Source organism: Azolla caroliniana, unplaced genomic scaffold (genome assembly GCF_043228905.1).
Source record: "Azolla caroliniana isolate FFs.n. ecotype wild unplaced genomic scaffold, voAzoCaro1.0.p SCAF_4, whole genome shotgun sequence".
Classification (NCBI taxonomy): Eukaryota; Viridiplantae; Streptophyta; class Polypodiopsida; order Salviniales; family Salviniaceae; genus Azolla; species Azolla caroliniana.
This window is the reverse complement of record NW_028230439.1, coordinates 24,917,444-25,059,354: the sequence shown is the minus strand read 5'-3', so window position 1 is coordinate 25,059,354 and position 141,911 is coordinate 24,917,444. Positions and strand designations below refer to the sequence as shown.

The window sequence follows — 141,911 nt, the reverse complement described above, 5'->3', positions numbered from 1 at the left end:
ATCCTAATTATTATTAATCTAACATAAAATATTGGAATTAGAGCGAAAGCCTCCAAGTATTGTTCACCCATTCTTAACAATGATTGCATTTGAAATCAATAGTGTATCTTTATGAATCAAACCATGTCGTTTTCCAAGCGATTAGAGTGATCTACTATCAATTATGTCACCAGAAATTAATAGTAGTGTGGTTCATGTTGTCTAAATTTAAAACATTGGCATTATTAATATGATTCATACTTTAGAACTAAGGTATTTTTAGTCTTTAAGTAAACTCAACTATAAAATTAGTCCAGTCATCTGTACATGTAGGGAGCCATTTGAATTTCATGTTCTGGGGTTTTTCTTGGAAAACTTTAGAAGGTTGATGAATGGGACTTGAACCTGAGATTCTATCCTTTAATCAGCTCGTAATGGCCACAGTCATGTTAGATACCAGTCTACATTCTAGTAAGGTTTCTCAGTATGCTCATTTATATTGCTGACAAGATTTATATTCAGCGTGTTTTATAATTAGGTTCATAAATTAACTATAGGTTGAAAATGCATTAGAAAATAGGATTAACTACAGCGTAGAGGATTTTGGCGCCTCAAGTTTGAGATTGTAAATCTCATAACTAAGGGGAAAATGAGTCGGATTCCAACGAAGTAGTGGTGGCGCTGTTTTTCTTGTTCTTATAGAGGAGCATCGAAGGTCTAGCAGTAGTCCTGTGGGATGAAGGCTCTGGATGGAGATTGAATTGTTAGATTGGTTAACAAGCAGAAAAGCATTGGTGATCAAAAGCTTCATTGAATAGAAGGCAATTGACTTTTGACTATGTGAGTTTGTACTTAGTTAAGGAGTGAAGGAATATTATGAACGATTAATATGGATGAAACACTTAGTCAGCAAAAGGAAGAAAATCCCATTTAGACTCTGTTTTTACTTAGTTAAGGCCTTCGTTCTAAGCTCTTTCATAGGTTTTTATTTATTCTTATTTAATGCTGATCTTAGCGGGGCTTTTTTGTGAGACTTGCAATTTTCGTCAGAGCTTGCCACCAAATAAAAAGATTGATTTATGTAGCTACTTAAACTCATATTACAAACCAGTTGTCAAATAGTTCACAAATTTAGATGAGTGCCTGTATGGGTCTTGTTTTTTGTTGCTTGTCTAAAAAAATATGAACACTGTGGAGCCCTCTTTCTGTGAAGACATGTTTTTTCGGTCAAAGTCATTCTCACAACTTTCTATTCTGCTCTTCAGGTCAATATTGAATGTATTTAAGGTCTAGTTAAAATATAACGTGCTGCCTCAATTGTTGTCTCATATGTATTTTAAGCATCACATCTTCTTCTCTGTCTATCTGTCTGTGTCCTCTCTCTTTCTCTGTATCATTTGTTGGTCTCAAGTAGGTATTCCGTGGAACCTAAACTCCATATTGCTATGTTTTTCCCAACTCAATATCTCCCTCTTTCCATTTCTTCTACGATATGGCTCTTGTAATGGGCTTTATAGTCTGCTTTTTTTTTGTATTGAAAATAATGTACCGATATCTAAAAAAACGAAAACCGAGTGTTTAATCTCCATGATGTGCAGATCCATTGAAAAGAATCTTCTTCAATATGATGAACAAATATAAGACTATGATATCGGAGTTGACGAAATCAAAAATTACCTTAGACCCTGAAGATGACAAAGCAGTTTCAGAGTATAAGGCTCTCATGGATGGAGCTAGAAAAAAGTAGGTATATAAAATAAACAAGTGATTGAATCATAAAGGGGTGTTCATCTAAGCTACATAATATTGAGTGATTTATTGGCGTTCGCAAAATCCAGGGTTGGCTTACCATCAAAAACAGAGCAACTCGCATCGTGGATTGATCGTCAAGCCGCAGCAGCACCAGATGTGAAGACATTCTTCAAAGCATTGCCAAAACTGAAGGCCCAGTATGTAACTCAGTGGATTTGTTTTCTTCCCCATGTTTTGCTTAGAGTTGGTGACATGACCTTAAAATTATGTTTCAAACTAATGGTTTAAAATCTTTGCAATATAGATTGGGTGTAAAGGAAAAATATGAGGGCGATAAATTGATGATTGAGGCTGTGGAGAAGATCGAGAAGAAGATTGGCAGAGTTTTGATCCGTGGTGACAAAGAGGGCATGAGCTTACTTCGTAAAGAATTTGATGCTATCAATAAGGCGTACGGTCTACTTTCAGAATCTAAGGTAGTGTGTTAATGATATGGAAGAAATAATAATACCATTTTTCTGATTTCTGAAACAGGTTGGGAGTAAATCCGAACTCATTGAAGGACTTGGGAGGTCAGTTGGATACCATATTTGCTAAGGCAGAGCTTGAACACATGAAAAATGAAGTCGTTCACACAATTGAAACACACAAGAAACGGTATGTATCATACTCATCTCAGTATGCTGCCATGTTTTTACATCTTGAGGTTTAAGAAGGGAAATCTGATTGAAGCATTAAATTTAGAAATGTTTGGAAACTAATCTGAAATGGAGAGTTGTTTTTTCAGGAAATGCATGAAGTAGGATAGATGCAATATAGTTGTGTTTCAAATAATGATCAGTCATACTGTAGCATTAAATCTTGCTAGATTCTGGTTGTGATGGTATTTTGTTAATATAATCGTATCTTGTGCAGACATGGCCTGGAAGACATTCAGGTTGATCTGAAGAAATTGGACCATCGAAACTATCTGTGAGGGATATCTGGAATATTCCTTATTTTGCTACTCTTCCTTTTGCTTTGGAACAAAAAGATGTCTTTTTTCTTCGACCATATACTTGCTGTAGGAATTATGGACAATTCAGTGCTATAGTTTCCTTTCCGGGAATCTCCAGCATTTGATATATAAGTGTCTAGCATCAAATAATGATGGCAATGGAAGAATTTGAATAAATTTAGCTTCAGAGCGAGGGAGCCTGATGCACTCTGCTGTGTTTTTGCTACTTTTTAAATTGCGATTGTCCGAATTATTGTGACAAAAAATACATTGTATTAGTTCCATCATACTTCTCCCGAAGATTTAATTGGAAGACATACATACATGTGGAAGTACCGAAGAAATTAGTAAACAAAGCTTACTTTTGTAGAGACTGACCATGGTTACCTATCAAAGGCAGTTCCAAACATTTCTGTTTGTCTAAGCTCAAAATATTCACCGCAAACTGTAGTTTTTGGAGTTGAGTGAAGGTATTTCTGGCATGTTGGGAAACTTGAAGAATTTGTTTTGCTTGATAAAATGATAAAGACGAGTTGTATTTCTGATGTTCTCTGCTCAAAATATTCACCGCAAACTGTAGTTTTTGGAGTTGAGTGAAGGTATTTCTGGCATAGTGGGAAACTTGAGGAATTTGTTTTGCTTGTATTTCTGATGTTATCTGGAGGTTGACATGTACTGTGCCTACTGTCCTCTGAAGCACATTATACACAAATAAAATGTGGTATTTATAACCAGTGATGCTCCATGGTCTTCTAACAAAATTTCTCTGGAATAAATGGCTTAAGAAGAGAGATTTCTCCAAACATTCCTGATATTTTCTTTGCCATTGCTGCCTGTGACAATTTTCTTGTTATGCAACACCTTCGTAAATCGTGGTGAGATCTGAGCAATATGTAGGTTGTTCCTAGGCTAATAACCACCACGTTGGCCTTTAATCCCATTGATAGTAAATCTAATGTGGAGGAGTGTTAGGAGAAACTGACATTTTTGGTTTTACCATATTGTGGTCTTACAAACGTGACGCTTAGGTTTACCCTATTGTGGTCTTACAAGCATAACGTTAAGGTATAAATCTTTAAGGCAAATTCCTTGGGGCATTTGAAACATCCACATGTGAACAATGCAATCATATACATATGTACATGCTAAAAAATGATTATGTATTTTATAAACCTGATCTGAACACATGCCCAGCCATAGATTGACATATTCGCATTCGTCGGGCCTCCCCTACGAATGCGAATACAGGTAACAGTATTCGTTGCTTTTTAAAACTTTTTTGTTGAAACAAAAAATTTCGTTTTTTTTTTAATGCTAGCTACTGTGAGCGAACAACACCGAACAGTCAGCGAAGAGGTCGCAACCTGCATCTTGTCTGTCCGTGATCCTTACACCCTCGCCTCCCCTTGCATCCTGTTCTCGGCCTGCAAATTAGGGTTTCGGCTGAAAACCCTAATTTCGACCATATTTCTTCTTCTCGGTCTCCATTCTCGACGCCCCCTCATCCTCTGAGGACACCTACATACATATATATTGTTCTCGGCCTCCAAACTCAGGGTTTTGCTGAAACCCTAAATTTGGCTGAAATTAGGAACCCTAATTAATTAATTATTCGTGAATTAATTAATGTTGTAGTAAATTAATTCATTATTAGTGAATTAATTAATATTTTAATTCCTGAAACCCTACTTTTTGCGGAAATTAGGAACCTTAATGAATTAATTAATATTTTTAGTAAATTAATTCATTATTAGTGAATTAATTAATAGTATAGCGAATTAATTACTTTTATATAGTAAATTAAATCATTTTTATTGTGTAAATTTAAAACGAATGGTTCTATAATATTCTTGGGGTCATTTTGTATTCTCAAATATTACGGATGGTGAATACCACGAATATCACGCATGCGTCAATCTATGTGCCTAAGAATGACTTAGTTTAGGCGTACTTGAAGGGTAGTGTAGGCAAATACAACGGCCACTTCGTTTGGCATTTCATTAAGAGTGGGTGTCTTCCATTGTTATATGGTAACCATTACTATTGTTTAGGGAGAGTTGTCGTGTTGATATTGAATTATATGGTGCCTTCATTCATGTGATTGTCAATATGGTGCAATACCTTTTTTTTAAGTCTCATCTTGCCACCTCATGTAAGGACTTCTATTTCCTCTTAAAACCCATTCAAAGTTTTAGTTGGTTCAACTAAGAAATGTTAGATTGAACAAATGGCTATCGAGGGATTGAAAAGGAGAAACATTTACACACGAGTATTTTGCTAAGTTTTTGTTCATTTTGCATCAGCACTTTATTGATTTCGACAACCCATCCTCTACTTCTACCTCCGATACTATGTTTATATTCAAAGTGTTAGATTTATTGGTATTTGAGGACATCCATTCCAGGTGAGTATCTTGCACATGGGAGATCTTTGATTAGTCAAGCATTCAACATTTTAAATACTTTAGCATTACTATAGGGAACCATTTCAGCTTCAACTTACTTCAACACCATGCACCCATTTCTTGTTTGCATTTTACTAAAGAGAACACGACATATGTATGCGCATGCATGAGGATATTATGTTACAATCTTCTCCGTTTAAGTTATGACAATAGTGTTTCTTTTAAGAGGATATCTTTTATCTTGGTTAGGTCTCTCATGACCTATTTATGCCCTTATAAGCACATGTGTGTTACAATATCCTCAACTAGAATTTGGCAATAAACTTCGTATCCTTTTAGGTTATTAGGTTTTCCCTCACACAAATCACTTATGCTTGATGTGCCGCTCATGGCATTGAGGAGCACATTTATGACTAAGGTGTTGAATGTTTCTAAGTTGATGTGTTAATATCCTTTTTGGAGTGTTTCACCTTGATTTACAATTTTCCATCACCAATGTAATGCATTGCTAAAAATGTTTGTGTTACGATACAATGCATGTGCCAATATTACATTAGCATAGTTGCCCAAACAACACATGGAAGTTTGCTAATTGATTTAGAAAATAAGTGAATTAGATATACTCAAATGTGAATATGCTTTAATGAATGTGGCAACAAATCCAAGAAAGTCACGAGGGAGAAGTATACAATGTTTTATGAATCCTAGGAGTTATTTGCTAAATGCAAGAAGTTTATCCTCTTCTTATATAGCCACTACTTGAAATTCTACAATAGTCTAATCGTATATAGGTAGTGCGAAATCCATGAAGTGAGAGACACTCATTTGAACGTGACCAAGAAACTATTATAGATAAGCATTTTTTACAAAACTTTGTTAACTCTTTCTTCTCCGTTTATACTTCCTTTTCTATGACATTGGACAATTGAATAAACAATGATATGAATGGGAGAGGATTTGATACACACCATTTTAAGTGGAAATTGATGTACAATTGTATATGTATGTGTGAGGAACAAGCATAATCATAAATTAAACTATTATTTCCAATCTTGATTTAATAGTACACACACGAGTTCCATGTTAGAATGGAGCTTGGATGCTTGAACACACTACATGTTTTTTATTTTTTTATCTGTATATATCTTATAAGCAACATTTGATTTGACAACGGATTTCAAATAAATGTGAACATGATCCTCATTCGACAATTGTTATATGTCCCTTTCGAGAAATTTGGCCAATCTATTCTAAATAATTGGCAATATTAACCTCAAACACTAAGATTTAAAGCATTAAAACGAGGATTTGTATATTGACAACATTTGTCTAGAGCAACCACTTCCCTTTTGTAGTTCCAAATGAGTGAAACCTCATCAAACTAACTCTTTTTAGATGCTACTAATGTATATATAAATGAACTTCTCAATGTTTAGGGGATGTCAAACATACCATTTACGAAATTGCAGAAGCTGATTTGACACAAACCAACCAAACATGTTCTATTTCATCCCCAAAGGCTAGATTTGACTCATGGGACAAAGTGAAAGGTGCGTGGAACCTAGACTTGAGCCAACAATTCTAGTGTACGTATGTGTGTGTTAGAGAGAAAGCGAGAGAAAAAGTGGCTAATTCCATTCTTCATTCTAAGTGTCTATTTCTAGTTAAGTCTAACATACAAATTGTACTAGTTGTGACTTGAGTATCTTGGCAATCCCAAAATTTCCAGATTGTTGGCCAAGCAACAAACATGTCAGAGCATAGAATTGATCAATGGAATTTTTATATTAATAATAGACAGGAAAAATCGTAGTGTTTGAGGAGTGGAAACAAACTACCTAAGATTGTACAAATTTCCAAATACTAGAGAGGGAACAAATATGTAACAAAATGGAATTATGTCACTGATTTGCATGTAGAATTGGATGAGATGACATATGGAGATGATTACTGAAGGAAAGAACAAAGAAGAAGAAGATTGTTCGAACATTGATGCATTGCATTTTGAAACCGCGACGATAGTAGTTCTAGTAATAGTAGACCCTAGACATTGTTTAGACCCATGCTTTAACATTCTTTTTCTTTCTATGTATCTATCTTTATTTCCAAGATTTTTAGTGTATACTCATGAGGTTAATAGTTTGCCAAATGTACATTACACTCTAAAGAGAGGGTATGAGATTCTTCTACGATTCATCAAGGGTTCAAATCTCAAGATTCCACAAGGTTATGTAGAAAAGAAACTACTCTAAGTAGGGTAGGCTACCATGGCCTTACCACTTGACTTCCAACAACATATACAATGTATTATGTGTTATGGTCCGGCATGTCCATCGGCATAATCGATCCACCCATATTGTTGCTTTTCCTTCTCGGCTTCGCCTCGGCTAACATGGTCACCACATCCCTCATCGAAGGCCGATCCCTCGGGCATCGGCTCGTGCACAACAACGCAATCCTGAGCACTAGGAGCATCTCCTCTTGCACCATGCTACATGAGGCCCCCACATTTGCATCTAGCGCGTCCACGATGCCCGCCTTGCTCCTCACCTTGCCTCGGACCCACTCCACAATGTTCACCGCATCCCCAAACTCGGACTCGATCGGCCTCTTACCCGTTAGAAGCTCGAGTAGCACCACGCCAAAGCTATATATGTCAGTCTTTTCATCAACCTTGAGGGTGTATGCATATTCTGCAAGGTGTGAAACCATCAAAATTTAAACCTTAACATAGTGACCCTAGAAATAGTAGACACTAGATTCACCACCCTGAAGCTATAACACTTTTCAGTATATCTTTAAAACTAGGATGGTTAGTCACGATGGCATGGCATTGCACACAATGTTAATATAATACCTGGAGCTATATAGCCATAAGAACCCGCGATCATAGACATGGATTCGTTCGTACTTTCCACGAGCTTTGCCACGCCGAAATCCGCGACCCGAGCTTCCATATTGGAGTCTAGCAATATATTGTTCGATTTCACATCTCGGTGGACCACCAAAGGGAAGCAATCATGGTGAAGGTAGCAAAGCCCTTGCGCAATCCCGACCGCCACATTGTACCGCGTCACCCAATCGGCGAGTAGGATACAACCTCGGTCCTTCCCGTGAAGAGCATCGTGCAAGCTCCCGTTGGTCATATACTCGTAAATTAGCAAAGTGTCGACATTGTTGGAGCAATATCCCAACAGCCTCACAATGTTTCGGTGGCGTATGCTCCCGAGGAGGTCAACCTCAATCTCGAAACCTCGAGGCTCGACCAACTTGGAGCCCTTCGTTCCTTTGGTGCTTTTGATCTTGAGGCTCATCCATAGCTTCTTCACCGCGACGACCTCTCCGCTTGGCATAATGGCCCGATAGACTGTGCCTGTAGCCCCCCTCCCGACAATGTTCTCGTCTTTCAAAGCTCCTACGATGTCGTTGCTCGTGAATGCTAGCCTCTGGAATGCGGTGAGCCTCCACGGCCACTCGTCCACGTCTTCGGACGCGTCCTCGCTATCGTACCAACAACCGAACAACTTCATCCCAGCTCCGGATTGCTTGACTAGGCACCGGCCCCCAACCATTAGCACTAGTAGAGAAACCCCGAAAACACACCCGACTACCCACATCATGCCTAGGCTAGAGCTCCTCCTCCTCCTTCCGCCATCACTCCCCGGGTTTTCATCTGACCCATCGATGCACGAGTGGGGTAGCATCCCACCGCAAAGGTAAGGGTTCCCGACGAAAGAGCTCGAGCTAGCGGTCCGGAATATCCCCGCGAATGGCACTGGACCTGAAAGATTGTTATAGGAGACGTTGAACTCCTCGAGAGTTGTCAAGTTTTGGAATTGGTATGGTATGCCGCCGCTCAAAAGATTGCCGGAGAGGTCGAGCACCTCGAGGTTTTGCATACTCGCAAGCTCCTTCGGAATGGTTCCGGTAAGAAGGTTGTGTTGGAGCTCGACTTGGATGAGCTTCTCACAATTGCTTATGGTAGGGGGTATGTTTCCGGAGAGGTAATTGTCGGAGAGATCGAGCTGGGTGAGTGTGGTGCACGCGAACTCGAACTCGGGCGGTATAGTTCCGGTGAAGTTGTTCCCGCTCGCGATGAATGTCTGGATATTCGCGAGGTTCCATATGTCTACCGGCAGGTTGCCCGAGAGGTCGTTGAACGAGACATCCAAGTAATTGAGCACGGATGAGTTAGCTATGTCCGGTGGGATACTCCCCAAGAGGAAGTTGTGTTGAAACTCTAGCCGAGTGAGCTTCGGGAGAGATCCGAACCCCGTGGGGATCGGTCCGGTTAGTCGGTTGTTTTGCATTCGCACCCGGAGAAGAGACGGGCACCTCGCTATGCTCTCAGGGATGGGGCCGGACAGCCGATTTGAGAACATGATGAGCTTGGTGAGGTTGGAATGAAGGCACAAATCAGGCGGGATCGGGCCGTCGAAGAGATTAGAGGAGACGTCGAGCCATTGGAGGGGTGAAGCTCGGCCTAGCGTGGCTGGAAGAGGTCCGGAGAAAGAGTTATTCCATATCAAGAGGGTTAGGAGATTGGGCAAGTCTCCGATGCCTTGCGGGAGGGGTCCGTCGAGGTTGTTATACATCAAGCTCAACAATGTGAGGCTCCGGAGGCGGCCGAACTCGGCTGGGACGCTTCCCGAGAGGTTATTGACCGACAAGTCGAGGGACATGAGGGAGGACATTTGGCCGAGGTCGGGCGGGATGGGCCCGGTGAGGCTGTTCCGGTAGAGAAAGAGCGTGTTTAGAGACTTGAGCCGGCCAAACTCCGAGGGAATGGGGCCGGAGAGATTGGTACAACAAAGGTCCATGTAGAGGAGGTTAGTAAGGTTGCCCAATTCAGGTGGGATATGGCTACTAAACTTGTTGTACCCAATGACCATGTGTTGGAGTTGCGAGAGCATGCCGAGCTCAGGAGGGATGGGCCCAACAAGGAGGTTCCCCGAGAGGCCGAGGTACGTGAGGGAGGAGAGGCTACCGAGTTGAGGCGGGATGGGGCCTTGGAAGAAGCTACCGCCCAAGTCGAGGTGCCGGAGCTGGGGGAGCTGGGAGAATGCGGCCGGGATCGCGCCCGTGAAGTTGTTGCTATAGGCGGAGAAGAAGGAGAGGGCTGAGAGGGAGTCCGGTGAGATGGGTGGGAATTCAGCTTCGAAGTAGTTGCGGCTCAGGTCGAGAGACACGAGGCCCAGGATGTGGGAGAAAAGAGACGAAGGGAGCGGACCCGAGAGCGAGTTACAAGAGACATTGAAGGAGGTGAGCCAAGGGAGGCCCCGGAAGGCGGCATCGGAGAGGGTGCCCGATAAGTTGCGTTGTGAGAGGTCGAGGCCCGTGACCGAGGCGGACGTGTTGCAGGTCACGCCGGTCCACGCGCACGGGAATAATGTGGTGGCCGTGGTTGCGCTTGGGGGTTGCCAATCCGATAGGTGGCCGAACGGGTCATCGAAGCCGGCCTTGAGCTCGAGAAGGGCAGCGCCTTCCGTCGAGAGGCCGGTGCTGCGAACCACGGATACACTACTTGCCTCCATCAACATGTGTAGGAGTAGTAGGGTGATGTGAGGGATACATGCCTTCTTCTTCTTCATAGCAAGCAAGCTAAGCAAAGAGGACCCCAATCTTTGTTTTGCTTGAAACTAAAAGAGCATTCACTCCTTTTCTTTATATATGTGTGTGTGTGTTGAGTCACATTCAGTTGATTCAGCACATTCTTTCATTTAACTTTCATTGCCTATGTATGCACTTTGTGCCCATGTATAATTTGTATTTTTATATTGCATATTGTACCATGTATTTTATATTGTATTTTATTGCATTGCATATAGTATGTGGCTTGTATATCGAGTATGTATTTATATATTGTATTGTATTGCATTGCATATAGTATGTGTCTTGTATATTGAGTATCCATTTTATATTGTATTGTATTCCATTGCATATAGAATGTGTCTTTTATATTGAGTGTAGTATTGTGCGTCTTACACTGTGTATATATATTGAGTGTATGTGGGTGCGCACACGAGCACGCACACGCGAGAGCATGCATCTCTTTGATTGATATGATTACATGCTTGGTTCGCTCATCTTTTGTTTCCTCGTACAGTCTCTTCAAGTTTTTGAACATTTAGAGGCTTGATTATCTAATTTGGACTCCTTGTGCACACCCATTTCAAACACATGCTTTTGTCCTCTCTTCGTCACGTGCTTAACTGCTAAGTTTAATGAGAATAGGAGTATCAACATTGAATTGATCAGGTGTACCACGTACTTGCCCATGCTTGTTCTCTTCATATGTATACTGGGAGTATTAGTAATGATGTAAGTGTAAATTTTGAACTTAAACTCTACTTGTAAACGATCCCCTAAAACTATCAACTATTCGCATTCTAAGCCCTTCTATAATAAAATTCAAACCATAACACTTTGTATTAGGTAATGTATATGCTTTCCATCCTCACTTGTAGTTTTAACACAAAATACTAATAAACTATAAACTCCACACTCTAAAGGAGGTCAAGAAAAAGAGAAACTTGTAGTTTTGAGCTGACTTGTTTAAATTAGAGGCACTTGTTTCATGGCAAAAAGGTTAATACGATTTACTTATTTTGCAATAATAATTAGCTATGAATCGTCATTTAAATAAATTTATGTTGTTCAAACATTGTTGTTGAAAAATGCAAACCCAAGTCTGGCTTTCTTGTTGACATTCCCAAAGTTCACTTTCTTAGACCAACTAGAAAATCCTTGTTCAGACATGGCATTTCAATATAGTCCACACTTTCAAAAAAAGGTGTTTCTGTGTGTCTTATGTTTGTGCCCATGTATTGAACTTTGTCATGGCATTGACTCTAAGGAACGCACAAAGGAATACTCATATGGTTCCTCAAACCATGGATGCACACAATATTGAAATGAAACTTGTTTTCCATGGTCATCATTCGCCTATGACACAAATTTAGCATTGTGCCATAATTGGTAGTAGAGAGTTACTCTATCATGGGTATAACTTGATAGACTTAATAAAGACAACCTCAATGAACAAATAATGAAAAACAAATAGTCTATCAGGCCCCTTTTTCCACCTATATTATAGGTTATGGCTATTTGCATCTAAAGATGCAATAATGTTTTCACTCCCTAAGGGTTCCTATTGTGTATTGCAATAGGTATGGGCAATGTTACTAGAATATTAATACTTTGTGATGAACAGATCATTAAGTGTCAAATTCTACTTTCCATATATCCTATCTTGTACTTTACAATCTTTACTCCGGACATAAGGCTTTTGTAATATATATTGCTTCATGCATCGTATTTTTAAGACTTGAATGGAGTATTTCTTACAGACGACAATAAAGCATGTGTCTCAAAAGTTCACAAAACATACTCTCAAATCACAGTAAGATGAATGTCAAACTTGATGTGATTACGACATATAAGGTATATGTTGCTTTGTTTCGCTTCATGGAATAATATTGAAAGACCCTATCCATAAAGGCATAGATCTCATCGTTTCAAGTGCTCCATTTGAAGCCAATTATTATCTTCCATGTTTGTTTTAGGCATCAAAAAAAATGTTGAAAGATGATTAACATTCTCGTTATGATGCTGTGAATATATGCTTGAAATCACATCCATATAGGGAATTTTGATTTGTTCCTATAATAGGAAATGAAATTTTTCTATTGTTGTCTTGCTCTTGTTACTTTTTGCAATTTTTTAGTAAGGTTCAAGTACCTCTCTTTTTTTCCAGAGAAATTATTGTTGTCCTCTTAGGATATATGATTATTTATTACGATGTTATTTACGGTCAGAAATACATTTGTAACGTACATGAAGTTTTATTGTAGGCAAGAACTTAGAAACACATATATATATATATATATAGGCCCGATTCAGTTTCAAAATTTGGGCCTTCAATCTTGAAACCAAACTGGACCATTTACGCATAAAAAAGTCCATTTTAAGAACTACCAACCCATTAAAACCAAACCCTTGAAGGAAAAGTTGAAACAAACCTAACCATTTCATCATTATTTAACTTAACCATTTGTGTCAATTTAGTTAAACAATTAAACAAAAAAACATAAAATTGAAAAAGCATCTAAGTTAAATAGATTAAAATATTAAACAAAAAACCTATGAATCAATCCATTAGTGAAACAAAAAAATGTTAAACAAAGAACTTAGTGGTGAACGTTCTTGTTTGATTCCATGGATATATCTTGAGAACAAAGAGACATGATTATTGTATTATGTATCCTTTTGGGACCAATGATGTAACTTGTGTGCTATGTTACAAAAAACATCGATAGTTTTTTTTTTCCATAAAAAATATCCTCCATTGGTATTAAAATAGTCCACATTACAAATTACAATGAATATTGCATTTGAATGTGGTTGCATCAAGTTTTAAACCCGATTTCAGCAAACATTTGAAACATTGGACAACCATATGTCCATCATGGTTCATTGCATTCCAATATGCAATGTCCCTTGCAGATAGAGCATTGAAAATATTTTGTACTTCTTTGATGCTGCCACATTTGCCATATGCATCTAAAAGCATGTTGCTTACTAGGATCTAAAAAAAATTACCTTATAAAATTCATCCAAATGTATTGCATAATCGAAGGCAAGCTTTGCAAGCTTTATATTTCCCAATCTTTGACAAGAACCCAATAGTGTTGCCCACGTTGGGAGATAGTCTGAAGTTGGAATGTTCTCTATCAATACTATTGAATGCTCAGACAATCCAAGCCAACCAAAAAGATCAACCATGGATGTGTAATGCTTTGAAGTCACCACTATAAACATCGATAGTATTTATTAGGACATGCTTCATATAGATGGGAATAAGGCATGAAAGTATGTACTACTTTACAATGATGACAAATTGGTTGATATGTTGGATAAGCTTGACTCTTCCCTTAGGACGGAAAGGAAGTGCCCAAGTATGAATCAAATGTGTGACCATGTAGAGTGAATTGGTACCAATACGGTTTCAACTTAACTAGTTTGGGCTTCTCCAAACCAAATCAGTTAAGCCTTAATCGGTTTGGAAGTTTTCAAACTTGAACCAAACAGGTTAAAGTTTAACCAATTTGACCAAATCTTTAGCCTTAACCGGTTTGGCCTAGCTTGAGCATGAACCGCCAAATGATTTAACGACTCAGTTTAGGCTTGAGTCGAGCCGTTGCGGACTCTTAATATACATAGTCTCACACTTTTACAATACAGTGTTTCTTTCCATAGTACATTATTATAGCATAAAGAACTATGAAAACCAAGTTTTATATACCTCTTGAGTTGATCATATTATGCAATCATTTTTTGTTTTGCCCATGGTTGTAGCCCTTGTTAGGTCTCATCTTCTATTCCATTCAAAATAATTGTCTTTAATACGTAATGGTCAATAGGTTTCCTTTGGTGACAATGTTCAAATGACAACACATTTTGGATGAGACATGTTTTTACAAAATAGTGAATGAGAATACCATGCACAAATTCGTTGCATGCCTAGTTGTTACCCATCTGACATAACTATAATGTGCAAGGTGTCCGCACAACAAAACATCTAGTTCAGCTACAAGATAACTACGTTAATTGATAGTTATCCCATGGTTATTCTTATTAGGAAGTGCACTACCAAAGAAGAAGAATATACTTTGTACATTGACATCCTACATTTACAAGGTAACTAAACTAATTGATAGTTATTCTTATTAGGGAGGGTTGAATTACATATATACCTTGCTTACCAAGATCCTATATTTACAAGGTAACTAAGCCAATTTATTCTTATTAGGGATTGAACTATTAGAGAAGAAGTATATTGAGATTCAATGTGTATGAATGAGGCCTTTTTCTACCCCAATGTATCAAGACATGGAGAAAACGTTGGAGCTCACACTTCACACATAAATTATATTACATATGTTGCATCTAACTACAAATGCATATTTTTGCCGAACGGGAAAGCTCACATGTCAATGCATGTTAGAGTCTATCATGTTATCTGCCATCCTAACAAATGCTTCCATTTAATATAGCTCACACTCACTATGATGTCAAAGTGGATGTTTTTCTTTTTCTTTTTTTTTCTAAACAATATATCCTTCCATTAGTTTTAAAAAGCATATCTACTACAAAATACAACCCAGTTATTTCACAAAAATGAGAGATGAATTGGGAGATATATAGCCACCACTATGTGACTTTCAACATACATGCTTGACATCAATGCATATCCTACTATTGTATCAGGATCCAATTTCATAGCTTCATTTGAGCACAATTTCCCCCTATCTATATTGTCAAAGCATGTACATGCCTTCACTATTCCGCACATACCCAGAAATCATTACGTCGTAAGACACCACATGTCGACTATGCTACAAGACAGTGAATGTTTCTTCCAAGTTTCCACATCTAAAATACATGCACATATTGTACGCCATGGTTGTGCAAAGCTGAAAAACCTTTATTATTCCGCACATACCACTAATGCTTGAATGAGTCCACCACAGTTGGTATGCATATCCACCAATGCATTGCCAACCATAAAATTATTCCTTAACAATGGCTTGACATTGCAATGATCCAAGATGATTCAATGCTTCTTCATCTTGCCCATATAATTTGAATATTTCCTTCTGAATGCATACATGAGTGCCATATAAGAGCATACTCCCCGCACCCATTGTCAGTGTATCCCGAATAGAGTCTCTTTGACCACAATGATGTCAAAGGGGATGTTGGGGCACAAGTGATGAAAGTAGTCGACTATGCATTTTTCCCTAAACAAGTTCATGAGTCTTAGTATCACACCCTCTAATACATTGTTATGCCTTTGCTTAGATTTGATTACTCCTTCCACACATCTTTGATTGCAACATTTATCAACAATGTTCTTGAATGTCGAGAGTCACCACTCCCTCCTTTCACATGTATTACATGAAAATGTATTATTTTTTGTTTCATAGGTCATATTTGACCTCCAAAGACGATAATAAAAATTGTGTGTGTGTATCTGAGTAACAATCAACGACGGTTCGGTTCGGTTTGAGAGTGTCAAAACCAAACCGTTAAAAATTTTTGAAACCTGGACCAAACCTCGAAATCGTTAAAAAAATTTCAAACCATTAAAACCGGGGTCTCATGGTTCGGTTTCGGTTTTCAACTTGCATCAAAATTTTTAAATTTAAAACATTTTATTATTTTAAATTTTCAAAATTTTAAAGATTTTCCTAAAATGTGAGAATAAGGCTTGAAAATGAAAAGATAGTTTTAAAACAATTTTTTTTAATTTTAAAAAAAATATTTAAAAATTTTAAAAAAATAAATGACCGTTAAACCGAACCGAACTGTTTAAAAAACCTAAACTGAACCGAACCGTTGCACCATTGGAGATGGAAGCCCTTATGGCCCCACCCCACATCTATCTATTTTAATATCTCCATAGTTATATGCATTTGTCATTAACTCTTAATTTTGATAAGTATTAATAATTACACCCTAAAATTAAAATAAGTGTATATATTAATCTAAGATTCTATAAGTTAGGTGACTAATGAAGTGCAACAACCTACATTAAAAGAAAAATAATGCCATTTGCTAAATACATTTGGGTTATTGTGTAAAAACTTTGGGCATCATTAACTAGGATATTTTTGTCACCCTTTCAATGGATGTTCACACAAGAAGCAAAAGCTTTACCTTCCCCGTACTTTAAGGCATGGTTTGACTGTCTTAGGTATTGGGGCCTATGGTACATATGGAGAATATGAAATGTGTTATTAGTTCATGGTTTCCTGGAGTTACACAATAGGTGTGTTGGCAACAATGAAAAATGCCTTTTACATGGGACAATGTCCTTCAAACTTTGGGTAGTTTACTTTATTATAGTAGTAAGGACAATAGGGCCTTTATCTTTATTGTTTTCATATATACACCACTTTTGCAACGATATTAGGAAAGTCATTTCCCAACTTTAAATTTTGATTGTGGGGTAAAGATGACCCCTCGTATTAGTGGTTATTGTTCTTATAAAGTGCTAATGAATTTTGGGTTATGCCATAACCATAATGCTTTCTTGTTGGATGGAAACACGAATTTGTCCAACGTGTGCACCGTTTGCAAGGACTATTGAATGAGGAATTTGAGACATTGTCTTAGGAATGTCTTTATCCTTTAGCATGGTTGAATTGTGTTATGTATAAACAATTGCAAAGTCCACATGTGATGTGATCATCCTAGGATAGAATGTTAACCTACTATTATATTATTGTACATTTACATGGAGTGAGAGTGAGATTGTGATTGTACTATCATCATCAGAGATGAAATTGACCTATGGAGCAAAGTGAATCACTTTTACCCAATGGGTGTGCAGTTGATTAGTGAGTGTCAATGCTCAAGAATTTGACTCATTAATGTCAATCTTGAAGATGAACATTGTGACTAAAAGGAAACAAGGGTAAGGATGTTTGGGGTTGAAAATGTGGGGAAAGCAAACTTGAATGTGATCGAAGCTCGAACTCACAAACGTTTGGTGCCAACTTTGAATTGGCGATGCCTTGTTTCACATAGAAGAGAATGTTAGCTCAGTTAATTGGAAGAAATTATGTGGATGGTACACAATGGCATGGGCTCAATTATGTATGAGATAGAGGGAGAGTATCATCGTATGAGGTCAAATATAAATTGTAAGTCAATAAAGCCTCTCCTAGGTAGGAGGTAATGCACAAACCACTAAGCCAATGAACACCCAATAATTCTTCTTTACAAAAAGTATCCTATAAGTATATTATATTGACATGACAATAACCTTTTTTAATGGACTTATTGGTATATTCACTCGAACCACGCAACCTTGCTTCCATAGTTCTGAAGTCGGAGAAATGGTTACATAAGGGAAGGTCATAATTGTCATGTTTTAAGACCTAGAGAATAAATTAGGATGTGTCACCATTTATATGTGAAGCTCAACAAACTAATGAATTGTCTTGTTTAACATGAACTCTCCCTCATACCCATGACCACTTTTCTTGCATCATGACCTCAGTTGATAAACATTTGAAATGTAACACATAAGAATTCAATTTCTTTAGTTCTCAATTGGAGAGCTTGTCTTAAAACAAGATATTTGCATCTTTTAAGGCACAATTGTATTGTGTTGCAGAATGCATACTTTTGATGCTACTTTCTCGAGCATAACACCAATGGCATAAGCTTATTTTTGTTTGTTTTAATACCTATAGGATTGTGAACATAAAGGACTCATCTCCAATCGATGATGACCCACACAAAAAGGTCTTTTTATATACGATAAGTATTAAACGGACATGGAGTTTATGGATGACACATGAATGTTTTGTATCGATGTGTAAAGAAAGTGTTCCATCGATAGTTGTTTAGTAGTATCGAAGAGAGGGAAGCAAGGCCATGATGAGAAGAGACCATTGCATATGTGTTGGTGGCGGTGGTAAAAAAAGGGGCTAAAAAAAACCGAAGTAGTAGATTGACCCGGTCTTTTTTATTTTAGAAATAAAAAATAGTAGATTTTTTTATTATTTAGAATAATGTAATTTAAAAAATAAATTAATCCATATATTTATTTTATTAATTGTGTATTATTTTATTTATGATTTAAGATCATATGAAATTTGAAACCCATTATTTTGTGTTTGAGAGCAACGTTTCAAGTGACACCTAAGTTTGCTTGTTTGCCTTGACGTGTTGTATACCCTTAAACACCTCATCAACTCTATCGTGCAACTCCACCGTACCCAATCAATATCTTGGGTTCAATCAACACTTCAGGTGAAACCTAAGCGTATTTACCTTGGCCTAGTACACACCCTTGAACAACACATCAACCCTATCTCACACTCTTAGCAAAACCAATCAATCTCTTGGATTTGATCGTCTTTAAAGCCTGTCATATTTTATGCTTGGCATAAGATAGGTCTAGTTTTTATTTTCTCTGAGAAAAAAATAACTAAATAGGTTGGCAACAACCACTTCCTTTTTCTAGGATATACTTGGTGAGGATTCATATGCATGAGGTACACAATTGCAGGGTGTAGACATGTTTTGTATTATCTTGAACTAATTCATGGGGCCGAATATTAGATTGGCTTCAAGTGCTAATGGTTGGCTAATTAATCTTTCTTAAGGTTTTTACAATATCCCTTATACATTTCACTAAAATAGTAAAGGGGAACTACTAACATTGATGATAAATGAATATGGCACATAAATCAATTGGTGTACCTCCCCATTGACAATAGACCAGTTTTACTCACTCAATATGGACCTTTGTTGCATATATAAGGCCCCACACATTCATTATGGAGCCAATGAAAGATGAATTTGATTTTTGAGGTCGTCCTTAGTGGTAGTGAGTGTGGACATCAATGCATACAAATTAGTTTACATTTTCAAAACATTAAGTTGCTTACTATTATGTCAACAACTACATGCATTGATATGTGTACACCATAGAAAAACGTCTCTAATGATTCATTAGGCTTTCAAATCTTGTAAGTTAATCCATCCATTTCACAAGTCAAACCCTCTATTTCATGAATGCGTATGGTTTGTCTTCCCATTCTTTATCATGCTTCATCAATTATCTAGCCATATTTCTCATTATTAGAAGGCCTCGATCCTCTTCCTTTCCTAGTAAATCTCCATGTCTCTCACTCTCATAACTCTCACCCAACTCCCAAGTCAAATAACACGCTTTGTTGCATACATGATATACTTCACTTGGATCTCCCATTACCTGTACCCATTGCCCAAAAACATCTCAATCATCTTGCCAACTTTTTTTGTCGCATGACCTTCACTCACTCCCCCGTGGACACAATAATTCTAATGATATATGATGAACTTTATTGTAACATGACAATTCTGATATTTTGTAGACAAATTACAGACTTGCTCTTCAATGTTCAATCAAAGGATCCACTAACTCAAAAATTCCCTCTTGGAAAAAGTAAAACTTTCATTGCCTTACATGAAGGGGCACAATCTCTCTCGAAAGCACCAAAATTGAGGCCCACTAGTTTTAAAATTGAAGAGTTTTCGAAAGGATTGATTCATTTTAAAATGTGCCCCCTTCTAGACTAAGCAAATTGTATATGTCCTCACTAACCAATTGGAGTTTCAATTGGATGCCATTCTCAATGGTCATTAGGCATACATATTTTCAAAATAGTGTGCTCTCAAGTTGAATGGCAATTCAAATGAAAAGCTACATGCTACTAAGGATATACAAATTATCATCAAGACACAATTATGCCTTCTTGAACTGTAAATTGACTAACTAGGATATGTTTGCAAATAACGTATATTGCAGACAAAGTAAATATAATATCATGGAAAATGGAACACTTAAGAGAAAAAACCATGCCATCTATGCCATGAATGTTCAATCCTCATTTGCACCCTCATCGAACCAAAACTAGGTGATCGGAACCTTACAACATAGCCGGATCATGAGATCGATGTGTCTCGAATGAAAATAGATGTTTTGAAGAACTCCCAAAGGAAGGGACACATGTTTATATCTCGAAATGAAAATACAATAAGTTATAATTAAACTAGAAGATTGGTTAACTCGTGCACTTGTCATAGTTTGTTTACTACACATGTTTCCTACTTCTTTCGAGGGGGAAGGCAATATAGAGGAGGAATTTCGATATGTGTAATATATGACATTTTTAACAACATGGGATGTGCAGAGCCCTCGACACGATTGTTTGTAGCCCAGGAAAAACTAAAATATAACCTCCATGTAGATTTCAACAATTCATCACCAATTGTTTTTATCAATGTGAAATGTGCACTATCCATGTTGATGCTATGAAGATCCATTCGCAAATAATGACAATGTAGTTGCCGTAAATTGGACCACTCTAGAAAAGAAAACCACACTCCTTAACTATGCTTTTTAGACACTAGAAAACTTTGTCCATAGTCCAAACTTAGAGAGAGGAGAGGTTTCAACGAATGAAGTATAAATTTTATGCATAGTTCCATTCTTAATCAAATACATAAGTTGTTGAGAGCAGTAATCTTTTTAATGAAATATGTGCCAAATGCTTTTTCATAAAATGAAATGGTACCAAAGGTAACTTGTTACTATATGTCTTTTGTTTTTACAAGATACTGACACGACCTTATATTATTGAAAGATACTCTTGGGTTTTCTTGGGCGGGATAATCTTATTAAGAGATGCAAACTTAACAATACAATTCAGAGAATATGTTGCATTAATATTGTTAGGGTTTTATCGGGTCTATTAGAAGAAATATTCACTATTGAGTAAAAATGCATATACATGTGTTGTCCTCAGGCGTAGTAAAAATGGCTTTACCACGAATACGTTCGATCATGTGAAAATCTCTCATGTCAAGACAAAGGTACAATTACAATATATTTGAAATGAAGAAGTTGATCTAGAAGCAAGGCATCGATGGGTGTGTGATCACACCAAAACTCTTTGATCATGTGGGTGGGAAAATGCGCTAACTTTAGAGCACACAAATCAACCATCTCATGGAGACATGCAATGCTATCAATAGATTTTTCTTTCACATTGATCCATTATCTTGCTTGGGTTTTATGGAAGAACGCATGCCATACTTTTCCCATCTCCAACAAAGTAGACAACCTACCCTTACTTCTAGGAAAGCTAGTTGTCGAAACATATTTATAAAGCTCCTAACGTTGCTTCATTGGCAATACTCTCCATTGCATTTCTCGAACATTGCCAAAATTTGTAATTTTACATTGTTAATATTGTCTCCCCTATCTTGGTACTTGTGTAAAATACATAACGCTTTCACACAAAACTTGACATGTCCTAGACCACCCTATTGGAGGATCAGCCAACACAATCTATTTGGATTGATCAACATTCATATACATGGAACAAAATTGCCCAACTCACAAGTAATAATAAGACCAATTACTCAATTTCACAACATTTTATGTCAACCCTTTTTTTTGCTCATTCATCATGATCTCCTTTTTCCTTTACACAAGTATTTCAAGGTTCTTTTTTTAGTCTTTTGCTTCTTGTTTTACACGTGCCATAGTTATACCATGTATTCACAAATACTTGCAAACTAAGCAATTGGGAATTGATCACAAACTCTTCATTCACAAACGAGGACATAGTGCTTCGTAGCCATTGACAACTACCTAATGTGCCCTTGCTCATTACTTCTCAATAATCGAGCTCAATCATGTTATGTTTCAATATATGTCACAATTTACATGGATTTCATCCAATGACGATAAATAAACTAGTGAAATAGTTATCATATTAATAATGAGAACAAGTATTGCTACATTGCTCTTCAAATGGCACTTTCAAGAGTGCCTTAATGAACATCATTATTAGTAATGGGAACTTAAGAGAGGCATGTTTTTTATTATTGACTATGGGGACTAATTGTTCCAAGGCCCATTGTGAGCCGTGACATAAAGAGTGAGAGTGAGAATTGTGGGGAGGGGGAGGGGGAGGGGGATATTTCACCCTAAAAGTTCAAATATCACCTATAAGAACAAAGCAAAACATTTGTATGTGTTGTGCACAGAGTTTATACATGACTCTCAATGGCCAAGTATTTTGTTAATGAAGGTTGCAATTGAGAGTGCACATTATGATTATTTGAGAGGTAAATTTGGGTAGAGATAGGTCAAGGTTGAAAATGTACGGAAAGAGAACTCAAGGTTGGTCAAAGGTGGATCATTGTAGAAGAATGTCATACTTAGACTTGTGAACTCCACAAACAATCCTACAATCCTCTCCATTCCTTTATCTCAACAAGAAGTAATTTAACATCAAGAAGTTGAACACATACATGGTGTTTGTAAGAAAATGCTCTTGCAAAATTTCAAAATCCTTGGAAGTGCATTGAGGAACTCCGATGCCCAATCCTCAACCCAATCAGAACTCATGTCACAAAAGTTTAGATGCATTTCTCTATGAGCACAACATTTCATTTCTCCTTTATTGCACACTTTCCGAACACATAGTACCCTAGTCATTTTTCATTTCAAAATGATTAGAGGCACACCCATTCCATTTACTACAAGAAAAAGAGATGCAAAGAGAAAACTAGATTCAAGGAGAAATGCATTTAACTACCCATTTGTAATGGCATCTAGTAGGAGCACGTTGTAATTGGTTCGGAATGATACCCAAGAAATTGACATGCATGATTCGAATTATGAAGGGCTCAAAAAGGTATTTCTATCAAACATGTTACGGTTAGCATGTAGATTGACATGAATAGTTAACCTTGGGAGCATTTTTATTGCACAAAGGACTTACTTACTACATACTTGTAAGATGGACAAATTTTGGGATGATTGTAAAGAAGCAATCAAGCTTGACAACTCTAATCAAGGTGCGCATGTCTAACCCGGATCATGTAGGAAGATTCTAAAATATTGAGTGCTTGGTCTTTTTGGGCCAAGTTAACATTTCTAATATTTTGTTCTTTCTAGCATTCGCCTTTTGCCCATTTTAATTAGCTTTCAAGCTTGTTTCAATCCACTATCTTTTCATTGTATATTGGTGCTACGTGATTCCAAATCTTCAAAATAAAAAGAAAATTCAAATCACAGCATGCTTCTTGGTTTTTATATAGTAACGATTGAAAATTAGTAGGGAATTCATGGAGATAGGACATTATTTTCTGAAGGTTGTGCAGTCAATCAATCAAATGTCGTGATTTACTACACTTTCTAATTCTACTTTCACAATTCACCTCATTTGCACCAAAACTTTTGTAATGGGCTTCAAATTGCCAAGGGCCACCCATAATATTGCGCGATTTGACATAACCATGTGCCCGAAATACCATCATCCATGTGTCCAATGGCTATCAACACTCTTTAAGAATTGAAGAAACATTCCATGTACATCACTTGCAAGTTACATGTGCATTAGTTTTCATAAAATGTTGTAATCATTCCAAGCCCCATACATTAACATCGAGGCTACCCTGCATGAGCCAAACTTATAAGGAGGCCATGCATCCTTATATTTTTCATGCTCTTATTAATTGCAATGTTTCTAACTTTGGTATAGTAATCCAAACTTCAAAACCTTACGATGGTAAGAGACTTTTCGACAACCACCTTACATTCCCATTTGCTAAACATGATCAAATGTGCATTATGTGTCGTTCAAATACTTAACCAATTTTGATAACAAAAATTGATCAGCTATCAACATGGCTCATATACTGACTATGGACACAATAAAGAGGCTAGATAGTCTCAACATGACTTCAAAGGTGTAACACTTTATTCCACTATTGAACCCTTCATATGACTCTAATAGAGCTGAAACACAAAACTTGTAATGTGCATCAAAAAATCAAAAGCCTCCCCTATCACTGCACCAATCCAAGCCTAGTTCCTCGATGAATTCAAAAATCTTATTTTGTCTCTTACTTATCTCTCACTTCAAAGTTTGGTGGGGATGTTTTATAGAAGTTGAATATCCCATGCATCAAGTTAGGGTTTCTCACTAAATAACGACACACATTAAAGACCCTTTAACAAGCCAAACATTATGCCCAAGTTCTTGATTGGTAAAAATGGTTCAAGGTCAAAATAGATGAAAGAAATATGAAGGCTTAACATCTAATTCCCTTATTGTGATGTTTATGCATTTTTTCTCAATGATGAACCAAATTCTACCATTTATCACCACGGAGTACAAAATAGTGCTCCTAACTTATCTTATAATCAACAACTTTTAAGACGGCAAGACTTCGATCCTCAAAAGTGTACATTGTTCCATTGTTCTTACCTCCTTTTTTTCTGAGCTTGAGGATAATTTCCTGGAAACAAGGACATGTGATAAGCACATGGTTTGTGAGACATATCACTCATTCTTTATCCAAATGCAAGATTTCAATAAGTCGCATGTTGTTATGTCATGAATCAAATAGCACAAATGGCATGGTAAGCCAAGAGAATCAAGGCTTCATAGATTTTGTCATGTTTAACTTACAACAAGTGATTGTTACACATGTATTAGTGCAACCATTCACACAATGGTTATCATGATTAAACATCAGCAAATATAATCAGCTTGCATGATGATTACTACTTGGCACAATTCAACTCCCTATGATGACTAAATATAAGTGAGGCTTGCAACCATAATGCTCATTCAATCATCCCAAAATAACTTTGATCTTCATTATTTCAACAAATTCCCTTCTCCCTCTTGAGCAATTACATGGTAAATTTATGCCCCTCATTATCGCTTATAAGTGCTATTTGAGCAATCATTTGGTCAATTCGTCCATGTTTTTTAATGATGTGGTGCATCAACAATTATATCACCAATTCATTGCCAAGAATATATCAATTTAAGGCTTTTGGAACCACAACGCAAGCAATGAACTCTTGCCTCGTTTTGAGTAGCTGCTGTTAGTTACAAGGCCCATTTTGGCACAGGGTACAAAAGTATGATTGGAAACAAGCTCCATTGGATTTCTTACCTCATGAGTTTTCAGGGATAGTTACAAAGCCCCTTTTGGTGCAGCGTGCAACACTCCATTCAGTATGCTTGGAAACAAGGACCTATGCTTAGGGCATGGTTGGTAAAAGATCTCTCTCAGTCCTCACACAATTACAAGATCTGAGGAAGTCAAGTGCTAATGTGAATGGAAACTCGTTATGTCACGACATGGATAGAATGCATGGCATGCCAGCATGGTAAGGCATGAAAATCAATCTCTTGCATGCTTATGTGTTGAGATCCAATATCACATGGTTTTTCAAGAGTTGCCATGCTTTGCTCAAGACAACAGGGTATTAGTCCAACAAATGACAATGAGTATGATGTGTTGAAACATCAATGATAAATGGTGTGCCCTGCTATTACTGATTGTCATGCTCCAACCCCCAGCTTGAGTAAGACTTACACAAATCAAGCGAGGATTGTAGCCACATTGTTCAATTGTCCCAATACTCTTAGGTTTTCATTATTTATCCAAATGCCCTTGCTCAACCCTCTCGTGAGGAACAATTATGTTATATGATCAATTTATTCCCTTTTCCTCGATGACGTGTGCTTATTGAGCAATTATACAGCCAATTCATCACCATGACTAGTTGAAGATGTCAAAATTAACCTCTAAAGTGATGAAACAGAATAGTCTTCAACAAGTGGATCCTTTAAAGCAGTTTATCAAGAAAGGCTTGCATTTCTGTGGTTTTGAAGAACCACTTGGCATCCAAAGTACTTCCAGAAAATCCTAGTCCTGACTCCTCCATGTAACAGAGCTTCACCTTCAGCAATGAATCAAAAGTTCTGCACGTTGCATATCAACAATGAATCAAAAGTTCTTCGAGAAATAAACATTAGTCATTCATTTTATTTAACACAAGAATCACCTTCATTAATTTGTTTTTTTCAACAAGAAATACAGAAAAAATTTGAAGCCCATATTTCTCCTATGTCTACATGCATATATAGAATGCTATGGCTGTAGGTACAAAAAACAAAAATCAAAATGTTGAATACATATTTTCAAATAGTAATAGACAATGTCGATTTTTGCACCTTCAGAGCATGGGGACATTGATTAACCATAACCCTTTTAATATTCATCAACATGTAAGTAGTGTAATTTTTCAGGAACAAGGGGAGACGATGAATGTGGATACACTTACGCCACTCGGCCTTTCTCTTGAGGAAGCAGAAATGCAAAGAACAACCAAACGCCCTCGGATGTTGGGCTTCAAAACAACTCGACGTGTAGTAGAAACAATTAAGAAGATAAGGGAGGGAACATGAGCTACACCGACTAGAAGCTATGGTTGGGGTACCTTCTACATTGGAACCACAGGGGGCCACATCCAAATCGAAACCATTTGACCTCCCACTTCTTTTCGAGAGACCTAGATGGAAATGAAACTAGGCCTAGTATAAAGCCATTTCATTGTAGAACATGTTTGTTATTTTACTAGAACTATTTAGCTTAAGCTCTATTTTTATTTTTATTTTCGATGAATGGGTAAATATCCCATTTTGTTGTAAACCAATTGTCTCAAGGGCCAATTTTGGCCTTAGAAGACGTTAATATTTCTTTCTTCACACAAACGAAACTATACAATCGTTGAAGATACTAAACAACAAGTACGAGACAAGGAGAACGGATTCCTTTGAACATGAAGCAAGTGTAGAGAGTAAGGCCCAACACAAAGAACCAGAATGCAAACTGATTGAAAGTTGATGCTATGTCAGCACACAAACAAAACTATAGCATCCTTGGATTAGAGATACAACCAAAGTATCAGCAACAGTGCTAGCTATTGGAGAAAGTCAGCACATGTCCTTGCAAGAATTGTTTCCAGAGTCTTTCAATATACATGTAAGGGTGTCCTGTGATATTAGAAGCAATCATGTGAGTTAATGGAACAGGGGCAATGCCAATCCAGACTGGCCAAGGAAGGGGGGAAAGAGTGCCTATTATATGTGGTCCTATTTCTAAACATCTAGACGAACTCAATGCCAGTTGGAGCTCGACTGCAACATTCAAAAAGGGTTACAATAGATCAGGCAATAGCCATTTGGCATGCATGTCTGAACCATGCCATCCTCACCCTTGTTATCAATAAATCAAGGCCATTGACACCAAACAATTTTTATCCTTCTTAATCCTATTCACAATATCATGCATGCTTCTATTCCTTGTTGTTTGTAAACCCTTTATAAAGGTGGAGATTAAGATTCCTTTAACAAGTTGTGGGAATGCCATCATTAAATGCAAGGAATCAGTCAACTTCATCATTCAATGAAGAACTGGTGTCAAATAATGGTTTGAAGTGGCATCAATGTCTATATGATATTAGTATGGGGTTCACATATGGAATCCAGACCCAATGTCATGATATACGAACCTATGTCCCAATGGATTTGTAGTCATTTATGGCACAAACTCAATGTTATACCTGATAAATTCATGCGAGAAACAAACACAGATTAGTTATATGAATGGCATCCCAAACACCTGGTCTTACATCTGCTTGGGCAGGGATGGAACAGGGACATCAAGGCTAAAGCTTTCCCTGGAGACTATATTGTCACTCAGTTTTTTTTTATTCTTCAAAGACACCAGATTCTGTTGACTTTGTTTAAAGCTCATACAGATTTTTTTCACATCGTCGGTCCTTTTACTTGTTTGCTAACATTTGTCCTAGAGGTGGGTCACTTTGAAAGTACACCCACTTGTGTAGCCCTTGATTAACTTGCTATATGATTAGTGATGGAGCTAAAGAAAATTGTGATGTTCCTTTGTGCTTGTATTGTTGTCCTTCAACAACTTCCCTCTTTGTCTATTCATTTCTAGCAAGAAAAATCTCAAGCATCTTTGGTCTTTGTATTCCATTACCTTATTGAGTGAGCCAAAGCCTTGTTTGACGAGGCAGTGGTATCTCCTTCTTATTTCATAAAAAACGATACAATGGAAGACATCATATTCCTCTAATTCCACATCCCAATGGGACACTTGACAAATCTGTTCTTCAATACATTTTCATACATATCTGCCTATCACAATTTCTTAGTTGATGTGAAGATACCCTATCATTTTGCGGAACGCATGACATAAATGCATACCTGATTGTGAATCTATTATATGACATGTGTAAATATAGAGGCATTGTGGGGCTAATCCACATTCTTTCATTATCCAACTTAATCGTATCAATTTGGATCACTCTAATATTTTCCACGTTGGTCATGTTCAAGTGTGGATAATCCAAGCTATATTGGAACCGGGGTAGTTCAATTATATTTATGCCATTTGATTGGAACCAATTTTGCCTTTCAGCATACCAACAATGGTTATCTCCATATTCTGTTAGCTATTTTGATAACAAAAATGGCTATTTTGAGTACCCTTATTTTGGAACTCCCAAATCCATTGAACACCAATCACTGGACTAGTCACTGATCAGAAATAAACAAAAGCCAATCTTGAGTACCTTGCGACACACATATCGTGTCCAAGTGATCCCCTGTAGGAGGCTTTCTCCCCTCCAAAATCTTCTTATTATCGATTTATTCACAAACGAAACTCAAACAATAGAACCTCTGATGTATTCTTAAGAGTGTAACTAGCTATTCGAAGAGAAAGAATTAAAAAATACCTGCAGCTCATAACTAGAGGTGAACCTGCAGCTCTATCATTTGCAATCATCGCAGTTAACATCCTTCCTTACATGATGAGGACGACATTAGAGATAATCATGAGGGGCTCATGCAATTTTGGTTCCTTCTCGAAACCTTCGGTACCACTTCAGATGAACACCACAAAAACTGTGTCCTTCCTCTCTGTTCCATGATAATTACAGACCGGTCATGGCCATCATGACCAGTTTTTTTTAATTGTATGGATGGGTAAGACAGTTCTTCTCCATGGTTGCTTAGGGTTTCTGTCTGTCCACAAAGAAGGAGAGACGTATGCACAGTTGTGTGTGTTAATTGTCTTTTAAGAGCTCTCCGAGCCCGGTTTGGTTTGAAAAAGACCGAACCTCGAATCCGCGGCTTAACGGTTTAAACGGTTAGGTTAGGTTCGAGTTTTTTTAACGGTTCGGTTCGGTTTCAAGAGTTAAAAACCAAGGTTTAACGGTTTTTTTTATTTCAAAAACAAATTTAAAGAAATTTAAACAAACTTGTTTTTAAATAATCTTTTCATTTTCATGCCTTATTTTCACATTTTGGGGAAATTTTAAAAATTTTAAAAATTTAAATTTTGACCTAAGCTGAAAACTGAAACCGAACCACGAAACCGCGGTTTACCGGTTTAATGGCTTAACGGTTTGAGTTGTTTTTAATGGTTCGGTTCGGTTCAAGTTTCAACATCTGTAGAGTCTAAACAATTCAGTTTGGACCTTCTCAAACCGAACCGAACCGTTGCCGATTGTTACCTAGCGCGGCACCTCTAGTAATGGCCCGAGACATATGAATGGCCTTTTATTCGTCAATTGGCGAGGGGTTTCTGGGACTGTGGGCCATCATGCCCCCCGTGTGCATAGGAAATTGTTATTGCATGATCTATATGTAACTTGTTTTGTTATGATCTAGTTGGGTGCCCATTCGTCATCCTGTGCTTCATTGACTTGTAGCATGAATGGGAGTGATAAGGCCAAAGAAAGTTGTGATTGCTCTTTGCCTATGAGCCCGTCTGGTTGTGTTATACATGACCTTCGACAACTTTTCCGTGTGCCTCTCGAGTTCTAGGAAGAAAAGCCCCTTCCATTTATCATTCGTTCTATATCTACCTTTACATATACAAAAGACCCCTCCAATTATCATTTATGGTCTCTGCTTCATCCATAGAATCTTTGGATTTATAGAAGGACACACAATACATTTATGGCACAACTTGCGTTTCTAACAAACTTTTGCAGCACTATTTCCCTTTTTAGGATTTAGCTTTACAAAATCAACTCTAATCAACCTTCTAGCTTACAAAAACCTCATTTATGTTACCTAGAAGCTTAATCATATTCTACTAGCAAGTTTCCTATTCTAGGTTTCCCTTTGCCAAAATTACCCTATTATTACTAGGTTCAATCATAGATGTTTTTTATTGTTGAAAAGACATCTATGTTTACACAAATTTCATACTTAGTCTCGGACCCTCTCGGTTTAGGTTTTTATCTTTAGTTTAAAAACCATAAATTTCAATAGATGGAAGCTTCAAATTAACGTGAATGATCTCTATGTTTATGAGATGTGCAAAGCACATAACACATTTCTACTTAAATGTTTCCTTTTTTAGTTGTAGTTGTATCATAGTCATCCCAGCTTCAACCATCAAAATTGCTCCTTTATTTACATGGTTTGAAAGTTCTTTTTCTACTAAAATAGTTGTCATCTTGGTTTCCTTTTACAAAATTCTCAACACAACAAACTATTCTCGTCTAGGTTTCCGTTTACAAAATTCTTGACCCATCAAACACAACAATTCTTTCTAGGTTGAAGGAAACAATGGATTTAGGGTATTGCTTAACCACACCAACCGCTTTTGAGCAAAGGATAAGTGATAGACACAAAACCCCATTGGTGTTCCATACCACGTCGTTGAGATTGTCATGTGGAAGGAGATATCTAATCCCCTTTATATAATGTAACTGCTCTTGCGTGTTCCCACATGTCCTAGGTTCCAACTATGGGTTATCTAATGTTTGAAGATGATCATTTCCTCACCTATTATGCCCTTAAATCCATTCAAATTATCCCTAATTAGTAGGGTTGGTTCTTATAAGGCTATGCAGCTTGTAACACTTGCACTCTCAATTTTGAGCATACAAGTAAGTCGCAAGAGTACTCACGAGAGTGTGGAGTCGGCCTTTATGTGATGTCATTATCAAAGTAAAGGGGTCACTACTAGTGATGTAGTGAAGTAAATTCTTTAGCAAGCGGTTTTCTATAAGAATGTAATTCCAATACTCTAATTCGTTATGCAATTTGTGGCAATGTTTATATAAAAATGAATTGTGACATGCCTCTTAAATTGACCTTCCATAATCCAAACATTCGAAACCAAATTTCATAAAGAAACACAATTATATTTACAATGTAGTCGTTAAACATGTAGCTTCTTTGGTATGTATATTACACTATACTGGCGCTTATATATAATGGTGCTTAAATGCTTTGGTGGCACTCTTCAATTAGCTTTTGTATTGATTAATAACATTTAGAGCCATCGCGAAGCAAAGTTCACAATTGTGTCGGGGTAACTATGTTGGAGACCAAAGTAAGGTTAGTGAGTCTTTAACCTAGGGATGTAGTGAAGAGACAAAATTGTGAGGGACTAGTTGCTTATATGTACAATATTTGTTGCGATATGGATGTATTGCACCCCCTACCATGCATGTTTATAAAGTCTCGAATATTTTACACTAGAGATAGATTTCATGATTATAAGCATTGTTATGAGCACCATCAAGTTCATGGGTCGACCAAAATACCTCCACTATGGGGAGCGATGACACTGGCAACGATACCGCATCATCCGATGATTCGAGGAGCTGCTCGTGGTGGTTGATATCGGTATTGGTATCAATGTGGTTAGTCCACCTAGCAGTTCTAGTACATCTAATGGACATGTACCCTACTAGGTTCCCTATCCTAATAAAACGCTTGAGTAGGTGGCCCCATTTACTCATACTAATATTACTACTACTACTACTACCACTTTTACTACTACTACTACTACCACTACTACAACTAATACTACTACCACTACCACTACCACCACCACCACCACTGCTACTAGAATTCATGTAGTGTTGTAGTGTTGGAGCAACTTGAACATGTTGTTGTATGTTTGTACCCACGATAATGCTTGTGTCTCCACATGGTATTGTTGTTACTATTGTCTCCGGTGACGCCGATTCTTCGTCTTTCGATGCGAGCGTGTCCCGTGGACGTGGACGCCGTCTCGGGTGGATCGGATGTCGGGGCCGGGTGGTGGTCCCGGCCGATCGTGGCGCCGTGTGGTCGGCCCAGCAGAATGCGGTCGCGGCCAGTGTGAGGAGGGACCCGAGCACCGAGACGGAGAGGAGGAGCGGGATCGAGGAGCGGGGTGCCCCGGCGATCCCGGCGCACCCAAACCCCGCAATCAAGCACCACACACACATCCTCCACAGAACCACCATAGCCCTCTCCATCACTGAACTCACTGCCGCCGGCCATGGCGGCGGAGCCGGAGAGGCCTCCCTCCTTTCCCCTTCTGGATCCTTCCATGTGCATGATGCCATCTCCACATACAGGATCATGCCCGCCATCGCCATGTAGAAGCACGCCGAGTTGCAGCAGAAGAAGAGCAGCACCGGCAACGAATCGTCAAATCGGCCATCTCCCGCCCCGCCGCCACTTCCATCCCCCGCCTGCACTTCAGCGCCTTCATTGGCCGTCTCATGATGATGATGATGATGTGTGTCGTCGCTGATGATCACGTGACTGGAATCTGAGGATGATTCGAATCCTTTTGGCGGCTGGAGGTACCCGACGTACGTCAGTGCCGCCAAGCCCAGGAAAAGGCCGCCGTATATGTTGCTTATCTCCATATATTAATTAATCAATTAATTAGCTCAATCGCCTGCTTGCTGTGGCGTTGATTATTAATCTACCACTAATCGCAGCTTGATTTCGCAATTAATGGCGGGCTTAATGAGCTAAACCAGCAATATAACGGCTTTACTCACGGCAAGGAGGGGCCTAATTACGTCTAACATTACCTAATTCCCGCCTCCGCTCAGCTACTTAATTATCTTAGTTAGGTCTGCCGTTATGATGGTAAATTGTTGGTATCCTAGTTAAGATCATTAACGGCTTAACTACGATGGATTTGTTGCTTAATCACGGGCAAGCCTGATTCCCCGGCCCGACCTTACTGTGGAGGACAATCAGATTGAGTAGACTTAATGACGGAGCCAAAGCTAATAAGTGGATTAGTACTAGAGACCTAGCTGATGAGGTGGATTAAGAGTGCGATTAATGATTCATATGACAGACCTGATTAGCGTGATTAGGGGAGCTGATTAAAGCCCCTAATTATAGGCAACCATGTGGTGTGAGATGCAGAACGAACCAGCATCCGACACGTCAGCATGTCCTAGGGAGCATCCCTGCGAGTTGGTGGGAGGCCGTGCAATCAGAGGCCGCCACGTCATGTCATCAGAAAACAAAACAAAAAAAAGAACAGTAAAGAGCTGTATGCAGTTATGCCTTCCAAAATCATATTGATTTTTGCTCACTTATGTACAGAATTATGTACATTATGTATATGTAAATGTATGTATGTATGTATGTATGTATGTATGTATGTATGTATGTATGTATGCATGTATGTATGTATGTATGTATGTATGTATGTATGTATGTATGTATGTATGTATTTATGTATGTATATGTATGTATATGTATATGTATGTATCCATGTATGTGTGTATATGCATGCATGTATGTCTTGAATTGAATGAAATGGCATTGTATTGTATGTTATGTATGTATTGTATTGTAGTGAGTGTGGTGTATGTATTGAACTGAATGAATGGCATTGCATTGTATTGTAGTGGTGTAGTGTACGTATCTGTCTATGTATTGTGTTAATGGTATTGTAGTGTATGTATGTTTGTATGTCATTGGTTATATATGTTTGTTGTGTGTTATTGATGCATGTCGCAATTCTTATGTCTTCCTTAACTTCTCCCTTATTTTGTAATTCAAGACTCCATCTCCCCCCATGACAAAATCTTCAATTGCCATATATAAGGATATGTATGTATGTGTATTGGTTTCGAAGTATAATCACTCAAGTGCCCTCGGTGTGATTTGAATAATGCAAATATGTTTCAATGTGCATACTCTTACTGAGATAGAGTATAATGTAACATAAATGCATACATATAATATACATGTCCTTGCGTTGTTGTGTTTGCAAGTGCAAAACATAATAGAGTAGCTTTTTCAAATTCATATCCTTAAGATTTCGATGTTTTTATGCAACAACCAATACCATGCTCCATGGTGACATTGGCATGGAGTTTTATTAATCCAGACAACATTATGTCAATTGAGACCCCCTAATAGAGCTTATTGCATCAAATTTGATATATAATATTATGACAATACAATGACGTATGGGAACTAATTGGGAAGACTATGCAACGGTGGTCTTATGCAAAACTAATTAGAGCTAATAAAGCAAGAAGGTAATCATGTTGATACAAAAGAAATGTAGGTACCTTATCAACTACTTATCATGACTTATTACATGCTTCCAACAATATGAATGCCATCCAATCGTGACGAAGGGGTTGGAAGTTAGGCCTTTGATAAATAGTAGGCCGTTTGGGCTTGTTATCTCCTACATTGAATGTACATTTGATAAAGATCGATGAGACCATGACATGAATTAGCAATATTACCATTTGAAACATATGAGAGGTTACAACCAAAGATTCAAAATTTGTGGGTCTTGTTTTGGGTGAAACGAGATGTCGAGTAAAAGTTAGTTTTTGAAATCAAATTTGATGCCCAATTTGCCAAATCTATGATATTGAGATGTGTAAGACCCAAAAATCACAAAATGGGCTCCAAAGAAGACAAGAATCAATGCAAATAGTTGCTTAACAATACCTCATATCTAGTTTGCACTTATAATTCCACCTACCCTATCCCATGGCCCATTATATGGTGACATATTTATTCATGATTATAATTAAACAGATAATCATGATTGTGTGCGTTGTTTCTTTGTAAGCCACTTCAAGGCTTTATATTGCTAAACATTTTATAATCCAGACAAATGTAAATACAAAACTATTGTCAATTCGTATTACAAATGTAAATCCATAATCGCTAGATATTCGCCATTGATCTCGTAATGTTGTTAAGTTATTCAATATTTAATTTCCAAATACAAGCCCACACTTTATAGCTCACACATTTTTTGGTTTCCTATATTCATGCCTCTAAATGGACAACTCAACTTGAGTACCATGTTGATTGATTTGAAATTATCGCTTTTTCACCATCCCATTTCCACAATCTTGTTATTGTACTAACTTCGTGTGATTGGCAATCCTTCAGAACACTTATCATTCGTACATGATTGGCAAGTGACAACTCAATGTCACCTTATTAATAGACGCATGCAATTGAATCACTATAACAAATCCTAAAATAGAGTATTATAACAATTGGTAAAGGGGTCTTCGAAATAATAGCATTGTATCAAGAGTAGGTGCCAGAATGCATAGTAGTTAAATAATGTTAACACCCAAAAGTTTCAATAAGCATGATGGTGTACACTCAAATGTATACCTTCATGATTTTTTGAACATGTCCTCACTTTGGTGCTCAGGTTTAATCCACGTTTCTAAAACACTTATACATAAAAATCTCAAACTCTTCCTAAACATGAACTCGCAATCCTTAGATATTTACAATTGATCCTAATTTAGCACTTTATGAATTGTTTCCATAGTTTAGTGTGAATTATCATAGTAATTGAATATATGTTTGGAGGCTCATTGTGTCCGTTATTAATTGAGTCAACAACGTACAATAATCATCATAGGTTAGTATGGATTTCCTTAATTCATAATAGATTGCTAGAATGAAGCATTAAACGATCCAAATGTTAAGTATTAACGTATAATAATATTATGCGTAGATTGGAAATCGTGACGAGGGCATTGAATCATATGGAAAATGGATTTGTTCATAGTTGGTCCCTAGACATCAACTTAATAGATAAAAATCCTCTATTAACATGTTGAGTTTATCATGACTCTTAAGAACAATATGATGTAGGTATGTCTACAATTGCTAAGGTGGCTATGAAGTTGAAAGACTTAATTGTGTTTGCCTATTACATGCAATGACATGCTCACGATGACTCAACTAATTGGTTAACATGATAACAAAAAGTAAACTTTAAAAACATATGGATAGGTAATGTTAATGCATTGAATGCCATTTTTCTTGCTAATGTGTATCATTTGGGTTTGCTTGTCAAGCTTAAGGCTATTTTATAATATTGTAGCCTTCTGGACATCTTTTAACTTGCTTGTCCATCAATATGGTGACAAGTTCAAAACTTGAAACCCTTGAGTAGGATATAGGATTACAATGACATGTCTTTCTGTGAATTTGAGTTATTAATTCACATGGCAGAGACATTGGAGATTCAAGTTAATGCAAAAGGAGAGAATAATTCATATAAAAAACATTTGCATGATTTCACTAAAAGCTCGAGGAATAACAATAAATATGTTATTAGTGTTAGAAATTAAACATATAATATCACCATTATGTAGGGGCACATAATGTTGTACCACTTTTAACAAAAAAGGTGACTCCTAAACATTGCAAAAAGCGAGTGATACTAATTGTGATGTTTAACATTGCTTGGAGAAAATTAGTGTTGTTTCTATACTAAAATGTGACACTCAACGTGTTAAAAACCTGATGTTTAGCGTGGCATTTATATACATGTGTGTGTGTTTGTACACACACACACACACATGTATGTATGTATGTATGTATGTATGTATGTATGTATATATGAGAGAGAGAGAATTGGGGTGAAAGTTTCTCATGCGAAACTTATTGAGCATGTATCCCAAAGGTTGGAGGATAAGTTTATGCATTGGAGGTCTCAATTCTGGCCTTTTCATGCACGACTTAAGGTGATCTAATTGATTGTGGTCTCTATGGTACCACGACCGACGAAAGCTCTAGAAATGGTGTCACACTCAATGCGGATATTGTTATGGAAAAGAAAAGGGAAAAGTGTCTTGTCGTGGTTGATATGGGATCATGTTTATACTCTGAAGCGTCTCAATGGCGCATCTATAATGAATTTACAGAGCATATGGTAGCTCGTCGATTTACTTTCATTCTATTTATGTTTGAGGGTGCACAATCTTGGACAGAAATGGTGACATACTTTATAGAGAAGACAGAAATTAAGCTTGGAAATATGACGATTGAAGTTAATTGGTGGAATGTCATTACTTTTGAAATGGATATCAAATGTGTATGGTCTTTGATAGTTAATCATTTGTTGACATCTTGGCAAAGTATATTGGCTTTTGCGCAATGGCATCCTCCACAAGAAAGGGGATGCACCTTACAAATATAGTTTGGCGACATCAAGGTTGTTTAGGTGGGAGGGTAAATAACTTCTTAACCTTCAATTTAATCGGATGGCTAGATTGGATTTGGTAAAAGTCAAGGATACTATGTTGGTGTTACAAAGAAGATTAATGGCCTTTCAAACAACAAGATCAACATTTCGTATTCCAAAAGCCTTTATTTGGGATAAGTTGCAAGAATGACTATTTTCATCTGAGCCAAATCTTGATTTAGATGGGGGATTTTAAGAGCTTGATTGACGTTTGTTGGAAATAGGAGATTGACTATGATCTCAACAAATGATGCTTATCACAAGTTGATTGACAAACATGAGTGGATGGAAGAAAAGGTTATAAAGATATGGGGCTTTCATAAGCCCATTATTTTGTGGTTTCATGTGATCAAGGCAGGTTGGTGTCTAGATCGATGCTACAAGCTAAGGTATTCATTTGTAGAGTTATGGTTGGAGCTTTACCATTGGGGGATGAATTAAAAAACAAAATCATTGATGGAGGAATATGTTTCTTTTGTTCGGTGGAATTGGAACATAATAGGCATCGGGTTTTTTTTTTTCAAACAAAAGATACACCTTGGTATTATAAAATCATTAGCAATACAAAAGTTGATGGTTGGTTCGGTGAGAACAACAACACCAAAACAAAGCTAATGTCAACCATAAATCCATCCATCCATTCATGAGGAGAGAAGGACCTAAAAACATTTTCAATTCTGCTTTTGCTTCAAACATGATGGCTGGTTCGGTTAGAACAACAACACCACCAAAACAAAGCTAATAGGCATCAGTTTCTTTCATGCCCAATGGCTAAGATAGTTTGGAGGTGTATCAATTTAGTGTAGTTGTCTCTAACTAGAGTAAGCTTATATTCCTCCTGTTGGGTTTTCACACATACGAAGACATTAGTTTTTTGAGTTCTTGAGGTATTGGGAGCTATGGTCCAATTAGAATATGTAGAATGCCTTCCCTTTTGATTCGCAAGTTAGGGTGAGAAAACATGTTGTAAAGTTAAAATGACTCTTTTGTTTGAATTGACAATGCTAGAGAAGTCAGGAAATCTCAACCATGAAGAGAGAACTCTGCAAGGTCACATCATATTCGCCATTTGAATTAGTGTGTAGGGTAGCCTTGAGTTTGTAATTGTAGTTGTATTTAGCTCCCTAGAAGAGTTATATACTTTATAGTGAGTAAGAGAGAGAGAGATATAGGATAGAAAAGAGGGATTCATAATTTGCTCTTTATTTGAGATGGTTCACACTATTCCCAATACATCAAGCTTTCCTCCTCCAAATGACCTACACAGACGCACGCATGCACACACACAAATTCATTTGTTCATACCCATACACATTCATTTAGAAAATTCATTCAAGTACTTGTACTTTTGAGGCAAGTAGTCTTTAAATATTAGGTGAAATTAAAGGATATTAGAGAGAAAAAATGTGATTAAAATTTGTAATAAAAATAAATGAATAAGTGTTTATACTACCGAAGAGCTTAGGCCCTAAACCCATCAATATGGTGCTTTGGAGATGTTTCAAAATAACTTCATATCCTCTTTCCTTTAATGTGTGCATCTTGAAGAGTCTCCCTTAGGAGGTTATGAAAAGCCCATTGAAGTTTTGAATGATGACTAAGTCCTTGACAATGATGCAAATTTCCAAATGAGACATATATCAACTCAAGTTGGGGAACATTGAGCGTTCGTCTTACTCTTACCTAAAGTTACGCTTCCTCCAAGGTTGTACCACAAGATTGAATGATCACCTACCTTATTGTTAACGACACAAGCATGAACTATTGTCAATCCTTCCTAGCCTACTACAATACATTAACCATTAAGCCAAATGTTATTAACCTCCCTCATAGGTCTTTTTAATTACAAGATAACTTCTTTTATCTAAAAGACAATCTAAAAATACATAAATGCTTTACTGATACGAAAGGATGCAAAAGTGATAATTGATTCCTTTAATAATTAACCATGCTTAATGTAATTAATATTGTAAATCACTTAACTATTATCGTGTGCATGATTGAGAGATACAATTTATTTTTTTTATCATCATTGGCAATCAAATATGTATGGCATATGGGAGTAAAAGTGAATTGTTGTTACATAGTATGTGTGGGATTGAGTAGTGACTCTCAAAGTTGTTGTGGAGGATTCCGGCCACTAGGAGAAAAACCCATGGGATGCATATGAACAAGGGTGTGCATGTCTACACATGAACTAGGTCTTATGTATAAACAATTGTAAATAGCGAAGTATTGATAGGTACAAGACAATATGGCTTTTATTAGTACTTATGGGCCCTCAAAACGAGGGAAAGAATAATAGGACGTGATGGGAGGAATTTAAGAGAATCAAGGGAAATCTTTGACGAAAATGACTACCATAACTACTCATGTAACCGACCCTCCTTGAGCTATGAAGGGCGGGGAGGAAAACTATTTTGGGGGATCGGTTGTTTTGGGAGGGGAAGGTGTTGCCGGACTATGAAGCGAGTGTTGTCAAATGCTTTAGGTCCCATGTTTTGCTTATTCGGTTAGGTGGTGTGAGGCCTCTGCTCGTGTAGGTAGCCCGTGTGCTCCAGACCAGAGGTTCACTGGTGTGTGTGGGTCGAGCTCGAAGCTTTGCATCCTGCCCAAGGCCGACTTTTGTATGCTTTCTTTGTATTTAATCGACTACGTGACATTGTTGTATCCAGGTGCTCTATGTGAAGTCTCTGCTTTGGTCTCTCTAAATTGTGTCAATATCCACATCTCGTCTATGGTGCCCAAGGAGGTGTCGTTCTTCTCTCCTCTATTCAAAGCTTACTCACTTGTGTCTGAGAGCTTTGTGTGCTCACTAAACGAAGTTTGGTAACCAGGCCGGATTGGTCGTTGCAAACCTCGACCGCCACTCATTCTTAAGCTCCTTTGGTTCGAGACCTCGGTGGTCCCGCCTGAACTGACCCGCAATCAATGTTCAATACATTTGCTAATAAATGTTGCAATCAAGAGTGAACAATGTGACCTAGATCAAATTGGCAATGCATGGAAAACAAACTCAAATGTGGTCAAATGAAAGTGTAATACTCTAAGTTTTGTACTTGTTCTTCGCAAAAAATGCATAGTCGATGAGTCTCTTGATATGTGTGTGTCAAAGAGAGAGAGAGAGGGAGAGAGAGAGAGAGAGAGAGAGATTTTAGTATCATCTTCAAAGGTCAAATATGACCTATGAGGCCAAAATACATAACATTTTCACGTGATACATGTGAAAGTGAGAGAGAGAAGGGGGACAGAGGGAGAGAGAACAAGTCAAGTCTAAAGTTGGATTGTGAAGAGATGGGAAGAGCCAAAAAGTTGACTTTTGTACTTCCATTCATTTAAATGATTTTGTCTTTGGGCCCTTTTACATTATTGGGATACTATATCATTTCCTAATCCTCCTCTCATGTTGATGCAAATATTAATGTCATAGAAGCGTGTGGTAGGTACTCAACACCTCTATCTTTGCCTCTTCTACCAATTAAATCTATAAGAAATGGTAGATACTAGCAATAGACTAACATGTCACTTTAACTAAATGGGAAAAGGGGCATCAAGAACCACAATTCTCGCAAATGGCCATAGTATCCACCAAACCAACATTGATTGCATGAATAGAGTTTGTGCAATTCTTGGAGCCACTACTTATCAAGTCTTAACATACTTGCATTTAATTACCTACTTACAAGCTTCAATCGTCTCTTAACAAAGAGGAGAGGCAACCCAATCTTGACTCGAGTTTCGTCAGTCACTCCATATACGCGTTGATACAAGCACTAACCAATGAAGCAAAAACGTACATCAAAACGCAGGTTTTCCAAGAGAATCAAATCGTGGTTCTAGTCGGAATCGAAACCCAAGGGGTATGGGGGGGGGGTCTCCATATCACAAAGTGAAGTCTTCTTATCAGGAACTCAAAACATCTATCACGCATCATTTAGTGGCAAGGAGGATCTCATAACAAAGAAGGCTCCTAGGAGATGCTTTGCAAACTCCGCTTAACTGGAAACTATGACGAGGAGCAGACAAAAACATGTGGTTACAAGGAGGAGCTAAGTGAACCCTGGGTCCGACAAAAACCTACATTTTACTCGAGGTAGCGGCTTCGGAAAAACCTACATGTTTACTCAAGGTCATCCCAGGAGGAAGTCAGTCTATATATTTTCAAACAAAGACAAAAAAGAGAGGTTTCACATTGATGAGTCAAGACCTCCCCTGTTCCTCCATCGCTTCCAGAGAAAGCATCACACCCCCTGTTCCTCCATAGCCTCAGCAGAGAAAGAAGAAGTCATCTTAAACCGGAGGAACAAACAGATCTGAAGGTAAGAAAAGACTGGTATCTACCTTGCAAATTGTAGTATTAAAGCTTGGAGAAAGAGAGAAAGAGCGAGAAAAATCCATTGTTGGAATATAGAAGCTTTATGTTATTTGCAGGTAGATACAGTTAAAGCTCTCCTGAATTAGGTTTTTTACATTTTGGTTTCAGAGATGAAATAGAAGAAGAAAAGGAAGAAGAAAGAATAAGTTTTTAGAGAATCATCATCATCATCATCGATAACAATCATCATCATGTCAGGTCTTTCTCTTGCGGTAGGGCCTCGGGAAGGTCAAGGCCGTCCCGAGAGATTAACAGAGCAAAGTGGGTTGATGGGTTCAGTAAGAACCATAGAATTACAACTAGTAGCTTTCATAGTAGTCTTCTCAGCAAGTGGTTTGGTGCCTGTTGCGGATCTAATATTTCCAATTCTGGTGACTTCATACCTATACATATTGTCCAAGTTTGTATTTCCGAGTCATCGTCCCAAGGAAGGAGGAAGAATGGAGGTATTCCACGGAAGTAGGAATTTCCAACTCTATGTGATGCTTGGGACGGCCATTGGGTTGTTCCTCCCATTGGCATATGTCCTTGGGGGCTTTGCAAGAGGAGACCAACACTCAGTTAAGGCTTGTACACCTCATCTCTTCCTTCTCTCTGCCCAAGTCTTGAGCGAGAATCTCGTGAGCAATCTGGCAATTTGGTCACCGCCCGTCAGAGCGTTCCTAGCTGCCATCTACACTGGCCGTCGGATATTTTCCTTGGCTGATTGGGTTATTGCCGTTTGCTATCGAGAAATGCCTGAAGAACCTGCTTTTAAAGTAAGTTCTTCTCTCTTTTTTTGTTGTGTTTATTGTATTTCATGAGTTCAAACTTAGTTCCCATGGTTTCCGTTGACTGTGGTCTTGTTTTTTCATTGCCTTTTATTGGAAAATGTAGAAATAGTTCTTTTGTTTTTTTAACTTTGAAAATGTAGCACCGAAATGATCTTTAGAAACCGAGAGAGATTTGAGATGTCTGTTGACCGTTTGGAGATCATGGATGCTAGTGGTACGTTGATGTGGCATGCTGTTTAGGAGAAGTGATATATGGTTAACAAAGATGCTTGAAAGAATTATTCTTGATCCTCGTACTGAGAGCTTAATAGCATGCCACACAAGATAAGCCCATGTTGATACATTAGAAAAAGAAAGAAAGGCTAACAACGCACTATAAGATTCGGTATTAATTATAAATATTAATTGGAAGTTAGTTTGTTAAGGCTTTGCATATCCAACTTTCAGAACAAGCCATTTGAAAAACATTAGTGTCTATCTTAGAGGCAATGCTAATAACAACCTTATGTTGATATTGTATTAATATTCAAGGTTTTGTATTGGCTTTATTTCTATTTTAGTGGAACATTTATTGACATTCAGAATTATCATATATCAAGATGATGGCGAATTCTTTAGATTTCATCTCCTTCTCCTCAGTCTCTATATAGTGGCACCATGTGTCCCAAGTTTTGTGGATGATTGTTGGATATCACGCTTATCACCACACATGACTAAAGGCTTTGTGTAGCTTTGTATATACGATATTGTGGAAAGAGTAACGACAATGCTATAATTGGTTCTCTAGACATCAAGCATAATGCTTCTAATGGTACCCTCGAGATCAATAATCGGGCAGTTTCGTAGAGATCAATGATAATGATATTAACAATTTGCTAGAGGTCAATGATAATGATACTAATAGTTTCCAAGAGAGAAAGGATAATGCTACTAATGGTTATTAATGAGAGATGATGGTGAGGATATATCAGTGACTGCAAGAAGCCAACATGACCCATGGGAATAATGATGATTTAAACTTGAGATGTACTCTTTGGGAGATAGATAGATAAATTATATTATCTTCTTCAGAGGACAAATATAACCCATTAGATAAAATATAATGTTTTCATGTGGTACTTTTGAAAGTGAGTGGCAACTCTTGATGAATATGATAATTGAGAGTGCACATTGTGATTGTGGGTGGATTTGGTTGAAGATTTATGGAAAGCCTAGCCAAACATGATTAAAGGCAAAACAACGTATCGAATTGTGATACTCAGACATCTGAACTTGTTTAGAGCAAAATGTGCATAATCAACTAGTCTATCACCTATGCCCCAACGTCCCGTCTCAGATCACCTATTGCCCTCATAAGCTTTTGTGCGTCTCCTAAAGTATTTTCAAAAAGCACCACGTCATCTGTGTGCAACAAAAACATGAGAACGATATTCCCAATGCCAACTTCTTCATTGCCTTCTTCCTTTACAAACTTGACAACTGTTTGTTCCAATTCATAAATGCATAGGCCAAATAGAGTTGGTGAGAGTGGGCACCCTTGCTTAACCAAATAGTGCGAGTGAAAATATCTGAATTTTAATTGACCATATGCTCACAACATATAATGTTCTTAAAGATTAGAGAAATTGCAAGCATATATTCAGTCGGTATCTCGAGTTCTTCCATGCACCTCCAAAGATGCTCAGGAGGTACCATCAAAAGCTTTCTTGAAGTCTACAAAGAAAAAAACATAAACCCTTATCTCTCAAGTGACTTTCTTCCATTAATAATGGAAGGGTGACAAGCTTATTGATGGTGATATGGTGTTTTTGAAAGCAAGTTTGTTGATAAGCCCTCTTGACTATCTTTTTCTGTCCACACAGAGAGAGATTAAAATACATGTTTTATTGTCCAGGAGGAGGCCAAATTTGACCTAGGGGACCAAATTAAGACATTATCTTGTATGTGACTCCTCCCTAAGAAAGGGGGGCTACTAGTTTGTAGTTAAAGTTCTCTATGTAAAAATAATGCATGCACATATGTGGTCATCGTTCTTGGTGGACATTTGAGTATGACACATTATCATGCTCGTCTAACAAGTCATCATATTACTTGCGAATTACCTTATATGCTGAGCATGCAATAAGTAAGTGATATTCATCCTCCACTAGGTTTTCATTGCATACCACATATCGTCATATTTGGGTGATGATTCCATGATGTTACCTCAACAACTAAGTTATGTGAATGAGTTCAAAGAAGTGTTAAGGCTCTCCAAGAGCCAAGGTTCATGGGAGTAGTGAGATTCGATTGGATACGTTGTAGCATTTTACCATGTATTGCGGTTAACATTGGGGGTTACTATTTGCAATGTAATATTCCAATTTTGATATTTTAGCATCTTGCCACTTCATCCGTAGTGCCTAAAATAATCTATCCTCAACGATCACATTCTTCATAGCATCACTTGAGAGCTTCTATGTATCTTTTACTTCCCGTCTCTTAAACCATTTCATAATGTCAAGCACCCAACCAAATGAGAGTATTTTTCTCTTCTTAGTTTTTTGAACCTTCTATCCTATGTTCGAAGCTTGTTCTGGCAATCTATGATCATGCATATTCTTGAGTTTTGTAATAACTTGTATATTCTTCTCATGGCTAGTACCTCTTATCAGCTGAGCACTTGTTTCTAATGGGCATGACAGGATAGGATGTTGAGGATTTTACCCCCAAAGTTTTCTATGTACTAAATGAGATATTCCCACCCTACACTTCCACGCCATAAAGGAACAATTGGACCATCATAGCATTGAATAACATCAACCGCACTTCCCATACTCCAGTATCACTTTGGTTGCATTGATCTCAAACATATAATAACTATTCCAACTCGCTTGTAATCTAGATTTATAGCATACAATCTGTCTATTTGTCAATATTACATTATTACCATGAAGCTTCGCACCACTTGTATCCATTCTGCCTTGTATATAGAAGTGGGGTAGTGTCTTGGTTATATGGCCTGTATTGCCATCAGTTTTGTTTTGTCCACGTTAACAATTAGCCCATTGATTTGCTAGAATGTTTCCATTACATCAAGTAAGTGTTGCAGATCATCCACGATAATAAAACATCATTGACGTATGGGAGTACAAAAATAAGCTCTTTCTTGAGTTTTGGGCAATCTCGTCCTTACTATTTTGTAGCCTTGTTTACTATTTCTTCAAGTTTATCAATGCATAGACCAAAGAGTGGGGGAGAGTGGACACCCTTGCTTCATCCACATGTTTCTCAAGTACACCCAGAAAATCCATTTTCAAATGACACCTACTTGCTCATACAATGGTGCTACAACTACTCTATACTCTAAATGACAATTTGTTTTCTTATATACTTGCTCGTAGTGTAATGAAATAATCAACGATAAAATGTTTTGAATGTATTCACCATTAGAGAGAGAGAGAGAGAGAGAAAGAAAGAAAGATATATTAACATCTTCTAAGACCAAAATTGGCCCATGAGAGAGAGAGAGAGAGAGAGAGAGAGAGAGAGAGCATGTGTAATGCAGGATTTTGCATGGGCATGGTTTGGAAGGGGACTTGCCATTGCCAACTTTGTGTACTTCAATGTTAACATGTTTTGCTTCATCATTCCACGATTTATACCAAGGGCTTTCCAAAGGTATAATGAGGCTAAAGTTGCACCACCTACCTCGACAGCCACAGTTAAGCCAACGAGTGCAACGACTTCTTCTGTCGAGGTTCCTGAAAAGAAAGTCAAGTGAAAAAAAAAAACACTTCCACTTTTTTGGACGGAAGAGAAGCGATCGGATAGATATCGGATGATGTGGGTTTTTTTGTTTTTTGTTTTTTGGAAACTTATATCCTCCATGTGTCCACCTTTTGTTTAATTTTGTAGGAATATGCCATATTTTAAATAAAAATTGGTGATGTTTGTTATTGCGAAACTTTTCGTTGCTGTAATTTTGTTTATTTAAGCCAGTCTGAAAACTTACGGTGTTTGGATAGGTTTGATTTCCGCAAAGAAAGTTGTTCTCTACTTGATACATACTGAATATTTATTTCCATTCGAGTCTTAGGTTTCAAATAAGCTGCAAGCATTTATTCGGTGAACGAACAAATTAGTAGCTCAGCCTTCTGAACAAATTGGCGACAATCTTAGTTTGTGAACCAAATGCCATCAATACTAAGAGCTAAATCGACTGTGAATGCATTCATGGGTTTGTGGAAGATACGTTTATGTCATATGCTGCCTCTCTTGTATGATTAGAAACAGCTATTTCTTATATTGAATACCCAAATTAAAGTAGGGAGATCTATAGTTAGCTAAGCATTATCACGTTCACTTGGAAGAATAATGTAAGGTTGACGGTTTAAAATACATAATCAATCACAATATTATAAACTCGTCATAGAATAAAATTGATGTAATAAGCCTAGTACTTAGGCATCTCAATTTGGGATAGATATGTAGAGAATTACAACGGTGATTGTCACAATGTGTGCACTTTGTTTTAAAGGTGTGCCCCTAAGATGAAAGGCATCATACCAAGAGAGGTAGTGTTGTGCTCATGTCGCGTAATCCTCTTGAAGGAATTCGTATTGTATTACACAATACATACATAACCTTATCTATGGCAAATTGAAGATTACATGTTGCATTTGGGATGAAGTCTTGAACATATAGACATACATACACTACAATACATTACCATTCATTCGATGCAATACAATACAATACAATACAATACAATACAATACATACATACATACATACATTATTTGCATACATACATGCATGTTAAATACAATATAATAGAATACATACATACATACATACATACATACATACATACATTACGTACATACATACTGTACATGCATGCATGCATGCAACACTTGTATCATTTCTCACTACATGTAGAGAGACTTCTGACAATGGCGCCTTCTTCTCCTTCTGCTGCTTCTTCCGATCCTCGACTCGCGCTGGCTTTGGCCATCGTCAAAGCTCGCTCCAAACAAGCTGCCTCTCTCAAGCACTGGAAAGATAAGGTAGGTTTATTCATCACACAAGCACAGACACAAACACAGTCATACATTCATATATTCCTTGGTTTCTGAGGAGGTGAGTATTCCCAGGGAAAACGTGAAGAATTTGATTTGATTTCGTTTACAAAGGCCTCAGAAATCGGCCAAGAAAGATGTGGAGTCTGAGTTCATAACGTAATGTGATGTTCTTGACGAATGAATTTGAGTAGTTTAGGGAAAGACTGACGTTTTCTTGATATTTGTCATTTGATGAAATTATTATTAGCTGAGAAAAAAAAAGTCCTCCCCCAAAACAATGAGCGCATTTTGAACTTTCCTACGGGAACTATTTATAATGAGAACGATTATTCCATGAAAAATGTGCTAAGTTTCCCCTAAATTCCTGTAAATTTGTGATAGTCCTATCGTTCCAAATTATTTCCTGGATTAAAGAGAAAAATCTACTGATGATTAAGGAATTTTCGCATGCGAATTCTCTCTCCACAATCCTTAGCATCACAACCATTATCATGATGATGATGATGTCTTAATGCTGAAGTGGAAATTTTGGATGGTGGACAGTTAAATTGGATAGAGATTTCATTAAATCAAGGAACACCTGTGGAAGAAAATATCATGCTAGGTTCACCAAAATGTTTTGTTTTTTTTGCATTTACATTCTGCAAATCTAGGTTTTGACACACACTTCATGTAAGGAATCAAGGATTGTTGTTATATAGTGCTCTTGAATCTGTAGAGATACAAATCTATGTAATATAGGATGGCACATATATATCTATCTAAAGATGAATGTCTGCTATATCTGAGAACTTAATAGTTCAAAATTAGTGTCTAATGAATCCACAGTAAGTGCTTTCATCTGTAATCATATTTCTAATTCAAGTCCAACATTAGAGTCACTGAAATCATTTTTGTGTAGATGGTTTAATGCCAGGGACATGAATGTCTTTATCCAATCCTATAATCTTTAATTCCAGAGGCATTCAACCTATAATCTTTTTTGAGCATAGATACAACCTTGAATCCAGTCCCTCTTCTATAGGAGGAGAGAAAATCAAGTTTCTTATTGTTTTTTGTCTTATTAGATGAGAACTATGTCTGTCCTACTCAACGTAGACCTGTAATGCTATTTTGATGGGAGGGAATGACTTCTTGAAATGTTCTGATAGGCCAAAACCCGCAAGAAGGAGATAGAGCTACTTCAAAAGGAGTTGCAACAAGCAGAAAGTGGTAACAGAAGTGTATTGGTTCTTTTGTTTCCATGGACTTGCCTCATATCAAAGGTAGTCATCATATATAATATCAAGTACTTTATATGAAAAACTGTCTCTTTCAGATACAACGATTTCAGAGCTATTACCTCTTCATGGAGTATGTAAATGTAGCTTCTTTGAAAACAATGGAAGATCATTTGAATCCACACTCAAGGACGTGCATGAAGATGATTTTGATCAGCTGATCTTTCGTCAGTTTCTCAGGGATGGTAGGAATTGAACGCAAGTTATTAATTTACTGGCTAAATAGATGTAGCATATATAGGATTTCCTTTGGTTTTTTTGCCTTGCTATAAAAGACATTCATTACATGGCCATCGATGATGATTTCTGTCAGTAAACAGATGGGAGTGTTCAAGAAACCACAGAAAGAGCATTGTACGTTTGTGGCTGGTTCTATCATTATTATATCTATTGTCTGTCATGGTTATATTACAGGAATAAAGTAGGCAGTGTATGAGTGAAATAGTGTGGAATTGCGTTTTTAAGTTTGATATTTACCCAAGATTAAAATGACAGTGGATTTAAATTGAATTTTATTTTTTGGCAGTTTATGGGGGTGACATCAGCCTCAGATAAGGAGAATAATCTCTCTATTGTTTCTAAATTTCTCATTGAAATTGCTGGGAAACTGAATCCTGTAAGCTTTCAAACTCTTGGTTGGCCATGAGCAGTGTGGTTTCTTTTTCTTTAAAGGATATTCATGTTGTATATTGTCCTCATGGTACCAAGGATGCGGAATACATTGCTTCATATGCACATCAAGCCTTTGAATTCTTTCAAGGTAACTTGTAACGCGCTTCCACGAATTTATACGAGATTGGTAACTGCTGACTAAATATGTGCTTTGCATGAGATATTGAGCAATAATTGTATATATATGCATAATCCTATATGAAGTACAGAATATTTGCATGAACCTCCCACTTCTACATGCATGATATGAGCATAGATTTATGTTTTAGTACAGTGGTGCATTCTGTTCTTTGTTGAAAGCATATTACAAACAATTATAATTTGGAAAGGAGGCAGAATCAAATACCAATTGAAGTATAGAAGCAGACGTTATGATATCATCATTGGAGAGTAAAGTGTATGGAAACTACGAACATACTTTGTTACAGGATGGCACAGAATCCTCATAGCACAGAGGGTTTTGTTAGTATTTCAACAGTGTACTTGCATGCTTGCTTTTGTTAAGTGAGGATTTGAAAAGATGGGATCATGTAGGTTTCTGTTATTGATGACACAAGTTGATAGTTTTTCTCCTTTTTTAAATATATGTGTCTCATCATAGCCCCTAAAGCAATATCAGTGTCAAACTTTTAAAATGTTTTGCAAACAACAAAAATTTGATCTTCTATGTATTCAGACCCCTCAACTGTATATATTCACATGCTTGTATAAAGTAAGCCATATCGAGTGTTGAACCTATATGTTTCTTCAGATACTGTCTTGCACATATTGAGAGACCACAGGGATCAGAAGACTGCTGCAGAAAGAATTATAGCAAATTTAACGTCACAGTTGCTGGAGAAATTGCTGAGTTTTGCATGTGACTACGGTGAGTCATAAAACTATTCATAATTTAAAATTAAGTTACAGTGAGGTTCTAAAAGGCTTATATATTTTTAGTTTTTGTCTAGAATTGAAGAACGTGAACACGGATAACCGAGCGTGGATACTCAAATTATTGACAACGCTTGGAACAATTCCTTTTGTTGGACAGAGGATCCTTATAATGACATCAGAACAGACAGTTTTGGCTTCAATGCATATATGTGTTTTAGATCCGTTCCAGAAGAACGTGTCCCAAGTCCATGATAATATGGTGTTTATGTAAGTTAAAAATCACCTGGCATAAAAAATAGAATTTTGTAAGCCAATTACTAACATTTTAGGGAAAGATTCAGAAATAAATTTTTATTACTTTCCCAAAATATCTCTTGAGTTTTCAAGAGGGGGATGTTGGGGAATTGAGGAAATCTTGAAAATCCAAGGACATTTGGAAAACTCCAAATTTCTCAGGAGTTTCTCCCATTATTTTACATTCATGACCATCATGTGAATTCAACTAATATTCCTCCAAATAATGCAGGTTTCAGCTCATTGAGAATCTAGTTATGTACCATTCGTCTTGCTGGAGAAACAATGATACCTTCGATGAAAGTAAGCATTCAGATTACTATTCTAATTAAATGATTCTCGACCATGTGTTCTGTGTCTGGGATTTCTAATAAAAAGCTTGAAATTCTATTACTGAATACAGTGCTTCTCGAGCAGTGGATTCATGGCTGTGTGAAGTTGAAGACATGTTGTACAATGCTAAGCAAGCACAACTCTCTCTTCCTTGCATATGTGGAAAGAATCACTAGTCACATGGTTAAGCAAATCCACCGTCTCTCAAATGGAGGAATTTCAAGGGGATAGTTTCCGTGACGCATTTCGTAAAGCTTGTATCCCATGATAAGAGATGAACCTTTTACATATGGATATATACATATGCAAGATCTATACGTCAGAAAATAGTCCTGTCTTGATGGCTATATGCATTTTATCTCATTAGTTTATTTGAATAGAAAGCTCAATGTATAAATGCTTACATGATCTCCTTAATCATATTGAACTGAATGTTTTTGAAATCATTAACTGAACTAGGCTTTCAGGATGGTTATGCTTAATTTTGAAATCCTTAGTTCCTTTGACCAGAAACCTTTGCATTCATTGACTGTTGTACACTTTCATGATGGTGATGCTCTTACAATCTTGTTAGTCATTCGAAATGAAGAATTTACAATTTTTGTGTCAAGGGTCAGTCGAGCTCAAGGTTTGACATGCGAGTATATTCAGGCATTTCATAGCAATTCAGTACTGATATGATGTGAATGTTTGTTAGGTAGTCAAAATCTCTGCAAAGTTCTTCATGCTTAAATTTCTTGATGAAGATTTCCATTTTGAGTGAAACCTCATGAGATTTTACAACTGACTTACACATATCAAATAAACATATGCTTCATAACATGACAAGATTTGGTATGTACAGAGGAAACATTTGCTTCAGGAAGCTAGGGAGTGCTAGAAACTAAGACACCAAAAAAGAAAACAAGAAGAAAAATCATCCAAATGATTGAAACCTATGCATGCTTGATATACAGTGAAAATGATTGTCATATCATCAGAGACAGTGGTTAAATATGATGCAATTCAGATTAAAAAAAGCATTCGAAGCAAATATTTGATGGAGCATATAAGTCATATATTTATGCGTATTGTGGAAGCAAATATATGATAGACAAAGAGAAAAAAGAGACGGGGCGTTGCGAGAATCGAACTCGCGGCCTCTCGCACCCAAAGCGAGAATCATACCACTAGACCAAACGCCCGATGTTATTTCACTGTTTGATTAAGTCCTATTTATATTCTATTTTTATTTCATATAAACCTAAAACATAAGTTTCAAGTTTCAACAATGAAAACGTTCCTAGATGGACCCTCTTTTACAAGCCTCGAGGCTACATCTTCAACGTCTATATATTATTAAACCTACAACATAGGTTTAATAATGAAAATGTTGCTTATAAACGAATCCTCTTTTACAAGCCTCAAGGCTATATCCTCATGGTCACTACACACAATACAATAATTCTCCTAGTATTCTCAAATCTTCAAGAGGATATTCCTTTTTAACACATTTTTTTTATCTGCCCACTTCTACATAGTCTAGAACAACTTTCTACTTGCAATGTGCTTTACATTCTAATTTCTAGACTTACTAGATTACTCACGTAATTATTCAATCATGCTTTCACGTTATCATATGAAATGTTTGTTCCCATTAACTCATTTATTATAGGATCCTAAAAATACATGCCTAATTCATAGACAATTGAACCTACTTGAAGCATGCCATGGAGGTTACATTTGGGTGATCCGACAAAGTCAACTAACAAGGAGTTGACCAAAGTTATGAAAGATCAAGTTCATAGACACGTTTTTAAAACTTATTTTTTATCCTCTAAACAATCGATTCCTCATTTGCTTATGCGACAACAAATTCCTCAAATAGCATCATACACAGTTGACAAAAAGAGTTTATTACCGATTATGTTTCAATCATGATGATGATATATAACATTTCGAATATCAAGCAATCTGACATACTAAGATATCATAATTTCACAAAAGACAATTTCGAAAGTCTATTTACAATTTCCCCAACAAATAGCACAAATCAATAAATCATCAATACAGATCATTTTAAAATAACACAATATTTTTCATTTAAGTTCCAATGAATTGAATCGGATCAAACAACCACCAGACAAGAGAAAACAACTAAAACTCTAAAAACACTTAGACAAGATAATAAAAAAACTAGACAGTAAATTTTTTTTTATCGATTTATGAGGGCAAAATGTAATGAAATCTGTGTTCAAACCCACAAGAAGCCATGTTCATATATATATGTACTGATTATTCATTTTTCTTGCCATCTTTGTACTGATTTGATTCTTCCTATGAGCATCCATCTATGTACCTGTGATGTTACATGACACTAGAAATAAGCCAGTGAAAAGATATGTAAAAAGATATATCTTTCTATCTATCTATCTATGTACCTGTCATGTTACATGACACTTGAAATAAGTCAGTGAAAAGATATATCAGTCTATCTATAGGTAGATAGATAGATATATGGGAGATAGATGCATACATATAAAAAAATGATGCAAATTTGATGTGCTAAATTAACTAAAATGGTATAATGTAAAAGTAATTTTCTCTCAACGTTGATTGAGCTACATTCTTGATTATTGATTCAAATTTTTCAAAACTCATCTAATTTGATTAAAACACAATTCGTATAACCCTGAATTTTAATGCCATTGATATACCCCTAAATGTTTTCACCATTAACATAACACTAAAAAATTTATTCCATTAAAATTAACCATAAAATGTTTTTCAAACTCAATATAACTAAATCTACCTTCATGTCTTGTAGCAGTAAACGTTTGAGCTTTTAAATCAGATTAACATTAACCAAGGAATTTACCTTCTGGCTTCTTGCTGTTTGCTTGAATATCTTCCTCACTATCAGTATCACCCCCACCTTCATGTTCAACATCTTCACTGCCTAATGTAACTTCAACTATTGTACCTAGAGGAAACCAGTAAATAAATCACAATCCATCTTGAAGGCATTCGTCTCATTCAGAAAACCACAAGAATACAGGAACATTTTTGTGTATTTTCCAGAATACCCTCCTTTGTTCTCTGAAGCAATAGACTTTTTGAGCAGCATAAAGGTATTCTGGTAGTTTTTCAAAAGCCAGGTGTATCCTGGTAAATTCCCAACAGGTTAAGGGTTTTCTCATTCACAAATCAACAAAGTATCTAATCCATTTTCTACATACATAACACTTACCAGAGACAGCGACAGGTCAATAAAAGAAACTAATTTAAGCACCTCAGTATAAAGCAATGATTACGTCTAACTAATAAAGAAAACATGATTTGTGTACATTACGTACAAAGAAACCATAATTCTACAACAACGAAGATATAGTTAAAAAATGAGCAATATATTAGAATGAACTAAATTACAATAAGAATTCAGTGGAGAGACCTAAATGATCAAAGGTGGAGACGATTCCCAAGAGAGTGTGAATAGATAAATTTCCACGCACTGCATATTATTCTGAATATTACAATGTCAATATTTACATTTCCTCTGCTTGTTCTCATTTTCTCAAACAAATGCATTTTAAAACTTATTAGGCCTCTCACGCAATATTCATCATTGACCATGCAAAATGTTTTGTTTTCAGTTCGAACGATAAACATAGCCCTTTACAAAGCCTATGTTATTTTATATTGAATAGATTTTCATTGTTGTTGGCATCCCAAAGTTATTGTAGCACAATTGGTTTATAAGTGACCAGTTTTTACATTTCAAATTTTAAAGATGTTGCCAAAGCCACATCGTAATAACGAGGATTAAACCCAAGTCGCATACAACCCAGCTCACATATCCCTACCCTAGCCACTCAACTACCAGCTTGGATGAATGGTATCTGATCTTATATTAATCAAACTCTCTTGTATTTTCTTCCCCAAGAGTTCACAGGGATGGAAAGGTTTGGCTCTTCACCACCTGGAATAGGTGTACATCCCAAGGTTAATCGGGAAGTACTGTAAATCTGCTGGCAATCGCCTATGCTGGTTCAAATTCATCTCAACCCAAATATGCCCTTTTGTATCTTGTTGATATTTGTTTACAGGTTTAAGACATGAAATAGAGTATCATTCTCAAATTTGGGTAAAGCTATCGTGATAATGGATTTCACCACTCGACCAAACATTTCCTCACTGTGCAGTAGTCTAGCCCAATATTTTCCACCATATGTCTGGGGTTCAGCCCCAGCATTTGACAGCAGACTAAGGAGCCATATAAAGATGCTTTACACCCTCATGGTTTATGAAGGTATATGGAATATCAGAACAATTTTTCTTTCAGGTAATCTTTCTGTGGTATAGCATACCTAGCTTGTCTATTGTCCAGCGATGAAACTACTGCAGAAAGTTGGTTATGTTCTTCTCTTGGATGGATACCTTCTGTCAAAGCTCTTCTCACAGAATCTTATGTGTTTTGTATTCACCTTCTGTCAAAGCTCACGGGTTTACTACACAAAAGAAAACCAAGCCTCTAAATGTCTTGAAACAGGTTTTTTTGTTGTGGGGAGAGATTCAAAATGAATAAGATGGCGTTGGGGATACAAAAGCCTCTTGGACAACTTTAGAGGTGAAACAGATTCATTTGCTACCCATGGTGGGGTAGCTCAGATAAATAATTAAACATCTCACCATTGCGAGTTACCTTAGTCCAAAAAATGGCTTTGAAGCAGCTGTTTCCAGCTCCTCCAATCTAGATACTTGCTACTTTATCTCAACTGGCAGGAAGCCACCAATGCAGCATATTTCCACTGTGCTTACTCGTGGCACAGGTTAGCCTGGTGGCCAGTTAAATGGAAAATTGCTCAAAAGGGAATTGGGAGCCTCTGTACTCAATATTCACAATTTTGCCCAATTTACAAAGCCTATAATATAACGAAAATTATCCAGAAAAAGTAATATAAAACCCACCTGGAGTACAAAAGATGATGGTCTTAATTCATTGAAACTTTTCTGAAATTGAAAAGTTTCAATCACAATATATTCCACACCTACATGGTGGCTCAGCTTCTCTTTATATGTTTTACCAAGGTAAAACTGAACATACCAAGCCAGTTAAAAATGGAAGTGAATCAATAAATTCCAATGGCCATGTGGCCGTATTTTTTAATTAAAAAAAGTTATTTGTCAGAACGATAAAGCATGAATTGTTTATTGGTGCATTCTTATAATCTTTTTGAATGTTTGCAAACATTAAATAGATTTTGCTATTTGCTGAACATTGCTGCAAACTTCTATAAGTAGCTGAAATGTAAAACTCCTCCCTCTCCTTCTAAATGGTTTTCCTGTTAAAATTTCATCCTATCCCTACCATTTCTATGTTTATCAGCAAGTCATTTCCAAGACTTTTGAAGGCCTGTTGTTTCTGGATTCATAAGATTTTATATGAGCAAGACTCTATCAGAAAATTGAATGCACTTTGTAGACATTTTGGGCAAATTACTTATTAGAAACACGAGATCACACCACATTATGTGAGCTCAATTTGAATCAATTCTCTTTCAATCCATATTCAAAAATGACACTCTTCCTCTCGATTCCTCTCTCAAACCATTATGTTTCATAGTTTAAAAAATTCTGATTATATTTCAATAGAGACCTATAACATGGCCATTTTCATTACCAACTAAAAAACACATTTTTCCACTTTTAGTTTCTCAAGATGACCAAAACCAAATGCATAAGTTATATTTATATGAGTCTATCACTATTCATTGTTATCATATTTATCTTTAGCCCGGAGAAGTCACTCTCATTTCATGAGTCTAATAACAATCCTAGTCTTTATCATGCCATTATGTTATACTGAATCTATGATCCTCCACATCTATGCATAAGAACGCATCATGCATGACTATCTCAAATTCATCATGCTTATTCATCGTGATATAAATACGAAAACAAGTATGACATCTCGTAAATGCTATAAAAATATTGCATAACAGAGCCATTCTGCAATGGTTTAAACATACACAAAAAATAAATTTCAAAAAATAAATTAATAGAACTCATTACTCATTAAACAACATTTACCAGTCTTAGCAGGCAATCAGATTCAAAATTTTCAAAAAAGAACACTGAAAATAAAATCTATAGTAATAGAATTCATAATGTATAGGCACAAGTTTCATGTAATTTGATGATTTGGAATAAAATCTTTCAACAATGGGACTGTATGCTACTGCCCATTCCCACAGAATGGAGTTGAAGATTTGTGTACCTTTGGTCAAAAAAATTCGAACTCTGAAATCTTATTAAAAAACTGTTGATGATGAGGTGCTTTAGGAGGGGAAAAAAAAGTTCATATAATAAGATATTTTTGGATAAAGGTTTTACTTACATTATGATAAAATTATTTCTTGCAGATACTGAGTTACCAAATAATGGAATTATGACATACTTGTTAACATGGAGTGAACTACCATAAAAGATACTCTAGATAATGGAAGGTTAAGAATCAAAACATTTAAAAATTAAGATATAAGTTCATGAACAATTCAGAAAAATTTATATTAGGTTTTCTCGTATGTTCAACTATAATACTAATACTAAACCATTATTTTGAGATTATATGATTATAAAATTCCAACAAATTAGGGAAAGGTAACTCTTTTATGATTGGATAAGAAAAAAATATAAGTTTCAAAAACCAGAATAATTATATTCATACCTTTAACAGGATAAAAGAATGAAAATCTTCAAATTTCCAGAGAAAAGTCAAATTCAAGTAAAATTGAAAGAAACTGAATTAGTCTGTTATTACATGCCTTTTAACTGTGTTTCGGAGGAGGGTGGCCGTGTAGCAATGGTATCAGAGGAGGCAGAAGCATTATCATCTTTACTACCACCCCATTGTGATAAGAGCTTATCTGTTTGCTGAATCAGGCTCCACTCTGCTACTTTAGAGATACTACTAATTTTACTTCCATCCAAGCTCAAACTAGCTGAAGATGATTTCCGAGACGATTTCGAAACCCTAATTTTCTCTGCGAGAACTTGAAGACTTTTGATGGTTTCTTCAGAGGATGGTATCCAAAAGGAGCCATTAGGCAGAAAAGGAAGCCAAGAAGGAACAGATTTTCTCACTCTATACTCTAGAAAAGCTTCTTCGAGCTTTTTGGCTGCAGCGGCCTCTAATTTTCTGCCAAGAAGCTCCTCCCAGAGGATTTGGGAGTGAGTATGCCTGTGATTGAAGAAGAATCCATGTGGAATTAGGGTTTGTGGGTTGGTGGGTAGTGACCAGATTGTTCTGTTTCTAAGCATTCTGAAGAAACCATAACCCCTTCGGTTTGCTGTGGAACCCAAAACCTTCTCCAAGACCTCAATTTGTCCGGATACGAGTGTGAAACCGGACATTTGTTTCTCAAGCTTAATGTACAATGGACATTGATGCCATATCCTTAGCTTGATTGACATGATTTCGTGGTTGAAGCAGGTCATTTCGTGGTTGATGCTTCGAACTCTTCGAATACATTATACACTTCCTAATAAGTAATGGCCGCGTGACCTGAATCCACACAAAAAAAGTTTGCATTCTTTGTCAAAGGATTACTCCTTTTGTGGTCAGAAGGGCGCATTCGAGTTCCATATATGTATGGCCTCTATGGACATTGTCGAAATCCTGGCTATGCATGAAAATGGGAATCTTGACTTGTACATTAGCAATCATATGGAAATTCGAACAAGTGAGCGCATAACCACCATGTCCTCAATACCCTCGATGCGTATTATTGCTCCAACCTTTCATGCTTGTAATGTTGCTTCCATGGAGAGAAACAAATAGAAGGGATAGTTCAACTAGGAATTCAAAGACCATTCCCCGAAGAGATCATAATCCTATCATTGTTGAACCAGGACTTAATAATCTAGGTGTTTTGTTGGACTCTGAAGGAATGCAACGAGTTAAACATGCACATAATTTTAGAGTGAGAGAACCTCTAATGCATGGTTAAAGCATGTCTATGCTTTAACTAGGGTGTTCATTCTTTGTGGATATAAAAATTGAGACTATATTTCCTTGTTGACTTGTAGAATGGTCTTGTGGATGTATAAATTGAGACTAAATTTCGTTGTAGAGCTTTCAAGTGGTCTTTGTGGATGTATGAGTTCATATTTCATTATTCCCCATGGAATGATCAATTCAACAAGACTCAAACTCACAACCTTGGCATAAGAAGAATGTGCTCTAATTTTAATTGCAATAGAATGGGAAATTTCATTGAATCACTTTAATTTTTAATTTTCTTTTAGCTAATGATAAAAAATTGTAAGTTTTAACTCATCGAATTTTATGTGTTATGAGAGCATGACCACAATGCCTTGCATGGTTCTTCTTTGGTGGTTTCCTCTTCTCTACCACAAGATTGCCATTTGTTAATCAACACCAATCATGTCTATGTAATTGCAGCATCCCATCTTAAGGATTGAATTTCAAGATTTTTTTTGCTTTGTAGCATGGATACTATATGCATACAATGGAAAAAAAACATCTAAAAAGTTTGAAATTTCCAAAATATGCTCCCTTATTCCTATGACCCATTTTTTCCCCAATTTCTCAAACGCTGTATTTGATACTCTTTCAGACAATCAATGAACAGCAATTTTGATTCCATTGTATTTTCATTGTTTCTTAAAAGCAAACGAAACAAGAAACATTCATAATTTGGTACTTTATAATATCGTGGATGTCAATGGGTGAAAGAGAGTATGGCCCGTGCATTGGTGAATAGAGTTCAATTTAAGAATCATAGAAACAATCCAATGAGATGGTTATGAAAACATGACTATAAATCATATTTTGGACGCAAATTCGAGGCCGAGTGTAATCAATGCTTCCTTATTATCAACTATAGGTTGGACTCTAACCACTTTGGCAATGGCCTTGTTCTCTTCAGGAGAGCCATTCTCTAGGAATGCACCCACAATTTTGTTGTCTTTGATCCAATATGCACCAAACTTGGCATTAGGAGTGGTTGGGTCAGTTTCTCCAAAAATAATTGAATCTCCAACATTATCCCCATAAAATTGCCATGACAGATTGAAAGCCCGGGAGTAAAAGTAAGGAACATAATCATATTCGTCAATCGTCTTTCCTTCTTCTTTTGCCTTGATGTCCTGACAAACATAAAAAATAGGGTATAAGTTTTGGAAGTCAGAGGAGTATTTTGGTAAATATCCAAAACGTTTGGGGTATTTTTGGAGCTTCCCCAAAGTTATCACTACATTACCTGTACCATAAATTACCAGCCCTAAATTTCACTACACAAAATGAAGACTCATGCTGTCTACCATTGGAACTACCGAATGGATTTAATATTAGAGCATCTTCAAATTCAAGTAATCATCTGGGTTATATTTAGAAATAAGGTGTCCAAAATTCGAATATATATGAATATAAAGATGTGTTGGGTGACAAGAGAAGATATTTGTTTCGAGCAACTATATATGACAAAATATGATTAGATTTGGTGATGAAACGTCATACTTCATCACAACTAGTAGTTCATCTAATCATCTGAAAACATGAGTCAATCTGTTCGATGGAAAAATTGTTATCGACAATTCTAATAGGTTTCAAATCATCTGAAAGCATGCCTACACTTCAAAGGAAATATGTTCTTGTAAAGTACATACCTTGACAGCTTGAATGGCTGACTTCCTAGCATGATCAACATGTTCGACCCTTCTTCTATCATTATACAGTTTCAATGGGAAGGTGGCAACATCACCAACTGCATAGACATCTGGAACACTAGTTCTAAAGAAGGTATCCACCTTATACCAAAAATAAAACAAAAAGCTTTAGTATCACAACTATATATATATATATATATATATATATAGCTCTTCTATAAACCATGCATTTTTTTTTTAGAGAGTTCATAAACCTTAATGCCTCCTTTCTCTTCTTCTAATTGACCCTTGAAAAGCTTTATAAGAGGCCTTGCACCAACACCAACAACAACTAGATCCGCAGGGAGCTCCTGTCCATCTTTCAGCTTCACAATCTTCACCTGTTAATTTTTAAGAAAGGATACGTTATAACAATGGTTTGATCACATTTCACAACCCTTTTGGAAGATAAATAATAAAGAGAAAAACAACAAAAATACCCTAAGTTTAAAAAGGTATTATGGTAAAGTTTTGAAAACCTAGGGAATTGAGTGAAGGTTTGATATGATTACTATGACTCACATTCCCAGATGCATCACTCTCGAATCCTGTAGCAACTGTTCCCTTTATGATCTTAACACCTTTGTTTTTGTAAAATCCTTCATAGAATGCAGCTATGTCCGATGTGAAGAGACGTGGCACTGCAAGAATCAATATATTTTAAGGACATCAAAACTTGGCTATATTTGCATTTCTTTTATATCAAAGCAGGTAGATAATTAGGATGGGCTTCTTGACTAGGATAATTCAAGGATGACATTTGATATGCAAAAATGTCACTTTGGTTAATAGCTTACATACAGTCAAGGAACCTAGAAACGCTCTACGCTAGGACTATTCTGGCATAGGGAATTGCCTCCACAATAGCTTACAGTCTAAACATTGCCAAGGGACTGTCAAACACCACAGTTACTCTATTTCTGACAGCATGCATTCTATAAAGATCACTATAGACAATATCCCAAATATAGCCAAGAGACATAGAGACGTGATGGCTACTCTAATTTTAACACAGGCAATGCTATAGAGGTATATGGTCAAGTGGAGAATATCATCTACTTTATGGCTGATTTTATAAACATAAGAGGAATAAAGACAGCAACAAATAACTTGGAAAATGTGTACTCACTGCACCAGGGCTCGGGATAGACCATTGTAACATCAAATTTATTAATGACTAAGATTGCAGCGAGTTCAAGGCCAATGTAACCTCCCCCCACAATCACTGCTTTCCCCCCTGGTTTCGCACGAATGCCCTCATTCAGTGTATCTGCATCATCAATTTCTCTCAGATAATATATGCCCTTGGCATCATCTCCTAGCACTCCGAAATCAGAGACCCGGATGAACTGCAAAAAACAGTTAAATGAATAATATATGCCTCACTAAACATGTCATTGTAAAGCATAACAGCATAGCATCTAACTAAAACATCTTTGTGTAAAAGCATAACCTTAGATGTCTTAAACACTTCAATGACAAGAATGAAGTCACAAGGTCTGACTGATACATTTTAATAACAAGAATAAATTCATAACGCAGTTCAGAAAACTATAGGACAATGCTTTTAAGAAGGTTTTGAGAAAGTAACCCTCACCGTTGCCCCTGTTGCGATGATTAAAACATCATACTTGAAGATGGACCCGGTAGCACTCTCAAGAATTTTCTTGGCAGTGTCCACCTTCACAATCTCAGTCTTTAGGATCAGCTCAATACCTGAGACAAGAGATAAAAGACTTTTTAAAGCAAAACATTAGGTAAAGTTTGATAACAACAAGAAAAAACTTAACAAAGATGCATCATTTGTGTGCGATTAATATAGAGAATAACTCAAGGGTCAGATCAAGTATGATAAGAAGCAACTAAAACCTTTCTCAAAGTACCACTCTGGAAGGAGTCTTTCTCCTCCACTACCAACACAGGTATGAAAACCAGGAAGCCTAGCTGCACCTGCAAATATTCATATGTATACACATGCTTAGCTAATAGAGGGGGGTAAACCCAACAAAGAAGTAATACAGTTCCTTCTTTGCTTCTTTGTAAACTAAAAGAAGATGAAAATTTTACCCTCTGGGAAGAGATAGGCTTTGCTCAAGGCAGGTCTTTCATAGGGGGCAACCTGAAATAATGCAAGTTAATAAAAGTACAAAACAAAAGCGATACATCATGATTCTACGGCTCAAAAATGGCAATATCAACAAAATTTTCATAAGACTTACAGCCTCTTTAGAGATTATGGCAAGCTCCCCTGGAAGAAGACCCAGAGAGACAAACTCTCGCGCAGCATAACCCTGAAGAACACATGAAAAGTAAGTACCAAAACACACATAGCTCTTATAGGTATTATGATCAAAGCATAACATGTAGCATTGGACCTCAATGATCAGATCAGAACATTTAGCATAAGGAAATCGTACTTCCAAGATTTAGATGAGGCTCTCTTATGGGTATACATAGTCCTCTTATATCATCCTTTCATTAGAGAGCATATACAGCTCTTATGGGTATTACGATTCAATCACAAGATTTAGTGTGGGAACTCTTAGGGCATTATCAACTCACAAGGTATTGCATACCACCACATATGTTCATTATGATAAAACATCAACAAAATCAATGGATTTGGTGAAAGCCATCTATAATTAAATAACAAGATTTACTCATACTGCTCACAATATGATTGAATTGCATTGAACAAGTTTTTATGCCAGAGTAGAGGAAATCCCCCAACTACATGAGCCATGTCTATGAAAAAAGTCATTGATTCCATGGCGTAAAAAGGCATGTGACATGTAGATCATACATGTAGGTTTAAGTATAGTAAAAACTTAGTATGTATGTTGCTTCATGAGTTAATTTTGTGTGTGGTGAACAGAGGCTGTATGTGGTATTTTTTGTTTGAAAATTACACCCACTGAGAAGGAGAATTACGCAAAGAGAGAGGAAAGAGGAGAGCTCACCGCAGCAACACCTCCACCAAGAATGATATACTTGAAGAATGACTCAGCCATGGTTTCTTCTTCCTTCCTTCCTTCCTTCCTTCCTTCCTTCCCTACTTCCTTTCTTTACCCTTCAATCTTTTCTTCTTTTTGTTTTTCTTCTTTTCAGGTGGAACAGGGCAGAACAGAGGAGAACAGAAATAGGGAGAAAACAAGAGAAGGAAGCTAAATTTAGTGCACAATCTTTTTATGCTGTCTATGTTGGCTGATTTTTGAAGCAATCCTGCAGCTTTAACAGAGCAAAACGTGGTATGCTCCCTCTCCTCAGGATGGATCAATCAACCAATGGACTAGCCTGGCCAGCCTCTATATATATATATGTGTACATACACACACATATATACATACACATTTGTATATGTATACATATACGTATATATGTATATATACAATATATGTATGTATATGTATATATAGATATACACATATACATACGATATATATATATAAATTATAATTATATTTATATTTATACACTCCATTATCCATATCCCCCTCCCCTCCCTTTCTCCTCTCATGGACACATACATTCTAGGTTGTTGGTTTGGTACCCAAGAAACCCATCAATTTTGTATGCTTCCATCTATTCATCCACACTATTTCGCCCAATTCACTCACTAGTTCGCCATTCTCCCCATTGCCTAACCGTCGGGTTATATTTGTTCACAATCTATCTATCTATCTATCTATGTCAATTGTGTCGCCTAGACCTTTTTCGGGTCGTGACTCCCCTGGATTTGTGCTCGATCCTATCCAGTCTTACCTTATAGCTTTTCATTCACCCCAATTTGATCACTTGGTCTGGTGTTTTGTTCATAGAAATAGATATGTATATTCCTCGCTTAGGTCATTCAGATACGAAGAATCTATCTCCGAATAAGGGGAAAAAATCATCTATTTTGTGTTTTTACATCTTTTAGGGACCACAAGTATGGGATATAGTGGAATGGTAGACACTATGAAGAACTCAAACGGATTGAGCTTGGGTGTGGAAATGGAGTGAATGACAACACCCCGTATTTTTTTTGCGGGTAATCCTCGGCCAACTCTAGCTTTAGCTAAATGACTCTTGGAGAGGATGGAGACACAATAAAAAAAAGGAGTCTTATCATACAAACGAGAGGAAATCGTGAGTGTGAATCCAGCTCCACACGGTCTCTTGCTAGAATCTCGAACCCTGATGGTTTCGATTTGATTCTAGGCATCCTGATGATCCCCACACCTTCAATCTCTCTCTCTCTCTCTCTCACTGGAATCTCGATCGGGAATGTGATTCCGGAATCTCGATCAGGTAACTGATCTCGGGACCTCGACCCTAAACCGAAAAACCGAAAGAGGACATGGTGGGAGAGAGTGTTTGCGTGTGTGAACGAACCCTTAACTCTTCCTCCTCCTCCTCCTCCTCCTCTAATGTCTCCAAATGTATGTATGTCCATAAGTTATAACTATCTATCTATTCTCCAGTTTTCCGGAGCCAAATCAAAGCAAAAAATGCAGCAAAAATAAAAACTGCAGAGAACGAAAAAAAAAAAACACAAATCTTTACATATATATCCTCTGCTTCTTCATCATTCATTCATTAATTCATTCTGTATCATTCATTCATTCATCAATCCTTTCCATCTCCATATCCATCACTCTTTCATTCATTCTTCATTCCTATCTCCATCTCCATCTCCATCTCCATCACTCATTCATTCATTCTTCATTCCTATCTCCATCTCCATCTTCTCCTTCATCTTTGTTCATTCTTCAACCGTCTTCACTCATTCACTTCCTTCGCTCTGCTTCTCGCTATGACGATCAAATCCGTGGCAATAGGAGGATTTGAACTCTCTCAGGGGAAGCTTCTTTTGAGGGGGAAAACTCTTCTCAGTGAAGTTCCAGAGAATGTGAGCTTAAATCCGCTTAGCTCATCGCGCGGAGCTTTCATGGGAGCTTCATCTACACAGAGAAAAAGTCACCACATTTTCTCCCTTGGCATTCTAAGGTTAAGATTAGTTCATCGGCACTAGTGAAAGAAAATATGATTTATGAGTGTTTTTGTTGGATTAGTTTCTGTCTGTCCCTCTCTCTCTCTCTCTCTCTCTCTAATTGACAGCTTGACAGCTGAATTATTGTTTGTATTAGTAATATTAGCTTAATGAAGCCTTAATTTGTATAGGGACCTACGTTTCATGTGCTGCTTCCGCTTTAAGCTATGGTGGATGACACAGAGAATGGGAAGCTGTGGAAGAGATCTTCCCTCCGAGACACAATTTCTTCTTGTAGAGAGCGAGGATAGTTCACCCAATCTTGTAACAGTGTCAGCCATGGGAGGAAGTGAAAGACAAGAAGAAGCAGAAAAGCGTAGGATGGTTTACACGGTTTTCTTGCCGCTTCTTGAAGGATCCTTCCGTGCATCCCTGCAAGGCAATGCTGAAGATCAGCTACAACTCTGTCTAGAAAGTGGTAAGTTTTATCCATTCTGGCATTGTCTTCTCATTAGGTTTAGGGTTGGACGGTGATGGTTGCTGGAGATATCAAGGTTCTAGGATCTATCTGTTCCGATTTGTGGTGTCTATTCATCTCTTTGTTGGGCGGATATAAGCTTTCTCCCTCTGTTTTAAAGCTTGAGATTTAGTGGTTATGGTTTTAGGGCTAATGAGTTCTGATTTTGGGTGCCCATTGTCTTTCACCCCCTGCTTTTAATGGCATTGTTTTTCTCCCTCGGGTTTTAGGGATTAGGATCTAGGGCTGTGTAGGGTTCATAGTTTTTTCATTTAATATCGTTCTCTCTCTGTAGACTGCCTTTGTCTTCTCCCTCGGCTTTTAGGTTTAGTTCATTGGGTTTACTTAGGGGGTAAGGCATCCACATCCATCTTCTCTCTCTATCAGTGATCATCAAATAATATATAGCAACGTTGCTCTTTACACATTCACACCCACTGAATCACTGGCTTTTTTTGAACCTTTGGGCAGGTGATGAATCTGTTCAAGGAAATGGAGGAACTCATTCTTTATTCCTGCATGCTGGAGAGGACCCTTTTCAGGTTATAGAAGAAGCAGTGCAGTAAGTTGAAGACATGTGAATACTTCTGTTTGGGTTCACTTTACTTTTGGACAATCAAGGTTACATTTCCTAACCCCCAACTCTCCATTTTCTCTTTCTAGAGCTATTGAGATGCATACAAAGACTTTCCGAAGGCGAGAGAATAAGGCGGTAAGTGGGAATCTACATACATTTCTAGGTGCTGAAGGATAAAATCCACATATATATATGTGCTTCTTATGTGTAAAATGAAAATTGAAACACAGCATGTCGTTGTTGCTCACAGTTGCCTGGAATAATAGACTGGTTTGGATGGTGCACATGGGATGCATTCTACACCGATGTATCCGCTGAAGGAGTGAGGCAAGGCATTGAAAGGTATGCTCAAGTTTTGTTGGCAACTATATATGTACATACATATACATATACATATACATATATATATGCACTTTCTGTTGTTTAAATAAGATGATCTCAGCTTGAAGGAAGGTGGAGCTCCTCCACGATTTGTAATCATCGATGATGGATGGCAATCGGTGGCCACGGATGAACACGATGGATCAGAAGGAACATTGTAAGAGTAAAAAGAAACCACATTTTCTGTCAAAATTAAGCATCTTTTTGTCATCGGTTGCACACCTGTATGGTATTTTTGGGCTGAAACGTGAATCATCATTTCAACAGAGTGGCTACAAGATTGACAGACATCAAAGAGAACTTCAAGTTTCAACAAAATGTCAAGGAGGGGGAGAGGCCAGAAGATTTAGCTCTGGGTCTTCAACATGTTGTTCAAGAGCTCAAGGAGAGGCATCAAGTCAAGTAAAACATCACATTGTGCATTGTAATTGTTTTCTAAATCTTGAATAGAAGATAACGAGAAACATGTGCTTTTTTCTGGATGATTAGGTATGTCTACGTTTGGCATGCAATTACGGGGTATTGGGGTGGCATCAAGCCAGGTGCTGAAGAGATGCAGCACTATGAGATCTCAATGCAATATCCAATTGTTACTCAAGGAGTCGTAAACAATGATCCTACAATGAGTTCTGATAACCTAACAATCAATGGGTTGGGACTTGCCCATCCTGATAAAGTATTCAAGTTTTATGATGAGCTTCATAGTTATCTAGCGAAGGCCGGAGTGGATGGTGTGAAGGTTGATGTACAAAATATTGTTGAAACCTTAGGAACTGGATATGGTGGCAGAGTATCATTAACGCAACATTATCAACAAGCTCTTGAAGAATCAATAGCTCGGAATTTCCCTGATAATGGATGCATTGCGTGCATGAGTCACAATACAGATGGACTGTATAGGTAATGAGAGATTGAATCTACTTTATTACAATTTCTGTAAGGCTAAGGTATTGCATTCAATCTTTCAGTTGTGGAAAGTGATTCAATAACAGTTTCAGGTTTAGACTGTTTGTGTGCATGATCTCAGACTTCATCACCTTAAGGCTGCAAATCACAAACTTTACGACTGAACAACTATGTTTACCTGTTAATTGCGTAAAATTTAAAGACATTGTGTTAAATTAGCATGGTTAAAAGCCATGCTTTCACATTGAGCTAACATAGCATGCACTATCATTTTTATCACACTTGAATTGTGCAAAATACACGTGTAATGCTAGATTATTGGGAGCATAAAAGGCATAAACCACCATGCCAACATATGTAATATAACATAATCTTGTTTTCTATGGCAGCATCAAGCAAACTGGCATTGTGAGAGCATCTGATGATTTCTATCCTCAAGATCCGGCTTCACATACCATTCATATTCCATCAGTGGCATACAACAGCTTATTCCTAGGAGAGTTCATGCTGCCTGATTGGGACATGTTCCATGTATTCCAATAACTTATCTCCCTCATGTTTCAATTCATGATGCTACTCTGTATACTATGTATGAATTCTTATATTTTTTATTGAAACAGAGCCTTCATCCTTGCGGAGAATTTCATGCTGCAGCACGAGCTGTTGGTGGATGCCCGATATATGTGAGGTAAGATAGTGATTTATATTTGTGTGAAACCCCTGATGCCATGTTATTCCCCTATGTGCAAAATCAGTATGGTATTTAGGTTGTAAAGACTGAGATACTCATATATTAAAATCATCAAATGTGTATATAGATATGAAAACATAAGATAATTAGGAGTTGTCTAGGTCAGTGTGTATGCTATGTGTATGAAGCTTGAAAGAGAAGAAATTTGGGCCTCCTACTCTATCCTTGTAAATAGTTATAGCTATGGTGATCTTCAATGTGAACTGAACCTTGATTTCTTCAGTGATAAGCCGGGGAACCATGATTTTTCCCTCTTGAAAAAATTGGTTCTTCCCGATGGTTCCATTCTCCGGTGTGAGCTTCCTGGACGCCCTACCAGAGATTGTCTATTCGATGACCCCACACGAGATGGCAAAAGGTGTGCTTTATATATACTCTACAATTCATTGACCAATGTGGGGACTCATTCTCTAGGTCAGTCAGTCAAGTCGTATGCTAAAAACACCTACTATGTTTCTTTTTTTTTGACAGCCTTTTGAAGATATGGAACTTGAACAAGCATACAGGAGTAATCGGGGTTTTCAATTGTCAAGGAGCCGGATGGTGCAAGGTAGAGAAGAAAATCGCGGTTCATGATGCAGATCCGGCAGCAATCAGTGGCAGTGTCAATGCAGGGGATGTAAACTATTTGGGTAGAGTGGCAACTAAGGATTGGACTGGGGATTGTGCTTTCTACTCTCACAAGCGAGGTAGCTAGATGTGTTGAGAATTATCTCCCATCATGTATGTCTTGTTTTATCTTTAAGCACATTTTGCTAATGTAAGTGGTATGTGAAAAAATTTCAGGTGACCTTCTCCCTCTTGCAAAGAGCTCTGCCCTACCCATCCTTTTAAATGTTCTAGAATATGAAATCTTTACAGTTTCTCCAATCAAGGTATGCATATACACATACATAACAGAATCAAGTAAGTATACACACAAATAGATGTGTCTATTTCTGTGAATGAATATGCAAAGGTGAAAGAGTAGGTGGAGGAAGGAACAAAACATAAAGACAAAAACTTAATAGATTAACTAGTATGGATGAACATACATGAACGATAAATCTGATTTGCAATATGTCTTTCAAGCTACAACTGAATCCTAACTCACATAAGTCACTCAAGCTTCTACAGAGCTTGTATATATCATATAGGAACTCAATATAAAGCATACATTGATTGTATCAAAAACTCTAACCAACACACTGGTAGCATATATTGCTATCTGAAATAACAACCAGAGAGAACTAAGATATGCCTATGACCTAAAAGGGGGATTCACTACCGGATGCACAGAGAGCATTTACAAGGCTCTGCCTTTTTCGTCTTCATAAACCGCCCTTTTATACCTTTATGCAATTTGGACGAAAAAGGAAAGAGAGAAAGAAAAGCCAATTGAGGGCTATGATTTAGGGAGGAGAGGAGATTTAGATTCTGCGGTGGCACACCTTTAATCTTGGCATCATCCACGGCAAAAAGGTGCTTCAATCCCCCCCACGTGGAGGATGCTCAAGTATGTTGCGAGAGCTCATGCCCAACATGTCTCTACATTTCTTGAATTTGTGTGTATCCAATGGCTTTGTAAGAATGTCTGCAGCCATGTCTATGCTTGAACAATGTTCTAGTATGATGTCCCTTTGCTCAATGATATCCTTCACAAAATGATACTTGATATCCACATGTTTAGCACGCTTTGTACTTCCTGAATTTGTGGCCATAAATACTGCAGCTTGATTATCATTGAGTGTTGGAATGGGTTTATTTACATGTAGACCGGATTCATTGATTAGGTTGGATGCCCATAGAACTTCTTTGATTCCATATGCCAATGCCATATATTCTGCCTCTGTTGTTGATAATGCCACACTATTTTGTTTTTTGCTTCCCCATAGAGCTACCACGTTGCCAATAAAAACACAATAGCCAGAAATAGACTTTCGATCGGTGGGGTCACTTGCCCAATCAGCATCCACATGCAATCTCATATCTGAGGAACTAGCTTGAAATGTAAGTCCCAAGTCACTTGTCCCTTTTAAATATTTTAAGATTCGTTTTGCAGCTTTCCAATGAGTAATGCTAGGGTTCTCTAAGAATTGACTTAGTTTATTAGTTGCAAATGAAATATCTGGTCTTGTACAAATACTAGCATACATAAGAGAACCAATTAATGACCTGTATGGAAAATTTACCGTATCACCTTTGTTATGAAGATTTGAAAGGTGTGACAGTCCTTCCATAGGTGTGCTTGTTGGATAACAACTTGCCATATGAAACCTTTCCAATATTTGTGAAATGTATCCTTGTTGGGAGAAGTGAATAGCTCTTTTACCTTGTTTGTATAAAATGTCAATCCCTAAGCAAAAGGAGATGACACCCATATCTTCCATGTCAAATTCTGCGTTTAAGATGTCTTTTAAATATTGGGTGGCTGAAAATGTATTGGCCATGATGATTATATCATCAACATATACCGCAACAATAATATGTTTTTTATTGTTACAAAGAACATAGATGCTTTGATCCGATTTGCAACAAGTAAAATTATTTTGTAGAAAGAAATTATGGAGGCGGATATACCAACATCTTCCAGCTTGCCTTAAGCCGTAAAGTGACTTCTTAAGTCGACATGTTTGCGTTGGTTCCTCCTTGTTCATCTTTGGTAATGTCATATATATTTCTTCATTTAATTCTCCGTTAAGAAAAGCTGTTTTTACATCCATTTGATGGATTTCCCAACCTTGTGCACATGCCTTTATTAATTCGACCCGAATGGAAGTGATGAGGGCAGTTGGCGCATAAGTTTCAGTGAAATCAATGCCAGCGATTTGTTTGAAGCCTTGAGCTACTAATCTAGCCTTGTATTTGATAGGAGTCCCATTTGATCCTCTCTTGATTTTGAACACCCATTTGGAACCTATGGTTTGTTGCCTTTCACTTCCTTTTATAAGTTCCCATGTACCGTTTTTTTGATGCGCTTCAAGCTCCAAATGTATTGCCTCTTCCCACTTTGCATTATCTTCTTCTTGCATTTTGCAAGGGAAATGATCTTCATCGAACAACACGTTGCGAGTGACAAACACTCGTTTTTGCTCTTCATTCCAAACTCTATACCCATAGCCTGGATCCTCATATCCGATCATAATTCCTTGCTTGGCAGTTGGATCCAACTTATGACGAAGTGGACGAGGTACATGGAAGTATGCCTTGCAACCAAAAGGACGAAGATGAGTTATACTAACCCTTTTTTGTTGCCAAATTTCCTCCGGGCATCCTCCACGTATAAGCTTTGTTGGGAGTCGATTGAGTATATATGCTGCACATTTGGATGCTTCTCCCCAAAATTCTAATGATAATTTGCTATCTATCAACATACATCTTACCATATCCATGATAGTCCTATTTTTTCTTTCAGCCACACCATTTAGTTGAGGAGTGTAGCTAGGGGTAAATTCTTGTGTAATACCATGATTAGAACAAAAAGAGCCAAAAATATGTGACTTGAACTCTCCACCTCTGTCTGATCTTACTTTGGTTATTGAGAGCCCAAGTTCAGACTCTGTGAGTGCCTTAAATTTTTGAAAATACTCAAAAGTGTCATCTTTGCATGAAAGAGGATATGCAAAAGTTTTTCGTGTATAATCATCTGTGACAACATATAAGTATCTTGCTCCTCCTATTGATGGCACATGCATTGGGCCACAAAGATCCATATGGACTAATTCAAGAGGCCTACTAGCTAAAATTCCCCTTTTTGTATTAAATGGTTGTCGAGTAAACTTGCCTAGCTGACAACTCTCACATAAGTATTGTTGACTTACTTGGAGAATTTCTTTGTTTGAGATATTAATGTCCCTTACTTTCCTAAGTTTGTCAAAATTGACATGCCCGAATCTTTTATGCCATTGTAAGGCTTTCTTCCCAAAATCTTCAGCAACAATATTTGCTGAATGATGATGAATGTTTACATCTAATCTATATAATCCATGCTTCTTTTTTGCTTCAAAAAGAAGCATGTTTCCTCTCCATAATTCACACAATCCTTTTGAAAAAACAACCTTTATACCAGCTATATCTAGTGCATCAACAGACAATAGATTTTTCTTTATGAGAGGAACATGCAATACATTATGAATGATTCCTTCTCTAATCTTCACATCTCCTATTGCAATGGCCATTATGTGTGCACCATTTCCCAAAAATATTGGGCGTGGATTATCGAAAACATGATATTCTGTGAAAAATTCTTTGTTTTTACACATATGAGCTGATGCAGCAGAATCTACATACCAAGTTAGTAGATTTGTATTTGTGATTGCTTCATCATCTTCAATGTCATGTAGTGATGCCATGAGCGCTACACCTTCCGTGTCTTTGTTTTCCCTCCTCCTTCTATAATTATCTGCTACCTTCTTAGCACACCCACGTGCAATGTGTCCCTTTTCTTGGCAGTAATGACATACCACTTGAGATGGATCCATTGGTCGAAAAGCACTGACATTTCCTTCCCATCCCTTTTGTGAAGTTTTCTGAAATTTTTCATGCCAATTCTTAACATAATCATGTCTCTTACCTGAATGGGTTAGGAGAGCATGTTCATTAATAGAAGACTCTTCCCTTTGTAAACTTTGTCGTTGCTCCTCTTGTTCTAATATTGCCATTAGTTTGTCTAGGTCTTGAACTGCATCTGAATCATGCATTGAAACCACAAGATGCCCATATGAACTAGGCAAACTGTTAAGTAAAATGTATGTTACCTCATCTTTGGGAAGCGTATGGCCAATCACTTGAAGCTGAGATGCAATATTTCTAAGTTTTTGAGCATGTTCACGAACTTTATCACCCGGCTTCATTTTTGTTGTTAAAAATTCTCTTTTGAGTCGAAGGACGTTAGCCATCGTGCTTGATTCATTCAACTTCATCAATGTATCCCATGCCTCCTTAGCCGTTTTGGTGTGCCTTATCTCCTCAGCTTGTCTATCCCCTAAGTTGAGTCCAATGAGTGCATATGCTTTCTTCTCTCTTTTGTTGTAAGCCTCTGTATCTCCTTCTTTCTTCGGTGCCACTTCCTCCCCGTTGACTATCTTCAGGAGTCCCTTATCATCGAGTAGTATCTCCATCCTCCATTTCCACAATGGAAAATTATTACCAATGAACTTTTCAATGATACAATCTTTCAGGTTTGCCATCTCTAACTCTAGATGTTATCAATTACTAATGAATGAGGGACTACAATGTGAGGGATTAATAATCTAGGGATGAATGTACTATTGATTACTAATCTGTGAACTTGGTGATGGATAACTAATGAATAATGGCACAACGGAAGTTGTGTGGGCCCATAACCTTGAAGGAACACAAGTGAACAGAATCAAGTAAGTATACACACAAATAGATGTGTCTATTTCTGTGAATGAATATGCAAAGGTGAAAGAGTAGGTGGAGGAAGGAACAAAACATAAAGACAAAAACTTAATAGATTAACTAGTATGGATGAACATACATGAACGATAAATCTGATTTGCAATATGTCTTTCAAGCTACAACTGAATCCTAACTCACATAAGTCACTCAAGCTTCTACAGAGCTTGTATATATCATATAGGAACTCAATATAAAGCATACATTGATTGTATCAAAAACTCTAACCAACACACTGGTAGCATATATTGCTATCTGAAATAACAACCAGAGAGAACTAAGATATGCCTATGACCTAAAAGGGGGATTCACTACCGGATGCACAGAGAGCATTTACAAGGCTCTGCCTTTTTCGTCTTCATAAACCGCCCTTTTATACCTTTATGCAATTTGGACGAAAAAGGAAAGAGAGAAAGAAAAGCCAATTGAGGGCTATGATTTAGGGAGGAGAGGAGATTTAGATTCTGCGGTGGCACACCTTTAATCTTGGCATCATCCACGGCAAAAAGGTGCTTCATGTAAGTGGTATGTGAAAAAATTTCAGGTGACCTTCTCCCTCTTGCAAAGAGCTCTGCCCTACCCATCCTTTTAAATGTTCTAGAATATGAAATCTTTACAGTTTCTCCAATCAAGGTATGCATATACACATACATATATACATGCACAAATGCATATACAAATATTCCTGGATTGGGATCTTCTTGCATTATTGTCTAATGGTGACCAATTTCTCTTTTGTTGCTCTGCAGAGATTGGTGGGGTGTGGGGCGCATTTTGCTCCCATTGGCTTGCTTCACATGTTCAACTCCGGGGGTGCTATTCGTGCACTTCACTATCATGAAGATGAGAAACAATTGGAACAACATGTGAGTGAGGAGGTCGTATGTAACAACACCTCCTCTTCTTCATCATGGGTTGAGATGAAAATACATGGATGTGGTGAGTTCGGAGCATATGCCTCGATTCAACCAAAGCATTGCTTCTTGAACAAACTCGACCTGCAATTCTCCTACGATCCTCTCTCTGGCCTTCTTAAAGTCTTAATACCACAATTGGAAGGCTTTGCTCAAGACCTTATTTTCACATTTTGAGAAAAAATCCATACAGAGTTGCAACTTGCTACCACCATTACTTACCATCATTATCAATACACAAATCTACTTAACTTAACCCACCAAGTATTAGTATGGTTTTAATAAAAAAATTAAAACTTCGACAAATTTTGAAGGAAAATGTATTCATTATGTAAGCCGATCCATTGCATTCAAACGATAGTCTTGGTGCAATTACAATCGAATTGACAAAGACTTCACAATCTTATCCATTATTAACTTTCTCGTTATTTTCTAAAGATCGAATGTTGAATGTTGATCCAAATGAATTATGTAAAAGTTGAAACTTCTTTGGAATTGATAACCTTATCCAATGTTTTGATATGATTTCAATTGAAATAATAAGATTGCACCAATCTACCAATTATCTAGTTTCCTCATCTTTTTCAAATGTTTTATTGTCAAGGGTGAGCCTTGTTTGGAATCGATAACCTTTATCCATTGCTTTGATATAATTTGATGGAACTAATAATATTGCTCAATGTTATCCATATCTACCTTTCTTGTTATTTTCAACTAGTTGATCATATATGTAGAGACTTTACGTCTAAGAATTGGTCATTGATTAATCTTGTTTGGAATTGATCATTTGACCATCTTTTTGTCAAAGAAAAAAAAACACTTGGTGCCAACCAAAGATATTAGAGTTTTGAAACAATTCTTAGTGTGTATTGCATCGATGAATGTACATACTTCTTTTCTCCTTTGAACCATCTTTGTCTTGATATGGTTTAATATATGTTCATTTTTTACACGTGGATATCCACTAGTGTGACATTGATTTATGTGTCCATCTTCACAAAAACAATAAAGGGAAAGTTTCCTTTTAGTTGGTTTTAGATTTGAGGACACAATCCTAACCGAGGAAAAACAAAAAGAATGTGAAGGCACAGACAATGTCAATGTGAATCTTAAAAGAAATAAAATTTGTTTGTATTAATGCTTTTACTAGAAAAGGTTGGCCGTTTTCTTTCTATTGGATTTTGGGCTCATGAGACCAACTAACTAATCCATGAAAACTAAAAGGAAACTAAACACCACATGTTGAAGCACATCATATATCATATATAGAGACTTCACATGAGTGAAAGCATTGCCTTAATACATCACATACGAGACTTTTAGTTTAGTAAGGTTACCTTAGTAAAATTCTTAAATTGAAAATAAACACATAATGGTGGTGGGGCAAATCATGTGCTTGGCATCACCCCATGATAAATAGTGAGTTGAGCTCCCATAATTGGTTTGCAAATTTTGTGTTATCCTACAAAGAAACGTAATGTAGGATGGATGTTTTTCTTTTCTTTTGAATAAAGATTCACCTTAGTATTAATGGAATGTAGCATGGGTTTTACCTTTGACCCTCCAAACTTGGTGGCCCTTTTATCCCTTTCATCATTGTTTCAACAATCTCCCCTAAGTACGTATAAGGATGGGACTAGACCCTCATCCTTTCATCAACATTTGACGACGGCGGTTTTGTTAATCTACGGGTAACAAATGTGTCTTAATTGATGTTTGTCTATATTGTGGGCATAGATGGTTTTGGGTGTAGATTTGATCCTATTGTTTCATTAGTGGTATAGAGATATGAATCAACCAAACAAGGTAACAAAAATTCTTTGCCAACATTTCTATCGAGGTTACCCAACCCATGTATGAAAATTAACGAATACTCAACCGCTACCACATAATTGGACTCAAGGTACTCAAAAATGGATGGGAAATTGTGAATGTTAGGATCAAAATTTGCAAACGGAGTAGATGGAGTCTTGAGAATAGAAGATCAAGATGTGCAACATAAGAATGAGTCAAGTGGGTGATAAAGATGAAGGAGGAACAATGTTATATCTACAACCGTATAAAGGAGTTAGACTTGCCCATCTCAAGAACTTTATGCTAATTATTGTTTTTGTTTTGGGTAATGGTAATGTGATATCATTCGTTGTGATGGATTTAGGAACGTGGAAGAATCCTTACATTGAAACTGCAACAATGTGAGGAAATCTCATTATTGTGGTACCCTTCTTTTTGTCGACTTTTATAAGGTTTACCGTATATAAGGTTGTGGCCTCCTATTTAACACACATACGATAGAACATAATTTAATGTTTCATAATTTTGCTCTCCACGTAATTATAGATTCCGAGCTAAATTGACATAATCATGTAGTTCATCTTCACCAGTTTTTTTATTCTATTTACCTCTTATGTTTTTTGGTGTGGGGGGTTGTCTGTCCAGCTCTCGAAAGAGTTCTTTGTTCCAAATTTACCCACTTTACCTAGTGATTTCATTTCATACCTAGGTGTTTACCTATGATTATAAACTTTGTAGGTAACACCCTTATAAATTCCCTCTCTATGATATTTCTTCTCACACAAATCAACAAATTATACAAGGGAAGGCACCTCGAGATATTGTGTCCAATAAATAACTTTTTGTACAATTTGTCAATGCTTACTCATTGTTCTATCAAATGTCTCGCATAGTACAAATCATTGGCTCCCTCCATGTGAACTAATGGGAAGAAGTTGATTATATCAAGTTATTGTTGTTGGGATATGTAACATTCTCAAGTATCCCATTGTAAATCACTTACAACCAAGACATGAGACTTTGGTCATTGACAATACATATGAGACGAGCTTTGTCTCGTTTGCAATGGTTATATTTGTGTTTGAATTTTTTGTAGAGTCGGTGACATTTTTACCAAAAAAGAATATAGTCCTTTAGTTAAATGGGTTGCCTTCTTTATAATGAGGTAATTGTGCATTGGAAGTTGGGGGCATCACTTCTCAATGGCAAATATCACTTCATGCTCCAACACTAAAGGACCTACATCTCAGCTCCATGCCACCATGGGAGGTTTACACGTTTCTTAATTACCTAGAATTAGTATACAAGCAAAAATTGAGCTAATTCATAAATGTGTATGCCTCAACTAAATATATTACTAGATAAGAAACATAGTTACCTCTATCGCTTACGGTGGAAAATATACATGGAGGAAAGTGACTCATGAGTCATAATAGAGGTAATAGAGAGAGAATTAGGATTGTAAGTAGTTGTAGCATCAAAAGGCTAGTTTATAATGAGATTTTTTCCCTTTTTATACTAGTTGGACACCTTGACATATCCCTTTTACATAACAATCCCATTGGCCACAAGTCATTGCCACATAATGAGTAGTTCCCACACAAAGTATAATATACACATGTTTCCTATGTATAAGGAAAGTCTCTTTTATATTGATAAGAAAATATATTAATACTCGTAGAGACATTACAATAAAACACGCTTTTACATAGAATATGACATTGTTTTTCTTAATAGTATTTTTTGTCAAGAGTCATTTAAGACAGCACATATTGTTGCATGTGTCAACATAATGTGAAGGTATTGCCTTTATAAGCTAGTTATCATATTGTATTTATCAATGTGATGGGGGTATGTGTATAGCCCATGCTTTCCCACATAAAAACAAATGGCTTAGTGTCACACTCATTATATAAAGTAATTGAGGTTTTGGCTTTGCAATCATCTTTCCACATGATCAAGGGATAGCATGCTAATATCGAATATTAAACGAGACAAGACAATATTTGACATAATAGAATACTTGGCACAAGGCTTAATGCATGGTGAAATGGATATTGGAGTTACCTTACAAGAGCATAAAATGACAATAATAAGCTTGTCATATTACCTCTTTTTAAATAACGTAGGAGGAGATAACTCACGCTAATGGTAGGAATCGACAACGGTTCGGTTTAGGGGTTTCCAAATCTGAATTGAGCCGGTTTCTAAACCGGTTTAGCCAAGCCGTTAAGCCTTAACATGCTTGGTAACCGGTTTAGGCTTAACCGGTTTGAGCAATCCCAAATTGAGCTCAAACCGGTTAAGGAAGCTCAAGCCTAAACCGAATTGAATTGAACCGCAAAACTACGGTTTGACGGTTCGATTTAGGCTTGAGCCGAGTCATTGCCGATTCCTAGCTAATGAATCATGAGGCAACCTTATAGGGCGTTGATGTCAGGTACAAGGTGAAAATAGCAAATGAGGTGATTTCGTATTTAAACGATATCATTCTTCTATTAAACTCATACAAAGTCTGTGACTATTAAGCTTTTTCAATGTATGGGCTGATGTGATTATCATTTTTCAAATTAAGCCTTTTTTCTCAAAGAGTATAAAATTGAATGTGCACTCCGGAAACTAGGGATTTCAAAGAAAGGTCTACTTCACAATACTTATTAGAATGGGCCCTTAAATATGAAGAGATCCCATTAATGTGAATGGAACAGTTTTTATTATTGACACATAGTAAGCCATCATGTAAAAAATATATATGTCCCGATCTAGTGTGTGTGTATATATATATATATATTTATATTTATATTTACCTTTCAAATCATAATAGTATCATTTTCTTTCCTTGAGGTGTGGAGAAAATATTGATCTCACATTGTACAATCAATTTTCTGGGAATAAACAGAGCGTGCATGCATGATCTCGAACTACCTACCATCTCTATAAACTGTATAATATATGCAATGGTAAAACCACTCTCTCGACACTTGGATCCACAACCTTGAAGTTGAAAAACACGTTACCACTACTCCAATACATTAGAGTTTGAGTAAGATCCATATTGAGATTTGACATTACAAAAACCTTTCTAGTAAGATAGACTTCATGAACACCCTTTTGAACCTAGCTATTTGTATATGTATGTACTTCATTGTTACCATATTAACATTAAATGAAGCTTTCAAAACTAAAACGAATAATAAGATATAAACCCAGTGACCACGACAACGTCAACAATATCCCTTGTGTGTTAAAATAACATAAAATATTACCATTTGGTAAAAAATGTACGACATAATGTTCATTTCTCATAGAGTGTAGAGTCCGATGTGCCCATGAATGCCTATCATCCATGGGTAATTAGCTAGGCACAATACTTCTATTAGCCTAAAGTGGCATGACCAATCATTTCCACACTATTAACAGTCAGAAGATCGAGCGAGCTAAATAGCTAGAATACACAAGCATGATTACTTACTCAAAAACGAAGGGAAGATTGTTGGGTTAGGCGATGAGTGCAAATCGAAGAAATTTGAGACCATGTATGGGGGGGATCGTGAACAAGAGTATAATTGTTAGATATTTACGGGAAAAGGCAGTCCATGGAGCGAGTGAAGACTATGTTTGAGAGAGAGCCGTGGCCGAGACTCGAGAGACAAAGGGCAGAGGAGGTAGTAGTATGTATGTATGTATGTATGTATGTATGTATGTATATGCTTGAGGCAGTAGTGTCTATGCCTCCATGCATGCATGTATGTATGTATGTATGTATGTATGTATGTATATGCTTGAGGCAGTAGTGTCTATGCCTCCATGCATGCATGCATGCATGTATGTATGTATGTATGTATGTATATGCCAGGAGCCCATAAACAGGAGGTTCGAGGTTCGATTCACACCCACCGCGGAGAGGCAGGGGCAGGGCAGGAGGGCATCTGCTCACTATATAGCAGGAATTTTGAGAATGACTCTGACCACATCTCCATTCAGCGAGCTATGATGGGTCGCAGTCGCAGTCTCAAGCTCAAGACATGGCCTCTCAGAGGAGGAGGAGGAGGAGATGACTCCATAGCTTCTCCTCCATCTTCCCCTCTCACTCCGCTTTCTACCACCACTTCTTCTTCTCCTCCCCATCGGTTTGATTCTTCTTCTTTGTCGTCGTCGTCTCTGGCATCGTCTGTCTTCGTTTGGGCCTTCGGGTTCGTCACTGTTGCGCTCTCGGGCCTCCAACTCAGCTATGCTCCCGTCACTTCTGTCAAGCACATGTGGACCGATCGCCTCTTCACGGTAATGCATCTTCATTCTTTAACACTTTGTGCTTGGATGTGTATATGACCATGTGGTATGTTGGATCTGGAATGTGGTCACGTGGTATGTGATATGTGGATATGAGAAAGAAAGCAAGCAAGACAACAAGAATGTAGATTAATCTCTACTGGAGGTTCTGAATGTGGCTTAATCAACGACTCATAAATGATGAAAGGTAGTACAAGTAAAGCAGGAAAATAAATGTGATGATGCATTTCGTTTATGATGGTGATACATGGCATTGACGATGGTGATGTCAATGATGAGAGAGAGCGTTTGAAATTCAATTTCATCAGATGAAAGGGATTGGCATTTTCTATGCCCAGAGCTAGATTTGGGTTACAGACTTGTTTGGTCAAAGATTCAAGGATTGTCTACGCTGCAAAGTCTGATCTCTCGTTTCCTTGATTCTTCACATGAGGATGATTTGCAGGACATAAGACCCTTGCCAAAGTCGAAGGAAATGGTGTCTATCACAAATTAATCTATACGCATGAGTGGATGGTGGAGAGGCTTGTGAGAGGATGGGAAATTCCAAATTCCATCATGTGCTGGCAATGTGTGAGGAGATGGGGTGGCATTCCTGTCTTCCATTTATGCTGAAGTTTTTCATTTCGAGGGTTATGGTTAGGGGATTACCTGTTGGAGATGCTCTTAGGAAGAGGAATGATGCTTTTAAATTTGTGTCTTTTGCATGGTACCATTAGAACATAGCACACATTGTTTGATCACTTGTCCAATGTCTCAATCTATTTGGACATGCATATGTGTAGTATGGGTTTCTATTGCAGGGTTTGAAAAACTGCTTTTCAATGGGTTTTTCCAAATCTTGAACCTGTGTGTCCTTCCACATTTTCAGATAGTGTTTCATTTCTTGATGTACTGGGGCTTATGGCATGTTTGAAGGATGCAGAATACATTTATATCTGACGCACAAGCAGGAGTGCAAAGAAATATTAGCCAATTGAAAGGTAGTTTGCTTTGGCAGTTTTTGATGTTGGAAACTTCAGGGTTATAATTGCATGAGGAGGTCCGAATATTTGTTTTGGTTCACCACCATATTCTAATCACATGTTGGCACCTTTGCCAAATGGTCTTGTAGGTGTACATGAGCCCACATGGATCCATATGGTCTCTTGGTCTTGAACTCTTTGTAGTTTATTGTAGAGAGAGAGAGAGATCAGTGTCGTGGTTTTTTTACATACAATTAATATGATTGTGTGTTTTCACAAAAAAGAGCATTTGAAATTATTGTTTCATCATGGGGAACAACCAACGAAAATTGATGTAAATAAATTAGTAAAACTGAGTAAGCTACTCTGTCTATCCCTCTAGCATTTGGCTAAGTGTGCACACATAGAGATTCCACACTCTTGAGAAAAAATGTTGATGAAGAATATAAGTTGTGAGCTTACATGGAACGAAATTTCTGCCGTTGAAAGATATGATGTTGATCTCTCTGTGCTATTAGAAACCTCATTGAAATAAAGACCAAGGAGAGTGGTGATCCTTGTTTTGCTCCAATCATAATAGTCATGACCTCTGACAACCCATTAAGGAGCCCCACTTATCCTGACACCGATTCACAAAGGGAGTAGATCCCCATTGTATACTTCCTGGAGTCCGAGAGACTTCTAATTTCTTGAAAAGCGAAGTGTGTGATGCTGTCTTAAAAGACTTCTGGTAATACACAAAACAACAGTATACTCTCCACTTATTGGCTCAACTTCCTCTGAGGAGCTTGGAGTGCTCGGTATGTGGTCTGGCTTGGGAATGTCATACTATTCCTCGGCATATTCATGCTGAGTCTAAGAGAGGAAAAGGTCAAACTGACCTATGAGATAAAGGTACAATTTGGTAGTATATGATACTATTTTCAGATGAAAGGCTGAAGAGAGAAAAATAGTATGGATCCTCGAGCTAGAGACAAGGCTTTGAGTACAATATATAGGGATAGACCTATCACTTCAATATGGGTGATAAGGTAGAGACAGATAATCTACTAGAGCGAGCTAAGATACAATGTATAGGAATTGCAATAGAATGTGTTTTTAGAGAAGGCAGAGGGTTAAATCTTTTTTGGCTACTTACTAATTTCAAGTTCTTAATTCTATACAGGAGTACATTCCTCCAGGATCTGAGTATATCCATCTTGTGCAGGAAATGAAGCACTTTCTAGACCAGGTCCTTCTAGCTTTGTTATATATCTTTTTCTTTTCAACCTCTATTCTGTTGGAACGAAATGCTTATTGTTTATGTTTTACATTCAGAATGACACAGAACCTATTGGTCTATGGGATCTACCGAAGTCCTATGGCTGGAAACCATGCTTACAGAAAAAACAAAAGAACATTGTAAGTGAACCTTGTTCATTACTAAATTATCTAGATCATGCATTCAATGTTCACATACCTTCACATGTTTACTGTAGTGATGTTCTGCATTTATTTTTGGAGAAGTCTTTGGAGAAGTTGGATTTATGAGCGTGGACTTGGCTCCCCTTTTCCTAATAGATTTATCATAGGCCGATTTAACTATTTCAGAGCCTTCACATTTTGCAGCATCTTAAATTTTTAAAATCTGTGTAGTTCCAAACTTTTGGGGGAAAATGGCTCAGATTAAGCGTTTTAGAATGGGAGTGTCTTAGAAAAGGTGAGGGATTCAGGAAATTCCATTTAATTGAAATGTAAATATGACACTTGTCCATGGGATGGAGCCCATTTACATTGTGAGAGGAATTTTAACAAGAGTTACAAGCTCCCATTCATTGACTGTATGCTATTTTCGTTTCTTTTGCTTCCATAATCAGAGGCTATATTTTTTACTTGGTTGATTCTTGTTTAGTTAGTTTTTTAGTTTTGATCATGTTTGTTTATCGATGAAAACATGCTTAAAACTTATCTGCTGATTTGTTGTTCAGTGTAAATATGACACTTTACTTTGTCAGGGGAGCTTTGACATGAGTTATGAGCTTCCATTCATTGACTGTACAATTTTCATTGTTTTTGCTTCCATAATCATAGTTGACATGTTTTTACCTGGTTGATTCTTGTTTATTTGTTTTTTAACTTTCATCATGTTTTTTGTTTATAGATGAAAACATGCTTAAAACTTGTCTTAACAATTTTAAACATTGAACTTGAGATAAATATTATATTAGCTTTGATAGATTTTAATGTGATATGTACAGTTCCTTTGTTTTGAGGGTGAATTGTACTCTTCAATACCTGTATCTATATGTAGTCTGCCAGGCTTGTACTATTAAATATCAGAGAAGAGTTGCTGAGTGCATCATCATGACATTCAAAGTATTTGAAAAGAACAGTTGGCTATGCACTCACCAGTAAGGAAGGAAGCAAAGATGCTATGTATGTGTAGAATGTACAACGAATACATGTTTGTGAACAACAGAGTCTATCCATATTGTTTGTCCTGTACTTTCTAATAATTAGTCCTACGAAATGTACTATAGAAGCGCAGAATTGTAATGCTTGCTCTCACTTTGTATTCTTGGGGTGTAATAGACATATTCTAGTGAAAAATTTAATACCTTATTTGAGGGATATATTTTTTTTCTATTTAAAACATTAAAATATAATTGTGGGTTTTTTAATAGTTCAAAATAGGCTAATTTGAGATGTTGATGAATGTTTGGCTACTGATATGTAATGAGCCTACTTCAACTTTCATATGCTCCCTGATGTGATCACCCAGTGACTTGATTTTATTTTTTATCACAATAGAGGCCTAATCATTGATCCCCTTCCAGGAAAACAAGGATGGGGAAGCAAGATACATTCAGGTCTTCTGCACAGGAGGTTTATTCCAGCTTCACATATGTGTAAGTTTCAAGAAAGATTCAGTGTCTTATTGTAACGAGTGTTTTAAATGAGTATAACCTCTTATGATTGGAATGTGCAGATTTGTAATGCAGTGGCAGTAGCATGGCTGCTAAATGCATTTCTAGTGGTACCTCACTTTCGAGAGCATGTTGTGTGGAAAGACACGAGGTGTGGAATACTGGAGCATATCAATAGATTATTTGTAAGTTAATTGTATGCATGTCACGAGTAGTTTTCCCTGCTACCTGAAAGAGATATATAGATTTATTAAATAGGTATGTTTTTGGAAAACTTCTGATTGTCTAATTTCCATATGAGGATATAGAATCACATATAGAGAAAACCATCCTTAGATTTCTCCAGAAATATAAAAGCACAATATGGACATTCACTCCTATTTATTCAATATAGAGTTCACGTTCAACTCTGTTGAAGTGGTATTCTATGATGAATAGGAATTTTATTCAGAATCCAACATTTTTTCTGTAATGGAACTGAAAAATGCCAATGTTCTTAGAGTTGACTGCAAGCGAACTACTAATAATATAAGAGTAAAAATACTACCATGTGTAAAATCACACACATATATATGTATGTATGGATACTGTGTGTAAGAGAGAGAGTGTGTGTGTGAGAATGAGAATGAGAGAGTGGGAGCTAACTCAGATTCCTTGCAAACAGTTACTTCGAAGACATATATGATATTGACCACTTCATGTCATCATTAAAAGACGATATCCGTATTGTCCGCCAATTGCCACCTCATTATGGATGGAGTACACCTGAATATTACGAAAACAAATGTTTGGAGAGGCCTAACTGTTTTTTTTTTATCCCAAAGCATGCAAGAAAGGAGTGGTACTTTGAAAATGTTCTGCCTGTTTTGCAAAGGTAAACCTACATTGGAAATAAGGTTTTTTGCTTTTAAACATCACTGACATACTTTACTATTTGCTGGTGTCCTTTTGTCCAACTATATTATTGCATGAACAATTATATTTCTTGGTTTTGTCTGGAAGTTCTTCATATGGTAAACTATGATGTTATATCTATGATATAACAAGTTTTGCTTGCTATTCGAGAGTAAGGCATCTTTTTCTAGAGTTCTGCACTACTCTCAAAGTTCCTAATCATTATTTTGCTTCAATTTTCAGCCAGGGTGTTGTTGCCTTAGATAGATTTCACCATAAACTCTCATTTGAAGGGCTGCCTAATGAGGCTACAAGATTAAGATGTAAAACCAATTTCCATGCACTGAGGTTTGTGAAGCCTATCCTTGACTTTAGCCTTGAGCTGGTCAACCGCATAAAATCTAAAGAAAGATACCTGCAGAAAGAGTTTTTCATGAAATCAGCATCAGAATATCCCAACAAAACTTCGATAACTGGGAAGAAAGAGGCTGGATATTTCCTCGGTTTGCATTTGAGATTTGAGAAGGATATGATCGCACACTCAGCATGTTACTATGGTGGCGGGAGAGCTGAGCAACAAGCGCTTGCATCATATCGTCGTAAGATTTTCAGGTGAAGTTTGGTATTATAATAATATATTGACAAAAAGGGGTAGTTACAGACATTACAATATGGGTTTTCTTTTTGTTATAGAAACATTGTACCGAAGGCTGCCTATAGTTCAGAATATCTGAGGCAAAATGGTAGCTGTCCTTTAACACCAGAGGAGGTTGGTCTATTACTCTGTGGTTTAGGATTCAGAAATACAACCCCAATTTATGTGGCTGGGAAGGTACTTTTGTACTGTTTTGATTTCATGAAATGGGATTTTAATGTATGGGCTCTGAATCATGATATTGATGATTGGATTAGTTAACTGTCAAACATGTTTATTTAGGATTCCTATGGTGGGAGAGCAAGAGTAAGGCCTTTACAACAGATGTTTCCCCACTTTGAAACTAAAGAAACCCTAGCTTCAAAGGAGGAGCTGCAATGGTTTCTCCCATCTTCTCACAGGCTCGCTGCTTTGGATTTTATGGTTTTACTACATAGTGACACATTCTTATCCAATTCTGCTGGAAATTTCCCAAATGTTCTAGTAAGTAATTCACTGAAATTTTGTTTCTTCGGCTTCATGTTTTTCTATGTTCTTAATTCTGATTGATTGGAGTGCTCATAAATGCAGACTGGACAGAGAACGTTTCTTGGACCAAGGAAGTCTATTCATCCAGACAAAGCAGCCTTATTCAAACTTTTCTCAAATGCATCAATTAGCTGGAATGAGTTCTCTTCATCAGTAGGGCTCATTCATAAGGATAGACAAGGTTCTCCATATCCTCGTAATGAACGGTATTCAGTCTTCCGATATCCTGCTCCAGATTGCATGTGTCGACAGAATAAAGGCAGTGGACTTTGGGAGTGATGATATTAATGAAATCAACGTATAGCTGATAAAGATGATTTTTTTCTCAATCATATTGATGGAAATCCATTAGTGAGCTAGCATGTTTTGTGGTATGCAAAATGAGGAGGCATCAAAATGAAAAGAAGAAATGTATTCAGCCATTTAAACCAGATAGACGTGCTGTACAGCTTGTTTTCAAAATTGAAGCAAAAACCAATCCAACCAATATCTAACGTTCTTAGGGGTCAGGACATACTCTCGCTAGTGTTGTATATTATTTCTCAACATTCATTGTAATAGAGAAAAATGATGGTTTGTATTATTGTTGCTCATACTACTGTACTTTGTTGTCAGTTGGTTACATATTCATATTTGAAGTTTCATCAAGAAACCTCTCAAGTTCTTACAGAAGGCTATTACAATGTCCATATGATTTTCATATCCTTATGACTACCTACATATTGGAAAGGGATCCAAACTCTCATTCTCTCCAAATTCCTCCCTTTAATGGTCATGTTAGCGTACACAGTTGCATTTAAAATCTCTATGACCATACCTACATATTGGAAAGGGGTCCAAACCCTCATGAGCTACATCTCCAAATCCTTCCTTTTAATGGTAGTGTTAGCACACATTTTGTTTCCTTGTTACAGTTTTGGCATGGAATTCAAAATGTCAAACTATAGTATGTTGTATAATATAAATGTCACTGGATCATATGTTGTATAGCAAACATTATAGTAATTAGTGATTTGTATGAATTTGTTGATTTTAAAGGTCAAATTTATCTTTGAAGCTGTCAAGGCATTGATTTGGTTTTCATTGTCATCGATATTGAAAGGTTGTTTCCTCGATTTCCAACCTCTACATCCTATTCCTCTCTTCCCCCCCCTTCCCATCTTTTTCTCTCACACATTTTCTTTTCCTTCTTTTCTTGCCATATCTTGTCAATGTTGCTCCAAAGTAATCTACTCACAGCTCATTTGTTCTTTCCCTAATTTGGGCCCCTTACTCCTTTGTTGGCAATACCATGCAGATACTACGCAAATATCAAAGGCAAAGCACATGGAATGCAGATATACATTTGCTAGAATTATTAAATTATGTATGATTATCCATATTATTACTTAGGACACTATCTTGACATGCTTAATATGCATCAAAGACTGGTTCATGCGAGTACAAAGCCTTCACTGAGCTTGACAACCCTCTCTTACCCATCTTCCTGCATATCCACCTAGATTCCCAAAACAATCTCCCAATGGACTTTTGAACACAATAAAACAGTTTTCTTTTCCGGCTGTTTACACAATTTATGACAGCTATCTGCTATTTGAACACAGGATATTAACAAATGGAATTGTCTCATGTGACTCTGATGCATCATCCATAAAAACCAAAACTTGCCAATGATAATAACCAAACAATACTATGCGTCATCCATAAAAACCAAAATTTGCCAGTGATATAACAAAACCATATTATGATGCATCATCCATGAAACCCAAAACTTGCCGATTGATAATAAAACTATACTGCAGCCCCATATACCATGTAAAAAGCTACTATGCTAAATTGTCAAGTGAAGATGATATGTCTACCACATTCTTTTCTTTGCAATTCATAACGTGGTTGGTATTATAGCTTTGGATTAAGGCTGTAAAGTAGATCAATTGAGATAGAAAGAAGAGAATTTAGACATGATATTGTGGTAATCAAGATTTTAATAAGTAAAGTGAAAGCAGCAATCATTTGACACAATCTTTGCCATTGATGTTAGATCTGAAAAGTTGCATGACCTTTCACCTTATTACTGTCGCAATTCCTTTTCTAAAAGGATTCAGCCTTTCATATATGAGGACTAAACCTTGTACATTGATATTGTTCTGATCACATGCCTCTGCTTCTTAAGTGTTAAAAAGTCCAAAAAGCCTGAACAAATACCATCCCAGTTAGCACAAATTGCCCATCATTCCTTCAACTGAAACACAATTTGTCCCATTAAAGTCATCTCCAGTTGCCAACGAACTTGAAAACTCCTAAATCAATTTTATTTGATCATGATTAAAACGCAAAAATGATTATCTGTGTTCTTAGATATTATCATTTCAGTACCCTAGCCTGACAGACAATTTCAGGCAGCATATCCAAGGGGGCAAAAAAGAGGGGAGTTGTACAGAACAGTGTTCCGTTCATTTGATCATTCACTCATCTAAGCAGTCACAAACTTCTTCTCGTATAGCCACTCATGTGTTGCCTTTATCTTGAGCTTAAATTTCTCCAATCCCCATGTAAACAAGCAAAAATGAGGATACACTGCCCCACCCACATAATCGATTTGTAAACCAAAGGTTATTGGTTCATCAAACTCTTTGTAATATCACACACCAATTTGATTTATCATAGAATTCCTCAACAATGACAACACCATCTACATTGGATACAAGCCTGCAAGGAACACCATCAAGATTAGAATACATGCCTTTCAGAATGAAGGAAAAGAAATAGAGCTAGTAATGGTCATGGCACCTTACAATTTCACTTGGATCATTTTGTCCTTATGACATAGTATTCTAGATAAACGTTTTTTCAAATGATCCGAATGTTGCAAAGGTGAAAAACCTCAATGAGAACCCACAAAATCTGAAGGTCATGATATCTATCTATCATTGAAATAGAAAACATTAAAAAACAGGCATGTACAACATATCTGTGAGACATAGAAAGTATTCCAAGAACTCAATTTTTTAGCTCTATAAAACTTGTGAATGATTGACATGAAGCTCAACAGCTTGTGTGGCCATGGAATACAATGAAAGAAGAGTCGAATTTGAGCTGTGCATGCAAATGGCCACGTGGATAATGTTCAATATTGAACATTTCCATCCAATACTCTTAGGTACATACACACATAAACCGAACTCATTTTTAAGTTTCAACGCCTTGGGGCTATATACTGTATTTTCATGAGATAGAAATCATCCATCAGCTTCATTAATTTTTATACCTTTTCTTTTACATAAGCATATTTCCAGAAAGAGCAAAATCATAATCGTATGATTCATTCTTGTGGTGGTGACTCATGTGAGGAGAGCAATATTTCCATCATGCATGTCTATCATGAAAGTACAAGTGATGTGATCTTTAATGATCACCAAATTATGATTTTACATTTATCACAACCAAGTTTGAAAATGAAAATGGACTACTTGTGACAAATGGTACATGGACAAACAAGCAATAAACCCTGAAGCCTAAACCATTCTTATCCTTGTCAATATGTAGTCAAGGATAAGTTATATATACCTTTCCAATTCTCCCTTTGCAAAAACATGGTAATATCTATTGTACACAACTGCTGCCTTCTTTTCATCTTTCCTTGCAAACCCACTGGCAACTGCAACAGCAGAGGCTCCTCCAATTTCTGCCCGGTGGAAAGGAAGATGCCAGGGAACAAAAAAGTCTTGGTGCTCTACACTGGTTGCTTCCATGGTATCTAACAATGTTTGAAAATAATTTACTTTTTTAAATAAACAAAAAGTAATTTGAACTGGCAGCATTCCAAACCGTCTCAAAGCCTCTATAGATACTCTAATATTTTTTTTAAGACTTCACACTTAAAAAAATTTCAATATTGAGACATGCACTTCCAATATTTGACAATTGTGCTCGAACTTTTAAAATTGAAGGTATTGATATCCATGTTGGAAAAAAGAACATACACACAGCATAATTTACACAGGACATTCAAAAAACCCCTTTAACATTTGAGTTTTTTTGAGATGTTCTCGAATCAAAACCTTTCAAGATATCTGTTAATAAAAAGCAAAAATATTGGTATAAGGTTTATTACCTATTGGTTTGGAACATTCCATTACTTCTTGATTGGACAAATGACAGTTTTGTAACCCACGCTCTGGCACCATTAATCCTTGATCCGATACAGCATGGTTTTCTATGCCAGGCATTGCTATTGAATTCAATAAGCCATGGTTTGGTACATCCGGAATTGTTCCTGGATCTGATAAATTCTTCTCTCCAACACAAGATGAATGGTTCATTACTCCATGATCTGATTGACCGTGGTTTTCAAAACTATGAATTACATGTGGGGTTGAAAAATCATGGGTTTTGAGTTGATTTTGCTCTTCTATTTGATCAGTTCCATGATCCAACAAAGCATTGGTCCCAATGGCATCTTGATCTGATAAACAACGAATGTCAATACCATGCTCATCTATGCGATGCAAAGAAGCAGCTGGGTGTTTGGTCCGGAGTCTTGATGGAGACCCAAATGCACCAACACCGACCCACTCTTCCTCAACATATTTTGAGCTCAAGGGTGTCCACTTACAAACCAAGCTCTTGTCCTCTTGTTCAACTGCCCACACAGTTATGAGAATCCTACCTCCTCTCGTGACCACTCTAGCCATCTCTTCCACAGCTTTCCTCCTCCTCTCTTCAGTACTGAGATGGTGCAACACAGCTATGGATATAACACCATCGAACAATCCATCTCTATATGGCAAATGAAGGGTATCGGCCACCATTACTTCATGTTGCTTCCCTTCTCTTTGGGAGCATATAGAGACAAGCGGGGAGCTTAGGTCACAACCCACAAAGAAGCATTTAGGATTTAGACCCAAATACTTGCCATTTCCACACCCCGCATCGAGAATGAGTGAACCAGAAGGTAGGTTCTCTAAGAAAAGAGAGACTTTGGGCCATTTTGCAAACCTTGTGGAGCTGAAATGAGGAGCTATGGCATCATATACTCCATGCACATACTTCTTCTCGATTACAGGGGTCTCCCAAATGCTCTTCTTCTTCTCCGTCATCCTCTTTTCTTCTTCTTCTTCTTCTTCTTCTTCTTCTTCTTCCTCTTCTTTGTCTGCTTCTTCTTTGCTCTGTCTCTTTCTTTTAGCTTCTTTCCATTGAAATGGCCATGTTTATATATATATATATATATATATGTATGTATATACATAGAATGAACCATACGTGCATTCGCATTCGAGAGTGATTCAATCAAACGTGTATGGTAAATCATCTCTAAAGTTGGATTGGATTTATAAGTTGGAAAAATAAATAAAGAATGAAATTTCAAAAAATGACTATGGCCTATATTGTATAGAGATTGAACCACATGTCAATCACAATTGAAACTTCGAAAGTTAGTATAGTATATATGTAGCCAGAGAGAGAGACTAAAATGAAGAAAAAAGGCATATTAGGTATCCTATCAGTCTCTTGTATTGGTCATAGGCTCACATAGCTTGAAACATTTCATGTTGTATAGTACTTAGTAGCATCCTCATGGCCTTGCCCTATCTATCTCATGTTGTGCCTCAACTTGCTTTCGCATCGCACAATACAACATTGTATTGTGTTGTATCATATTGTGTTGTGTTGTATCCTATATTGCTCAAATTGTAGTGTGTAGTGTCATATCACTTTGTATGTTATGTGTATTGTGTGCTACATTGCATTGTTTTGTGCATACATTATGTGTGGTTTGCTTGTGGGTTTCAATTCTAGTTGTCATTGGAATCTCTTGCCACCGTCAATGTACACTCTTGAGGAAGAGATGATGCAAGTATGCCTTGGTGGCCTATAATAGTGCCTTGGTTTGAATCGAACCACAATCATGACAAGGGACACATAACCATAGTTTTCTCAACCTCCAATGATGTCATTGGTTGTAGCTCAGTAGTAAAGCAAAATGTTCTTCTCCCACACGAACGTCACTTGTGGTTGAGGAAGTTTACATGGCAGTCGAGGTCATCAAAAGGGAAGAAGATCTATTGATGTGAACAACAAGCAAGACATGAAAAGTCGTTTCAAAAGCATCAGCCCCAAAGGAAGGGGGAGATTCTATAAAGGAAGATACCTCCAAAATAGCATTGAATATTGGTATTGTAGGAAGCTTGGATATATGAAGGCATGTTGTCATAAGAAGAAAAATGATTATGGCTAATGACAAACAACTCACAAGCTACACCACCAACTCCAAACATGCGGTTTATGGCATATTATTCATGAGCATTGAGGAGTCACAAAGCCAACCCTATTGACACGCAGAAGCAGTAGTGATAAATCCTAGGTATGTGTGAAGGTTAAGATGTATATAGAACTCTTCAATGTAACTCAATGCAACTAAATGGTTGTGTTTCATCTTAATGGCCTACCGAACTTATTCTAATTCAAGTTGTTCAAGGTTTGTTGAATAAAGTAATGAACCATCCAACAAAGGCAACCTCATGACAATCTCCATATTATTGATGTCTACTCTTAAGGAGAACATCAAATATGTAAAGCAACCTTAAGTTCAAGAAAGTTGGAACTTACAATCATTTACACTAGGATGTTACTAGAAAGATGTGTCAGAATGATTTCTATATGGTTTGCACTCATTTTGGTGAAGTCATTTGTGCAAAGAAATGTGGAAAAATACTAATCGATTATTGTTTCTAATGCAATAAGTATGGGGAATATGTGTGATGGATCAATTGGAATGGAAAGGTAACAAAGAGGTCAAAGTCTCTCCCCTCAATACGATTGTTAGACAGCTCAAAAATGCTAGTGAAGAACCAAAAGCTTCCAACAATTCATAAAATAAACCTAAAGTCGACACCAAGCCAACACATGGAGAGGTAAACAATCCCCCCCAATTCATGAGTAGATAGAAACCCCATCCAAGCTAAATATTCATAGTATCCCTTGTAGGAACAAACATTTGTGAATACTATAACAAACATCCTACACACAAAAATGCCAATCATTCAACATGTCAAAAAACTCATTGCACTCAGATTTGGGAATGAAATTTCCACATTCCAAACATCAGTCTTTTGATAGTTCTTTAATTGTTTCTCACTCTCTTCGAAGCATGTATAACATCTTCTGAGTTAGGCATTAATAGACATCCATACAGTAAGATGGCTCTCAGCACTCTACCTGTCTTCAGTTTCAAACATCCAAAATGTTAAGCTGGAACAAATTAATCATTGAGATTATTGAAAATCAAGTAGGTTTACAAGTATGCCAAAAAGTAAAGTTTTATCGACTCTTTGAGCTTAGATGGAGTTAAAGGGATCACGTGTGTTGTCATTCAAGTAAAAACACAGCACCAACATTCTTACTTAGACCTAGGTGCATCACAGATTAGTGTCATATAGTAGCTCTGAAAAACTAAAACAGGAACCTTTCTCAGGGTACAACAATGTGCTGTTGTACACCAATGGCAAATAACTTCTTGGTGACCTTTGATGTCCTTTCATTTCTCAAATCCAATGTGTTGGGAAAAAGAAGAAAGTGATAAGATTAACCAATCAACTGGAAGATTTTTTTTATGAACCTTCAAGAGTCACAAGACTCCAAAGTGGCTGGGACCAAGAAATGGACGCTTGTATCAACCAACAAAGATTCCTGTTGGAGTAACAACAGTCTACAGATATAATGAAGGTGGGGAGAGCAGGAAAGAAAAATAATCATGATTTTATCATCAGTTTTACATATGGTCCAAATGTTAAGGACATCGTTTTAGCTCTCCCTTATCTAAATGAGACATTTATCGGTTTGCAGAACATTTGAGATAACATATATTCACATGGACGCAGCAACCTATATTGGGCGTTCATGAGGCTGGAGCACATTTTCAATTTTACATTTCCAAATTTGTTTGCATCCTACAGCATGTGCCAAAGTTTCTGATATCAAACTTGAGAAAGAGAGAAAACTGAAGTCGAAATGAGGGATGCAAACTAGCCACTTGCCCAACGCCTCTTGCGTGGAGGTCTCTCTTGCCTTGATCCATCATTAATCGCTTGTTGACGCTCTTCCCGGTCAAGCTTCCGAAGCATTTCGTTTTCTTCCACCGAGACTTTGAAACGCTCTTTCCGCTTCTCTAACTTTGCTGCCATATTTGGTTCCGGGAATGAGGGATCCTTCTTCTCCCCTTGATCATGCCCTGATCCTTCGCCATGCTTTTTCTCTTCAATCTCAGTGGCAACATTGCCTTTTGTGAGACGACTAGGAGACTCCTCGTCTACTACCTTGCCATTGATATGTTCAATGGAAACATTGCCTTTCTTATTCCTTGAAATTAGCTTCCGGCCATCATCTGCATCTGTAACATCTTGCGATTCAGAGGGATGATGATACCTTTGTTTCCCTCTAGAAGTGGAACTCTGCCTATGTTTTTCTTCCCTTTTAATCTTCTCATGTGTTGGTGGCTTTTCAGATTTATAAAACTCCAGATCTTTATGGCTTGCCCACCTCTCAAGCTTTGACCTGCCTTTCTGCTGCTCATCTTCATCTGATGATCCTTCTTCAAAGGCCTTCACATTAGCAAATTTCGCAGCACTCATATCATGGTACTCTTCCCTAATCTCAACTTGCATTTTCATGTCATTATTAGCTTGTGAATCTCTGGTTGCAAACGTAACTGAGTCTCTCTTTTTTGTTGTCTGCGGGAAAGGAAATAGAAAGCAAAATCTCTCTCTCTACCTCTACCTCTCTCTCCCTCTCTGTCTCTCTCTATCTAATATGCATTAGTGTACACAGATCTATATTATCATTGATATCTACCAAATGCTTATGTAGGAATAGACTGTAGCATCCCTGAGCTGTCCGTCCTCTCGACTTCAACTAAGGTCAGATATAAGCTTTATTTAAGATGAGAAAAGATCATTTCATATGGCTACTAGATTTTGAATCTGAGCACAAAGTGGAGAAGCCCAAGATCAGTCATCCATAACGCATTCCCCCTTCTGTATGTGGAATCTCGAAAATTCAGGTCAACATTGATAGATTATCATGATGGACCCTTTCTCAGTAAGAATAAAAGGGGGGTGGCGGCTTCTAAATATAGATTTAATTCCATGGAACATCGAGACAGGCTGATGGCTATGAGAGACCAATCTAGCTTGAGGTACCTGTTTTAAGGTCATGGAGTGCGTTGTGCATCCTGCACAGCATGTCTTCCTAAAGAATTACGAGGATAAAGGGGATTTGCTTTAAAAAAAGAACTGAATCGTGTTTCATGCTATAAAGATAGATAGATAGATAGATAGAAAGATTCTATTATCGCCTTCGGAGATCCAATATGACCTTTGAGACCAAAAATAAAGGAATTAGAAGGGAGACACCCACCAATGGGCAGACCTAATTCCATCCGCTCTGTAATGTTTGAACCAAACTGAATCTTTGTATGTTCTAGATAGCTACATCTCAAATCCTTAATCATGTTTCAATGCCCAAGTATACAAATGAGTTTGCAAAAACCAATGCCCATTATTATCATGTTATGGGCTTCAAATAGTTTAGAAAACTTGAGCTAAGACAAACATTGAAAATAATTCTAGTTGGGAACCAACGGAAGTATATCAAGGGATGAGAGAGAAACTAACGAAAGGTTAATCCCATTCTAAAACAATAAAAAAATACTAAAAGCTAAAAGCTAAAAGAATAGAAGTAAACACAAACAAGTTCTCTACCAGAAAGACACATTCATATACACAAATTGAGAAAATCATATTGTGATGTTACTTGTGGAAATAAATGCACAAGAAACAACATCTCCATTATAACTAAAAGGTTTCAACAGTAAAACAACAATACTGAATGAAGACTTTAAACCAACAAAGCAAAAATAATATCTCTGTGTTTATTACAGCGACCAATAGATAACCAATTATGTCTTGAACCTACACTAACCTAGCCAATCAAGTTCAAAACATAGCATAAATTTGATTAGTTTGTACATTGTTTTCCTCTATTCAGGACTTCAAGTTGACACGATAGAGAGTTGATAAGTTTGTCAATGAGATACCAAAATATGACATTTGAGGAGTTTGATGTTTGTGACTAAATGAGAGACAAGAGATGATGAATATGAATTTTAAGAAAATAAAAAAGAGCTATAATACAACATGATATCTTATGTCTCGAGGGTATGATTATTGGTGCAGCTCTATATATTTGGCATAGGGATCATTCTACCCAATCTTCTCAGCTAATCCGTGTTGACTTGACCTCCCTGAACAGCTAGAACCCCGATAGTGAATGAGAGATCATTCAAGCAAGCCTCCTATATATTTAACCAGATTCGTGGTCCAAAATGTTGTGTGATCGCTGATACTCCATAAATACTGTTGCGATGAATCGGATAAAACTACAGATGAAAGAAGCAAGGAAGAGAAATGGATGGATAAACATATACACAACTGCAGGTTTTGTCTAGAGATACATGGCATTTAAATTTTGCAAGCCCTCTTATAATGTAAATGTTTCATGTACAAGTATCTAGTCCATGCTATGCATTCAACCTTTCATGTGTGAAAAACCTAATCCACACTATGCATTAGTAGCATTAAGTTCTAATCCAGGCTCTTTTCATATGGCAGCATCCTATGAGACATTCATCGTCTAATCCACTCACATGCTACTATTCTTAGAATATGTATTGATAGATTTTAGACACTGTCTCTGCATTACTTGTGTCAATGGTTCCCACATCTATACTTTTATCACAGCCAGGTTACACAGGAATGCCACATAGTTTTAAGTACAATGTATGTTTGCTTTCTATTTGGATACATCTATATAATATTAACATGGATGTAACTTCTGTTCACATTCGTCACTGTCACCTTTTGAAGACATTAACATAAAATCTTTCAGAATCAGCTGTTCTCACACAGCATGGTGATGTGCAAGGCTAAAGTGGAGGAATAAGTATCAGTAGCTGGGGATAGGGATCATAAAGAGATGCGTATCCAGAGTCCATGCTGACTTAACAGTGCGTCTTATTATGAAAAAGGGCACTGAAACCACACAAAAAAAGCTTTCAAATGCTGTCAAAAATCCTGGAAAGTAGGTTTCAAGAATCTATTTGAAAACAATCAGTCAACTAATTTTTTGCCTGCGGGCAAAATATCATGACCTCCACCTACTTATATCTCAATAATGAGAATAATAAAGAGACCACAATATAGTAATAGCACTGGATAGCATTAACCAAAACACAAACAAATCATAAAATGTTGAGATTATTTGCAACCATCAACATCCAGGTAACAGGAACCTTGCTCAGATGGTGGAACATATCCATGTAGTAGGATATAGCCTTATCAGCAATATTCCAGCAGCTCATATCAAGCTCTACAGATCCTCCTCACTATTCATAGGACACTATGTGATACAGGCAAGAGCCAGGTGTGCCTCTTCCCAACCCAGATGCACTATACTGAAATTGAGCAGCAATTATATCAAGCTCTACAGATCATCCTCAATCGTCATAGAACCCTATGGGACATGGGCAGGAGGCAGGTGTGCCTCTTCTCAAACCCAAATGCACTATATTAAAATTGAGCAGCAACTATATCAAGCTCTACAGATCATCCTCAATCATCATAGAACCCTATGTGACACAGGCAGAAGGCATGTGTGCCTCTTCTCAAATCCAGATGCACTATACTGGAATTGGGCGGCAACCTACAACATAAATCCATCAAGCCCACCTTCCTACTCAAAGAAGATGAGCAAAATGTCAATGCATACATTCCAGTTCACTGTGGTCCCCCTGTCCCTGAAACTGCAGGACAAGATTACATTTTTCTCATTTCTTTATATAGTTCATTAAGGCTTGTAGAGAAGAGTCCAGACTCTACTAAGCCTTCCTTTGCTCAGTCAGCCATCACATACATCAAAAATAAACTATCGATTTCTACAATTGACAATAAAAACCAAAACAGTGTCTAATAACAACATCTTCACACCTAATATGTATATTGTTCAAGGCAGCAATAGCAGGCAGAGTACTCTAATATCCTAAGACGTATTTATTTCCTGAAGTGAAAATTTCAAAAAGATGCAGAAGACTGTCATTGAAGTGTGTCAGAAAGGCCAAACCTAGAGTGATTGGTTATCTATAGAGAAGCAGACTTTCAAGTGTTCAAAGCTAAGAGTGCAAAGCACCAACATCTTTAGCCATCACTAGTTATGGTCAAAATTCTTACACTTTTATATCGTGAAAGCTTAATTCACTACCATGATACAAGCCAAATACAGATCAGGACTCCAAGCCACTTTCATAAAATAAAACAGGAGAGCAAACTGACATAACAATAACCATGTACGCCTAAAGATTAAATCTCACCGTCTCATTTTTGTCACTTCCAGTTTTCCTTTTCCTGTTTGTATTCAAGTAATCTCCCAATTGTGAAGCCGAATCATTGCCTTCTTTATCAGAGTCTCTGCTTCTTTTTGAATCAGACCGGTGTTTATCTGAATGCAACCTCCTTTCAGTTGTTTTTTGATCATCAGACACCCTGCCATGTTGTCCAGAATCTCTATCTCGACTATCTGAAAGATGGAGGCCTTCTTTATCAGACACAGATCTAGCTCGAACTTCATGTCCTCGAAATTTTTCCTTTCCATGCTCATCTGAATCTTTTCTTTTATCTTTTAGGTGGCCTCTTGGCTCAGCAGACCTTCTACTGTCAATGATATTATTCTCATCTTTACTGCGCCAAGACTTATCTTCTTCATGACGCTTGCCACTTTTAGAAACTTCTGTAGGCCTTTCTTCATCCTTTGAGGATTTTCCATGCTGCTCATGATACCCTCCATTTGGTTGCCGTGAATCTCTTTCTTTTGCTGGTTCATCATGTGTCTTAGATTTGTGAGAATCTTGAAGCCTCTCCCTTTTAAGGGAAGGTTCTTCCTTCCTCCGTAAATGTTGATCTGTATCTCGATCATATCTCTCAGAAACATGCTTTTCTTTTTCTTTCCTATCATGCCCTCCAGCTTCCTCTGACCAATCCTTTCTCCTATATTCATCCTCTTTCTTCTTTCTCTCTACACTACGCCGATTTGAAGTCTCCATTTCTCTTCCTCTGTGAGGATAACCTTTATCAAGCCTATCTTTTCTATCTTCAACATCCTTTTTCCTAGAATCCTGCCTCTCCCTTTTATCTTCTTCCTCTCTCTTCTTGGTTTCTAGTCGGCTACCTCTTTCTTTATGATATGCTGCCTCTTTGTCTTCCTCATCTTTCCTTCTCGACTTTGATTGAGCTCCTCTTGCTTTATGGTATGCGACATCTCTTTCTTCCTCTTCCTTCCTTCTAGATTCTGGTCGACTCCCTGGCTTCTCCTTGTAATATGATGGTGGTTCTTTGTCTGGATAACCTCGCCTGCCTGATGCTGCTTCAACTCCCTTGCTCTTACCATAAGCATCTTCTTCTCTTTCCTTCCAATGCCTCAGTCCTTCTTTTGATGTCTCATTCCCAATAGTGCTCGGCTTTTGTCTCTTCCTCATTTCATGTACATTATCAGCTTCAAAGTGAATTTCAGTTTCAATGTCATGCCTGTAAAGAGGAACAGTTTCTTTCTTGCGGTAGGAATCAAAGGCCTCTACCGATTCTCTGCGTTGATCTCCCTTGCTGGTATCAGAATAGCTAGGATGCTTCTTTCGATATTGTGAGACATCATCACGTCCACTGCGTGCAGATTCACCACTGTCTCTCTGCTCCTTCTGGGACACAACTCTTGATGATTTTTGAATGTCATAATCATCCCATGAAGCTGTATTAGAACCCTCTGGTGAAGCTAATCTCTGCCTTTTGGATGAGTTCGCAGGACTATCACTTTGAATCTCCTTGAACTCCCCTGCAATAGCAGTTCTGTCGATAGTCCGCTGGCCTGCCAATAGGTCAGTCTGAGGTTTTCCAATACTCCTTTCAGCCCCCACAAGGCTGCCTTCTTGGGTTTCTATTTGTTCCTCCTTGGAACTATAGATTTTGACATTAAATCCCCCATAATTGATGTCCTTATCGTTATTTTCAGCATCTTGATGCATACCTATTCTCCCTGCAACTATTAATTTAGATGTACCACGTAGCCTTGATGTTTCTCTGCAATTCACCAATGAAACATTAGCAAAATGCTTCAGCTTGAACACAATTATCAAGGTCACAGTAGCAAGAAATTCTTCAAGTTTACATGATGCTATCTTACATAATAACATAATCAGCTTCAATAACTTTCCAGACAAGGAAGTTCCACATATAGAGGTTGGATGACCATTCCCAACATAATTCAAGACTCTAGATTAAAAACAATAAGTAAGAAAAATACAGTGGTCGTAAAAATGAAAAGAACTCTTTCTTTACCTGGACAATCATGTACACAAAAATTACATTTGTGCTAACTATTTACTCTCAAAAACAAGATACACAGAAATTGAGGGTCTAGTAGACATATATGCATAAAAAACTTGTGGTCATAAAAAAAAAGTGAGCTCTTTGTTTATGTGTTCATCCACCAGATTGCATTCAAGCTAAGTAGTTTACTCTTAGAAACAAGATATCTACATAACTTCAAGAGCTGCACATCAGTTAGAAAAAGTAAAGAAAAGGAAACTGTTCTTCGCAAATGAAAAATTTACCTCTGACTAGTAGATATCGATTCCTCTGATACTTTTCCAGATTCACCAGAAATAGGCTTTCCTATTAAAGGTCCTACTTGCATATTGCCATCAATCTTCTTGAAACCAGGTCTCACTCTCCCTTCAGCCATTTGAGAGATTTCCATCATAGTGTTCGCTTCTTTGGTAGAATCCTCTTTGTGCCAAGTAGACTGTTGCAGTTTTCCCTTGAAAATGTTTTTAGTGTCAATATCCTCTTCTTCCTCTTCTTCCTCCTCCTCTTCTTCCTCTTCCTGGATTTGATCCACTTTAGCTACTGCATCAGCTGTCTGTCCTTTACCTTTTTCATCTGGTGTTTTTTCTTCCAAGACTTCATCCTCCGCCGCATCAACCAAAATTATCTAATACCAAATGGGAAATGCTTCATGCATATTAAAAATTAAAGGATATAAAATCAACAAATAAAATAGAATTTGTGAAGATTGTATACACTGTCAGAGTCACGAATACGCTGCTTTCTTAAATCAGAAGATGGTCTACGGTCGCCAAGACCACCTTCAACCTCTATAGGCCGACCTAATGGCTGTCAAAACAAAACGAAAACTTGAGACCCATCTTCAGAGTCAATAAAATATTAACTATGAGATAAAAGACTTGCACACATACAATGATTGGAGTGTGTCCTCGCCGCCCCATTGTTGAGGCTGTTGCTTCAGATTCAAGTGATCGATGCTGAATTCTGTCACCTGCTTCATGCAGTCCAGCAGCTACAGCCAATTCTGGAGGTAAATCTGGATCATACTCCTGTTTAAATAATGGAGGTATAAGAATAGCGATAAATAAAGATAAAAAGGACTATCAAATCACCAATGTGAAAGTCTACCTGCTCAGACCTCCCACTTTCGTAAACCCTTATCTTACTCTGCATTGTAGACTCTAGCCGGAGTTGAGCCTGTTTAATAATTAATCAAAATGGTCAAACATCAGATAATTCACTCGTAGAAAGAAGAACCTAAACTATATGATCAAAGAGCAGCATTTCAAATAATAGTTCTGATTCTTATAATATGTTTCCAGAATTCAAATAAAATAAAATAAAAATGTGGAACCTCTTTTCCCCTCTATATACATACATATAGAGATATAGAAATGCATTCATGAGTTAGCAAAGATACACATGATTCTTTTTCCTAGCTGGGAGATGCATGTATTGTGGAAGTACGTCCAAACAAGGACATTTAGATGCGAAAAGGCGGACAGGAAGAAGGTTACCAGTTGCTTGCAATAATCCTTCCATGAGGTCTCATCAAAACCAAAATTAAAATAATCAGTGACATCAGCCATTGGTTGTCTCCAGGGTTTTTCTTCAAAAGCTTCAAGATCAATATCAAACACTGTCCTGCATATGTCCATTGTATTAATGTTTTTGAATGACCCAAGACTAGTGACTAAACACACAAAACAAACCTGAAACCAAACACACTCACATGGATGGTGGTAGAGTATATTCAAATCCAGAAGGTGCAGGCCAAGAAGACATTTGTGATGTAGCTGGAGGCCCAAACAATCCTCTCCCAGATCCTCGCCACTCACCCCGGCCACCAACACTTTTCATACCGAGACCTCTTCCTAGAGCTGGCCCACCAGGTGCCCCTGCCCCGTACAGGGGAGCCGCACCTGGTCGCACATACTACATGCACTCCCAGAGAAGTTAGAATAGTAATTCACACAGAAACGAATCAACAAAATAAACAGATTTTTTCAAGCTAAGATCATAACACTCCCACTCCACAATGAACACTCAACCCTGAACCTCTTAAGATAGTACTTTTTAGTGATTTGGCTCATGAAGCTGTATGGTATATTCAAATAACTATGTTTAGTCACTCTGATTGTGCATAATCTCATACTTTTTGAAAGATGATCAACGTACACTGTAGTTAAATACAAATACTTAAATACAGGAAAGCCACTTCTGTTTATGTATATTGACTGGTGAGGAACAACCACCACTATGAAAGTTACACATCCTTAATAGAGAGCAATATTATGCACTACTGGAAAAGGTGAACAGGAAAGAGCTACAATCGTAAAACTATGAAAGTCAAGTTGAATGATAGATACAATAATACTCACCTTATATGGAGAATTGTACGCTGTATAGCCATAACCACCTCGGGGAAGTGGCTGACTTAGAGGACCAACACCTGGCACAACACTATCTTGTTCTTTTTCATCTCCAATCCCCACCAGCTTCTCTCCCAAAGTTGGTTGAATAGACCCGTCAGCTGGCATTGCAAGAGCATCTGGTGGCTGCAATAGCTGGCCTTCGGCCTCATCAACAATTATAAGATCCTCGTCCTCGTCCTCGTCTTCACTGCCCCCTTCAAGCTTGCCTACCCTTGGCTTCTCACCAGTTGGCTGATAGTAAGGATATTCTGAATTCAACACAATCTGGAGATCATCTTCGCTATCATCAGTATCCCAATCCTCCGCCCCTTGAGCAGATCCACCTTTTTCAGTTACTTCCAAAGGTGGCGTCTTTCCAGAAGGCATCCAACTATCTTGGGGGAAATGTCCACCCACATCTCCAGGTCCATGCCCACCTAAATCTCCAGTAAAATCTTCAGACAAATCTACCCCCAAATCTTCTGCTAAGTCTTCGTTATCTTGTATTCTGTCGAATGGTGATGCATTTACTGTGGTCGAAAGCCCTGGTATACTAATAGTGTGAATGCCAAAATCACTTATACTTGGCAATTTTATAGGGGTTTCATTAGGTGTATATACCGATGTTGTTGTGGATATGGCTCCATTAGGAAGCGGAACCCTAATTTCTGATGTTGATACTGACAGCAACTCAGGAAACCCTAAATCACCCTGTGTCTCTACCCCTTGCAGAATACTGTTGGTATTATGCACTTTACTGGCCAAAACGCTTGATGACTTAGAGCTATAACCTAACAGAAGAAGATCATCATCTTCATCAGAATCTCTTTCAGCAGAAGACATAGCTTCTAGAAGTTTTTTAGGAGGTTTATCCTTCACTTCATTCATTTTTCCAACTTCCTCTTTTACTTCTTCTTCTTCTCCTGCATCGTCGTCGTCATAAAAAGTATATGTTTTCGGAGGGGCTGAAGAAGACCCAACAATTGCAGAGCCTTGTGGAGCTTGGTTTCCAGCAAATCCATAAAGATCTCCGAAGTCGTCTTCTTCCATAACCACACGACTCCGCTTCCGGAGCAGATCAGACCAGGTTTCTGCTAGATTTGAAGGGGAATTTTGGTTCTCAAACCAGCTTGTAGAGAGGGAGATGGAAGAATAATCTGAGATATGAAGCAAACAGGACACGGAGGGAGGAATAGAAGAAGAAGAAGAAGAGCAGAGGAAACACAGAGCTTTTCAAAAGGGCCAAAACAGAGCATACCTTATTATGAGATGGGCATTTTTCTCTTCTGTGTGTTGAAGGAAAAACAGAGTATACCTTAATATTATGAGATGGGCATTCTTCTCTTGAGTCTTCTCCCTGTTGAAACAAGCAAAAGAGTTAGAACTTAGAATTATTTGTATGTATGGCATGTATGGATGCATGTATATAGGTATGGATGGATGTACATGTGTATTGTATTGCATGGTATGGGTGGATGCATGAATGTGTATGTACCGTATGGGTGGATGCATGTACATATATATGTATGTATGGTATGTGTGGATGCATGTATACATACATGTATGTATGGTGTGTGTGGATGCATGTATATATGTATGTATGCTATGTGTAGATGCATGTATATATGTATGTACGCTATGTGTGGATGCATGTATACATACATGTATGGTGTGTGTGGATGCTTGCATGCATACATCTATGTATGTATGTATATGAGTCTATGCATGTTTGAGACTCTTCTGTATCACACCCAAGATGTAGTGTCGGGTATTACCAGAGAGTTGAATCTTAAGCCATGAATATAACAATAGGCTTCCTTGTCGATTGTGAAGCCACCAAAATGAATATTCAGCTACATAGACTCTCCCATAACAAGGTCATGAGTACAAATAAAGCTTCATTGCTAATGGTGAAGCCACCAAAATAATCGTCAGCGAGATAAATTATTCAAACATTTGTTTTTGGTGGTATGCAACAAGGTACACTATGAGGATTTCCACCCTAGCACTAATCAAGTTAGCATAGTCCTAGCCATGCTTGGGATAGTTGGAGCTTGAACAAAATAAAAGTGGAACTCTTTCATCTTTTTTTCTCACCCATCAATTGTACTCACGACATCAATGCGTGGCTACATCTTACAAAATCATAGATCAACATCATTAATCAAACAACCATAATGAAAAGAGCTTGAGTTTAAACGAGGTCAACTAGCTTTCATTGACTTTAGGTGGCGTTGATAAGTTGTCACTTCCTTTTGCCAAGCTTTATTCTTTCTTCAACATCTACTCGTCTCATACATACCCTTCTTCACTTAACGGCGATCTGAACTAGCCTCATTCAACATAAACAAATTTTGTTGAAAATTGTGTGGATCCAACCATGTAAGCTAGACAAGTGCATATGCATAAACATGAAATGAAGTGACTCATAAACATTGATTGCGAAATACGTGGGAAGGATAACTCCTTCCCCTACCAATTAACGTTGAACGAGATTCAGAGGATGAAAGCATGCCAAGTAAGATCAAAGCAAGTTTACATTTGCTTTTTTATATGATCTAAGTATACTTTGTTGCTTTTTGTAAACATGGACTCATATATGTGGCACCATTGACCTCGGTGCAAGTTACATTATTATTGAAAGCTATAGAGTCATAGATCATGTTATTGTCTATCATCTTCCATGTGAATATCGTGGAAATATATGTTTACTATAAAATGTTACAATTCAAATACAAGTTTGGGATAAAGATGTCATGGTTCAAATACAAATACAACATACAAGTCAAAATATGCGCAACCTCTATTTTGCTATAATGTGTTATGAAAGCTAGTATGTAGTTTGTTTGGTTGTTCTCTATTATGAACGTACAAAAGAAGTGCATAGAACCTTGTTTTTGGGATAAGCTCTTCAAGTTGTTTCAACAATTGTTTAGGGGATGCATTTTAGGGTAGATTTTGGCGTAACGAAGAAATCATTCACAAACTAGTGAGAGCTTGTTTTTTCAAGCTAGACAACAATGTATGCCTTCATAATGTTGATCAAGGACCCAATATGAATTGGACTTTAATGCCCAATCATAGTCATTTTTCATGGTGTCACAAAATCCTTGCATATTGATTCTTACTTTACACACCAATACTCACAAATTCTCGATAGAGATAGTGGCATTAAGTTTTGTGTTTTTACTTTTTGAACCATTGAAATAGAGAGGGTTTGGCAATATCTCTCTCATTACAACTCCTACACAACATTGGTAAATAATGTTTGTTTTTTCAACTAGGCACTTGGGTTCTACATTGTATACAGTGTTAATTTTTAATAATATCCCCATAAGAGGCAACCAACTAATACTTTAACTTATTTGTCATCTAAAATTTCTACTTGTTAATTTGTTTATGAATGTCGATTCACTATTAAGTATCAAATAAAGATAATGCATTGCATCATGATTTCACAGTACAAATCATGATAGTGCTCTCCCACAAGAGCCACCTATATTCGTGGCATGGGAAACTTTGTCTCGCCTTGAAATATTGCCTTGGGTAGTCATTCATTACCAGTATGGGTTTACCCAATTGCAACCATGCATTATCAATCGTTTTGAGTATCTAGATTATTCATATAGCAATGAGGCAAAGTTCTGAGATTGCACCCAAGGTAAGAAGCCAACCAAGGGATATGTAAAAGGCACAAGGATGGATGTTAAAGGTAGCCAATCTGGTAGCCTTGGTGGCATACATCCAAAATCAAACACAATTGGCAACAATAGATGGTTCTCGTATTTTCTCGCATGAAAGGGAGGTAGTGCCCCATTGAAAAGGTGACATATGGGTTCTCCTTTGATATCTCTTCTAGGAATCGTCAACGGTTTAGTTTCGGTTTAACCAGTTTAGCATTATCCAAACCAAACCAATTAAGGCTTAACTAGTTTGGGGGTTTTCCAACTTCAACCAAATGGGCTCCTAAACCCATTAAGGCTTAACTGGTTGACCCAAAATAGTTAGCCTTTACCGGCTTGAGAACTGTCTTAGTCCAAAACGATTCGGTTTGGCTCGAGCCATCCCAAACCGATTACAGAAGGTAAAGCTTGAATCAAATAGAATCGAACCGCCAGATCGTTAAAAACGGTTAATGGCTCGGTTCATGATTGAGCCGAGCTATTGCCGACTCTTAATGTCTACCCAAGATGATGCCGCAAGTTGCAACATTTCTGCAAGCATATTGTGGTACGTCAGAGTCAGAGTAGAATCAGAGTTAGAGTCAAAGTCAGGCCGCATTCCGGAGACTATTATGCAAATTGGGCGATAAATCAAAAACCTTAGAAAATGAAGGGCATGGTGTCCGAAATAAAAGAAAAGTCAGTCAAGGGCCGCCATGGTGGGGCAGGAAATTGAAGGGAAAGTCTCAGGTCTATGTTTCCTGAGTTTTTGTTTAGGTTAGAAGTTAGATTTATGTATAAACCCCTTCACCCCCCCCCCCCCCCCCCCCCCACTCCATTGCTTGGATCCAAATTTTTCTGTGCTTTTCTGCGTGTGTGTGCAGAAAATGATGAGGAGAGCGAGGGTCACAGCTGTGAAGCTACTCAGAACCGAAGCATCTCTTCAATCCATGACACAGAAGAGATCACCATCTCTATATCTGCTGCAACGACATCAACACCCACAACGACAACAGCAGCAAACCTCATCATTCTCCTCTTTCAGACACTTCACTTCAGCTCCCCCGTCTGGTATGTATCCCGCATCCTCCCCCCATTCTTTCTGAAATCGTCCCAATCATCAGAAGATTGACATAATTTAATGATAATAAAATATATTTAAAGTAAATCGAAATAAATCGCTCAATTTTGAAGATGAGATTTTGTTATTTGAGATGGTTTTGTTGTATTTTGTTTTTACCGTCTTTTTATGAAATTTTATTTATTGCTTTTAGTGGAGATGATTTTATTATTATTGTAGATGGAATTTTATTTTATTTTATGTACATACTGTTTAAGAAATTCTAAATAATTCGTTTTTAATTTATAAAGTGAATTTTATTTTTTAAAAATGATTATTGCTTTATAAAAGTTACTTTCAAAGGGTTTCCTCTTCATTTGTAGGTTCTTATTTTTATTATTGTAAAATCCTTCTTTCAGGTGGAAGCAGCCCATCAAGGGTCATTGTTGTGAGGGGTGATACAGAGTACTTGAGTGCTCTCAATTTGGCTCAAGGTGAGAGAGAAATAGTGAAAATTCTTTGTTGTTTTAACAATATAAGAAGAAACCATTGTGTAACAATATGAGAAGAAGAAATCATTGTTGTGCGTCAATGAAGAAAGGAACTATTGCATGCATCAGGGAAAGAAGAAATTTCTTGTGTGCTTTAGTGAAAGCAGAAGAAATTATTGTGTGTGGGTGTATGTTCCCAACAAAAGAGGAAAGTCTTGCGTGTATCAATGGAAGGAGAAACTCCTGTGTATGTCGTTCATAGAAGATAACATCTGTGTGTGCTTGTGTGTGGTAATGCAAGGAGATGCACTTTTTTTTTCTGTTAATAAAAGAAGAAACCTCCGTGTTGTTGATCGTGTTACTGTTTGCGAAATACGTCACGTTTTTGTATGTAAAAGTTTGGGCCCAAAAAACGTGTTTCATTTGAAGTACTAATGTAAATATTAGGGTGGCTATATGGATATATACATCAATGTATAATATTGTTTGCATGCAGCATTGTGTATAAAGTAGGTTGTAGTGTTGGAATGCACCCTGACATTTTGCGATATTATCTTTAGATTTTATGAACTTTATAATATCTATGAAGTCTAACCTATATTTTCTCATTTTCTCCCCTTAGAGAATCAAGGACTTGCTGTGGTCTACTTCACTGCGAAATGGTGTGGTCCATGTGAGTCCAATTGTGTTGAAATTGAATCAGGAGACAAGTATTAGCGTGAGTAATAATTAATTTTCACATATGGGTAAGCTTGGATCTCCAATGAAGTGATTCAAAACTATTAATGTATCATATGTTGAGCACATTGAAATATTCTGAAAGATTAAAATGATGAATTGTGATTAGTTTTAAGTATTGACACATGCTCCTCATAAGCTATAACCCGAGCAGCCGTAGAAAATGTGACAGTAAAATGGGCAATCTAGAGTAAATATAACTTATAACATGATGAACCGGGAGTATCAGACCCAAAGATGAATGTCTTTCAAAAAATTCATTTATTTCTAAACTGGCTTCTTATAGTTAGATAACGAATGTTAAAATAATCGTCAATTGGATGTGCCTTTGTCCTCTCTCTTCACATAGTGTCTTCTAGTGAACCTTGTACAGAATCATTCTATTACCTGTAATCACCATATCTTTCTCTAAGAGATATTTAAACACATGCACAAGAATATACCAGAGACATTTTCCAGTTAAATAACTTAAAATAAGAAGCTGACTTTATGACACAGAAAAAAAGCTTAAAGTCCAAATTTTTTAATAAACAAAATCTCAAAATATTATATCATGCATGTCTGAAATTTTATTTCAGGTGTCTTAGAACCTTTCTCTGCCCGTGATTGATAAAATTTGATATGTTTGTATATTATGAATCCTGTCCAGGGCAGTCTTGTAGTGTATAGGTCCTAGTTTCTCCCATCTGTCATCTCTTCAATTTGTGTTTAATTCTCAACTTTAGAGTTTTGACATGTAAAACTATTTCTACTTTGAAGGCAAGATGATATCTCCTATTGTCGATGAACTTAGCACCAAGTATGACAAAGCAACATTCTTGAAGGTGGACATTGATGAGGTCAGTACTTTTTCGTTTCTCTATTTTCATGTTTCTTTTGTTGGATAAGCTGTAAACATCAAAGTATTTGGAGTTTCTTTTGTTACCTTTGATGTGGTTTTTTGCTTCCTCGCAGGAAAAATTATCTGAAATAGTGTCTGATGAAAAAATAGCCTCAGTGGTCAGTGTTCCCTTTTCTCTTCTATATATGCACATATGACAGAGAGAGAGTTGTATATAGATGAATATAACGAATGAACAAATTAATTAGAGGGCAAAAAAATGCTAATAGTTTCTATATTTACAAGAGTAGTTCTACCTGAATACCCCTATTTTCAGTAATTACCAGGACACCCTGTTACAGTATTATGGTTTATTGACTTAGGAGTATTCTTGTGGTTTTCTCAAAATAGGTAAATAAATAAATATATACATAGGGAGAGAGAGATAAGTAAGGTTTGTTTATATGTAACACACATATAAACAAACCTTAGGGGTATTCTGGTGGTTCCCCTAAAATAAATAAATAAATACATCCATACATACACACACACACACACTCACACACACAGGGAGAGAGAGAAGTGTGCTTTATATACATATATGTGTATATGAATATATTGATATTTGGGTTTTCTTTTATCTGGCAGCCGACATTTAGGTTTTTCCAAGGAGGAAAGTCAATTGGTGATGTAATTGGTGCAAATGCGAATGCATTGAAAGAAAAGCTGGCTGCATGGAGCAAATAATGTCTTTTATATCTCACAAACATAACACATTTGTTTTGATTGGAAACGCCAAATGTCATTGAAGTTATGAAATAATGGAACTATCTGATCGATGAACTCCTCTTCAAGTTTCTATTGCACTGATCTCCTGAAACACATTTGTTTTTTGAACATCTGATGAAAATGTTTCCTAAATTATTTCATTTGGAGATGGTGAAGTGAAACCTTTCTATGAATATATGGTAAAGAGGACATGGCTGGTTACAAACATTATTTTGATTAGATACTACGTACTTTTTAAGTACAGTGAAAATCCGTTTAAAATCGATTCAGCTGGAGTTGTTGAGGAGACAACTTTCTTATGAGGATATGGCTGGTTGTATGTTTTTGTTGAAGTACACACTTGGAGATGTCATGGTGGCCTGCATCTTATGAATATATGGTAAAATGGAGATGATATGGCTAGTTCTATACATGTTTTTGAGTAAATACCACACTCGGAGATGTCGCTTTCGTATGATTATATGTAGAAATAGAGGAAACGGCTGGTTCTATACATGTTTTTGTATTGAATGGCACACATATTCACCTAATCCATGATCATGTGTGATCCAAGTGATTTGAAATCACTTGTAATGTTTTCTTTCACATGGATATAGGAAGTTTGTATGAATATGTGAAAGAGAATATGCATCGCTCTTCAATCAAATTATCCAAATTTCACAATTCACATTTAGATAGTTGAGCTATTTTTCTTAGTTGATGCACATCTTTCTAGCTCACAATATTATCAACTATTCTAATTAACTCATGATATTTGTGAATAGTTCATTTACCCTCCACAAACCTAACAAAAAATACATGGAAGAAGCTAGGTTGATGACGAAGAAGCAATCTTTAATTGAAGTAGTATCATGACATAAAAAACAACAAATATGAAAATATGCAATGATATGGACGATGAATATCACTTCACATGTGCTCCGCATGTAATGTGATTTGCAAAAATGGTGAAGGCTTGTTAAGTGGGAGTACGAATTTGGGTGCCATACTCAAAGCATTGCCCAAAAGATTGAGCATTTGAGGTAGACTATTTTTTGAAGTCATGAGGTGGTCTATTTATTTGTGGATATGCTCCTCTCAAATGTTCATGAAACAATATACATTAGGTAATATCATATTAAGAAAGTTAAAGGTAGATTACTGAGAGTTAGTATAATGGAGTAGCTCAAGAATGTAAGTACTAAGACATGGTGAATGGAAGCTTTAATCCTAGAGTTTCTATATACATTGAATAAGGTATATCGATATGAAATCTGTTTCTTGGGGGAAATCTCTTGTGCTGTATATGGCCAAATGTTTGGTTTGGGCTTGGAAGGGCCATCGTGTTGTCATCAGATTCTATGACACACTGCAACAAATCAATCGGTGTTTCCAAGCGAGAGTGTGAAGGGAGTCATTGGTTTCTCGCTGACACATTTTGTTAACTAGCTTGGTGGCGACGATTTTGAGACTGGAAATTTTGATTATAAACCCCGAGAATAAACCTAGAGTCGACCAACTAGGGATCACACCAACTAAAGTCGATATAAATGGAGGTGGGGAGTTCAATCCGCAACATGGGCACTAAAATCTCTCATAGATAGATAGATCTCAATCGGTATCTCGTGTGGACATTCAAAAAATATATCTACTTATTAGTCAATCAATGTATGTATGTATGTATGTATCTCTCTATCCATATATACATATATGTATGATACAAATATCAATGTATGTATGTATGTATGTATCTATCTCTCCATTGATCTATCTATCTATCTAGCTATATTTATGTATCTCTCTCCATTGATCTACATATCTATCTATCCATATATACATATATGTATGATACAAATATCAATGTATGTATGTATGTATGTATCTATCTCTCCATTGATCTATCTATCTATCTAGCTATATTTATGTATCTATCTCTCCATTGATCTACATATCTATCTATCCATATATACATATATGTATGATACAAATATCAATGTATGTATGTATGTATCTATCTATCTCTCCATTGATCTATCTATCTATCTAGCTATATTTATGTATCTCTCTCCATTGATCTACATATCTATCTATCCATATATACATATATGTATGATACAAATATCAATGTATGTATGTATGTATGTATCTATCTCTCCATTGATCTATCTATCTATCTAGCTATATTTATGTATCTATCTCTCCATTGATCTACATATCTATCTATCCATATATACATATATATATGATACAGATATCAATCTATGTATGTATCTCTCCATTGATCTATCTATCTATCTAGCTATATTTATGTATCTTTCTCTCCATATATACATATATGTATGATATATATCTATCATTTGGTAAATCCCCTCCCTCATACACACATTTAGAACAAAACCCCACCTGCCACACACAGAGACAGATAATCAGAGACAGAAAGAAACCGAACCCACGAATTCTTTTGATCTAAAACCCTTACAGAACCCTCTCCTCTTCTCCCCCCCCTAATCTTCCTCCCACCTTTTCTGAAGCTCGCTCATGCTGCGCCTGAGGACCTTCCAAGCTTTTGGCCTTGGCCATGGCCTCACATCACATTTCTATACCCCAGCACCAAGCCTGCGAGGAGGTCCGCGATGGTGCCGCCCGATCGTTTCTTTCTCTTCCTCTTCTGCTTCAGCTCAGGTGTCAGAGGCTCAAAACCCGCATTGCTCTCCGCCTTCTCCTCTTCTTTATGGTCCTGATGTAGAGGCTGTGTTATCTTACCACGAGAGAACAAAGCATTCACCACAGAAATATGCGCAGGGTCCACAAAACCTTGATTTTGCGACACAACCAAGTCCTTTCAGAAGGTATCAGGGACTCTCACAAGTCCCATTAAGACATTATCCCCTCAATATGAGCCCCCCTAATCAAACTCCATATCCCAAGGCTTTCACGGGCTTCAATGATGTCTCTATTCTCTCCAAAGCGGCAGTATCTCAGCTTCTTTATGACAGTGTTTCTCTCTCAGGATGGCGGAAAGTGGGGGACACCACCTGGTCTCTAAGAGTAAACCCTAGTAGTGGAAATCTTCACCCTACTGAGGTTTATTTCATTAGCGGTACGATGTTAGGTATCCATGATAAACCATTTGTTGCCCATTATTGCCCTAAAGAACATGCATTAGAAATTCGAGGTGAAATCCCTTACGATCTTTGGGTTGAGATGAAGAAAGACCTACCCAATGATGTGGTTTTTCTTGGGTTTTCTTCAATCTACTGGAGGGAATCATGGAAGTATGGCGAGAGAGCATTTAGATATGTGCATCAAGATATAGGGCATATTCTAGGGGCAGTTTCAATGGCGGGGTCTGCTCAAGGATGGGATGCTATATTGGTGGATGGATGGGGTAATGATGATCTTGACCATTTGTTGGGTTTACATGAAAAGAAACCAAACCCAGTTGTTGGGTCACCACAGAAAGGTCACTATCCTGAGCTTGAGCAAGAGCATTCGGTTTGTTTAGTTGCCTGCTTCCCTGGTAAGAGGAAGGTGAATTGGGGTTTCAGAAGTACAACTGAACCTATTGGAGAAGTCACAGGTGCAATTGTTCCTTCTGAAGTAGTGGCTAGTACAATAGCTTCAAGAATGTCTCAAGCTCGATGGGGAGGAAGACCTACTCAACTTAGCAACGAGCATGTATGGTGGGATACTGTTGATAAGGCCATCGCTTGTACAAAGAAAGTGACCAATCCTATACAAGTCTATACAAAGCCATTGCCTTTGCAAACTGGTCTTGCTAGTATATACAAGCCATATACGCTCCGAGAAGTTATACTTAAGCGGCGAAGTGCAGTGAAAATGGATACTACTCATGTTATATCAAGTGAGGAATTCTATCAAATTATGTCAAAATCATTGCCATCGGGTCCTGGGATAGAAGTTCAAGGAGAGACTGCTCAATGGCCATTCAGAGTGATTCCGTGGAATTCTGAGGTTCATATGGCCATTTTTGTGCATAAGGTTGCTGGCCTTTCCAAAGGTCTATATTTTCTTATTCGGAACTCGGGACACGAACAGAACCTTCGTAAGGCTCTAAGACAAGACTTCCTTTGGGAAAAACCGCATAAATGTCCAGAAAACTTGCCATTGTATCGGCTAGCAGAAGCTGATTGTGAGCAGCTAGCCACACAAGTTTCATGCCTTCAGGTTTGCGTTTTTAATACCCGCCTTTTCAATTCAAGAAAGATTATGCCCTTCTTAAGGAGCTTATATGTATATTTTTGTGTGTATGTGTAAATATATCTCATCTACAACTATACATAATGCAGGATATAGCGGGATCGGGATGTTTCAGTATAGCAATGATAGGCCGCTTTGATGTAATCAAGGAAAGGGGTGCTTGGATGTACTCTCGTCTATTTTGGGAAAGTGGAGTCCTTGGGCAGTCATTATATCTTGAAGCACATGCATTTGGCATTTCTGCCGCTGGAATAGGATCCTACTTCGATGATCCAGGTCATTCTATAAACTTCTTAAGAAAGCAAAAATGCTTATGAGAGAGAAAAAAAGAGGGTGAATCGAGAGGGACGAAATGAAATAAAGAATATTATCCTATGCCAAAGGTCAAACCGACCAAGGAAATCAAGTTTACAAACATCATTTTATGCATGATACATTTCTAAAATCAAAGATTATGGTAACTCTAGAAAAGGAAGTTAAGCAACGTTGTACAATAAATAATGGTAAAAACACGAGGGGAAAGTAGTACATGAATTAAAGGTTAGAGTTAGAGGAGATCATAGAGGAGATCATAGTGGTTAATGGGGCTTAGAAATATTATTGTAAGCATTCTACAAGTATTCTAACCTTTTTTTTAAAATACTTAGAATATGTATTTTACAGATAAAATATGCTACATATGTTATATACTTCGAATACTTGTAGAATACTTTAAATACGTAGATTACGTGTAAAATATGTTAAATACTTCTTAAAATTATTCTTTTTTTCAAAAAAATTAATTTTTAAAATTAATATGTAGAATGTGTGAAAATGTGAAAATTGGTAGTTCTAAAACGTAGAATACGTGTACAATACTTCAGAGTATTCTAAAACGTATTCTAAACATAGAATACTTGTTTTTTAACGAATATTATTGCAAGAGTACACAGCTGAGTGTGTGACTATTAAACCCTCACTCTATGAACTCACTCATAGGTTTCTATCTGATAGCAAATTGATGGAGAGATTTTATTAATGTCCCTTGGGAGATTGAATACAATCTATGGGACGGGACCATATCATGGAGAGAATGAAAATTGAGTTCTCTCAAATTTATGAATTTGATGCTATGATATAAACCATGGATCCAACAGCCAAAGATAGATAACTAGATATCTAGATATCTAGATAGAGAGAATAGAATACAAGATATTTTTATTGTCCTCGAGGAGGCCAAATTTTATCATCCATGAGATAGATACATAGAACGAAAGACATATACTAATGAATTTTAAGAGGCCAGAATGGCCTATAAAACCAAACAAGAGTTTGCATCTTAAAATGTTGTCTTGTCTTTAAGCTCAACAAACGAAAATAAATGTGACTAAGTAAAACGTAAATAGAAATAGAGTAAGACATGACGAAAGAATTTCGTCTCTCTACCTGTAAGATTCTCAAGTCAGACATTGTAATTTTGTCTTTGAAAGCTCTCTAGCATAGCTGATCCAAAATGGAGATGTCCTCAGAGTGAGAGAAGCACATGCAACGGTGGGAGATAATGGCCTTTATCTTTGATGGCAAGGGTGTTGAGATTGTGGTTCACGAGGCCATGGCCTACATGCACAACAAATTGCTATTGCCTGACATTTTCTAACCTCTTTGCAATGTCCTAGTCGGGATCCCATTTGTGTATCCTTTGATTGTCTTGTAACATGAGTAGGAGGAATGGGCCTAAAGACCATTGTGATTGTTCTTTAACTCCTCAAAATTGCAGCGAAGTTATCTTCAACATTCCACCTGCAAACTGATAATCAAACTGAACAAGTCAACCAAATCTTTGAACAATACTCAGGTGCACAGTGAGCTATCAAGATGACTGGGTACTATTCTTGCCATTAGCTGAGTTCGTTTTCAACTACATCGTACATTCTTCGATCGGTACAACACCCTTCTTCACTAAAGCGACAGTTTCCATCCTCGCTTTAGTGTAGATTATACCTGACAGTCTGGTGAATCCATCTGGGGAGGAGCGAGCCATGACACTAGCAGGGATTCATTACGTAGCGCACAGACTTGCGAAGGTTCAGACACAGTATAATGAGAAGGATGATTTTCATGGGGTTGTAATCCAACATTAAGGTCGGTGACAAGGTGTGACTTCTGGGTTGAAATATGGCCACAACTTGACCTTGCACCAAAGGTCACAAAAGATTGGGATTTTTTTGCTTCTCTGAAACGATTGGAGCCCTTCCAATGGCCTTTTGACTCGCCCTACCAGCACATTTCTGGATTCATGGCGTATTTCATATGATGCTCCTAAAAGCTTATTATGAATCTCCACTTCCTGGTTGATAATGTGAAGAGCATCCTGCCATATAAGTCAAGGATGGGAAGAGTGCCAACCTGAGGGGATTTGGACTCGAGGATAATATGCTGCTGGTTCCATTACTTTATGTTGTGAAAAGGTTATCTGTTATCAGGGGCCACTTGTGAACCCACTGTCCACCTTACTAATGCACGTGATGTAGTCCATGAGATGCATTACGGTTCTCCACACAAGCCCACTCTGACTCGAAGTTGGCAATAAGAGGAGGGAATCTAACTGATGTAAAGAGTTAGAAAGGATGTGTTACAGTAAGTCTGAGAGAGGGTGTATTTGTGGGTTCCCACATGGCTCTAAAATTTGCATGCCAATTCATGCATGGCTTATCAATTGTATAAAAAGGAAATCTTCACTCTAGTAGACACAAAAATCTCAAGCAAAAATAGGAAGGTGTTATTGAAACCAAACACCCTCGCTCAAGACTTGAAAACATTGCTCGTTGTAGCATGTAAAGTGCTGCCTTGAAAGCATTTTAGGTTTCTATATTCCAATGTAGCATAGTTGTTAAAAAACGTGTATTCTACGTGTAGAATACATTTTAGAATACTGTGAAGTATTCTCACATATTCTACATTTTAGAACTGCCGTTTTTTAAATTTGATGTATTCTACGTATTTAACAAGTATTTATCATTTCAAAAACGTTTTAAAAAAATTGTAATGTTTTTTGAAAAAAACTTTAAATTTTAAGAATTATGTAACGTATTTTAGGTATTTTATCTATAAAATATGTATTCTAAGTATTTAAAAAAAAGTTAGAATACTTAGCATACGTATTCTACATTTATTTTATGCCAAGTATTCTACAACAATGCCATGTAGCCTTTCTTTGGTAAATAAATATGGAACTTATGTCTGGGCTTCAAATGTTTTTGGATCTAATGATTCCCTTATAAAATGAGTGGGTTTTCCAATGGTTTTTGCAGTTCATGAAATCCTTGGGTTGAAAGGCAAAGAGTTCCAGAGTCTCTATCTTTTTACGGTTGGTGCATCTATTGAGGATAAGAGAATAACAAAATTGCCACCATACCCAGCTCCAAAACCACCAAAACCAGAGACAAAACCCACATCGTCAACGGCATCGGCATCGGCATCTTCGTCGTCATCATCATCACATGCTTAGGCAAATTAAGTACATGTCCTCACTACCACAAATTCTGGTGCCATCATTTCAGGAAATCCTTTATTATGGATGCTTTTTGGTCATGGAAAGGATGCTTCCTTTCATGTTTGTACTCAGTTTTATGGGGGATGATATGCTGGTATATGATCGAAAAAAGCTTTTGATCCAAGTCTTCGTTCTACCATTCTGGTATGCATTATTTTGTTGAAATCATTCTCCCCTGCTCAATTTATAGTTTCTTGATGTATAATCTTTGTTCTAGGCAAACAATCATGGATTTTATTCATCAATTATGGTTTTTACACGTGCATGTAATTGTATATAAATATATACACACAAAAATGCATGCTTACATGAGCATTTTCTATAGTTAGTAGATGTTATTATATTTTCACAAGACTTCTTCAATATGGAACCCCTTTTCCTTTTCAAAATATAATGAAAAATGTAACAAGGTAAAGCCTAAATACACTGTTGCAATTGACATGAAGAGGAGAGAAGAGAAATATGTAAACTTTCGTTTAATGCATTTAGTTGCTCAATTCTGATATTATAGTTGAAATCAGACATGTGTACAATTAAACTTTAATTTATGGAATGCTCTATAGGATAAAGGTTTGAAGAGACAACATAATGATATTAAGAAGATGCCATGGTAATGGGATTTTGTGTAACCATAGGGTACAAATGTCAAGAGCTTCAATATAGAATATAGTACTCATAAATTTAGAGAGGATATATGGATATATAGATAGTTTCTAGTGCCCATAGAGAGGCCAATATTAACCTAAAAGACATGAGTACATGAATGTTCTTTATTATCTTCTACCTAAAAAGAGATACCCATACTTCCAAGCACAAAGGGATACTCATACTTCAAAAGCATGCACATATGAGCTCAACCTTCTCGGTGTTCGTTTTAGTGACACTCTTAATATGTTAGCATAGCTTTCCTGAATTGCTCGACATGCTAAGCATGTAAAAAGAGTGATTTTTGCATAAAGCCAGTTGGGTTACAAGGTTAATAGTGAGGTGAGAGATATTTTTTTATGTATTTGGAGAAATTGTAGATGTTGTAAATTGAACCAATTGCCAAGGCACTTTGGATGAGGGGATATAGAGAAGTGAAGAAATGTGTTTGTCACCAAGGTTGGGAACCATTGAAAGTAGTTCCATGATGGGTTTAAAACACTAGAACCCGACAATAGGGTGCCTTAAATTTGACAAAACATAGGGACCATTATTTGAAAGGGTTTTAGCCTCTAGGAGACTAGAGTGTATGAGAGAAATTGAAGGCAATACATGATTGGCCACTCCAACGATGTGGTCACCACCCATTTGCGCTTCTAGTAGAAATGGTGGAACATGCGGATGGTGATGCAAGGAGGAAACAACCCAAGGTGGAACTACCAGCCTCCATGTTGGTTGTTTCTTACTCACCTCCCACCCTACCCTCCCTTCATTGTAAGCCATAGGATTTGGCTCGTATTGGTTGGTGATGAAGGGCACTAGTTTATAGCTATAGGTACCTACTTACATTAAGTAGTCAATTTGAAAGGATATGTATGTATCTTGTATTCTTGAGCTCGGTCAAAGGGTGATTCCCTGATTTATGTGTAAGCCACCTTGTATAGTCTTTCTATAATAATCTTGCTAACTAATGGGAAAGTAGCTTCTTCTTTTTGGATAAATAAATAAATACATGATTGGGTGTGCTTGAAATGATTTCCGAAGCGTTTCAAAGTATAATATAGAAGGAAATGTAAGTATCTCAAACATAATGTGTCATGCTTGGTGGTATATGATGTTCTTAAAGAAATTTAGAATATTTTTGTATGATTACATTATTTGTACACTTGAATAATATTTCAATGCTTTTAAGTGTTGTATATCATGTGATGTCTAGTATGCCTACATTCTATTGAGGTTTCTCTGTGATGAAATATAAAACCTACGGTAAACAATAGAGAAAATATCAAATCATGTACTATTGAGAATATCAACTCTACAAATGCTAGCTAATGTTGAAAATACAATCCTATCCTTCGTAGAAAGGTAGTGTTATTAATACAGTTTAGTGGTAATCTACCATGGTTCTTTTGATGTTGTAATTGTTCTATTATTTCATGTTTGCTGCAAACAATACTGTTACATATTTCATATGTCTATAATTGGATTTTCTCAACCTAAACTTAAAGAATCAACAATATGCTAGGTCTTTTTGATATCAAGGGGTGGATATTAGTATGTTTAAGTGCATTGATGCTTAAAAGATACAACCTCATACAATGTGAAAGCATTATGTTGACACAAATTTATTATCCACACATCATTGGCTCTTAAAAGTACATGATTAATACATGCAAGTTTCATACCCAAATTCTGGATAATACTTGTTATGCAATGAAACTTTGGATATATGGCACCTAATGTCAAGAAATGTACTATGAATACGATTGATATAAACTACATGCAGAGGTAGTGGCACATAAATTGACATCAAAGCATGAATATATGGCATGAAATAAAGGTTGGATATGTGGCATATTACATTGAGAAATGTGTCATAGATGTAATATGATGTAATTGCACATGAGGTAGTTGCATGCCATCTCATACATGATGATATCCACAACATAAGAAGGGTGCCCCTCTTAACGGTCAAAATTTAGGATTGGGGAACTAGATGAGCTTCCAACAACCTAGTCCCATATAAATGTTGCTTCCTAAGTGGATGGATCAGTGCTAACAATCCTGAAAGAGCATGTGAATAGTAATTTTGATGGTAGATTTGAGGATAATAGAAGAGCAAGCACGAATTGTCCACCAAATCAAATTAACAGCCCAACACTTACAATGTATGTCTCCGAATGATGTTGAAGGAATTGGGCCTTATGGAGGAGAGTTACATATCAAACTAATGATGACAAAAAAGAAGAGATAGATTAAGGAGAATAATGGATTAAGGATACTTAACCACACTAACCACCTTGAGCAAACAACATGAAAGGAACATAAAATACCATTGATGTCTCGTCCCACTGAATATGAATTTGAGGAATAGAGCTAAGCCTCCCCAATACAGTCTCGATAACTCTTGTGATGTTGAAATGAAGGGGTAGCTAGTCCCTTTTATATAATCCAACACATAAGGCTCCCAAACTATGTGCCCACATGTTATAGGTCCATATGGTTTTGTCATGAATCCTAGGATAACTGGTTTCTCGACTATCATATCCTTAACCCTTTAAAATTAAGTAGAATTGGTTTGTAGAGTTATGCCCATAACAAAGAGTAAATTCAACATCCGTGATGAAAGACCACTAAGGAGTTTGAGCGAAAAAAAGAATATGCAAAAAGACTTTGGGATTGGATGGATCATCTATAAAAGAAGGTCGTTGAGACAAGGTGGGTTTGTCAAACTAAGCACAAAACTTATGGGTTTATTGAAAGTTAAAATCAAATTTCGAAGTCAAGATGTCTACGTAGAGGCATTGAGTAGAGATCAAAGAATCATTCACTTTGAATGCAATGCAAGCAATCCTACCAATATTCATAGAGAAACTTTTGCCAACTTAACCAAAATGGATGTCAAAAATGCTATCTAAATGGCTATTTCAAGGAGGTAGCCCTAAGCCAACAAAGTTTTGATGTTAGTATAAATAAATAAAAGTCTTGATTATGCATAAAACTCTTTATGGGTTGAAGTTAGTACCAAAGTCATTGTACAAGCACAGGGATAAGTCCCACATCGAGACCAATCTCAAGAGATGCTAACGAGTGTTGTAGTCTACGCCAAATTTGAAGGTAGGTTGATAACCTTCCTTGTACAGTACGTGGAAAATCTTGGTTCTCATGGGGAATACTCAACCTATTTGGATGGGATTAAGTAAAAGTTGAGCTTTGAGTTTAAGATAAGAAACCTAGGTCTATTGTGTTACTCTCTAGGATTAGAAAAGTATAAAAATTCTTGGGGAGAAGTCTCATATACTGTTGAAACGCAAGACGCGACTTGGATTGAATGAAGCAAAGGATACAGGGAAGAGTCATTGGCAAGTTGGGGATGCATAATTCTTGGGTATCTAGAACATTTTTTTGGCATCCGAATCTAGAATGGTGTCAACAACAGGCAGAGGAAGAACGCGTCGCGCGATCTTTCGACAGTTAAAAATGAGATAACGGGCGGATGATCGAACGATATTCGACCAAGATGTCCGATCGATGTAATCGAAACATACGAGTTGGGCAGCTGGGGAATGTCCGAGGATGTCTTGTGCATATAATTGTTACGTAGATTTCCGGTTTTGATTCGAGGCCGTGTCGTCCTGCTACTACACTCCGTAGTGAAGGTTAATATGTACATACTCTGTTCCCAATTTCTCATTGTGATCAATTGTATGTTCCTCTTATTGATAAGTGTCCCTAAACCCTAAACCCTTTCTAGGGTTAGGGTTTACTTTCCCAAACCCTAGCTAAAACCAGGTGATCACATTAGCGAAGATAAAGTCCGCCCCTGTCTGCATTTTCTTACCGAGCTTTGGCTAAATCCCTGCTATTTATCTCCATACACCCATGGTGACGATGATGATCTGCAGGCGTTGGGCACGCTCTCCTCTTCATCGTTCCTTCGACTCTAACCTCTTCTCTGACAGGTAACTACCCTTCTTTTTCTTCTTTTTCTTCTTAGATGTGTCTTCTGGAAGGAACTTATGATTTGTTTTCCCGTGCAGAAACGGTGTCAGACGCAATCATGCGGGGTTTGCAGCAGAAGCAATGGTATCTGAAGGTCTGGTATCAGAAACAACGGCATCGGTGGCGCCTTCATCCAACAATGGTAGTATCAGAAGATCAGAAGAAGTTTCTACCTCATCTAATGCAATGGCATCGAATGCTTACTCGTCCAAAAAAGATGTTATCAGAAGCCCTGAAGGAGGTTCACCATCATCACAAGTGATGTTATCAGAAGCATTGTCTTCAGAAAAGGATGCCGTCGCATATCCGAAAGAAGCTTTGTCATTGAGAAGCGAACTCAATGAAGCATCACGTTTGGTTAGCAATGCCACGATTCCTCCTGAAGAACAAGAAGATTCATTTTCAGCGAGCATTGAGACCATCTCTTCGGAGGAGAAGACAGAAGAAGGATATGATTTCCGGACACTTCCTGATCTCAGGAGTAGCTCCTATGAGAATTATGAGGTGCCAAGCTCCATGTTGCGAAGACAAAAGCGCCATCCTCTTCTGAGAAGCCTCAATTTGGCCTCTAATGGCTTATTCCACAACAAGGTAGGCATGGAATCAATCCCTCCTTTCAAAGGCATTCCCTATAATTTTGGCTTGAAGAATATTATGCCCATCACCCCTCTCCCGGCAGAGGCTAGAGGAGGGTTTGATATCAACATATCATTTGATAATCTTGATGAACAAGACTCATCAAAAGAAGAGGCAATGCCATCTCCCTTGGGTAGAATTAATTCTACAAGCATATCTTCCAAAGAAGCATATGATTTCCGGTCATTTCCAGAGCTGAAGAGTAGTTCTTATATGAATCACGAGGTGCCGAATGCTGTGTTGCAATTGCGGAAAAGTCCTCTTGTTCAAACGAAAGCGGTCTCAAGATTTTTTCATCAGAAACCGGGTGTAGAGTCCATCCCTCAAGGCAAAGGCATTCCATATGATTTTGGCTTGAAAGAGATGCCTAGCTCGCCAGCTCCATCACTGGCAGGAGCAGGGTTTGATGTGAATATATCCTTTGAAAATCTTGAAGTTGAGAGTTTAATGGAAGATCCCTCTTCATCACATCTACCCCCTACAAAACTCCCTGCTGCCGATTCTCCACCGGTATTATGAGCGATGGTCCTTTGATTCTTAAGACCAAGTGAGCCTCCTCATCATAGTCCTACGGACATATTGAAAAGCCATTGTTTCCTTCTCATCATCCATCCGAGGAGTTTTTTATATCTCTTGTTGAGGTTGGAAGGCATTTTCAGATAATATAGGCATCTGGATGAGAAAGGGCACGTTTAATATATATAGCATAGGGTTTGCTATCAAAAAAGAGTATGACAGGAATGTTAATTATTAGGTTCCAGTTAAACTTTAATTTTCTAGACATTTGGGTCTATCAGGAACATTGATAAACCTGAAACTATGTGAAATTAATGATCTATACCAAGTCTCAAAGCTTTAAAGTATATTCATAATGCTCCTGTTCTCAAAGAGGAGGGTTCAAGTCCATACACAAGTTGTCGTAGACACTTCCTTGGGTGGTAATCGCCATTCCATTGGCTTGATCAATCCTAACTACCCAGAATCTGGCTATGTAAAGACTAGATGTAGAAATCAAAATGTGTAAACGATTAGCGACATGTGAGCATTGTACCATGCCGTTTATTGCATATAGTAAACCTCCAAACCTTATTGGAGTCTCTATTAACAAAAGTGCCATGTTTAGGCTTACTGATGCTGCAATTTGCTCTCTGGGTATTTTTGTGAAGTCACTTAATTGGACTAATGGATGCATCTTGCACTCCTTTTATAAGTCATCTGCTGCTGTTTGTCCGTTGTGGAAACATGAATTAGGCCAGGAAAGGCTCACTCAAACATTATTATTCTTGGCTTGATGACATCTGTTGTTTTCATTTAACATATGGTAAGAGGGTTCATGGTTCTTTTCCTAAGTGTTCTCTTTATGACTTTTACAAATTATCCTTAATCAAGGTTTTAAGAGTCATTATAGCTGGGGGGTTTAGTTGAAGTCATTTGTGATTGGGTAATGCATAGCTTGCTCTAAAGCTCTTTTTCCTGTAGACTTTATCTATTTTAGTCTTGGTTTGACATCAATTCTCTTGTCTTTGTGCCTTAACCATGTTTCTCATTGATTAAAGGGTGAGCTAATATAGAACTAATGATGTGGATTATTGATAAAGTAGGATTAATGTTTCCATCAAGAAAAAACTTAATATCACAATAGAACTTAGCAATTGTCAAATACTTAGAAGGTAGGCATCAACAAGTTCTATAGTAGCAAACATCTCTAGGTAGTCTCTTTGTCAACTCTTTCTATACTATGTTTTCTCTCTTGTGGCATCATTGTCTCCCCTTCAAGCAAAATAACTCCAATTTCTCCCTTTTTTTCCCTTCTGATTTAGGATCTCTTGTAATTCCTTTGCTTCTATCATGACTTTTTCCACATTGTAAATAGTCTAGTTGATGGGTTATATCTTGGCTTACATTGCTAAAAGCTTGAGATTGAGCCATGAGCGAATAAACAGTTGAATCTAATATCCCAAAGACTCAATCATAAATACAAGTAATGGTTTGACACAATGAAAAATCCACACATCCCTAGCCAACTATTGTATGGTGGACGTACTTAAATGTTTGGAATCTATTAACTCTTTTGCCAAGCATATGTAGGGATCTCGTCATTGTCTTCCCTTAGGATGATTTCTTTTCATGCGAGAGAGTCAAGGAAAGAATCCACAAGAAAAGGCATTCTCGTAGGTTAAGGCTCGATCTCTTCAGTATCAACATTGGAGTGTTTCCATTAACATAAGAATACAGAACAAAGAGACGAGAGATACAAGGGTGAAGGTTACTGATTAGTGGTGGCAATGACTTGGGTCTAGAGCTAGCCGGCGTGTGAAGCTGGAATTGGTGAGGAAGTTCTCATAGTTTCTTCATAGAATGACAGAATAGTAAATAAACAAGGAAAGAAGAAGAAGAAGAAGAAGAAGAAGAAGAAGAAGAAGAAGGAAGACAGAAGACAGAATAGTAAATAAAGAAAGAAGAAGAAGAAGAAGGAAGACAGAAGACAGAATAGTAAATACAGAAAGAAGAAGAAGAAGAAGAAGAAGAAGAAGAAGAAGAAGAAGGAAGACAGAAGAAGAAGAAGAGCTTGATGAGAGGCTATGGCCATGGCGGAATCCGAGCTATCATTCTCTTCTTCTTCTTCGTCCTCCTCGGATCTGACCTCGCTTCTCGGCCTCCCCCAGGCCGACAACTCTCATGGTTCCTCCTCCTCCTCCTCCCCTCTCTCCGCCTCCGACCTTCGCTCCCTCATGAATCGGATGAACCTCCGCTCCCAGCAGATCAAATCTCGCCTCCGCGCCTGCGTTTCTTCGCAGCGCGACGACTTCGGGAACGTCATGAAACAGGCCGTTTCGTCGCTCTCCTGCTTCTCCGAGATCGCTGACGGTGTTGATCCAATCTTGTCTCAGGATCTGGTAGGCTTTTACTCTAGATTGGTCCATCTTGTCGAGGAAACAAAGAGCACCAACAGAGAAGTTGAGGAGAAGAGGAACGCGCTGTTGAGTGTGGATAAGATTTCCCGGATTTACCAGAAGCTGGAGAAGGTGAATGAACAGGTATTGAGAGAAGAGATTATGGAAGGTTTGCAGAGCTTGATGGATGTAAGGGGAGAGCTTGGAATCTCGATCGAATCTATGGATGAAGATGAGAGGGGCGTGATCGAGGAAGAGATCAAACCTTATGCTCTTCTGAGGAATATCTGGTCAAATAAATTTACAGAGGTGAATGCGTTAACCATGACTTTGTTTTGTGAACAGGGAACACTAAGATAATTGGTTTTAGTATTCCATAAAAGGAGTATTCAACATTCTCTGTGAGCAAGGAAACGTAATAACTTTTAAGAGGTCAGCGTCTTAGCCATGAGCACTTGCAAAAAGAAGTAGAAAGCCTGCTATCTTACAGAGATGAGGGTAAACCATGAATACCGTGTAAACAAGGAAACCTGAGATCATTTATTCGATATTAATAAGATAATTCATTCAACATTTTCTTCCCTTTCACGCTGAATATAAAAAAACTAAAACGTGATGTTTTGGCTTTATTAGATCTCAGATAAGTTAAGAGAGCTTTTTGCAAAGACCGTTTTTATAGACGAAGATAATAGGAGGTTGGGAGTTCAAGATCAAGCTCAAGTGCCTACATTGTTAACAGCTATGCAAGTGAGTTCTTGTCATTTTGTGGTGATAAGAACAGCTTAGAGAGATGGTTCATGGACTTTATTTTAAGGATTATCAATGCTATAATGTATGAGCAATTTTTTTTTTTTTAATTGACAGAGTATTGGCTTGCTAGGGAAAACATTTTCAAAGCTTGCAGATACAATGTGGAAATCTACATTTAGTTGCATTTTACAAGAGCCTGCAAGAATAAGCTTAACAGAGGATTCAATTGGTAATGCAATTACCTTGCAATGGGGCCCAATGTCTAATCTTGAAGTAAGGAAGTCTTTACTAATGGTCTACTTCAATAATTCTAAACATTGAGGGGATTTACAGTGACAGCTGGCTGCCTTTGATTAGCAGGATGGTATGGCATTGACTTTATTGTACTCGAAACTTCTCAAAATTGTGGATTTTCTCTATCGCTATGTATGTTGTAGCACTGATGCTTGGATGAAAGAACTAGGCAGATATCTATGGCCTCGAATTGCAGATGCAATCATATCAGGTTATCTTTCAAAGGTTTCTTTCTATAACCTGGGCTTTTACAAGGAAAAAGAAGATAATGACATTAATAAAGAAATTTTGCAAGCATGATCATTATAAATGTCTTTTTTTTCAAATGCAGCTTAAGAAAATCTGCAGTCTTCCAAAACTAGATGGGTCCAAAGATGAGAGGGATTATATCTTATCCCCTTATGACAAGATTTAGTGTTTAAAGATAGTCCAGTTATATTTTTCTTGGCATTAAAACTCAGTTCTCTCTTCAATTTTTCCTGTCTCTTAGATATTAGGGGTGTATTATATAGTGGCAGATAAAAAGCAATTTCTCGTTAAGTATATATAAGGAAGACTATAGAAAAAATTGGCAAGCTCTTCATTTTTAGATGGTTTTCAAGCATCCTCATATTATTGTAACCTGCAAAGTTTTGAAATTTCATATCAGTAGATTTCAATCTAGCTCCTGTAATTTGAAGCAATGGCTCATCAAAGATTATGAATAAATGCTAGAATTTTGTAGGAATTGACAATTAAATGCATATAAATCTTATTGGGTAGTTTAAAAACGTATTTGGATAAAATGGCACTCTTTCTCAGCAGTGTTTAGTTTCTCACAGTTGCATTGTAATATGAAAAGATAGATGTTGTCAACACTGTATTTTTTTAGGAATTTAAAAATAAAGACTTTATTAACCTCTCCGAGACACCAAAGTATTACAATCACACTGTTATGTGTGATATATCATCAATGCAAAAAGAAAAAGCTCATTGTACTGATGACATGAAAACGAAAACGGTATCTTGTGTAGATGCAAGATCTACCCTAATACTGAACAAGACAATCAAAACAACACATTCCTAGAGCATCTCAGACTATTCAGGTGGGTATCAACACCAAAAATGTCCTCCCCATCAAGGATTGTAGATGACCATCCCGAAATGACCTGGGTGTGATTATAATAACTGCTTCTCAATATCTTCTTAGGGCTAGCGTGTGGTGATATGCTTCACAGATATCCATGGATCTCTCTAGAATCACTCCACGAAGTTGTTTCATACTCCTAGAAATTGCTCTACTGGGGTCTGGCATATGACAAATTAGGTTGAACAATTGATGGTTATCTTACATCTTTATGATGTTGTTCAGGTAAAAATTTCCAAATCATCTGCACTTTAATTTTTTACTGAGCAATTTTTGTATGAAGATGGAAGGGCTTCTATGAAGATAGTACAGTTGGAACCCTAGACGTATAGCATATCATGACAAGAACTTTGAAAAAAACTACAAGATTGTAAGTACATGCAGAAAAAAGAAAATTATGAGAATGACACATCTTGCTGTATATGAATGATGTACGTCAAAATGCTGCAGGGTAAATTGAGACAAGTTTTAGTATTTATTTCAAAATGTAGCACTATATGTCAGCCTAGCAGTTTTGGAAAGTTAATGTTTTTTTTCCAGTTAGAGGTTATTATTTCCTTCTTAAGATAGCATATACTTTTGGACGTGCATTGTTTCTAACTCCATTTTGTTTTGTTTAGGTTGTGCCAAATGAAGTATCAGAAGTCGTACTGTTCCAGGAGTATACAACTATGACAAATGACTTTGAGAAGGCTCTCAGCAATGTTGGTCTTATTCCTAAGCTATTATCTGATGGTGATAAATTAGGAAAATTCGTATCAGATGTTGAATTACACTTTGCATCTAAAAAGAGAGACCGAATTATGGCAAGAACACAGCGCTTATTAGTCCGTGCTGACTTCAATGTTTTTTCTGTAAGTTCTCAAACTGGAAGTATCCTGACTTGTTTGCGCTCTTTCTCCTTTGCACATAGTGCCATATGCATGGTTGGAGGGTATACCAATTCTTAGATACAGAAAACTATAAAGTACTCAATTAGTTGCCGCTCATCTGTCATTACTAGCTGGATTTCTGGTTTGTAGATCTGGATGACCATCACTTTAGTTTTCACAACATTCACCCAAAAGCATATCCAGCAACTTTTTGTAGTGGTCCTGAAGCTGTGTGCTAAGAGCACACCATCTGCCTGTATGAGTGCTAAAAAGTAGAATTGTGAGGGTCTCAATGAATGGTTTATTTGTATCTTTTATGAGAGCATTCAATATTAGCTTTCCTAACTAGAGAGAGTGTAAAATGCTTCAGGGACAAGAATCACATGAAAATTTTCAAGATGGGAAGAGAGTTCTGGAGAACAAAGCCAATAGAACTGAATTGGTTTTCCATCTAGAGAGCTGTACCATCTCATATGCTGCAAAGCAGCTGATGGACATTATACACGGAGTTTTGCAGGTAGTGATAAATAAAAGTACATATTTCTACTATTGACATCTGTACTTAAATATGTGATATCTACCTTAAGGTCTTTTGCAAGCATAGGATGCATGTTTGGCGGGCCCAAGAATATCAGTGGAGCTTTATCACACTGCACGAGACACATTTCTTCTTTATTCTGCTATTGTACCTGTAAAGGTTAGAAAAATGCATGTGAATGGACTGCCATAACTTCTTCTTCAGACTTAAAAACCATTGGATGTATATGCAGCTCTCCAAGGAGCTGCGGAGCATCAGTTTGGAAGCAATAATTCATCACAATGACTGCCTTTACCTTGCTCATGAGAGTCTTGGTCTTTCTTATCAGGTATGGAGTTCTTTTTTTCTTACAGTGAGTTGTCATATCCCAGTTGAAAGTCCTGACATACCTTTCATGTTCAATGAATGCATCATGGTTTATGAATCGCAATTCATTATTCATTTTAATATATTTGATAATCAATAGCAGACATGGTGTGTCTTTTTGCATTATAAAGAAGCAATTGTCAACCATTACGGTTCCATAATATCCATCTGAGATGAGGTGGCATATCAATCATCTCTGATAGAAAGAAATATGTGAGAGCTAGTGTATATCATTCCATGTGGCCTGTGTTCATTTTCTCTCATATAGGAGGATTTTAAAGAGCACCAAAACATTTCACGTTTCTAAGTATTGTGCTATTCCTTTTATCGGAATTTGGTGAAGCATTCATTTAAAATAGAGTTTCTGAGCTAGTTTTGTGAGGTCATTTGTTTCACTTGAATTGTTGTAATCATGTTGGTGTTTAATTGCAGTATCGTGAAGCCTTCCCACCTGAGCTAAAGGGAAGCTGTGTGTTTGTTGATCTCTTCCCTCTTTTCCAAGAAATGGCGGATGATGTTTTGAGGCAGCAAATTCAATTGATTGGCTGTAGCCTTGATGAGGTATTTTTGCTGTGTACTTTATGTACATAAACACCTAAATATTTGTCATTAATCATGCTTATGTTTGCACTACAATCATGATCCAGGCTCTTGATCAAGGAAATGGGTTCCAAAATACTAACAATTTGCATTCGTATGAAATGGCAAGTCTCGCCATTGATCAGGTTGGGTTATGAATCTGTATTTTAATATTAATATAACCAATATGCTTACTATCAAGAAATAATGATATAACTAACATATTTTGGTATAGGGTTTAAAGAGTTCTATAGGAAACCATTTCTATGGCTAATTGCTGTAAGTGAACCATTGCTTTAGATGGCAGTCTTACATTCAGTTCTGTCAGAACCGTAATCAATCTTTAAGTCGATTATAAAATCCATTATTAAAGAAAGCATGCCAGATAATTGTGTTTTGAGACAATCCATATTAGAGAAGTTTTTACATCAATCTAGGCTTAACATTCTTAGATGCCTAGACTATCTGTAGTGGACATCATGTGTAATGAAAGTGTATTCAATGGTAAGAGTTTCTGCTCATCATATTGTCGTTAAATTATGCAAAAACTTCACCTGTTTATTGCCATCTATTTTGGGGATTAGGTAGTTTTTCTCTTGGAGAAAGTGCGCATGATCTGGAAACCAATAATGATACCCAGTACCTATGTGAAATCAATGGCATTTCTGATGACATCAGCATTAGATCGTATGGCATCGGAAATTCTCAGCCAAGATGACATCGACATGAGAGAGACAGAACAGGTGCAGTGTTGGATTATCTTTGATGTGTTGATCTGATCTTTGCTGAAACTATTGAATTTTGCTTTTCTCATTGTAGCTTCGCAGGCTAATTTTTGCTTTAGAAGACCAGTTGTTTCCCTTGCTGCAAAGTTTAGTTGATGATGGGTCAGCAGATGGAACATCATTAGAACAAATAGGAACATTGGTCCCAACCTGGTGTAAGCTTCTACGACTAGCAGGTAATTTATGATAAGTTTTGATAGATTTCTTCATCGTTTTTTGTGTGTTTTGTATCGTACTAATTCTGTAATATCCTATATAGAGCTTTTGGACATGTCATTGATATCTATCACACAATCATGGGAAAGTGGAAACTTGACTGCTTGTGGCTTCTCTTTCATGGAGGTATGTATGCTTACAGCCAATTAATGGTGATATTAACAAATGCTCATTCTGCTTGTTAATGGCCTTGCTCTGAAATTAAAAACAAAACTACAATGACAAATATGGAAGTAAAACTTCATCTACTAAAAAATTGGTTGGTCACAGTGCTCAAGGTTGCAGTAATCTAAGTAATGCATTTACGCTTTTAAGTTTTTGTTTAAAGTAAAATGAGACTATGAGAGAAAAAATGAATTAAATATGTCTATGACATGGATTAGCAATTATACTAACAGAAATTGAAACATGCTGCTAATTCCCATACTATGTACAAGCTCACTTACAGTATTCCTAATATTTTAAGAAGATAAATACAACAGAATTTTTAGATGAATTACTCTGCATTTCTAATTGATTGAGTAGCAATTTATTTATTTTATTCTATATTTCTTCATTTCATTTGTTTGTAACCAACAGAGCTAAGCTTACGTTCAGCGATCTATGAACTCCACATATTGTCCGTACTACATAAAGTCAGTACCTCCATGGTTTCCACATGATTTATGGTTGGGTCCAGTTCCTTACTTTATTGCATAAACATACTCATTAGACTCCCAAGAGCTGAACTGGATGATCAAACAAGAATAATCAGGTTGTAGATAATGAGGATTTGGTACAATTAAAAACAGCTTAGCATCCTATATATAGTTCAAGGTATCACAGTAAAAGGTCAATATCTCCATATTTGCCATATGGTTTATGTTGGTTCCAGTCCTACTTTATCGCACCAACAACATAATCATTAGATTCCCAAGACCTGAATTTCATTTCATTGGAAGTCCAAAAAATCAAATGTGAGCTATATAGAAAGCAACAGCCAGATTTAGGCCATTTTGTATCAGGATTCGATGAACCAATTAACTCAATTCAGAATTCATACATGCTAAGTTTTGAAAAACACACATGGCGGTTTGCCAATGAACCTTGCAAGGATCATTTTAAAACTGACTGAGATCTATAGGGCAGATTAGCTCTTGTGTAGATCAGATAAATGAAAGACCCAGGCCACTTGGTCGTATACAATGCATTGTGTCAAAGTCTGAAACTCTTTATTCTCCCTCTTGTTCAGAGCCAAGTATTCAGTCCATATCTCTTAACCTGTGCCGCAATGCTTTGCTTCACATTGAAGAGAATGTGAGCTAAGTTGTATTGTCAATGGTGCAGATGGTGGAGGGAGATCCTAAAAATGCAGCAAAAGCGAAGCCATAGAATTGTGTGTGTTTGAGAGAGAGAGAGAGAGAGAGAGAGAGAGAGAGAGAGAGAGAGAGAAACAGACAGTGACAGACAGAGAGAACGTCTCCCTCCAGGTGCAAAAACTCATCAAGGCTGTTTTTACCGATACAGACTTGAGAAGGGAAAGTCTAAAAAAAATAGTGGCAGAAAACCATTGATGATTTATTATGGTGTGCGGCTCAAGTCATGGCTCTGCTTGGGAACCTTAATGGAGACTTTGGTTCTTTTCTATCATCGTATCCATACCTTAACCTCAGGCTGTAGAATGCAAACCATGATCACTACAAACTTTGGATTACAGCTGGAAAAGAGTTTCCCTCACTAGGCTCTGCAAATAAGTGCTCTTGAGGATGAGCATCAGCTAAACCCCGGCTTCAACTCAACCTTCAATTTGAGCTAGCATGAAAGTAGCATTTTAACAAATGTCGATCATCTTATCATTTTCAAATGAACTTGGCCATTAAGTCTATGGTTACAAAGGTGAACTTACAAAGGAATGAAATAGATGTAATCCACTTAAAAATCATTGGAATGGACTTGTGTATTATCTCATATATATGTGTGGCTCGTTGTCCAAAGCATGTTTTTAGGGCATCAAATATAGTTCTATATGTTCTTGGATGTGATCTTTAGCCACTAATCATATCATTTTGATTTGACTGTGCAGCACACTATCAATTCATTAGTATTAGATCTTTGATTTGATTGTTAAGCTAGGTTTCCGGGCATCTTTAGGTTATGTCTCCACCTATGTATGATTTACTCATTTATTGAATTGTTGTGGTGTGAAGTGTTGTAATTTCCCCCACATGCACCTGTTGTTGAACACAGCATTCTTCACAATACTGAGCTGCTCAATATTTTTTGAGTGCTTGGCATAAAGTTGGAACTTACTAGTACATCAGTGCACAATGTTTGTGTGCTCTCACAGATGATTGGCTCCTTTAGCTAGAGTGCGTACATCAAATTCTCAAACTACCAATGTTGTTCTGATCAACTTTTTCCATTATGTTCTATATGATCAGATTGTATACGACTAAAGTCTCTATAGTAGAGGTAATGATTTTGTCTACCCTTTTCCCCTTGCCCTTCTGTTAATGAAACAATGATAATATCTAGGAGATTCCATAAAGCCTCAATTGTGGCATCTTTGTTACCGATTTAATTTTATGTGTTTGGAGATGTTGACACACAGGCTGACCTTGAATCAATTCATGTTTGTCCAAATTTGACATTTCAGCCGGTTCAAAGAAAATTGGTACTCATGTCTGTATTCGAATATAGTCCATAGCTATGTGAGGTGCACTATTGTGAGTGAAGGTTATGGTCAAAGAAGTTGTTGAATAGAGTTTAGGGTAAATGAGATTCAAACCAGGCATCTTGATAGGAAGGAATATAAATAAGTCAAGCTCCAAGGGCAAAAGAGTAGACAAGGGAGAAGGAAATAGAAAGAAACAAAAATCCTAGGTGGATGTAGCTCAGTTGGTAAGGTTGCCCAATGGAAACTAGGTGGTCATGGCTTCAACCCCTACATTCCACAATGTTATCTAGTGAAATAAGAAATATCTATGTAGTAATAGAGGTGAGAAAATTAGGTTTCAAATCCATAGAACTTACACATAAATACAGTCATACATAATCATTATCATCATGATAATATATGCGTTTATGCAAATACACATACCTACTCAAGTACATACAATTACACTTATTCAGACCCATATACACATTCACATTTACAATATGGATACACATACACATCCCACACACATTAACATATAAAAACACAATTATAAATAAGTATGTGGACATGCACATGCACATACTTCACACATTGGTATTGAGCTTATCAAACTAAGTTGATCAAACGAATTTCAAACTTGGTGATTATCAATGAAATAAAAGTATTGAGCTTACCAAATATTATATCAATAATCACATAGTGTAGATATGATTATGGATTATGGAAGAGGTTAATTGCAGAAACAATCATTTGTTTCCAAACCTATCTTGGGTAATTAGCTCACTTCCTTGATGTTGCTAGAAATCCCCTCGAATCAATTTAAATTGTAGGTTGACCTTTTTTGTATGTGCAAATTGCGATATGAGTTTTAGTCGTTGTATGGCTCAAACGAAGTGTTTTTAGGGTGCAACAACATATGATACCAAAATATATAGATCAATTGGGAATTATCCAATCCTTGGCAAATGGTGTTAAGCTTCTTCTAAAGGAAGATAGTTTTTAGACTATAATTGTTCCCTTGCTATTATGCCCTAACTTAACAAGTCAATGTGACCAAGCTTATGATGATATAAAATGGATTATTTTAGTCCCCCTTATGTGTCTGCTCAAGTAGGGTTTTTGGACCATGTTCCACCTCGATTTGTAGTCTCTTGGATTGCATTGTTTGTCGGCCTAGTTCACAACTGGCTATACTGAATTTTACAATGTGATAAGGTCTTTGTTTATTTCAAGTTCATGATCAGATTGTAAGAAGGGGTGTTGTGAGAACGCTTTATGTGGGGCAAGGCGTGGGTAATATGTATGTGAATCGTGGTATGCTTGAAAAAGCACACAAAAAAATAAAAAAGTAGAGTGAGCTTCTTCTTAAGACTCTATACTCTTTGAATCACTCATTATTAGGTTACTCAAGATAGAAAGATTACGAAGCAATGAACAGTTTCCAGAAGATGCAAAGTGAGGATCACTCACCACATAGGATCACATATATTTGCATTCTAAAGACTTTTGGAAGCAGGATATCGTGCTTAACAATGCTCTGGTGATTCCCTAGGAAGGATTGGAAAAATATCATTTTCTTGGTAGCGTAAATGTGGAGCAATAATTGAAGCCTGAGACTGTTTGAGAATTTATTGTTGGTGAAAGAAACAAGTGATCCTCATTATGTTCGTGAAAGAAATGCCAATAGGAAGGATCAAGGTTTTCATTTCCAACAAGGTGTGGATGTGGCAGGACGGCGTATTGTAAAGAATGTTTTGCATGCTATGGGTCTCCGAATTTGTGTGAGCATACAAGTGGTTCATTGTCTTAATGCATATGGGGTAGTTTTAGAATCATAACCCAAGCAGGAGAATGGAGAGAATGTAAAACCGGGTTGGAAGCTTGTTTGCTTAGGAGATACAAGACCTTGTGAAGCAATGGTTGACGCTTCGATTGGAGCTACGGTTTTAATACATGAGGCAACTTTTGATGATAGCATGCATGTTGAAATGATCATGAAAAATCATAGTACGACAAAAGAAGCAATAGAAGATGCAAAATCTGTTGGAGTGTATCTAGTCATTCTCACACATTTCAGTCAACGTTACCCAAAAATTCCTATTTTGAGTGACAACTATACAAGCCATGCTTGTATTGCATTCAATATGAAGAGTGTAAAGTTGGTGGATTTGCCGTTAGTACCAAGGTTACTACCTGCCTTCAAAACACTTTTCAAAGATGAAATGTTACTGGATGATGATGTAGAAATGGTAGCTTGAAATAAAAGCAACCTGGGGTTGAAGAGAATAGAAGGATATTAAAAGGATCCAAGAAAAGGCATTCATATGACCAGATTGAATGAGTCCTTTATAATGAAGGCAACTTGAAGGTAAATAATTCTTCAAGATATTTGGGCCATTAAAGAATCTGGGTGGGTTTTACAAAGACATTCCATCTAGATCTTAGGAGAAAAAATGAGGATTTTTTCTCACTTCATGCAGGTATCCATTTATCACACATGATTCAGAGGAGATATGGTACAATATCCTGCCATGTTATTGGATTATATTGAGAAGGATAAGAATGAGGATGTTATACAACTCTATCCTTGAATGCTTGTGCAAGGTCTCTAACTACTATGATGACATTTTCTGGTATGTTGAAAGCATGTGGCAACATGGGAGAATTGGTAGTCATACTGAAATGAAATTAGTTGTTGACATGGATCTTAGTTAAATGAAGGATCCATGGATAGCCATTGGGATAGTCCCTTTTTTCTCTTCTTTTCCATCTATTTTGTAGTTTGTACCTGATTGGTTTTTAAGGATATTTTCTTTTGGAAATGAATACACATTTTCCTAGGTTAAGACTAATTCACGCTTCTAGACATTTCTTTAAACATAGCATCAATTAATTCAAGTAATTTGTCATTGAGCTAGGAAAACAATCAAGCATTACCTACAGATTTGGCGTTATAGATTGAATCCCTTGACTATAACCAATAGTGCAACGTTGATGTAGTCTGTGGCCCAAACGTCGTTACCACCATTGGAAACGGGCCACATGTTGTCATTGCCTGTAATTTTTTATAGTCTACACAAATGTAGAGTTTTGTTCTTCTTTAGTTTGACCACTATCAAACTTTCAATGGAATGATGGATCCTCCCATGAGTAGATTATAGTCCTTATCTTGACGTCCACATGTTGCACCTAGTAAATGATGCACTAGTCTATTGTAGACACGTCGACTAGTATAGGTGCTCATAAGTGATGAGGTTTAGGGAGATTAGTGAATGGTTGGAGTCTAACGTTCATAGCGTGGAATAGGCGTCCTCCAAGAGGTAGACAAGCCTCACCCACACACTAGATGAGCCATCTATATAACATAGGCCTTAGCCACCCTTTGGAAATCATTGGTTGGATGGAATAGCCTCCCTATTGCCACTTGTTCGTAATAGTATGAGTGATCTCAATTAAAATCAGAACATGTGTAACATGCTTTGGGTTGAGGTTATGTATAGCCCTTTAGAAATACATGGCGAGTGACACTTTTCTTGCTTCACCTATTGAGACTTCTTTTGTGACTTACGAATTGATTACAATATGTCAACATGTTAAGAATTGATTGTAATATGTCAACATGTTAAGAAGTGATTGCAATATGTTTGACTATCACCTTATTCACTATCATTTTTCCTAAAATAACAATGCATTTCAAAGTGTTTTGTTGTAAAGAATTGGGTATGATTCTTGTGTAGCGGAATAGGTGTGAACTGTGTGTGTGTGTGTGTATGAGAGAGAGAGAGAGAGAGAGAGAGAGTGAGTGAGTGAGTGAGTGAGTGAGTGAGTGAGAGTGGGTGAGAGAGACGATGAGTAAGACACAGAGAATACGCAAGGTAAAGTATATTAACAAAGGAGAAAGCCTCAACAAAATACAAGGTGGGAGGAGTGTGCTTTATATAGTCACCCTCTCTCTTCATTAACTACAAGACTCATGGAGCATGGGCAATGTGAAAGCTCATAAGTTATGTGTCATAGAATATGATTCTATGACTCATACTAAATGCTAGAATACAAAGAGGTGACATAATGGTGACTCTTGACCGTTGGAGTGTCTATTCACTCTCAAGGTGAGTTCACACACTAGACCAAGTTGAGCTTGATTCTCAACATTTGTGTATACCTTTTATGAATCCTTACAAAATGATAGGGCTCTACAATGTGCTTTATGCATGCGAGTTTCACTAAGGTCATTCTTTTCAAACCAACTTTTAGCCTCTCAATTCCAAGAAAGTCATTTATTGTTAGAGTTCTATCATCACCATACAAAACGAAGATCATTAAACCATCCTTTATACTTTCTTCTAGGAAAGGGGATTTATTTATTTGGTGAGCAAGTGGTAGGCAAATTTCTTAAGTGAGGAGTGAGCTTTTTTCAATGATGATGGAGTCATTGACTCAAATTGAAGAATTTCAAAAAGTTTGTTTTTTGTCTCTATGGCCCATGCAAAACCTATCCATAAACCATCCATGAGATGCCCATGACCATGTACAGCCTTCCATGTGCAACGTTCAATTCTATTTGCAACCATGAATTCAGGATAATCATATGATTTTCATGAGAAATCTTTTATGTATCAAGGACATACCCACCATCTCGAATCATGCCTTTCTCCAATTGTATGTGAACGAGTGTAAAATCTCAAATCAAATTCTCACTTTTAAATTGTTATGAAAAAGAAGAAGAAATAAACCCTTTGCATTTAACAAGAGAATGCAAGAAACTATACTTTTTTACTTTTTTTATTATTTCCCAAGAAATTTGAGAGAATATATGGACATTCATTTAAGTATAAGCATTTGGGGAGATCACAACATCTTGGGGATCATAATTTATACAGGTGTTCCAAAGTGACAAATATCAAACTCCTAAACCATGCTTTAATATCCATAAAAATCTTACTTGTACAAAATCAATCAATCATTAAGAGGGATGTGAAAATTGCCATTCAATTATGGGTTATTTAACCAATAATTATTAATTAATTATGTTAAACCCGAGTAGAGTATGAACTAAAGCATTGATTTGATTGTTATTTTCTCAAATTCATTTCATGAACTAGTTGAAAATGTCACAAATTGAAGATGATTGGTTTGGTTGAAATCCCCATCTGTTCAATGTTTTGGCTAGAAGTTGATAATCTTTGCTTTATCAACATGTATTGAAACTTGTAGGCATATCGGTCCCTCGTTCCAAAATATTTGGAAATATCAATCATTTCCATTTCTTGAATTTAATATCATTTTTAAAACTTGTTAGCTAGTTCATAGTAACTATTATGTTTTCATGTTTTTCCCACATTAATAATAAGACACAATTGATGACAAACATAACGGTTCAACAATTTCCCATAATGTTCATTGTTCAGACATTATGTCTAAAATATACACATGTACCAGTACCTAATTTATCCTCATACATGAATTGTACATGTCTTGATTAATGTGCATACCAAATACGTGCAATAAATAATAACCATATTAGCATATAGAGGTTTTACCTTGTCTTCCGATTAATACAACACATCATAATATAAGAGATTTGCAAAGTTGATCCAATAATGGTTAGAATAGTGACCACGACTATAAAGCTCGTAATTTTAGCCTTAAAAACTCCTTTGTACGACGGGCAATACTAACCTTGTTAATT

The 141,911-nt window shown here is 37.1% G+C and overlaps 14 protein-coding genes, 2 long non-coding RNA genes and 1 other non-coding gene across 24 annotated transcripts in view; 9 read left to right on the top strand and 8 right to left on the bottom strand.

The window, feature by feature from the left end:
• MGP1 (MALE GAMETOPHYTE DEFECTIVE 1) overlaps positions 1 to 3,015 on the top strand; it is a 5,525-nt gene extending 2,510 nt beyond the window's left edge. Inside the window, exons 3-7 of the mRNA XM_087318465.1 lie at positions 1,578 to 1,722; positions 1,818 to 1,928; positions 2,036 to 2,182; positions 2,266 to 2,388; positions 2,647 to 3,015. Of these exons, the coding sequence (XP_087174591.1) occupies positions 1,578 to 1,722; positions 1,818 to 1,928; positions 2,036 to 2,182; positions 2,266 to 2,388; positions 2,647 to 2,707 (587 nt within the window). The 3' untranslated portion in view covers positions 2,708 to 3,015. The remainder of the gene's footprint in view (positions 1 to 1,577; positions 1,723 to 1,817; positions 1,929 to 2,035; positions 2,183 to 2,265; positions 2,389 to 2,646) is intronic.
• A 3,887-nt stretch (positions 3,016 to 6,902) lies between these two features.
• LOC147865610 (uncharacterized) lies at positions 6,903 to 10,750 on the bottom strand. Its single transcript, XM_087318464.1, has 2 exons — positions 7,990 to 10,750; positions 6,903 to 7,825 (listed from the first exon to the last, which is right to left on the bottom strand). The coding sequence occupies exons 1-2, from the start codon at positions 10,721 to 10,723 to the stop codon at positions 7,440 to 7,442; spliced, it is 3,120 nt and encodes a 1,039-aa protein (XP_087174590.1). The 5' UTR covers positions 10,724 to 10,750; the 3' UTR covers positions 6,903 to 7,439.
• Positions 10,751 to 25,352: 14,602 nt separating this feature from the next.
• On the bottom strand, positions 25,353 to 29,625 carry LOC147865609 (uncharacterized). 2 transcript variants are annotated; one of them, XR_015529670.1, is made up of 2 exons: positions 29,341 to 29,625; positions 25,353 to 26,497 (listed from the first exon to the last, which is right to left on the bottom strand). It is a non-coding gene; the product is annotated as an uncharacterized LOC147865609 (long non-coding RNA). The 2 variants fall into 2 exon arrangements; XR_015529671.1 differs by lacking the exon at positions 29,341 to 29,625 and adding an exon at positions 26,581 to 26,749.
• A 12,448-nt stretch (positions 29,626 to 42,073) lies between these two features.
• Positions 42,074 to 46,990, top strand: LOC147865608 (uncharacterized). Of its 4 annotated transcripts, none has more exons than XM_087318460.1 (3): positions 42,074 to 42,223; positions 42,336 to 43,037; positions 46,600 to 46,990. In XM_087318460.1, the coding sequence occupies exons 2-3, from the start codon at positions 42,471 to 42,473 to the stop codon at positions 46,813 to 46,815; spliced, it is 783 nt and encodes a 260-aa protein (XP_087174586.1). In that variant the 5' UTR covers positions 42,074 to 42,223; positions 42,336 to 42,470; the 3' UTR covers positions 46,816 to 46,990. The 4 variants fall into 4 exon arrangements, with proteins under 4 accessions (XP_087174586.1, XP_087174589.1, XP_087174588.1 ...); XM_087318463.1 differs by having other exon boundaries at positions 42,079 to 42,223; positions 42,388 to 43,037; XM_087318462.1 differs by having other exon boundaries at positions 42,080 to 42,237; positions 42,388 to 43,037.
• A 992-nt stretch (positions 46,991 to 47,982) lies between these two features.
• Positions 47,983 to 52,077, top strand: MPS1 (multipolar spindle 1). The gene is made up of 10 exons (XM_087318459.1): positions 47,983 to 48,103; positions 49,270 to 49,330; positions 49,437 to 49,583; positions 49,712 to 49,752; positions 49,925 to 50,014; positions 50,107 to 50,158; positions 50,822 to 50,938; positions 51,021 to 51,213; positions 51,473 to 51,543; positions 51,644 to 52,077. Exons 1-10 carry the CDS (start codon positions 47,990 to 47,992, stop codon positions 51,802 to 51,804), a joined length of 1,047 nt encoding a protein of 348 aa, XP_087174585.1. The 5' UTR covers positions 47,983 to 47,989; the 3' UTR covers positions 51,805 to 52,077.
• A 608-nt stretch (positions 52,078 to 52,685) lies between these two features.
• Positions 52,686 to 52,757, bottom strand: TRNAP-UGG (transfer RNA proline (anticodon UGG)). Its single transcript has one exon. It is a non-coding gene; the product is annotated as a tRNA-Pro (tRNA).
• A 985-nt stretch (positions 52,758 to 53,742) lies between these two features.
• Positions 53,743 to 59,064, bottom strand: LOC147865605 (uncharacterized). The gene is made up of 3 exons (XM_087318458.1): positions 58,377 to 59,064; positions 54,431 to 54,535; positions 53,743 to 53,911 (listed from the first exon to the last, which is right to left on the bottom strand). Exons 1-3 carry the CDS (start codon positions 59,047 to 59,049, stop codon positions 53,904 to 53,906), a joined length of 786 nt encoding a protein of 261 aa, XP_087174584.1. The 5' UTR covers positions 59,050 to 59,064; the 3' UTR covers positions 53,743 to 53,903.
• Positions 59,065 to 60,251: 1,187 nt separating this feature from the next.
• Positions 60,252 to 64,559, bottom strand: LOC147865604 (monodehydroascorbate reductase, seedling isozyme-like). Its single transcript, XM_087318456.1, has 10 exons — positions 64,242 to 64,559; positions 63,501 to 63,572; positions 63,349 to 63,400; positions 63,151 to 63,231; positions 62,879 to 62,997; positions 62,411 to 62,630; positions 61,804 to 61,922; positions 61,497 to 61,622; positions 61,243 to 61,383; positions 60,252 to 60,723 (listed from the first exon to the last, which is right to left on the bottom strand). Exons 1-10 carry the CDS (start codon positions 64,290 to 64,292, stop codon positions 60,400 to 60,402), a joined length of 1,305 nt encoding a protein of 434 aa, XP_087174582.1. The 5' UTR covers positions 64,293 to 64,559; the 3' UTR covers positions 60,252 to 60,399.
• Positions 64,560 to 65,996: 1,437 nt separating this feature from the next.
• On the top strand, positions 65,997 to 76,103 carry LOC147865603 (putative galactinol--sucrose galactosyltransferase 2). Its single transcript, XM_087318455.1, has 14 exons — positions 65,997 to 66,270; positions 66,445 to 66,731; positions 67,242 to 67,332; positions 67,434 to 67,482; positions 67,598 to 67,689; positions 67,790 to 67,885; positions 67,996 to 68,130; positions 68,218 to 68,628; positions 69,024 to 69,165; positions 69,255 to 69,322; positions 69,609 to 69,743; positions 69,857 to 70,074; positions 70,172 to 70,260; positions 75,535 to 76,103. Exons 1-14 carry the CDS (start codon positions 66,077 to 66,079, stop codon positions 75,874 to 75,876), a joined length of 2,349 nt encoding a protein of 782 aa, XP_087174581.1. The 5' UTR covers positions 65,997 to 66,076; the 3' UTR covers positions 75,877 to 76,103.
• Positions 76,104 to 81,409: 5,306 nt separating this feature from the next.
• LOC147865602 (O-fucosyltransferase 39-like) lies at positions 81,410 to 88,322 on the top strand. Its single transcript, XM_087318454.1, has 10 exons — positions 81,410 to 81,774; positions 83,914 to 83,979; positions 84,066 to 84,149; positions 85,565 to 85,636; positions 85,717 to 85,805; positions 86,319 to 86,528; positions 86,792 to 87,160; positions 87,242 to 87,380; positions 87,486 to 87,686; positions 87,774 to 88,322. The coding sequence occupies exons 1-10, from the start codon at positions 81,484 to 81,486 to the stop codon at positions 88,008 to 88,010; spliced, it is 1,758 nt and encodes a 585-aa protein (XP_087174580.1). The 5' UTR covers positions 81,410 to 81,483; the 3' UTR covers positions 88,011 to 88,322.
• A 1,137-nt stretch (positions 88,323 to 89,459) lies between these two features.
• On the bottom strand, positions 89,460 to 92,901 carry LOC147865601 (S-adenosyl-L-methionine-dependent methyltransferases superfamily protein). Its single transcript, XM_087318453.1, has 3 exons — positions 91,846 to 92,901; positions 91,299 to 91,488; positions 89,460 to 90,440 (listed from the first exon to the last, which is right to left on the bottom strand). The coding sequence occupies exons 1-3, from the start codon at positions 92,828 to 92,830 to the stop codon at positions 90,356 to 90,358; spliced, it is 1,260 nt and encodes a 419-aa protein (XP_087174579.1). The 5' UTR covers positions 92,831 to 92,901; the 3' UTR covers positions 89,460 to 90,355.
• Positions 92,902 to 95,470: 2,569 nt separating this feature from the next.
• On the bottom strand, positions 95,471 to 105,911 carry LOC147865599 (uncharacterized). 2 transcript variants are annotated; one of them, XM_087318451.1, is made up of 9 exons: positions 104,557 to 105,909; positions 103,908 to 104,110; positions 103,693 to 103,819; positions 103,304 to 103,372; positions 103,087 to 103,224; positions 102,911 to 103,003; positions 102,442 to 102,821; positions 100,153 to 101,908; positions 95,471 to 96,460 (listed from the first exon to the last, which is right to left on the bottom strand). In XM_087318451.1, exons 1-9 carry the CDS (start codon positions 105,637 to 105,639, stop codon positions 95,756 to 95,758), a joined length of 4,554 nt encoding a protein of 1,517 aa, XP_087174577.1. In that variant the 5' UTR covers positions 105,640 to 105,909; the 3' UTR covers positions 95,471 to 95,755. The 2 variants fall into 2 exon arrangements, with proteins under 2 accessions (XP_087174577.1, XP_087174578.1); XM_087318452.1 differs by lacking the exon at positions 95,471 to 96,460 and adding an exon at positions 96,582 to 96,763 and having other exon boundaries at positions 104,557 to 105,911.
• On the bottom strand, positions 97,877 to 98,544 carry LOC147865600 (uncharacterized). Its single transcript, XR_015529669.1, has 2 exons — positions 98,350 to 98,544; positions 97,877 to 98,307 (listed from the first exon to the last, which is right to left on the bottom strand). It is a non-coding gene; the product is annotated as an uncharacterized LOC147865600 (long non-coding RNA).
• A 3,190-nt stretch (positions 105,912 to 109,101) lies between the features above and the next one.
• LOC147865598 (thioredoxin-2-like) lies at positions 109,102 to 112,481 on the top strand. Of its 2 annotated transcripts, XM_087318449.1 has the most exons (6): positions 109,103 to 109,322; positions 109,731 to 109,805; positions 110,425 to 110,475; positions 111,300 to 111,379; positions 111,495 to 111,539; positions 112,009 to 112,481. In XM_087318449.1, exons 1-6 carry the CDS (start codon positions 109,139 to 109,141, stop codon positions 112,105 to 112,107), a joined length of 534 nt encoding a protein of 177 aa, XP_087174575.1. In that variant the 5' UTR covers positions 109,103 to 109,138; the 3' UTR covers positions 112,108 to 112,481. The 2 variants fall into 2 exon arrangements, with proteins under 2 accessions (XP_087174576.1, XP_087174575.1); XM_087318450.1 differs by lacking the exon at positions 110,425 to 110,475 and having other exon boundaries at positions 109,102 to 109,322.
• Positions 112,482 to 114,621: 2,140 nt separating this feature from the next.
• Positions 114,622 to 120,086, top strand: LOC147865597 (uncharacterized). Its single transcript, XM_087318448.1, has 3 exons — positions 114,622 to 116,316; positions 116,439 to 116,625; positions 119,640 to 120,086. Exons 1-3 carry the CDS (start codon positions 114,667 to 114,669, stop codon positions 119,834 to 119,836), a joined length of 2,034 nt encoding a protein of 677 aa, XP_087174574.1. The 5' UTR covers positions 114,622 to 114,666; the 3' UTR covers positions 119,837 to 120,086.
• A 4,183-nt stretch (positions 120,087 to 124,269) lies between these two features.
• LOC147865596 (uncharacterized) lies at positions 124,270 to 126,258 on the top strand. Its single transcript, XM_087318447.1, has 2 exons — positions 124,270 to 124,488; positions 124,567 to 126,258. The coding sequence occupies exons 1-2, from the start codon at positions 124,409 to 124,411 to the stop codon at positions 125,681 to 125,683; spliced, it is 1,197 nt and encodes a 398-aa protein (XP_087174573.1). The 5' UTR covers positions 124,270 to 124,408; the 3' UTR covers positions 125,684 to 126,258.
• A 1,439-nt stretch (positions 126,259 to 127,697) lies between these two features.
• Positions 127,698 to 135,674, top strand: ATZW10 (centromere/kinetochore protein, putative (ZW10)). 2 transcript variants are annotated; one of them, XM_087318444.1, is made up of 14 exons: positions 127,698 to 128,367; positions 128,692 to 128,805; positions 128,923 to 129,081; positions 129,166 to 129,327; positions 130,849 to 131,082; positions 131,471 to 131,617; positions 131,705 to 131,797; positions 131,871 to 131,966; positions 132,437 to 132,565; positions 132,652 to 132,729; positions 133,168 to 133,326; positions 133,403 to 133,544; positions 133,628 to 133,710; positions 135,054 to 135,674. In XM_087318444.1, exons 1-14 carry the CDS (start codon positions 127,747 to 127,749, stop codon positions 135,135 to 135,137), a joined length of 2,301 nt encoding a protein of 766 aa, XP_087174570.1. In that variant the 5' UTR covers positions 127,698 to 127,746; the 3' UTR covers positions 135,138 to 135,674. The 2 variants fall into 2 exon arrangements, with proteins under 2 accessions (XP_087174570.1, XP_087174571.1); XM_087318445.1 differs by having other exon boundaries at positions 127,699 to 128,367; positions 129,169 to 129,327.
• Positions 135,675 to 141,911: the final 6,237 nt, after the last annotated feature.

Bases quoted from the DNA above. Each gene is read 5' to 3' on its own strand.
- ATZW10 (XM_087318444.1), top strand. From the start codon at position 127,747: ATGGCCATGGCGGAATCCGAGCTATCATTCTCTTCTTCTTCTTCGTCC. The intron at 132,566-132,651 runs GTATTTTTGCTG...ATCATGATCCAG, and splicing joins TTGGCTGTAGCCTTGATGAG to GCTCTTGATCAAGGAAATGG. The intron at 133,545-133,627 runs GTAATTTATGAT...TATCCTATATAG, and splicing joins TAAGCTTCTACGACTAGCAG to AGCTTTTGGACATGTCATTG.
- LOC147865604 (XM_087318456.1), bottom strand. From the start codon at position 64,292: ATGGCTGAGTCATTCTTCAAGTATATCATTCTTGGTGGAGGTGTTGCT. The intron at 62,631-62,878 runs GTGAGGGTTACT...TGTTTTTTGCAG, and splicing joins TCATCGCAACAGGGGCAACG to TTCATCCGGGTCTCTGATTT. The intron at 61,623-61,803 runs GTGAGTCATAGT...AAAAATTAACAG, and splicing joins AGAGTGATGCATCTGGGAAT to GTGAAGATTGTGAAGCTGAA.
- LOC147865597 (XM_087318448.1), top strand. From the start codon at position 114,667: ATGCTGCGCCTGAGGACCTTCCAAGCTTTTGGCCTTGGCCATGGCCTC. The intron at 116,317-116,438 runs GTTTGCGTTTTT...TACATAATGCAG, and splicing joins CACAAGTTTCATGCCTTCAG to GATATAGCGGGATCGGGATG. The intron at 116,626-119,639 runs GTCATTCTATAA...TGGTTTTTGCAG, and splicing joins ATCCTACTTCGATGATCCAG to TTCATGAAATCCTTGGGTTG.
- LOC147865605 (XM_087318458.1), bottom strand. From the start codon at position 59,049: ATGACCTGCTTCAACCACGAAATCATGTCAATCAAGCTAAGGATATGG. The intron at 54,536-58,376 runs GCATGTAATAAC...GGTTTCCTCTAG, and splicing joins CTCCGAAACACAGTTAAAAG to GTACAATAGTTGAAGTTACA.
- MPS1 (XM_087318459.1), top strand. From the start codon at position 47,990: ATGGCGCCTTCTTCTCCTTCTGCTGCTTCTTCCGATCCTCGACTCGCG. The intron at 48,104-49,269 runs GTAGGTTTATTC...ATGTTCTGATAG, and splicing joins TCAAGCACTGGAAAGATAAG to GCCAAAACCCGCAAGAAGGA. The intron at 49,584-49,711 runs GTAGGAATTGAA...GATTTCTGTCAG, and splicing joins TCGTCAGTTTCTCAGGGATG to TAAACAGATGGGAGTGTTCA.
- LOC147865599 (XM_087318451.1), bottom strand. From the start codon at position 105,639: ATGGAAGAAGACGACTTCGGAGATCTTTATGGATTTGCTGGAAACCAA. The intron at 103,820-103,907 runs GTGAGTGTGTTT...GGACATATGCAG, and splicing joins TATACTCTACCACCATCCAT to GACAGTGTTTGATATTGATC. The intron at 96,461-100,152 runs GTGAGATTTAAT...CCTTTCCCGCAG, and splicing joins GAAGTGACAAAAATGAGACG to ACAACAAAAAAGAGAGACTC.
- LOC147865598 (XM_087318449.1), top strand. From the start codon at position 109,139: ATGATGAGGAGAGCGAGGGTCACAGCTGTGAAGCTACTCAGAACCGAA. The intron at 111,380-111,494 runs GTCAGTACTTTT...GCTTCCTCGCAG, and splicing joins TGAAGGTGGACATTGATGAG to GAAAAATTATCTGAAATAGT. The intron at 111,540-112,008 runs GTCAGTGTTCCC...TTTATCTGGCAG, and splicing joins ATGAAAAAATAGCCTCAGTG to CCGACATTTAGGTTTTTCCA.
- LOC147865596 (XM_087318447.1), top strand. From the start codon at position 124,409: ATGGTGACGATGATGATCTGCAGGCGTTGGGCACGCTCTCCTCTTCAT. The intron at 124,489-124,566 runs GTAACTACCCTT...TTTCCCGTGCAG, and splicing joins TCTAACCTCTTCTCTGACAG to AAACGGTGTCAGACGCAATC.
- LOC147865608 (XM_087318460.1), top strand. From the start codon at position 42,471: ATGTCAGGTCTTTCTCTTGCGGTAGGGCCTCGGGAAGGTCAAGGCCGT. The intron at 43,038-46,599 runs GTAAGTTCTTCT...TGTGTAATGCAG, and splicing joins CTGAAGAACCTGCTTTTAAA to GATTTTGCATGGGCATGGTT.
- LOC147865601 (XM_087318453.1), bottom strand. From the start codon at position 92,830: ATGACGGAGAAGAAGAAGAGCATTTGGGAGACCCCTGTAATCGAGAAG. The intron at 91,489-91,845 runs GTAATAAACCTT...AAACATTGTTAG, and splicing joins GGAATGTTCCAAACCAATAG to ATACCATGGAAGCAACCAGT. The intron at 90,441-91,298 runs GTATATATAACT...TGTTCCTTGCAG, and splicing joins GCAAAGGGAGAATTGGAAAG to GCTTGTATCCAATGTAGATG.
- LOC147865603 (XM_087318455.1), top strand. From the start codon at position 66,077: ATGACGATCAAATCCGTGGCAATAGGAGGATTTGAACTCTCTCAGGGG. The intron at 69,744-69,856 runs GTGTGCTTTATA...TTTTTTTGACAG, and splicing joins CCCACACGAGATGGCAAAAG to CCTTTTGAAGATATGGAACT. The intron at 70,075-70,171 runs GTAGCTAGATGT...AAAAAATTTCAG, and splicing joins TTTCTACTCTCACAAGCGAG to GTGACCTTCTCCCTCTTGCA.
- LOC147865602 (XM_087318454.1), top strand. From the start codon at position 81,484: ATGATGGGTCGCAGTCGCAGTCTCAAGCTCAAGACATGGCCTCTCAGA. The intron at 81,775-83,913 runs GTAATGCATCTT...AATTCTATACAG, and splicing joins GGACCGATCGCCTCTTCACG to GAGTACATTCCTCCAGGATC. The intron at 87,687-87,773 runs GTAAGTAATTCA...TCATAAATGCAG, and splicing joins GAAATTTCCCAAATGTTCTA to ACTGGACAGAGAACGTTTCT.
- LOC147865610 (XM_087318464.1), bottom strand. From the start codon at position 10,723: ATGAAGAAGAAGAAGGCATGTATCCCTCACATCACCCTACTACTCCTA. The intron at 7,826-7,989 runs GTATTATATTAA...CACACCTTGCAG, and splicing joins TTATGGCTATATAGCTCCAG to AATATGCATACACCCTCAAG.